The following is a 141,982-nucleotide window of genomic DNA, read 5'->3' as shown; positions in this document are numbered from 1 at the left end:
CGTTCACATGTATCCATTCTCCCTACCATCAGCTCTGAACCACAAGCCCTGACACTCTCTACGCCAGATTCAGTTAAGGGTTTTACAAGCATTTTCTCAACTCATCCTCACCACGATCCTAGGACATAACTATTTTTTTCCTATTATTGGTTTATTTTTATTGAAGCATAGTTGATTTGCAATGTTGTTAATTCCTGTTATACAGCAAAGTGATTTGGTTATACATATATATACGTGTATATGCATGCTTTTTAAATATTGTTTCATTATGGTATATCATAGGATATTTTATTAGTTGCAGAGTAATTGTTTTATAATGTTGTGTTAGTTCCTGCTGTAAACAGTGTGAATCGGTTGTATGTGTGCATACATCCTCGCCCTCTTGGGCCTCCCTCCCACCCATCAACCCACCGCTTTAGGCCATCACAGAGCACCTAGCTGAGCGTCCTATGTTCTACGGTGGCTTCCCACTAGCTATCTGTTTTACGCGTGATAGTGTGTATATGTCAGTGCTACTCTCTCAATTCATCCTGCCTTCTCCTTCCCTTACTGTGTAGGACGGAGCTTTTTTACCCTCATTTAATGGCTGAAGACATCCAGAGAGGTTAAGAAATTTGCCCGTGATTCAAGTCGTTTAGTCAAGACTCCAACCCATACTGTCTGGCCCCAAAACTTAAATACAAGCTTTTTCCCCTTGATCTGACTTCTCCTGTTCAGCCCTCTATCTCAGCCTCCCCCCGACCGCAGCTTCTCTGGTGCCTCTAGGACAGAATCCAGGCTCCCCGACACAGTTCAGAAGGGGTAGGCCTCCTCTTCTTCTTGAATATCCTCTTCCTCCTTCTTCCTTCCTGCCTTGCTCTGCGGCTCCTGGAACTGCTCCATCCTCCCAGACACGCTGGGCTTCCCCCACCCCAGGCCTCCATATATTTCTTTCTTCCAGATCCCCTGACTCCTCTGTCTGCCTAAGTCCTGCTCGTCCTTCAGGAATCAGCTCAGACACCACCTGCTGCAGGGCTTCTTCCTCAACTGCCCAGGCTGAGTGAGGTGCTCCTCGTTCTGTTCCCATAGCCCCTTGCGGCAAATTCTACTCTATCCCAGACCACATTCTATTGTAGTGTTTATGTTTTTGCTTTCCTTTTTCACCCAGGCTGGTCTCTAAGGTACACAAGAGTCACGACTGTACCTTCCACATGTTCTAACTTCAATAGAGCCTGGCTTGTGATACGAGCTCAATACATATTTGCCCAGTCAAGTTCATCAGCAAATGTGAATCCCCCAGTCCTTTGTACTTGATGAAGCTCAGTCAGAGGCAGAAAGATCTACAGAAGATTCATCTTTTCCACTTGTCTATTACTCATCAAGCTACCATCAATCCCTACTGACAGTGGGCTTTGCCATCAGAAGAACGGACAAAATGCAAGAGATGGGAGATGGAGGTGGGCAGCCATGGGCTCTCTCTCTCTGCCTTCTTAACTCAGCTTTCAATGTCATTCCCTCAGAAATTCCTGAGTCGGTGAACCACCCAGCCACCTGTTGCCTGAAGTATCATGAGAAAGTATTGCCAAGAAAACTGGTGGTGGGATACAGACAGGCCCTCAACTGTCACCTGCCAGCAATCATGTAAGCATGGTCCTGCAGACATTTACAGGGAGAGGGAAGGGGAGCCCAAGGCTGGACCGGGGTACACAGAACCAAGTGTCCATGCTAGAACAGGGGCGCAGCAGTTAGGGCCTGCGTTTTGACTCTCACGGGACAGGCCTGGGTTCTGTTCTAGGCTTTGCCACTTACAGAGGCACGTGGCTGGTTCATGTGGTCCAAGAAACGGTGGCCATAGAGGAACCCAAGCCTGAGGGTCTAGGCTGAATGGAGAAGGGCTGAAAGAAGAGATGATAAGGTCTAGATGCCAGAGAGGGGGGGCTTTTTGAGGGGACCCAGACAGGAGGAGGCCTAGGGAGGTGGTACAGGACGTGAGGCAAGTCCCTGGTGAGCTAGAAGTGGGGGCGTATGAACTGGACCCCTAACTGCTCCAGGGCCCCTGATGGTCTGACTTTGCCCCCACAGCTTCATCACCAAGCGGAAACGAGAGATCTGTACCAACCCCAACGACGACTGGGTCCAAGAGTACATCAAGGATCTCAGGCTTCCTCTGCGGCCTTCCAGGAGGTTGGCCTAAGTTAACATCACTAGATGGGAGGAAGGTCAAGCCCAGATCCACAGCTCATCGTGGTGGTCAGGCCACCAACGGAGCCCAAGTTCAATGGGGGGAAGGTGTAACCCTGTGAAAACGCAAGCAATTTTGTGGTCTGAGTGACAAGTCACCTTCAGAGAAACAGGCCAGAGATTCAAAAGAGTAAAGCATTTTGAATATATTCTCAGTCTCAAGGTTGAGGGAGGAGGGCAGGGATACATTCTTAACGCTCAGCACAGCACTTTCACATCCTCCTCCTTGTCCTGCTTTCAGACCCTCACCTCCCTCCAGTGCACCAGCCCATCCTGAATGATCACGTCCCGCTTCCCAACAGCCAAGCCACCTCTGGCTCTCTCTGGCTTCCAGCTCACTAAGAGACTCACAGGACTCTTGACATTTCCTGTCCACCCGTATCTTTTTTCTAGATCTCTTTTTTCTTCTGTTATGCTTTTCTTTTAAAACCTAACCTTTTGGGACTTCCCTGGTGGTCCAGTGGCTAGGATTCCATGTTCCCAGTGCAGGGGGTCCAGGTTCAATCCCTGTTCAGGGGACTAGATCCCACACGTTGCAACTAAAAAATCCCTCATGCCGCAACTGAGATCCAAGGCAGCCAAATAAATAAAAATTATAAACAAAAACAAGAAAATCTAACCTTTTCTTATGGAAATAGTCAAATGCTAACGATTTTTTTTTCCTGTTGCTGAGGCTTTGCTGAATTCCCCAATATTGGGTCTTCCCCAGGGTGATGTGGGTGCAGATGATGCTGAAACAAAAGAGGAGGTGTCAATCCCTAGGTCCCTCCCACTGTAAGCTTTGTAGGACGGGGAAGTGCATTTGGCTAGGCTGGGGGTAAAAATCCCGGTCCAAAATTCAACCATTCAGCAAACACAATTTCCTTTATTGCCAACTTTGTAACTCCCTGCCAGAAAGGATTTCTGCTGGGATGGCAGAAACTCAGTCTCAGTTTTTTCAGGGTCTTCTCCACATTCCCCCAAGAAATTTCTCCATTTGGGGGAACTGGAGCTTTTATATGGCACCAAGGCCAAAAGTGGGGGGGGGCTTCCCTGGTGCCTCAGGTGGTAAAGAATCTGCCTGCAATGCGGGAGACCTGGGTTTGATTCCTGGGTTAGGAATCAAAGGTAATGAAGGTAATGGAGGTAATGAAGAAGGTAATGGCACTCTATGCCAGTATTCTTGCCTGGAGAATTCCATAGACAGAGGAGCCTGGCAGGTAACAGTCCATGGATCGCTAAAAGTAGGACATGACTGAGTGACTAACACTTTCACTTTATTTTTTTTCCAGACAGGGATTATTTTTCCCCCTCCTCCCTACCTCTCTGCCCCCAGCTCAACAATAGGGAGTGGACTCAGACAAAATCCAACATCCCCCCAAAATGGTGTTGTGAAGGCAAAGCAAAATCAGGCAACTAAAGCGATATAATTAGAGAAACGAATTTGGTGAAGTGACCACTGGGAGGACAGGTCTCCAATGACTTGGATTCTGCTAAACTGACCCAAGCCTGCCCCCAGTGGCCCCCAGTGGTACTACATCATCCTGCCTCCCTGCTCCCCGACCCCAACTGAAGCTAACGCACCCAGACGCCCCCCTGACTCCAGCTGACCAATCAGACTCTCTCTTAGATGAACTTCGGACCTGAGAAACCAGCACTCAGGAATTATCCCGAGGGAAGAGGGCTATGAACTCGTCCACTGAAGCCCCCGGAGCTGCCCTGTCCCTCCTCCAGGCTTGGAGGTTTGGCTAACCTCAGTTCCATGCAAGGCCCCAATGTTCTTCCCACTATTCCTGTTTGTTTTGTTTGCTTGTTTGAATTCCTAAAGGAGCATGGTGGCATTTAGCACCTCTGCAATAACTTTCTATTGGTTTAGGTCAGTTCTGTTGTGTGTTCACACGTACCCAACATTTTTACTGTATGTAAGCGTACAATTCAGTGGCACTGAGTACTTACACAGTGTCCTGCAACCACCACCACTATCCACCTCCAGAACTTTTTCCTCACCCCAGACTGAAACCTCTCTTCCCTGTAAACAATGACTTCCCCCTCCCCCCTCCCCCCAGCCCTTAGGAACCACTATTCTACTTTCTGCCTCTATGGACTTGATTCCTCTAGGTATCTTTTATAAATGGGATCATACAGTATTTGACCTTTTGTAACAGGCTTATTTCACATAGAACAATGTTTTCAAAATGTATCCATGTTGTCAGGATTTCATTCCTTGCTAGGCCTGAATGATATTTCATTGTATGTATCTACCCAGTCTTGTTCATTCTTTAATCTGTCCACGGGTGTCTGGGTACCCCCCTTTTCTTTACACGAGCTTGAGTTAGCAGGTCTTAGCTTCTGTTATTTGTGCCAAAAGCACTTCAACTCCTGTAGTGACCTGTCAATCACCACACTGGCCAGGCAGGAGCTTGAGGCCGGTAAGGGCCTCAGACTCCGACCCTCCCCTTTGTCCTGGACAGAGGTCAGTGCTCCCTTCTCGTCCCTCCCAGGCTGTGAGCTCCTACTTCTGGATCCAGGGATTTCTGTCCATGATTCCTGCGATCAAAGCTAACTGTATTCAAACATCCTCCAGGAGCTCACAGCCCAGGGATGAGAGAATCACCGACAGATACAACATAGCCAGGCTGGACCTTTGCCAGAGTGAATGTGGGGAGGTGGCCGGGCTTGGATTGACGCGGGAGCCAGACCACGTTCGGTGTGTACAGCCAAGCAGGAGGTTTCAAAGTCCTTAGCCAGCGCCAGGGTCAAAATCAGTGAACTCGAGTTCAAAGGCCTGAAGGACAAGCTGAGGCCGAAAACAGGAAGCACAGGCCAGGGCCAGGATTCTAGCAAGCTGGAATGGAAATGTCATTATGTGTCTTTTTTTTTTTTTTAATCTATCAAAAGAGTTCAGAGTTGAGATGTCAGTCCAAAAATCTAATTGAAAAATTTATAGACAAAGTCAAATTCTCATCCCAGCACATAATAAAACTTGCCAGAAACTCCCAGTGGTTCAGGACCAAAAGTAACTTATCTCAGGTGCAATCAACTGTTTTGTTGTTGTTGTTGGGGTTTTTTATTTGTTTTTTATTGGAGTGTAATTGCTTTACAACATTGTGTTAGGTTCTGCCGTACAATGAAGTGAATCAGCTGTACCTATACACATATCCCCATCCTCTTGAAACTCCCTCCCACCCCAACTCCACCCCACCCTCACAGAGCACCAGGCTGAGCTCCCTGTGTTACACAGCTTTCCACTAGCTATCTATTTCAAACATTGTCATGCATTTATGTCAAACCTAAACTCCCAATTCATCCCACCCTCCCCTTCCACCTCTGTGTCCATCAAAGGGCTATTCCTAATCTTTTCAAGGTAGATAAATGCCTGGCTTTCAACATAACACGTATGCACACAGATGCACACACAGGAAAGACCTCCTCATTCTGGTCCATAGGCGTCTCCCAACCCTGATCAGTCTGATCAATCAAAGGGTTTATCCACATTAATGTATGCCTAGACAGCTTATGTGACTGTCAGCCTTGCAGAACCAAAGTGACTGAATGGTAGCGGGTGGACAACAAGGCCTGGAATAGCAGGGTTTCCACTCATCTGTCAGAGAAAAGGGTAGAAAGGGGTGAAGGCCACACACAGCAACATGAGGGGACCAGTGGGTGGGACAGGAAGGGGGGAAAGTAAGGAAGCAGCCCTGGGCAGTACAAGGAGCATTCTACCCAGAGTCTAGGAACCTGGCCGGCACATCCCCTCTCGTGAATCCCTCTGCACACCATCCCCCCTGTGTGCCATGAGAATTTAGACCAGACGACCAGATGTCCTGCAGCTAGCTCTGGCTGGCCTGTAAGAAATGCTATTCAGCCTTCGAGGCAATGTCCCAAAGCCAGCCAGAAGGGCAAGTATTTCCCCTCTGTAGGGAAGAACGTGTGTGCGCACCTGTGTGTGAGCAACCACTGAGAGTCGTCAGCAGCCTGAATGAGGATCTGCGGGACACAGTCGATACGCTGGTTTAAAAGCTTTGTCTCAGGACTTCCCAGGTGGTCCAGTAGCTAATTCTCCACTCAATGCAGAGGGCCTAGGTTCGACCCCTGGTGGGGGTACTAGATCCTACTTGCCGCGACTAAGAGTCCGCAGGTCGAAATTTTAGATCCCCCAGGCCACAGATGCAGCGGGGAGAAAAGTTAAATTAAAAAAATAAAAGCATTTTCTCCGCACGCAGGCAAATCCAGGTTCAGATGCCAACCCTGTCTCTTAACTGAGATGGTAAAATGTCGCTATTCTGTTATCAGCTAGGACGAGAATCCTTCTCTTGCAGGGAAAAAGATCATGCTTAGAAAATGTGTCTGCAACCCCAGTGAAGGCAAGAAATGCCCCCAGGACATGGATGTGTGTGTGTGTGTGTGTGTGTGTGTGAGAGAGAGTCACTCAGTCATGTCTGACTCTTCGCGATCGCATTGAGCCTGCCAGGCTCCTCTGTCCATGGAATTCTCCAGGCAAAGATAGACTAGGGTAAGATTTCAAGGGGAGGGATGAAGTCACTCTGAGTGAGCTAAGAAAAGGGACCATCTGGTCTTTGAAAGCCAGCGGTGGGATGCAGGGCCGGCGTCCCTGGACCAGAGACCAAAACCTGTGAAGTACATCATAGGGGATTCACAGAAGTCTTGTGGAAGCTTTGATCGCCCCTAGATTGGAGAAGGGCAGAAGTGGAAAGACTTCCAGGCAGCTCTCAAGATCAGGGATGTGACTCAGTGTCTACTTTAGGTGGGGTGGTGAGGAAAGGCATTACTGAGGAGGTGATGTGCCCCTTGAGAACTAAATGACTGGCGGGAATCAGTCACGCCAGGAGCAGTGAAAGGAAACTTTGCAGGCAGGACTTCTGCAGTAGTTAACAATCCGCCTGCCAATGCAGGGAACATGGGTTCGATCCCTGGTCCAGGAAGATCCCACATGCCTCAGGGCAATTAAGCCGTGCTCAAAAGCAGAGAAGAGTAGCCCTGACTCCCTATAACAAGAGAAAGCCCATGTGCAGCAACAAAGACCTAAATAAAACACAAATAGATCAAACTTTCCAGGCAGAAGCCACAACCAGGGCCAAGCCCTGGGCAGGGGACAGTCTGGCCGGAGCACAGAGGTGAGGAGGAGACCAGAAGGTCAAAGGCAGGGAGGGAGTGCTTTGTAAGCCAGGCCAAGGAGTGTGCACTTCATTTCAAGGGCCGTGGAAAGCCATCCAGGACATGTTTAAGCAGCTGAGGGAGAGCATCCAATTGACCTTTGAAGAATCACCTGCACAGACAGGGATTCCTGGGGGGCGAGGGAGACCTCTGCAGCAGTCCCGGCTACAGGGGACGGTGACTTGGACCAGGGAGGAAGTGGCTGAGCAGATTAGGGACATCTCAGGGGACAGAACTGAAAAGACGTACTGAGAAAGGTGGGCTTGAGCTGTTGGTGCAACTTATAGAAATAGGGACGTCTGGGAAAGAGTAAATTGAGATGGGGGATCAAGAGTTCTGTTTGGCCTGTGTTTATTTTGAGGTGCTGTTTAGGTGTCCTTGAGGCCGTGTCGAGAAGGAAGTTGGCTGTGGGAGTCTGGAAGGCCAGGGAATGGTCAAGCTGGAGTATATAAAACCGTAGGGCCAGATGGAGTCAGCTGGGGAGGGTGTGAACCAGGTAGTGAGTAATGAGCTCGGGGGCGTTCAGATATTTAGAGAACAGAGCGGAGTGACACATAGATGGGCTGGAACAGTGGCCAGGGAGACGGCAGGAAAACCCAGAGGGCGTGGTGACTTATAAGCCCAGAAAATCATTTAATCAAGAGAAAGTTATCAAATGTGCTCAGTGCTGCCGAGAGATGAAGAGCAGAGAGAGGCTTCCCTGGTAGTCTGGGAGCTAAGACTCCACACTCCCAATGCAGGCAGCCTGGGTTCGATCCCTGGTCAGGGAACTGGATCCCTCAGACTTCAACTAACACCTGGCACAGCCCAATAAATTTTTTTTTTAAAGAAGAATAGAGAAAAGTTCTTTGGAGTTGACCTTTGAAGGTCAAGGGCTTCCCTTGTGGCTCAGAGAGTAAAGAATCTGCCCGCAATGCAGGAGACCTGGGTTTGATCCCCTGGTGATGAAGATCCCCTGGAGATACGGATGGCTACCCCACTCCAGTATTCTCGCCTGGAGGAGTCCATGGACAAAGGAACCTGGCGGCTACAGTCCTTGGGGTCGCAAAGGGTCAGAAACGACTGAGCGACTAACCCTTCCACTTTTTTCCTTTTGAAGGTCATCCATGAGTCAATAAGTCTCAGTGGAAAGCAGTGACAGAAGCCCAACCAAAGGGGTAACGGGAAACAGAGGTTGTGGAAGGGGGGCCCGGAACACTACAGAGGCAGCTCCGATAAGAACTTTTCCATGAAGGGAAGCCAAACTTGGGTCAAGAGCCAGCAGGTCCAAGGGAGGCTTTTTAAAGATGTGAGCATTTAAAGCAGGTTTTGTGCTGATGGGAGACGTATTCAACCTCTCGGAGATGCAGCTTTTCTCGGTTGTGAAATGAAGCCTGGAACAGCAGTGATCACAGGTTACTAGGAGAGTCACACCAGGAGGTATGTTAAGAGGACGCAGTGCTGGGCCTGCGTCACAGCTGGGATTGAGAGCTTGTGAGCTCCCCTCCCTGGGCGAGAAGGCAAAAGGCCAGCAGGTTCTCCCTGGGGGGAGGTGAGAGGACAGCCATCGGTTCCCACATTCCTATTATGACGGAGGAGGAGGAGCCGGTGAGTGGAAGGCAACCAGACTAACGGTAGGATTGAGAAATTGCCTGGGCCCCGTTATGTTCGCCCTAAACACACTCAGAGCTTCCTCTTCTGCTGGCATTCTTCCGGGGAAGGAGCCTTCTGCTCCAGACCCTACAACGTGGGTTTCTCGTCTGAACCACAGAACACGAGCAGCTTGAGGGGCTATTTGGTCAACTTTCCCAAGAGTGATGCCAAGGAGAGAGGGCCATCCTTTACATCCAGTGCAGGTCCTTGAACGCAGCTGAAAGGGCTGCCTAGAGGGCAGGGACCACCACTTCTAATTTACTCAGCTCCCACCCCTGTGCCAGGGGAGAGTGGAGGTGTTTACTAAATGTCTATTCATGAAATTCACACTAAGGAGGCGGGCAAGGGGAGGGGAGGGAGTGACACTCAGGTTCAGAAGTCAGCGTGAGAGACCCCTTCTGACTGTCAGTCAGGGGGTCAGGGCAAGGATGTGTCACCATGGAGATGGTATTTTAAATAAGGTTCCCAGAGGTTAAGCATTTGCAGCCACTGAATAGGGAGTCTAGGCTGACTTATCTTTGGAAAATTGGAGGGCAGCGCCACCCAGTGGTTAAAATCACAGTGACTAGCCGCTGTGACATTGTATTTTCTTGGGCTCCAAAATCACTCTGGACAATGACTGCAGCCACAAAATTAAAGACACTTACTCCTTGGGAAAAAAGCCATGACAAACCTAGACAGCATATTAAAAAGCAGAGACATCACTTTACCGACAAAGGTCAGTATCATCAAAGCTATGGTTTTTCCAATAGTCACGTATGGATATAAAAAGTTGGACCGTCAAGGAGGCTGAAGTAATACTTTTGAATTGTGGTGCTGGAGAAGACTCTTGAGAGTTCCTTGGACTGCAAGGAGATCAAATCACTCAGTCCTAAAGGAAATCAACTCTGAATATTCATTGGAAGAACTGATGCTGAAGCCGAAGCTCCAATACTTTGGCCACCTGATGCAAAAAACCTACTAGGTGAAAAAGACCCTGATGCTGAGAAAGATTGAGGGCAAGAGAAGGGGGCGGTAGAGGATGAGATGGATGGGTGGCATCACCAGCTTGATAGGCATGAGTTTGAGCAAACTCTGGAAGATGGTAAAGGACAGAGAAGCCTGGAGTGCTGTAGTTCATGGGGTAGCAAAGAGTTGGACATGACTTAGTGACTGAACGACAACAGGCCTCTGTGTATTCTTAAAGGGCTATCACACATGGTTGTGTCCAGGAAGACCCACCTGTGAGTTAGACCCACTGCTCAGAGGCCCCTCATGTTGCCCACCTCTTCCAGATTTCTCCCCTTTTACAGGGAGCTGAGGCTTCCAGTTCACATTGAGGCAGAACAGATAAAAGATCCTGCTCTCAGAGAACCTGCATTTTAGTGGGGAAAAAGACTGTCTACAAATACACACAACGTCAAGCGGTGATAAGTTCTATAAGAAGAATAAATCAGAGCAAAGGTGTGGTAAGAGGGGCAGAAGACAAGGCTATACTATTCAATAGGACCCCCCATCTCCACCCAAAAGAACAGTTTAACATAGACTTGTCTTCCTAGAGAATGCTCTACTTCCAGCCTGGTGAACTGAGTATCTGACATACCGAGCAAACTGACCCATCAGCAGACAGATGCTACAAACTCAGAAAATCTTTTTTTTTTTTTTTTAAATACAGTTGTGAGCACGAGAGATTGTATAAAAGAAGGTGGATTTTGGAGGGATGTTGAAAGTGGGAGCAAGCAACAGGCATGCAGTTCCTGATTGTTGTGGCTTTGGCCTGAGGTCATCTGCAGTTGCTGCAGGGGATGCCCCAGGGCTGGCTAAAACTCTGGAGAGAGAGTCTCTGGTCTTTCAGGTCAGATGAACCAGAGGAAGGAGCCTGAGACAAAAGTGACGACTGGAGAGTGAGGAGAATCCCAGAAAGAAAAAAAATCAGTGAAAAGACCCCAAATTCTTCATACAACCTTAGCCCGCAGTTTTAGCTCTGAGGGCAGGGCAACCCACCCCAGTGTTCTTGCCTGGAAAATCCCCATGGACAAAGGAGCCTGGTGGGCCACAGTCCATGGGGTTGCAGAGTCTGACACGACCGAAGTGACTTAGTGTGCGTACACCTGGACAGAACTTACTTGAGGAAAACTGAAAGCTGCTCATAGCTGAAACTTCAAGAACTGAACTAAGATCCCAGTCACCATCCTCTGCAGGCAGGAAGCTCGGTTTGGTTTTGTTGTTACTGTAGTAGTTGTTGTTTTGATGGGAAGATGATTTAAATTTAGGGGGGAGCCCTTGCTTTCATTTTTTTAAAGATGATCTGCATCGGCCGTTAAAACACTTCTGTTTTATATTACTCAGCCATAAAGAGGAGCAAATATGAGTCAGCTGAGCTGAAGTGAATGAACCTAGAGCTTGTTATACAAAGTGAAGAAGTTAGAATGTATGGGAAAAAAAAAGAATGTGTGAAAATCGCTCAGTCCTGTCTCTTTGCGACCCCATGGACTATACAGTGCACGGAATTCTCCAGGCCAGAATACTGGAGTGGGTTGCCTTTCCCTTCTCCAGGGGCTCTTCCCAACCCAGGGATCAAACCCAAGCCTCCTGCATTGCAGGCGGATTCTTTACCAGCTGAGCCACCAGGGAAGCCCAGGTTAGAAAGAGAAAAACAAGTATATATTGTGGAATCTAGAAAAATGGTACTGATGAATCTGCTTGCAGGGCATGAATAAAATGCAAACATAGAAAAGACTTGTGGACATAGCCAGGGAAGGGGAGAGTGGGACAAGCCAAGAGAGTAGCACTGAAGCATATACATTACTGTAGGAAAAGCAGATGGCTAACGGGAAGTTTCTGTATAAACCAGGGAGCTCAACACAGCGCTCTGTGACAACCTAGGGGCCTGGGATGGGGTGGAGGTGTGCGGAGGTTCAAAAGAGAAGGGACATATGTATTCTTTTGGCTGATTCACATTGTTGAATGGCAGAAGCCAACACAGCATTCTAAGGCAATTATCCTCCAACTAAAAAGGTTTTAAATAATTTTTAAACGCTTCCATTTTAAATTTTCTTTTACTGTTTTTATTTTTTCCTCTTTTGCCCCTAATTCTCAGGTTGACACAGAAAATAGATCTAGGTCTTGGATAAAATCAGTGTTAGGATGATTTTTGACATTTATATTCAAAATATATTATTACAGAGGAAACTGGTTATACACTTTTTCTTGCTGATTTATCTACTTTGAAAATATCATTTTATTTGATCCAAGACAGTAAAATGCAGAAATGAAGTTTAACACTATGTCTACTCAAAAAAATGAACAGATCTGGTAGCCGTGGGTCAACATCCCACATAGTGATTTCCCCTCTTTGCATGAGGCTTGCATTCTCCAGCTGGCCTATTTCACTCTTTTAGATTACTGTCTGGACTCTGTGGGCATTTGAGTTTGTGTGCCGTGTCCCTTGCTTTAATCCATCACAACATGTCCACAGCTAATGACTGAAGTTGAGTCTTGGCTCTCTCAAAGAAAGAGAACTGTGTCCAGGCATTTCTGCATAATTTCTGACTATCCTGACTATTCTATATAGGCAGAAAAAACAGAAATGAAAAGTGGAGGGCAAGAAACTCCTGATGACATTGTTTGAGCCTCTAGATCAAGCCAGCCCTGAAGCTGGGAACTGCTTGCACTTTCCAGTTCCATGAACTATTATGTTTCCTTTTTGAGTAAGCTCATTTAAGTTAGATTTCTGCCACTTAAGCCAAAAATTAGGTACCTCCAAAAATTAGACCAGACAAGCCGCAGAGTGAATGTGGTCCCTCATATTACCCAAAGAACAGAGATGTGGCTGCACTTGCAGGTGACACAAAACCAGAGGTGGGAAAAGCCACTTTCTCCAAAACTAATAGTGGAGGGTTAACTTAGAAAGGGAAAAGATTGTCTAGGAATTGGCAAGGCTGAGGCATCGTAGTGAGCTAGATTACACTGTAATGGTATAATCTGAGACACAGTGGGATTGCCTGGGAGAAGAGGAGATGGTGGCAAGGAATTTGCAGTCATGATGAGGAGCCTTGTCCTTCACCAGGATCATAACAGCTTGTCATGTGCCTGTTATCCTCCTAATTGGCACTTCAATTTAGGAGCCAGGAATACTGCTTTACATGCTAGCACCTTTAAGAAACTAACACACCAGCTGGGGCTATCCATTCCCACCATCCTGAGAGATGGAAAGTTTGGGAAAAGAGGAAGTGAGAGTATTATGGATTATGGGGAATTTCCTGGAGAGGCCAGGCTTGACGTGGACACTTAACTGAGGGTTCCTGGAAACAGAAAGTCTTCAAGGGGCCTTCTGGCTCGTATCTGCCACAGTCCAGCTCTCATCCTGACCTCTGCAGACAAACTTCTCCCTCTGCAGCATTGCCTGTGGGGTATCAGTGGGATGTGCCCAACTCCTCAGTGGGGTCCAGAAATAGTCGTCTGCTCAGAAGCTCTCTGATGCCCCCAGAAGGCCATCCTGGCCTTTAGCTAAGGCCTCCTGGGGACAGGGGCCTCCCAGGTGAAGGTCTGTCCTCCCATCCAGCAGCCACAGCCTGCTTCCCCAGCTCAGTCCAGCCCGCCTTTCCCAAGACCTTTCTGAATCAGCCCTGCTTTGAACTAGACTAGGAACCAAGATGACCTCTGATCTGGGGCATCCTTGTATGAAACCAAGACTCCAGTTCGAGGTTCTCTGCCCCGGGAGACCTGATTAAACTTGGGGCAACCTGAATGCCACAGCCTTGTGCAAGTCCAGACCCCACCCCCAAGATTTCCTTCTATTCCTTTGGCTCATTTTCTCCCTCTCCAACCACCCTCCCCAGTCGGGAGTCCCACACAGGTTCAGCAGCAGTTATTGTCTTCCTGGATCTCCTCCTTGGCAAACCAGTTGCTCTCCCCACTCAAGAAAGAAGGCAGGGCCAGTGCCTCCTTGGAAGGAGGAAGGCATAAAGTAGAGACAGCTGGAGAACCTGGAAACGCTGCCCCTTCTACTCCAAGAGTGGCAGAAGAGTAGAGGGTGGGACATCAGGGTGAACAAGTGGAGGGCAGTGTTTGCTATACAATTCTCCCTTCAGACCAGAGGCTGGGGGGAAACCTGAATTCAGAGAAGCTTGTGTGCAGCCTTAGTCATTGTGGTGCATCCATGTAACGGGAGACACCACCCAGCAAACCGCTGATAAAGCAGTATGAATGGATTTCACAGACGTGGTTTGGAGTGAATCAGTCAGACTCATGAGGGTAAGTACTTTTGCCCATTTATGTGATATTCAAGAACAGTCAAAACAGTCATAGAGGGAATTCCCTGATGATTCAGTGGTTAAGACTTCACCTTCCAATGCAGGGGATGCAGGTCTGACTCCTGGTAGGGGGACCTAAGATCCCACATGTCTTGAGGCCAGAAAACCAAAAGAGAAACAATATTGTAACAAATTCAATAAAGACTTTTTAAAAATGATCCACTTCCAAAAAATCCTTAAAAACAAACAAAAAAAAGTCATAGATATCAAATAGTGGTTACTTTTAGGGAATGGATATTCACTGCAAAAAAGAATGTGAGGGAGGGAAATCCCTGGTGATCCAGTGGTTAGGACTCTGCACTTGCACTGTCAGTGGCCAGGGTTCCATCCCTGTTCAAGGAATTAAGATTCCACAAGCCCTGTGGCATGGCGGAAAAAGAGAGAAAGAACAACAGAGAAACTTCTGAGGAGCTGAAAATGTTCTTTATCTGGGTCTGGGTGATGACTACACACATATATCCAAAATTCATCCAGTTGTAAGATTTACACACTTAGCTCTCTGCAAGCCACACCTCAATAATTCCTTTTAATTTATTTTATTTTATTGTTTGGCTGTGCTGGGTCTTCATCACTGCTCGGACTTTTCTCTAGCTGTGATGAGCAGGGGCAACTCTCTAGGTGCAGTGTGCGGGCTTCTCATTGCAGTGACCTCCCTTGTTTCGGAGCACAGGCTATAGAACGCATGGACTTCAGTAGTTGTGGTTCCCAGGCTCTGGAGCACAGGCTCCGGAGTTATGGTGCACAGGCTTAGCCGCTCTGCAGCATATGGGATCTTCCCCAACCAGGGATCGAACCTGTGTTTCCTGTATTGGCAGGCAGATTCCCCACCACTGGGCCACCAGGGAAGCCCCTCAATTATTTTTTTTAATAAGGAGCTGGGGGAACGGTAAAGCAGAGATAGCAGTTCTGTACTCTGCTGTTGGGAACTGCATATCTACCAGGCAAAGGGCAGCTGGGATTGCAGAGGGAGCTGACGTCACCAGACGTGACCGCCTGGTTCTACTCTACTGCTTCCGTAGCATATTCTATACTGTAATCTACGTGGCATTTTTAAATGGGAAATGAGGAATGGGGAGGAGATGGGGAAATGCCCCATCATAGGGACTAACCCAGACTACCAAATCTACATACATGCAAATGCAGGACACATCTCTGTAGGAGTGAACGGCGGGGGTGGGGGGGGGCGGGGGGAAGCACTGTTGGAAGACAGACTGCCACATTTATTCCCTGTTAGGATATTTAAGGATGTTTTCCCATTTATATCCCCTCTTCCCTTCCCTGAGTCAAGCAGATAGTGTGCACCACGCAGCTCCTGCAGCCCTTGCAGGGGAGAGTTGATGCGGGGCAGAGAGCAAAACAGGGGCCCTCTGGCTTGTGTTCTAAAAGCCTACGCCCTCTGCACAAAGAATGAAAGAAGATTCAAAGTCCATTTCCTTCACGTCTCCACCAGAATTATTAAGGAGAATGGATTTCTTCCAGGACAAAAAGAAAGGAGTTCTGCTGAGAGTCTGGGGTTAGTAGGTGCAATCCATCACCTTTAGAATAGATAAACAGGGACGTCCCTGGTGGTGCAGTGGCTAAGGCTTCCACTGCAGGGGGCAAGTGTTCAGCCCCCAGTCAGGGAACTAAGATCCCACACGCCCTGCGGCACAGCAGGAAAGAATAGAATGGATAAACAATGAGGTCCTACTGGATAGCACAGGGAACTGTCTCCAGTCTCCTGGAATAAACCTTAAAGGAAAAGGGTATTTTTTAAATGTATGCATGTGTATAGCAGAGTCACTTTGCTGTTCGGTGGAAATTGACACAACATTGTAAATCAACTGCACCTCAATTTAAAAAAAAAGAAAAGAAAAGAAAGATAATGAAACACTCATTTAGGGAAAAAAAACAAAGGTGGGGGTGGAATTCCCTGCTGACCCGGTGGTTAGGATTCTGGGCTTTCATCGCAAGGGCCCCGGGTTTGACCCCTGGTCAGGGAACTAAGATCCCGCAAGACATTCGGCGTGGCCAAGAAAAGAAAGAGAGAGAGTCTTGGTTTGGGCTGGAGGGAGGCAGGTGCAACCTGGGCATCCCAGCACCACTGCCGGGAAGCAGGTGTGAACACATAAACAAGAGCATTGCTCACCACCCGGCTCTACAAAGATCAGGTCATAGCCTGCATAGAAGCTGCCCGAGAGCACACTCCGAGGGGAAATGAAGCCCACAACAGGATGTGCAGACATTCTCTAATTTTCCTTGTCATGTTTTCTTAGGCACACCCGTCATTTAAAAGTGGACATTTAATTTCAAAATACACGGGGTTTCTTAAGGATCGATATTAATTTTCCATTTTGGTATTCATTTCTCATTTAAGTGCTTTCTTCCCTGCAATCACCCTCTGAGTTTCTTCAGTTCTTTAACTTTATTGAGGCTTTCAAAGGCTAAGTCAAAGATCTCTCTTGGTAAACATCACACTGCTCTTGAAAACATGTGGGTTATTTTCAAATATCTTTCGATACTGATTTCTAACCTAATTCCACAGTGATAAGAGGATAGACTCGATGATTTCTGTACCTTCAGACCATGAAATTTTTGCACCTTGTTTTATGTCCCTGTATATGTTCCAGTGTCTCCTGGCTTATAGACTACAGGGACTTGAATAGAATTTGTATCCTGCTATTGTGTGAAAATTGCATAAGTCTTAACTATGTGAATTGGTTCATAGTGCTTCTCAGGTCTACCATATCCTTCTACCTTTCTATCTTTTCATTCTATTAATTTTTGAGAGTTTGACATTGCAGCTCCAACTTAAAAAAAAATCTTAATTTATCTACTTAAAAAATAATTGTAATATATAGTAGAACTATATGTAAACTGGTTTTGTATTTTCTAAGTCTGCTGTAAATGCATTATCAAATTTTCATAATTTAAAAATAAAAATAGACAAAGGAACTGTAATATATAGTGGAATTATACGTAACCTTGCTCTGTATTTTCCAAGCCTCCTGTAAATGTGTTATCATACTTTCATAATTTATAAAGGAGAAGGCCACAACAAGATGAGACACTCTGTGCCTCAGAGGAGCAGACCCCTCAGTTAGCTAGATGTTTATCTCAGGAAGAATTTGAATGAACCCAGATTCTCACCTCTTCCCACACACCAAACGGCACTAACACCCTTCACCAGAGAGATCTGTTCTCTGCGACCAGTGGTACTCTTTCACTGCTCATAACCCTCAGCCAAAAATCATACATACCCTGGCTTCCCCCCCCACCTCACTTCTTTAGAGCAACTTTGCAGAGCGACTGAGAGGCTGTCTCCCAGGCTACAGTCCTCAGTCAGTCCCTGAATGAAACCTGCAGTCACAGCTCATACACTGTCTTCTTCTTTAGGCTGACACAGGGGAGACCCCAAAGAAGAAGGGCTGTGGAGAACATTCAGACAGACGGCCCAAGTCCTGGGGAAGGTCTCTGTGTCCTCAAGCGGACCCCAGACTATCGGAACACCAGCACACCCCCCAGTCCGCACTAACCCCAGGGAAGGAGGCTCGGCAGTAACCGGTGGTGACAGGTCACCATACAGGGCCCCCAGTGCCTGGAACACCCCCCAAGAGGGTGACATTAAAGCTTCCCACCAGGCCAGCAACGGGAAGGATAAAAATACATCTCAGACCAGCTGATACTGGTAAAGTTCTCTTTCCTGTAAACCTGAGTCTGTAACTTAGATTCCAGCCACAGCTCTAGGTGCTTCTGCATTACTTGAATCTGTTTTAAAGATCTGAATGTTTCCTGTGTTTGTGTTTTACTTGCATCATTTCCATTCATTCTTGTTACCCTGTGTCTCCAGCATGGAGACCTACAAGGGAGGAATCTGCTGAAGGTGCTCCCACCCTGGCTTCCCTGAGACTTTGGTCTGCCCATAGATGCCCCTGACCCTTCATCCTGAGGGTAGACCACAGTTGGACTGCTAGCTGCCTCCCTCCTGGGCTCACAGAGCAACCTGAGGCTCCTGGCTGCATAACTGACAGGGTGCCTCCCCCACCTCCTTTCTTGCCTTGCTACAGAGCAGAGTCCCTGCCAGGACCACCATCCCATCCTCACCCCCCAGGGGAGCGGAGGGGGACGGGAGGGGCCCAAGCTCAGGAAACTCCCCACTGCCCAGCCAGCCCTGGCTTCACTCATTCTTGTCTGCTTATATCTCTCAACGGCTGGGGAACCGCCCTCCCAGTCCTGCCTGGGAGCCTGAAATAGAAATTCTGAGTCATGAGCATGCCTCCACTTCCCGTTTTCTAGCTGGAGTCCTCCTCAGCCTTCCTAAGAAGCCTCCGTTCTCAAACCCACTTGTGACCCACAACCCTGTCACAGCCCAGCTCCAAGAAGCAAGGGGTGGGGCAGAAGGAAATGAAAAGGAAAGTCACACTCAGTGACCATCTTGTTATGTGTCACCTTACAGTTCAGTTCAGTTGCTCAGTCGAGTCCGACTCTTTGCGACCCCATGGACTGCAGCACGCCAGACCTCCCTGTCCATCACCAATTCCTGGAGCTTGCACAAACTCATGTCCATCGAGTTGGTGATGCCATCCAACCATTTCATCCTCTATCATCCTCTTCTCCCTCCTGCCTTCAATCTTTCCCAGGATCCAGGTCTTTTCCAATGAGTCAGTTCTTCACATCAGGTGGCCAAAGGATTGGAGTTTCAGCTTCAGCATCAGTCCTTGCAATGAATATTCAGGACTGATTTCCTTTAGGATGGACAGGTTTGATCTCCTTGCAGTCCAAGAGACTCTCAAGAGTCTTCTCCAGCACCACAGTTCAAAAACATCAATTCTTCTCAACTCTCAGTCCTTTATACCACTTAATCCTAGTATCTACCCTGCAGGGAAGGGATTTTAGCCATAGGGCATATGAGAAAACCATGGAGAATTCAGAGTTCGAGCAACATGCTCCAACACACCCAGCTAGACAGTGACCAAGCCAAAATTCAAATCTATGTCTGTCTGATGCCAAGGCTCCCAGAGGGACCGGTCAGTGCCTGATCCACCCTCCCTGTGGTCTCTATGGGCCATCATCATGGCATCTACACTCCCAGCTCAGGGTCCATGCCTCCTAGCTGAGGAAGGTACTATGCCCCCACTGGCCCCACTGTTTCTCCATCCCCAAGGCCACAACAGAGAAATCTTTCTGGTCCAGCTCATCCTTTTAATCCAGGCACACCACCACTGGCTGGCCCTCTACAGCAAGCTCCTGCCTCTCTGCCCCAGGTCCCGCCCCCAGCAAGATGGGAATGCTGGGGAATTCATCCTGAGCAGCCCTTGATCAATGAAAGACCCACACTGGCAGGCAAATCACTCAGTTTCTCGCTCCACACCTTGTCCCAGAGGTCCCTGGAGTCCAAGGTGCCCCATTACGATGGTTTGTTGTTTAGTTGCTCAGTTGTGTCTGACTCTTCGAAACCCCATGGATTGCAGCACGCCAGGCTTCCCTGTCCCTCACCACCTCCCGGGGTTTGCTGAAGCCCAGTGAAGTACTTGCACTCAAATCCATATCTTGTATTCTGCTTCCAGGGGAGACCAACCTCAGAGAAGTGTGTGAGAAAGAAAAGTCAAGGATGACGACTGCTAGGCTGTCAGCCTGAGCAGTAGAGTTTCATCATCTTAGCTTAAGCAGCTACTTATCCTGAGCACCTGGCTTACGCATTCATCTGGGCCCATGACATGGAACATGCCAGTCAACTATTCCAGCCCCAGTGTGTCCTGCATAGGATCAGCCCCCTGTTACCAATAAGGAAACAGGCTCGATTAAGTTCACCCCATTGCCCAGGGTCAAACAGCTAGTAAGTGGTGGAACTGGCTTTCAAGGAGCAGAGGCAGTAGCAAGTTCACACTGCTCTGGCCTGGGCCCAAAACCTGGGGTCCTGACGACCCCTAAGTACCAGGAGCCAGCCCCTCACTCCCAACAGGAAAGTTCCCCTTTCCTCACAATAGAGAGTCTTTTTTCTTTTTTTATGATAAGCATTTGATGTTCATTCTAGGAGTGCATTATGCCTTTTTTTTTCCTCTTCTGGTTTTTAATTCTTTAATTGGAGTATAGATGCTTTACAATGTTGCGTCACTTTCTGCTGTACAGAAAAGTGAATCAGCTGGACACATACATCCCCTTCCTCTTAAACCTGCCTCCCAGCACCCCCATCTCAGCCCTCCAGGTCATCAGCACCGAGACGAGCTCCCTGTGCGACACGGCAGCCTCCCACTCGCTATCTATTTTACTCATGGTAGTGAGTATATGCCAATCCTCTCAAGTCTTCTCATCCTTCTCTTCCCCCTGTGTCCACGTGTCTGTTCTACTGTTGAGATTCTGAATGGTGCTACCATTCGCCTTTTCACTGATGGAAAAAGGGAGGCAAGAGAGAAAGAAAAGAGAGAGAGAGACCAAAAGTACAAAGGGAAGGCGGGACTAAACAAGATCATATCGGCTGGCCTGCAGTGAGTGCTTACAATGTGCTAAGCCCTATTCAATTCTTCATGTTATCTCAGAGAATCTTGCCAAGCAGTAGGAGAAGAGTTGTTTAAAAGTATTTCCTATTTAACAGAAGGGGGGAAAGGACAAGTTCAACAGAACAGTAAAGAGAAAATCCACCCACTTGACGTCCTGGTGGCCTGGGTCTAGCCCCACTGCCCTGTGACTCAACAGTATGGAGTATGACCTCCATACTTTCTGTTTCTTTTCTTTTCTTTCTTTCAAATTTTTTGACAAAACCATTCCACACCCTACTCTCTGAGCCTTTCCTACCTGGTCCCTGGGAGGGAAATTAAGCCTCATAAAGAGGACTGAAGGGGACTTCCCTGGTATTCCAATGGCTGAGACTCCACAGTCCCAACGCAGGGGGCCCAGATTTAATCCGTGGGCAGGGAACTAGACCCCACAATCACAGCAAAGATCGAAGATCCCGTGTGCCCCAAGTAAGATCTGGCACAGTCAAATAAATAAAGAGTTGTTGTTGTTTGTTTGTTTGTTTTAAAAAGGACTGAAGCTACAAGTCAAAGGGCAACTACAAGACAGAAAAGGGAGGGTCCCTGGTGTTTTCAGCCGCACCAGCAGCGCTTTGCAGAGACAGATGCTCTGAGTATCTGCAGCACTGAGGCCGGAGAGCAGCCTGTGTCTGCAACCCGAGAGGGTGGTTTTGTGGCTGGAGAGTGGTGTGCATCTGCGACAGTGCGGTGATCCTTTGCCGTGCATCACACAGCAGTGTCGAAAACGGACATGCCACCACTTAGCTATACCCCCAGGGATGGATGTTCTCTTTGTTCTCGGGAACTGATCCCACGCTGGAAGACCCATTTCCTCCAAGGATGGACGATGGGAAACCCTCTCCAAGAGGGCCTGAGGATGCAGGGGGCACCGGAGCAGCCTGGAGGCCCTGGCTGGGGGTGAGGGGCGTGGCTCTCACCCTGCGGTTCCGACTACTGCCTGCGGAGGTGTCTTCTCACCTCGCTCTGAGCTGGGGGGACTCGCGGTCCGCTCACAGGCCGTGGCCAGAGCCCCTGTTCCCTCACTCACAGCCTCTGCCCCACCACGTTCTCCCGGACCTGAGTCTCAGCGTGTCCTCCCTCCTTTTTAAGCCACCCACCTGGCAGGTTCTGCTCTGGGATCATCCGGAGCCTCACCAAAATATCCCCAAAACGGGTTCCCTCCGGCATCTCAGGGACTGCAAGTTGTCAGGAGGCTCAGCCCATCCACACGCCCTCGTGACAGCTGAAGGCTGGGGCCGGGTCCTGCCACCTCTCCCCTCCAGTTCCCAGCCTCCACTGAATTCTCTCTTCCTTCACACGCAGGGCCCTCATCTCCCCAAAGTAAACCCTCTGTGAGCTATTGGGTGTTAACAGATGTTTACTGGAAATTTGGGCATAAGGTAGGTTCTGAATGTAGCACAGAATAATTCGGGTGAGAACTCAAAATTAGATATTAGAGACTTCCCTGGTGGTCCAGTGGCTAGGACTCTGTGCTCCCAATACAGGGTGTCTGATCCCTGTTCAATCCCTGGTCAGGGAACTGGATTTTACATGCTACAACTAAGAGTTCATATACTGCAACTAAGAGTTTCATTGCAGCAACTATAGATCCCATATGCTGCAATAAAGATTGAGGAGCCTGTGTGCTATAACTAAGACTCAGCACAGACAAATATATAAATTTTAAAATAAATAAATAAAAAATAAGATTAGCTATTAGCCATAAAAATCTCTGCTTTAAAATCCACTGTCCAAAAAAAAATAAACAAATAAAATTAAAAAAAATAAAATCCACTGTCCAGAGACTTCCCTGGTGGTCCACCGGTTAAGAATCTACCTGCCAATGCAGGGAACACATGTTTAATCCCTGGTTCCAAAAGATGTCACATGCCATGGGCAACTAACCCCCAACTACTGAAGCCCCCGCACTGCAATGAAGAGTGGCCCCTGCTCACCGCAGCTAGAGAAAGCCCGAGTACAGCAATAAAGACCCAACACAGCCGAAAATAAATAGGTAGATAAACTTTTTTTAAAAGAATCCACTGGCTATTCCCTGACAGAAAAAATTTAATCTCTTCCTGGCCTGACTTTCTTCCCGAGACCTGGGAACCTTGGGCATCTCCCCTCTTCTCCCTCACAACGCCACACCAACTCTCACACTGACCATGAAAGACTCTCAAACCTATTTCTTTCCTTTGCAGAAAAATAAGCCCTCTCTAGACAACAGAGGTAGGGTGAGATAACACAGGGAGTCTCCCCCTTTTTGATCAGACATTCCCATCACGCACCTTTTCCCCTAATCCAAAAGTAATTCCCTCCCTAAGTTTTTTGCACTCATTTTAGACCAATCAGCTCAACTTTAACCTACTCTCCTGAAACAACATTTTTGTACTGCCTCACACATTTCTGTGAATCCTCACAGTGAAAAGTAGACAGCATTATTATCCCCATTTCACAGAAAAGGAAACTGAGGCTCGGCAAAGTTAAAGAACACAGCCAATGAGTGAATCCACATCCAGGCAAGAACTCAAACCCAGGTGGACCTTACTCTAAACTCTGTGCCCTCCACCATTGCCCCCCGCCTCGGAGGAGTGAATGATTCTGTAGCTGGGAGGAGAACCCCGTTTTTAAAACAATTCCCAAGCAGCAGGAAAGGCCAGTGTGCCGCAGAGTCACATGTGGAGCCAGGAGATAAGAACCCCTCATGCTGGGGTCATGCCAGCCTCACAGAGCAGCTTCCAGCACCCCTGCTTCTTCCTGAGTCAGGCTCTTCCTTGGCCAGAGTCACCACCGTGAACATCAGGGCAAGTCCCATCCTGCAAATGTCACCTTGGGGCCAACCACACCATCTCTAGACGTCAGAGCTACAGAGACAGCTGCAGACTCGAGGCTCTCCCAGACTACCTAATCAGCGTGCACCCCTGGCAGGCAGGCACTGATCCCCCCTGGATGGCAGGCACCATGCCCTGTCACCTCTACCCGGCAAGGGGCCAAGCCCAGGGGGCCATCAACTCCAACCACCCTGTTTCTTCCCTCCCTTGTGAGAAGAGGTCACCCTGACTTCAGTGACCATGTGCTCAGCTGCAGCTGCTGTGGGCCAGGCCCCGCACATGATGACCTCCTCTCATCTTCCCAGCCCCAGGACTCAGTGGCAGCCAGCCCATTTTACAGATGAGCAAGATCACGGCAGTTTCTTGGACTTTCACAGCTTCAGCAGCAGAAGCTGGAATTTGAAACTAAGCTTGTGCAACTGCAAAGCCTGTGCAGTTTCCACTATGCAACACCCTCTCTCGGAGGAAATGGTAATCTGCCCCTCCTTTCCCAGGGTCCAGACATCAGTGTCCTTCTAGGGGAAGGCACAGGAGGCTGTGTTTTGGGGGTCAAAGCACGATTCTAAAAGCTGATGCAGTTGGTGGGACAAGGGGTTGGGTGAGAGACGGCAGCAAGGATGAGCCTCTGGGTGAGTCGTCCCACCCCCGTGAGACCTGGGTCCCTCATTGGACTTAGAGATTAAAGAGACTCTAAGACCGAGCCTGAAATGCCAAAGGACTCCTGGGCACTTCCTGCCAGATGACTCTTTATAAACTGACAGAAGATGCACACGATACTAAATTCTGAAGATACAAAAATAGTATCCCTCTGGTGGGGAGGAATAAATTGGGAGTTTAGGATTGACATATATATGCTATTACATTTAAAATAGATAATCAACAAGGACCTACTGTATAGCACAGGGAACTCTACTCTATATTCTGTAATAACCTAAATGGGAAAAGATTTGGAAAAAGAACAGATACATGTATATGTTTAACTGAATCACTTTGTTGAACACATGAAACACAACATCGTTAATCAACTGTTGTTGTTCAGTCGCTAAGTCACGTCCTTCTCTTTGCTACTGCAGCACGCTAGGCTCCCTGTCCTTCACTCTCTCCTGGAGTTTGCTCAAACTCATGCCCACTGATGCCATCCAACCATCTCATCCTCTGCTGCCCCCTTCTCCTCCCGCCCTCAATCTTTCCTGCATCAGAGTCTTTTCCAATGAGTCAGTTCTTCTCATTAGGTGGCCAAAGTATTGGAGCTTCAGCTTTAGCATCAGTCCTTCCAGTGAACATCCAGGACTGATCTCCTTTAGGATGGACTGGTTGGATCTCCTTGCAGTCCAAGGGACTCTCAAGAGTCTTCTCCAATGCCACAGTTCAAAAGCATCAATTCTTAGGCGCTCAGCCTTCTTTATGGTACAGCTCTCACATCCATAAATAACTGCTGGAAAAACCATCGCTTTGACTATACAGACGTTTGTCAGCAACGTGGTACCCCAATATAAAATAGAAATTTTAAAAAGAAAAAAGTCAAGCAAGTTGGGTGAAGGAGTCGTGTAAAAAAGGTAATTTTTTTACCAGAAACTGAAAATAAATACTGTAATAATTTTGAATGGTTATATTATTTAAAATGATACATATTGGGGCTTCCCTGGGGCTCCTGTGGTTAACATTTGGCGCTTCCAATGCCAGGAGCCTGGGTTCAATCCCTGGTCAGGGAGTTAAGAGCCCACTTGCTGTGCAGTGTGGCCAAAAAGTAAAAAATAATAATAAAAAAGAATGACTCATGTCAATTTTTCAATATGTACCTTTGTCCTAAATAAACTCATATTTTTCCTTTTGGCTCTGCCATGCAGTATGTAGGGTCTCAGTTCCCCTACCATGGATTGAATCCCATACCCCCTGCATTAAGAGCTTGGAGTCTTAACCACTGGACTGCCAGGGAAGTCCCTAAACTCATGTTTTAAGTGTCTGAAAGCTTAAAAAAAAAAAAAAGCACTACCCCTCTTACCCCTACCCCCAGGCCTCTTTGCATTGCCCTTTCTGATAGGAAGGGAAGGTAATTACTACCACTTTCCCATGAGTCTCCAGAAGAGAATCTGTACATTTACAGGCATAGATGAGTTTTCTCTTTTCACACACATGCAGCACACTTCAAAAGCTACTCTGTTTCTTGCCTCTTGTATCTTAGAGATTGTTTCATATCTGCATTTAAAGAACTCCATCACTCTTTTCAGTAGCTGCCTAAAATGCCATTATATGGAAGCACTGGACTAATCAGCCCCCAGTCCCTTCAGTCGTGTCTGTAGCCCACCAGGCTCTTCTGGCTCTTCTGTCCATGGAATTCTCCAGGCAAGAATACTGGAGTGGATTGCCATGCCCTCTTCCAGGGGATCTTCTCGACCCAGGAATCGAACAAACGTCTCCTGCAGCTCCGGCATTGCAGGTAGGTTCTTAACCACTGAGTCCTGGGGAAACCCCAGTCAGCCCCTTCCTCATGGACAATGAGGCTGTCTGCAGCCTTCATTGTTACAAACCATGACTATCTTGTATATATTTGTTTGTGCACGTGTGCACGTGATGTAAGATAAATTCCTAGAAGTAGAATTGCTGGTGCTTGTTAAATACAATATGTGCTTTTAAAATTCGAGTGGATTTTGACAAGCAACCCTCCAGAGAGGTGGCAGAGAGTGCTTCCCACATGAGGAAGAGACGAGCTGGGGGCAGACAGGCAGGCCTGTGCCTGGCCAGACATTCATCCTAGGACAAGTGACAAAGATGAGGCAGCACCAACAACAGGCAAGCCACCCATTTCACAGATGACAAAACAGGCACTGGGAACTGACATGCTTCACCAGGGTCATGGCCTGGGTCCCTGTAAGCCCGGGGCAATTTCCAGACAACATCTGCTTCACCTCTGATCTCAGCTCTGATCTCCTGTTCTGACTTAGCAAAAGTTTGGAGAACCAGCTCCTTTCTACTGTGAACTGAAAGTAGCTGAGCCACCCAGGTATTTTAGGACTTTCTGAGTCACTGTATTCCCCTCTGCAAGAAACTAGGACCTGCTCCCCCCGCTCCCACTCACACACACACACATTCACCCAGGGGCTGTTTCCAACCTGCATGGGGCCCACAGAGCCCTGACCCTTCACAGCTCCAAGCTGAGTAGCAGTGATTATCCTGGACATTCATCCACCAGCCTAAAGAACCAAAAATCTCAACAGACCCTCTCCGTGGTGACCGCTAGGTGGAGGACAGTGAGGACTGGAAAGAAGTGAGAGGGACGCATGAGCCAGGAGTGCTCTCACTAGCCATTCTGTAGACAGAAGTAAGCATGGCAAAAACAGTTCATCTCTGCACTTGGAAAGTACCTCATACCCACTAAGTCACCCCACCTTCACAGAAATTCCCTGAGTTACACCGGCTAGGGATTCTTATATTCACAGTCCCCGTTTGAGAGCTGTTAAAAAGGAACTATGACTTCCCTACTGCTAGAGGTAAAGAGACGCGAGGCAGAACCTAGGATTAAGAGGCTTAATCCCGGCCACATCCTGTTGTGCACTTGTGGTGAGCAATCTCCTGCAATAGCTGTCCACAAAACCATCCCTTGTCTGCCCGCATGCAAAACGAGTCACTCTGTCCCTAGAAACGTTGTTAGAGGCCCCCCACTGTGCAGATAGACATGAATTCCTTTCTCTGGGTCCTCGTCTTTGTTTCAGCGCCACAGATACATCCTTTGTATGTACATCCAAGAAGACTCTTGGGATATTTCTGATGGATGGCTTTGCACTCTATCTAAGTTCCTGGTATGGCCTCTGGAACAGGAAAGTGAAAGTGAAGTTGTTCAGTCGTATCCGACTCTTTGCGACCCTGTGGACTGTAGCCCACCAGGCTCCTCTGTCCGTGGGATTCTCCAGGCAAGAATACCGGAGTGGGTTGCCATTTCCTTCTCCAGGGGATCTTCCCAACCCAGGGATTGAACCCGGGCATCCCGCATTGCAGGCAGACGCTTCTTCAGGGACTTCCCTGGTGATCCAGTGGTTAAGACTCCACTCTTCCAATGCAGAGGGCACAGGTTCCATCCCTGGTCAGAACTAGGATCCTATGTTTCTTCTGCTATATTTTAAATAGATAACCAACAAGGACCTACTGCTATAGCACAGGGAACTCTGCTCAATGTTTTGCGGCAGCCTGGATGGGAGGGAGTTTGAGGGAGAAGGGATACATGTATATGTATGCTGAGTCCCTTCACCATTCACCAGAAACTGTTATAACATTGTTAATCAGCTATACCCCAATACAAAATAAAAGGTTTTGGCTTTTTTTTAAAGTGTGTTTCTTGGTTGGCCAAAAGGATAGACAGATGAATATATAGATGGATAGATGAATGGGTGGATGGTTGGGTGGAGTATTGGTTTAATATGTTTCTGCGTTTGTTTTTTAATTTCCTTGCACAGTATCCATTCTCCCTTCCAAATATCATCTTGATATCCTTTTGTGGACTTATTTATCCTCTACGGTATATGGTCTCAGTGGTACTGCAAATCTTAGAGTTCTATCATCTCCCAGCAAAGAAGCAAGCAAATAACACCAGCTTGGCTGGTTACCCTCCCTCCCCTAGGACTATGAGTCTGTAATAGATTGAGAGGTAAATAGGAAAAATGGCTGGGGTATATTTATTTCAACAGTGGTGCCCTGATGAGACTGTCCAGTAGTACTGCCGCCCAAATACCCATGGTATCTCACTTGTCCTTTTTCCAAGTCCGGTTCTCCAATGCTCTATCCATTCTGTGAACTACTCAGCATTGCCCCCAGTACAATACCCTCCTGCTTAAGTTAGCCAGAGTTGTTTTCGCCATTAATGAACAAAGAATTTTATGTTTTATTATTTTACTTATTTTTGGCTGTGCTGGGTCTTCATTGCCGTGAGGGCTTTTTTTCTCTAGTTGCAGCAAGCGGCGGCTAGCCTCGAGGTGCAGGGCATGGCTTCTCACTGTGGTGGCTTCTCTTGTTACAGCGCGCAGTGTCTAGGGCGTGCGGGCTTCAGTAGTTGTGGCTCCTGGGCTGTGGGGCGCAGGCTCAGTAGTTGTGGCGGACGGGCTTAGCTGTCGCGCAGAACGTGGGATCTTCCAGGACCAGGGATTGAACCCGTGTTTCCTGCATTGGCAGGTGGGTTATTAAGCATTGAGCCACCAGGGAAGCCCCAAAGAATTTTATATGTCACAGACGTAGAGATGAATGGAAAGGTGGGAGGGGGGTGGAGGAATGGAGGGAGGGAAGGAGGGAGTGAAGTGAAAGGACCGACCAGTACTGCCCACACAAGCACTTCATGGGCTAAGTACTAAGGTGAGTCCCGGGCCTTGGAAAGACGGGAAGGAGGAAGAGATGATAAGATAACCCCGCAGCCTTACCTGCAGGAGAAGTGATGTGAATCAATTTTAGGGGCAATAGGACATGTATACCCAACTCTCCTCCAGGATACTACAAATCCTCTGGTTTTGTATCTTTTAACCGAGAACGGCCTCAGAAGCAATACTGTCAAACCTCCACTTCCTACATGAGGAAACAGAGGGCCACAAAGGGCAGAGGTCTGCCAACATGTCACAGAGAGGTCTGGAGCTGAACTGGGGCCAGAGCCCAGATCTCCTAAATCCAAGTCCCCCCACTCCTGTCACTGCCCAGAGCTGCCTCTGTCGGGAGTGACTAAGGTGCAGAATTTCCAAATCCCATTTTGAGAAAATTCCCCAAGGGGATTTCCTTGCAAATGCCTCAGAAGGTCCTAAGGTCCCTCTCTCTGTGGCCTGAACGCTCTGTGGCCAGGGGTGAGTGGGGGGCAGGTTGGAAAAGAAACAGGAGACTGCAGGCCCCAGCCCCAGGCATGGCTGCGACAGGCAAGAGGTCAAGGGGCGTCTCAGAACCAGCTCCTAAAAGGGGGCAGAATCCAGACCACAGCCACAGAGCCCTGTGAGATTCTGAAACTTGTGTTACTTCCTTTGTCAGTCTGTCTGTGAAACTCTTTGAAAACGGGGTCTGTGTGCTGGCCTGCAGGGTCAGCCAGGAAAGGGGAAGCGGGGACCAGGTCTCACCCAGTGGCCAGGCTCAGAAAGCGAGAAATGCAGGGCCTGAGTTTCTGAAATCTGCCACACGGAAGGCGGGAAAGGTCAAGGCAAGCCTGAGTCATGACCATTTTCTGTGCCTAATAATGAAATAACACCTGAAATATCTAGCATGCCTAAAATATCCAGCACAGTGCCGAACAGCTAGTGGAAAGTCACTGTCAATTTCCCTCTCCTGCCCCCATGTTTCCTGACGCTGAGCTGAGATGAATACCTCTCTTGGGCGGAGGTAGGGTGGGGGGCCGGGTACCTTGAGGGAAGAAACTCTGGAGCCTGGCATTTGGGAGAACAGAGAGAAGGCATTGCTTTCTTTAGGTGCGGGTGCCAGGATTGGTGATGGGAGGTCAACTGGTTGCCTCCTTTCATCCTCTGGGGTATCCCAGGAGCTAGGAGTTTCTGCCCTATTTCTAGATAGGAAACCGAAGTGTAGATGAGTTAATAACTTGACCAAAGACATACAGAGAGTAAATGGTCTGTTTGATTTCAGCCCCAAGTTTGCCCCCACCTTCGCCAGGCTTTCTCCTAGGGTCTAGGGACAGCGGAAGGGGGATCAGAAATTGAGCACAGAGAAAGGGGAAGTCTCCGACAAACAGAGTAAAACAAAGAACAGACTCCCAAGTGTCCCGAGGAGGAGGCCCTGAAATTGCCCCCTCTCCCATCCCCAGCAATTTTGGAAGAACCGATACTTCTGTCCGGGCCTCGATGCCCCATCTCCAGGGCGCCTTGCGGTGGGCTCCTCCAGTCCTGCCCGCCCCCAACCTGCCCCGAAGAGAAAGGGGTGGTGAGCACACGAGCAAACACACCGCCTGTGGTCTCCAGCCACAGTAAACAAGCGGGGCGCACACAGACCCCGTCCTGTGTGGTGAAGGTGCGAGCGGAGGGGAGGCTGAGAAGCTGCAGCCCTCCCACCTCGCTGCGGTTGAATCCGGAAAATGGGTGTCATGGTCAGTACCCTGACAGTGAAATGTTCCAGGGGATGGGGAAGGGAAGGGCAGCCCAGAACAGGATGACTGGACCAGCAAACTGCAGCTGGGCCAATAGGCCATACCATGCAGGGCCCTCTGGGGCTCCTGAGCACAAGGCTTTCTGTGTCCCCATTGCTTTGATTACAGGAAACGGCCTTCATTCAGCCTCCATGACCTTCCCTGAGTTCCACTGGGCAGATTCAGGCAGTTGTTAATTAAGGAAAGGAGGGGATGAGAGACCAGGGAGAAACAGTCAAGAGCAGACTTGGGGCAAGGTCCTGGCTCCCCATCAAGGGATACACACGATATCTTTGAGCTGTTTTGCAGATACTGAAACCCTCTGCAGGAGGGAGAAGTATGGCCTGCTGCCCACAAGCCTGGAGACCCCAGACCGGTTGGACCTGAAGGTTGATGATGCTGACTCCTCCTTACCTCACCACCAACCCATCAGAAGAATGTCCAAGAGCTGATCACGTACTCTTTCAACAATTCCCATAAAACTTCTCACTATCTTCCCCAAGTGGTTTTGAAGGCATTAGCCTGCCGTGGCCCCATTTGCCTGGAAAAGTGATAAATCGATTCTTTTCTATCTCACGAAACGCTCTGTCTCAGAGATTCAGCACCAGTATACAGAGAAGCTGAGCTTTCGGCATCAAAGGCCAGGGCAGGATGGAGCAGGAAAGCTCTTGAATAGGGGTTTGGATCCTGCTCCCACCTGTGCAAACCCCCTGCATCAACTGGGAGGCCTCCCCTTCACCTTCACACTGCCGCCCCCTACAGGCCTCCACCCTCACCAACAGAGCACCTATCCCCAGCCGGGCCCTGTAGACACAGCGGGAGACAGCAGCGCTCTGACTTAAGCGGGAGATATTCACTGTGTTAAGGAGGGCACAGAAGAGAAACACAGAGAGCAGATCTCCAATGTGTTGCCATTCTGTTTGGTCGCTCAGTCGTGTCCAGCTCTTTTGCGACCCCATGGACTGCAACCCGCCAGGCTCCTCTGTCCAAGGAGTTTCCCAGGCGAGAATACTGGAGTGGGTTGCCATTCCCTTCACCAGGGGATCTTCCCGATCCAGGGGTGGAGCCGGCATCTCCTGCCTTGGCAGGTGGGTTGTTCAGCCATTAGGGAAGCCCCCTCTCGAACTTGCAGATGGAGACAATTAAGGCTCACCGGGAGGAAATGACTTTGCTGCCTGCTTCTCTCAGGGCCCCTGACTGGGATTCCTAGAGGATGGAGGGAATTTCCCTGCTCTGGACATTTTTTCTTGTTTTTTTTTGTTGTTGTTGTTTTTTTTTAATGTCCACCAGAAAAGCCAGAGCCGCTCCCCACACAGTCACGGGACGGGGAACTCCAGGTCAGAGCAAAGCTTCGGAATCCAAAGGAGATGGGGTTTCACTTTTTTTGCCTGCCTTTGGTTTCCTAACGTCACAGTGTTAGGCTGGGCAGGCGGCCAGTTTAACTAAAGACAAAGAGAAAAGGAAAGATTGGGCCAGGAGGGCCGAGGAGGGGCCAACTAGGCTGGGGGCAGTGTGCGTCTGGTTTCTTTCAGGACAGAGAACCAGCTATCTGAACTCGAGAGGCCCATCAAGGATCCTGGGGGTCTATGAACCTCTTACATGCAAAATGATGTGTGCGTGCGTGCATACGTGTGTGTGTCGGTCTCCACGTGTTGGTTGAAACTGTTCACAGCTTTCATCAGATTCTTAGCATCCATACCTCCCTTCGTCCCTCTGCGGGGCTCCGCCTCTCGGCCAGCGGCCCACCCTCCGCGGCCGCCCGCCTTGTCCCCACGGTCGGGGGAGGCGCCCGTCCCGCCTAGACCGAGGGTCCAGGGTAGAGTGGCGCGGTCCTTCCCTCGCGGGCCTCCCGGCCTCGGCGAGCCGCGCCCTCCTCTCCATCCCTCGGTGGGCCTCGCCCGCGGGCTGCTACGGGAGAAGGGGAGGGGCGGGGTGCGAACGAGAGGCCGGGGACATCGCAGCTCCCCTTGCGGGGGACAGGGGTGGAACACACGTGAGGCAGGGGGTCGATGCGTCGGTGCCCGTGTCCTTCCCCATCCCCGGCGCCCGGGGTGGGGCGCGGACGCAGCAGGTCTCCGGGCAAAAAACAAAACAACAAAAAAAAGGATGCTTGAAGAGCTCGATTCCCCCAAACAGGAAGCAACCAGTCTCTCACGCTACAGATAAAGAAACTGAGTGGTAGAGAAAGTAAGCCGCTTGCTCCAAGCCAGAATTAATAATGTAGCCGAGTTTTGTATGTGGGAGGCAGATTCTACAGCGTCTTAATCAAGATCCTGTAAGAAGGTATCAAGAACAACGGAGCATTAATGTATCTATTTTTAATATTTTTATTAATTTTTTTAGTTGGCTGCTCCAGGTCTTAGTTGTGGCAAGAAGGATCTTTAATTGCAGCATGCCAATGCTTAGCTGGGGCACGTGGAATCTAGTTCCCTGACCAGGGATGGAACCCAGGACCCCTCCTTGGAAGTGCAGAATCTTAGCCACTGCATCACCAGGGAAGTCCTTAAACCAGCATTAATTTAGCATCTGTCATGTCCAAGACATTTGTTGGAAGGCAGGGAAAGGATGCAATAAACAAATTGGAAAAAAAAAAAAAAAAAGCCTAAGACGTTGTTACTCTATCCAGGAAGTGAAAACAAAAGAAGTGAAACGATGACTCACAAAAAGGAATCCGTTTTCCCTTGTTCTGGGTTGGCTCCAGAAGCTCCAGAGGGCAGGCCATTGACTGGCTCACTTGATGTCCCAAGAGAGGGTTGCCTGGCTCACAGCAATTGTCAGTGACAATTTGTAGAAGGAGCGGTGTTGGCAAAGCACACTGGCAGGGCAGGGAGGGCAGAGGCGTCTTCGTGATGTTCGGACCTGTTCCCCAAGCACATCCGCCATCATCACTTCCCTGGATCCTCTCAACCACCGTGTGCTGGGTCAGATGGGCAGGCAGCCCTGGTTTTCAGGAACATAAAATGCTGGGTGAGTCTTGGTGATAGTTGCCATTCGTTGGACATTCACCCTGTACCAGGTACCAGACTGTTCACACAGGTGTTTTGATTTCCTCCTGGAATCAGTACCTTGGAGCCACAGATACACTGACTCCATGAGTCCGAACTCTGATTTCGCACAGGAGGAAGGGCAGAAGTGAATTACAATTGGGTTCTTCTCTCTCCTCTGCAACCCCACAATCCACTGGAACCACCAAAAGGGAAGAAAATACTCCTGACATGCCCACTGCTTAGCAATCAGCCCTGCAACCACATCCCCATTTCCATGACCACTTATATACAGACAGGTACACATACACACAGCAGAAAGGCTCACTGGGATTTAAAAATGGGGATGAGTTTGGTCCATCTGTGGTTCTCATGTCTCTGTCCTCAGCTCGTGTCCCAACTCAGCAGATTTGGTATCCGGGAAAGTACTTTCCTTTCTTCCTGAAAGAGGGAAACTGAGACCGAGGAAAGGCAACAGAAATAGAGCTCCCATGGGAAAACTGAGCCTTAGCCAAAGTTTCAGGATTTCTCTAGAAACAGTGAAGTGTGGTAGCAAGCTAGGAACCCAGGCAAACTTCGGTTCCATATTGAATTCTACCACTTTAGGCTACGTGGCCTTAAGCAGGTCATTTAACCTCGCTAAGCCTCAACTGACCCCCTGCTTCAAACTAGTCTCTGTAATAAATTCAGGCTTCCCTGGTAGCTCAGTGGTAAAGAATCCACCTCCAGTTCAGGAGACACAGGTTCAATCCCTGGGTCAGGAAGACCCCAGGAGAAGGAAATAGCTTGGCAACTCACTCTAGTATTATAGGCTGGGACATCCCATGGTCAGAGGAGCCTGCGGGCTACAGTGCATAGAGTCACAACACAGGCTTAGTGACTAAACAGCTACAGTAAAGGTCACTAATCCGTATCAACAGTCGGGGGTCTGGTTTAAGTCAGTGAAAAACCTTCAGTATAGAATCCTTAAAGGGACTGCTGTTTTCTTACCGTTAATAATAATATGATGATAATAGCTAATAACATTAGCTAATGGTATGAAGTACTTAACAGGAATTATACTAAGACCTTTACAAGCATGAGCACATTATGGGATCTTAATTGTCTCAGCAGCTGTGGAAGGAGCCAGTATTATTACTCCTGATTTATAGATGAGGAAACTGAGGCCAGGCAGATGAAGTAATTTGCAGGAAGCTACCTGGCTCATAAATGAGAATAACACCAAAGCAGCTGCCCTTAACCACTAGGCCACACAGCCTCCCATGTGTTTGGGGACTAAGGGGGTTCCATGAAGGGAGCAGTTCAAACAGGCAGATCATCTTGTGTAGACGGTTGGATGTTCCTTAAGTGTTTGCAATTTATTTATTTAAATTACGTGGCCTATGCTTTCCAAAACTATGTTTTCTATTGCTAATTGATTAATAGGTCAGGAGGTAATAAGAGGATCCTTATAGGTTTAGAACAATAACACCTGGCACCTAGAGAGGATGAACAGCTTAACTTAATGTGGGTCAGTGGGAAGGGCTCGAACCTGGTCATAAGTACTTGGGTTCATAAACTGGTGCAGTCACTAAAGAGAACACTGTGGAGGTTCCTTATAAAACTGAAAGTAGAGTTACCATACGATCCAGCAATTCCATTCCTGGGCATATATCCAGAAAAGATGACAACTCTAATTTGAAAAGATACACACACCCCAAAGTTCATAACCACACTTTACAATAGCCAAGACAAGGAAGTACCCTAAGTGTCCACAGACAGATGAATGGACAAAGAAGATGTGGTACGTACATGCAAAGGAATATTGCTCAGCCGTAAAGGAAGAATGAAATGTTGCTATTCTGCTACAATATGGATGGACTTAACGATAATCATACTAAGTGAAGTCAGTCAGATATCTTAGATTATCATACTAAGTCAGAGAAAGACAAGTATTATGTGATATAAATTATATGTGGAATCTAAAAAATGATACAAATGAACTTGTTGACAAAACAGAAACGGACTCGCAGACATAGAAAGCAAACTTATGCTTATCAAAGGGAACGGGCGGAGGTAGGGAGAAATTAGGAGTTTGGAATTAACAGATGCACACTACCGTCTACAAAACAGAGAAACAACAAGACCTACTGTACTGCACAGGGAACCATGTCCACTAACTTATAATAACCTAAAATGGAAAAGAATCTGAAAAAGAATATACAATATGTGTGTGTGTGCTCAGTCATGTCCGACCTCTTTGCAACCCCATGGACTGTAGCCCACCAGGCTCGTCTGTCCATGGAATTTCTCAGGCAAAACTACGGCGTGGGTAATCATTTCCTCCTCCAGGGGATCTTCCCAACCCAAGGATCAAACCTGAGTCTTTTACATTTCCTGCATTGGCAGGCAGATTCTTTACCACTGTGCCGCCTGAGAAGCTCGTATGTATATACAGATAGATATAAATTTTTCTATACATATATATCTGAATCACTTTGCTATACACCTAAAATTAACACAGCTTGTAAATCAACTATGGTTCATTTTTTTGTCAGTCTGAAAAAAAAGAAATATTTGGGTTCAAGCCCCACTTCCTGCTGTGTGATCTGAGGACCTTAATGACCTCTTCTGAGGCTTAGTGTTCATGTCTATAAAAGGAGAATAATAACCATCCTGCCTCAAAGTCTTCAAAAGAAAGAAAAGAGACAAGTTCTCCCCATTCTGGGTGATTCAGTCCCCCTCAGCCTCCAAGTTACATATGTGATAGTAGCTAGCTGTCTTATATCCTTGGTATAAGATTACATTTTTAAAATTACACTTTTTAAAATGTGTTTGCCTTTGTCACTGTCAATAGACTCGTTTAGATAACTCAGAAGTCAACTTCAGCCCAGGCCATACTGTCACTGATTTTGAATTACCCAAATAGGAGGTGATGAACATCGACTTATCTAATGCTTTGAAACGGATGGAGGACCTCGGGTCTAATCCAGACCACCGCTTGAGTTCAGTTTCAAGGATGCCCCAGTGACGCGTCTCATCACGATGAGCGGTACTTCATGGATGGGAGCCAAGGCACCCGGGCTCCCATCTGGTCGTTCTGCCCCTCCTCCTGCCCCGGGAGAAGCAGCTTCCAGCTTCCCGACCTCTGGGAGGACCAGGCACCGCCCTGGCAGACAAATCCCGGGCTGTTTGTGGTGGAAGAGATTTTCTGCCACCGCGGCTTGTGCTGGCTCTTCTCGAGGGCCAAGAGGGAAGTGATGAGCTCACTCTGGATGCGAAGGCCGTGAGAAGAGAGAGAGACACACACCCTCTCACACACACACCCACACTCACACACACATAGATTTCCGGAGGCTATTTCAGTTTTCTTTTCCGTTTTGTGCAATTTCACTTATGATATCAGCAGCAGTATGTGGCTGCTATTTGGAAACTCCCCGAGCGGGGGCGCCCCGTCTGCCGGCCTGCCTCCCTATAAAGGGCCGCCTGGCACCCTGTGAAGGGCCAGTCGGAGCTGCAGAGGATCAGCGCGTGGATCGCCCCAGACTCTGCCCACAGCTACCATGAAGGTCTCCGCCGCTGCCCTCGCTGTCCTTCTGACGGCGGCCGCCCTCTGCGCTCCTGCGTCTGCCTCCCCATGTAAGTCCAAGTCCTGACCGCCACAGCCCCCGGGGCCAGCCCTTAGACTCGCCCGGATCTCGCCCTTTTTTCCTTTTTCTATATTAACAAAAATTATTTATTTATTTTTATTCCTTTTTTTTGGCCGTGCTGGGTCTTCATTGCTGGCTCTTCTCCAGTTGCAGTAAGCAGGGGGCTACTCTCTAGTTGCAGTGCTTCTCATTCCAGTGGCCTCTTGTTGCAGACGGCAGGCTCTAGGGTGCCTGGGCTCAGTACTTGGGGCTCCTGGGCTCTAAAGCACAAACTCGGTAGTTGTGGCGCCCCGGTTTAGTTGCCCCATGGGTATGTGGGATCTTCCCAGACCAGGGATTCAATCTGTGTCTCTTGCATTAGCAGGCAGAGTCTTCGCCACTGAGGCACCAGGGAAGCTCTCGCCCTCTTTTCAACTGCAGCCTTTATAGCGTCTGACTCCTATGGTTTATATTCTTCCGCATTGCTTCACTCAGATGTCCAGCTGTCCTGGATAGATCTCTAAGCCACTCCATGGCAGGGACCCCTCTGATCAATTTGTCTGTGTCCTCAAAGTCTACACCCCAAGCCATGCAGGTGTTCACCAAGTGTGGACTGAGGTTACTAGCCGGCAAGGCTGCTCGAGCTGACCTGCAAATGCCTCTGACTCATGTCAGTCATCACCGGCAGGGTTTCTAAGAAGTTTCTAAGCTCTTGACTAAAACCCTCCTGGGACAGTCATATTTTCCCCATTTCATAGATTTTGAGAACAGATAACAAAATCTAATTAAATGTCCACTATGGGTCAAGTATTGTGCTGACTGCCTCACATATCTCATCTTACTTAATATTTGCATCCAGTCTTTGAGTACCTGTCCTTGTCAGCCCAGAGAGGTTAAGTAACCTGTTCAGGGTCACGCAGCTGGGAAGTAAGAAAAGTGGAGTTCAAGCCCAGTTCTTCTTGGCTCTGAAACACAACTACTCTATTCGGAAATGGCAACTGACCCTTCCCGGGGGCATCCTGAATTCACTAACCAACAAAAAGTCCTGCTTCTCTCAGTAGCTTCAGCCAGAGGCTCCCACGATGCAGTATGCATCTTCAGGCCCCTCTTTGGAGTCCTGGTTGAGTCATGAAGTCTGAATTTTAAAAACCTCCCCACAACCCAGCCTAGGTCTCAAAGAAACCAAGTTCAAAATCCACCGAGGATCCTGGGAGGGCAAGAATAAGGGCGGAGGAACTAGGACCAGCCCAGAGGAGACCCAGCATGCCCTGAGAGCCCAAGGCATGGGGTTGTGGTGTAGAAAGATGGAAGCCAGTTGGCCTCAAGGGTTAGGTGAGAGAATCCCCACTCTGGCACTGGGTGTCCACGGCTAAGTGTCTTTACCTCTCTGAGCCTCAGTTTCAGCCAAAGGAGGAAAATAGTCTGCTGGAGCTAAATCCTATAGAGCTCCCAGCGCAGTTCCCAGTGTGTGCTGGCGATGGATCCAGGAGTCTCCTTCTTTGCTTTTCCCAGATGCCTCGGACACCACACCCTGCTGCTTTGCCTACCTCTCCCGCCCACTGCCCCGCAACCACGTCCAGGAATACTTCTACACCAGCAGCAAGTGCTCCATGGCAGCAGTGGTGTGAGTCTCAGCCCTGTGGGAACCTCAGGGGGAGGGAGGGAAAACTCCCGCCCCAGAATCAGTCTCCCCAGCCAGGAGCCCTCAGAGAGGGTGCCGCATCCATTCCCACCCATCCTCCAGCTGCTCAAATAGCTCTGGTTCCGCCCTCTCTGGATTCAGATTCCCCAGCTATCATGGAAAAAGCTAGTCAACGTGTTCCTGGAGGCGCCCCCTGACTCTGATGGGCTAGGTTAGGTCTCTGATCTCTATGGATGTGACTGTTACTTGCCTGGGTGGAGAAGATCGACTCATACGTCCCTTTCCAGACAAGGACCCCACAGTCCCCCACATCCCGCCCCCAATCAAAGCCACCCACAACCTCAGAGGAACTAGAGAGGAGAGGTCAGAGGTCAAGGCCCTAGTTGCAGCGTGTTGAAAAAAAAAAAAAAGTTATTGATTGATGAAGAAAAAATAATGAAATGAGATTCTCCTTTAAACACGCAATTTGGAAAAATTATAATTTTTGCTACCTAGGAAGTGCCTGCTGTGTGCCAAATGTCTTACATGCATTAGGTCTACATTTTATCATAGCATCCCTGACAGGTATGAAGAATTCTCTCCACATTTTAGAGAGTGAAATTGAGACCCAGGGAGGTTCAGTGACTTGCTCAAAGTTGCTCAGTAAGTGAGGGAGGGGGCCTGTCTCTGGAGCCTCCTCTTTCTAAGCTAGTAAGATCATCAGTGATAGTTGCTTATGGAGTTTAAGATGATAGAGACTTAAAGAATGAAAATGGGGCACTCATGACGTTTTCTGTATAATGATGACTTTTTTGTTGTTGTTTGGGTTTTTTAAATATTTAGTTATCTGTTGGGCTGTACTGGGGCTTAGCTGCTGGCCTGCAGGATCCTCTTAGTTGCAGCATACCAACTTTTAGTTGTGGCATGTGGGATCTAGTTCCCTAACCAAGGATAGAGCTGGGGTTCCTGCATTGGGAGCGTGGAGTCTTACCCACTGGACCACCCACGATGAAGTTTTTTAATCCAAAAATTCCTGTGACACTGGCAAAGTTGTAGGATTCAGAGTTGTAGGTATTCAGAGTTGGTCTTTGGTCCTGATGAATTCTTCAAATTATTGCTATACTATATATTTGCTATCTAGTACTACTAATTTTATTTCTGAATACAAGTATTTTTTGGATGGAAAAGCAAAACAGAAAAACATTCTTTGAGCACCTATTATGGGCAGGCAGAGAGGAGTAAATCGCCATCCCTGCCCTTCTGGGACTCAGAGCCTAAGACAGACACAGCAATGGCCAGGACAGCCTACATAAGAACGTGACAAAAGGAAAGACGGAATACACAGCTCTTTGGGAATTAGCTAAGAGAAGGGATTTAGGGCAAGTTTGTGCTGTTTGACTGGGGATCGGACTGAGGGATGGGGCATATCAGGCAGCAAGGATATTGTCAGAACTCTCATTAGGTTTTTGTAGAGTATGCATGTAGAAAGGTATTGAGGGCTTCAAGGCTCAGCACAGAGAATCAAAAGTGTGAAATGAGCTAGAACAGGGAAAGTCTAGGCAAGAGGGGTCCAGTGGAGAGGTTGTCCACGTGAGTGGTACTGAGGTTGAAGAGGACTTAGAGAAGGGAAGGAGAGACAGGGGTGAGGAAACTTCCAAGGTGGAATCAGCAAGCCCGGGAGGTGATGTGAGGTCAGGAGCAAGGAAGAGAAAAGGCTTGAGGGTGACGACGCTGAGGTTTCAGCCCACACCTGGAGAAGGGTGAAGCGTGGAGCCCTCTAAAGTCCCAAGGGAGAGCTGTTTTAAAAGTAAAGGACTGGGACTTCCCTGGTGGTCCAGTGGTGAAGACTCTGTGCTTCCAATGCAGGGGGCACGGGTTCCATCCTTGAGAGGGGAACTAAGATCCCAGGAGGGCGGGATGAATTAGGAGATTAGGTTTGACATAAATATCCATGTGTAAAATAGATAGCTGGCGGGAAACTGCTGTGTAGCTCAGGGAACCCAGCTCGGTGCTCTGTGATGACCTGGAGGGTGGGGTGGTGGGGTGGGGAGAAGTCCAAGAGGAGAGGATACATGTGTATACAGAGAGCTGATTCACTTCACTGTACGGCAGAAGCGAACACAGCCTTGTAAAGCAATTATAGTCCAATTAAAAAAGGAAAAGGGCGAAGGTGTCAGCACCATGACCCTGTGGAAGGGTCCAGCAGAGAGTGTGAGCTGAAGGGTTAGGAGCTGAGGACACGGGGCTGGGGCCGGAGGTGTGACACTTTTTAAAGGAGGAGGGGGTCTTCTGATGTCAGAGTGGCATTTCAGCCACCTCGGCAGCTCCAGCGAGTCTGTCTTCCCTGGAACCCCAGCTCTTCCACTTAGCAGCTGTGTGAGCTCGGGCTCATCACTTAACCTCTCTGAGCCTCAATTTCTTTGTCTGCAAAGTGGAGTAGAATAGAGGTATTTCCCTCCCTGGGTCAAAGTGAGAATAATAAAGAGAAAAATGAGATTAGACTATCTCTTGGCACACAGGTAGGTGCCTGGTTAACTAATCCTCTTTCTCCCCCCAAATGTATTCTTAGATACATAGAAGTGACAAGTGAAACTTGATGAGCGAATGCAATTCATCCAGTCACTAACTCGTTCGATAAGCATTCATTAGGTACCCACGGTGTGCCACACCCGGGGCCAGAGACTTGAGGGAATGCACGGGATGAAAGGGCAGCGATGCTGAGCACACTTGCTCCCCAGGAGGAGCAGGTGAAGGTGGAAGGTAGTCGGGCCAGGACAGGGTCCCCACGGAGGCGGGGGGTGAGGGAGAGAGATGGCCTGGCAAGGGAGGCTGCCGTCCAGTCTCACATTCATCAGAGAGGAGCAGGAGGCCTGGGCACCCCACCCTCCAGATGGCGGTTTCCTGGCCTTTAATTTCCTGGCCACAAGCCAGCGGGGCCGAGGAGACAGGACAGTGAGCCGGCAGGATTTCCTGTATGACACCTGGCTGGTCCAGGGCAGGGTCTGCGTCGGAAGCTCCCTCATCACCCCAAACAAGAAGACAGCTCAGAACAGCTGGATTTCTCTTCTTTGCATGCCGAGAAAGGGGGAGAAAGACAGTGGGGTGCTCAGGGTGCGGCTCAGAGAAGGAGAAGCAGCTCCCCTGAGAGCACATGCTCTCCACGACAGAGCAGGAGAAGGGGCCAAGTGATCCTCTTCCTCATCAAACAACCCAGGCCTCCACTTTGTCTGAAAAAAATCCCAGAAAGACGCAGGAAAGCGTCCTGCAGGAGAAGGCAAAGTGAGAAAGGTGCAGGGAGGCAGGGCGAGGTGGAGAGGAAACTGTGAGTGAACTGGCGACCCTGCCGGCCCCTTCCCTGGTGCCTCCATGGCAAAGAACCCGCCTGCCAAGCAGGAGATGCAGGTTCGATCCCTGGGTTGGGAAGATCCCCTGGAGGAGGGCATGGCAACCCACTCCAGTATTCTTGCCTGGGAAATCTCATGGACAGAGGAACCTGGCAGGCTACAGTCCATGGGGTCGCAAAAGAGTCAGACACGACTTAACGACTAAACAGCAATAACTCAAGAAGTGCTGCTGGCCAGGCCCGGGGCATCCCCCAGAGAGAACCGAGCTCCCAGCGAACTCCAACTTGTACCACGGACACCTGTAGACTGGCCTCCACATCCTGGCCGGTTAATTGCTTTGACAAGTGCTCATATCTCAGGGCCCTCAACCTCTCCAAGCCACCACATCCACTACCAGGACCTCTGTTCTCATGCTGCTCTGATCCACCCTAAAACAGAGGCCCCACAGCACCCCAGTAACAACACATATATGGTATTTTCCAAAGCTCATTCACACTCACTTATCTCATTTGAGCTTCACAGCAATTGTGCAAAGTAGGAATTATTTCTCTCCATATGTTAGAGGTCAATGTAGACTCAAAGGCCCTAAGTGATTTTGCCCAAGGTGATCTAACCAGTCAGTGTGAACTCAAGACTCACTTGAGTCCTTCTTCCGTTCACCCACAGACGGGTTCCTTCGTTGAGTGTCTACGTGTGGCAGGCACTGTTACCTAAAACCACACCGCGCGTTTGTTTTGCCACCTCGTCTCCCACTTAGTCAGCCGTGACTCAGTTCTGGAGGGTGCCTCTTTTCCTCTGCGTCTTCAGCAGCCAGCACAGGTTCTGAAACAGAAGTGCCGAGAAAAGGCTAGTGGTTGACCAGCTCAACTCTGGGCGCCTCGAGCCCCGTATTCCCTGAGCTCTCCAGGGTACGTGTGTTTGTGCAGGGGCGCAGGGGCTACAGTGCACACGTAGCTGCTTCTGGCTTGTAGCCTTTTGACCCAACGGAAGAGAAAACATCCTTTCCTTGAAAGCCACAAACACAATCGTGGAGCTCCGAAAATAACCCACCCGGTATCATTTCCTCCCGGCCTCGGTCCCCCTCATCCCCAAACCTGGCTGTCTCCACACTGACCAGGTCCCCCTCTCTTCTCTCCCGCAGCTTTATCACCAGAAAGAACCGCCAGGTGTGTGCCAACCCAGAGAAGAAGTGGGTACGAGAGTACATCAACACTTTGGAGTTGAGCTAGAGTGGAGGACACCTTCAGCCTGAACTTGTGCAAACTCTGCTTCTCGCTCTTGTCCTAAGCAGCTTGGGAGGCTCCCCCGCAGTGCCCTCCTCCCACCCTCTGCTGGGAGGGCACAGATTCCACCCCTCGCAGCAGCAGCTGCTATAAAAGCCCCCCAGGGCTCCGGGGGCTCTGCCGTTGTGCACAGGAGGTCTCTAAGCTCACCGCTCTGCAGTCGGAAAGGATGTCGGCGTCTCTGGAGGGGAAGGAGGGAGGGAGACTGGAGTCCTCTGGTCATGGCCTGTGACCAGAGCCCCCATCTCGGCCGCTCCCTGGGGGGGGGCTGGACTGGCAAATGTGGAGAAATCAGCTTTTCATTAAAATTCTCAAAGCGATCACAAAACTGGCTCTTGGTTTGATTTCCTCTCCAGAACCAAGCCCCTCCCTCGTGAGCCAAGCCTCAGATCCAGGGCTTGTCCCGTTGGGCGTCCAGCCTGGATCTGGGGACTGTGAGCAGAGCCAGGGGAGCAGGCTCTGTGAGCCAGTGGCTTTTCTACTCTGAGCGAAGACCACAGTCATGTCTCCCAGCCCCGGAGCCCCAAGAGTTTCTGTCCCTCCCTGCTGCACCCCTCCCTGCTTCCCCAGACGGTGGTTGACCCTTCCGCCTACTCTGCTGGCTTCCTCCCAAGCCCACCCAATCCCTTACCTGCAGTGGGTTTCTTTAAGCCCCTGGAATGGTTTTCATGGTGCTCCCAAACACCTCAGTTCTTTCAAATAAAGAGAAGGGGGGATTTTGTGGTTTTCTGCAATGGTACCAGCACTTTGCAGGTGGGAGTATTCCAACTTTCCCATTGACGTGTTCCTCCCCGTGAGCCTGTTTTAGCAAAATATATGTTCATAATTAGAGCTGGCATTGACTGAGCACTCCTTCTGTGCCAGGCACCACCAGCATCTTACATCCACCATCCTTCATCCTCACAACCCTTTGGGACAGGGTATTACTAACACTGTTTATAGTGGGTGAAAACCCTTGGCAGGAGATGGAAATAACTTGCCGAAGGTCCCACAGCAAAAAAAAAAAAATGGGACGTGGGAGGGGATACAATGAACATTTAGACCCACCAGGTCCAAGGTCCAATGCCAAAGCTGATTTTTTTTTCTTCCATCTTCAATCTGCAAAATTTCAAACCTACTGAAATTTGCAAGAATATACTCTCCATCTAGATTCAAATATTACTTTATCTATATGCTTCATCTGTGCATATATGTGCCTGCGTGACACATATATCACATGGATGGTTGTCATACTCATTTTATCTGTGCAAATATGTGTGTGTGACACACATGTGTCATATGGGTGGTTGGCATACCTATTTCTTTCTGAAATAAATGTTGCAGATGAGCTATCATTTCCCCCTTAACAGTTTGCATACATCTTCTAGTAACAAGACATTCTACAGAACCACAGAATGAGTAGCATTTAACACTGGTAAGGTATTAATTTCTCACATACCATCCATGATCAAATCCTCACAACTGTTCAGTAACGCACTTTATAGTCATTGTTTTTTTTAATCCAGGATCCAATTACAAGTACATATTGAATTTAGCTAACATGTCCTTTAACAGACTTTGTCTTTAAGTACATGGTTATTTTCGTAGGAATTCAGATTGGATTTTTGTAGAATATTTTTTAAGAGGGGTTTGTCTGCTTCTCCATGAGGAGAGTCAGCTTGAGTATTTTCGGCGGAAAACCACAAGGTGACGCTGTCTTTCTTAACGTGGCACATCAGGGCACGTGATGTCCGCTTACTGGAAGTGATGGTTCCGTCGGAGGACCTAGCGGCCGCGGTGAGCTGCTCCCTGTGTGCCGAGCGCTGGGGTGCGGTGTAGCAATCACTGCAAGCATTAAAAGGAGTTCTCTGTGGTGCAAACGACACAGACCCTTCAACCGGAAGCAGAGGCTCAGCAAGCAGGACTCTACAGCGGGGGCTGCTGGTGGCAAGGCAAGACTTTGAGATAACATTTCTCCTTACCAGTGTTAATTGAGTGTCTATCCACATTTGCATTTTTATTATTGCTGTTCATATTTTTTTAATAGTCCAAGGGTTTCTTTTATTTTTTAATTTTTGGCAGCACACAGGCAGTATGTGGGATCTTAGTTCCCTAATCAGGGATTGAACCTGTGTCCCCTGCAAAGCAAGCATGGCGTCTTAACCACCAGACCATGTTAGGAAAATTAAAATGGAGGTAGTCTTGTTCAGGCTTCAGATTGCTGTCATCTGGGACTTCCCAGCATTCAAGTCTGGATGCAGGTTTTCAGTCCAAGTTGGTGATGTATATGCTATTACCTTTTCCTGTTCTTTTTATTTTACTTTCCGAGATTGCATATTGAAATTAAAGCAAACAATTCTCTATTAAATATTGGAATTGCATATTGTGTGTTTGTATCAAGTGGCTTATTTTGTTAACAAAGACTTCAAACCTAAAACAAAAGTAAAACTTTTAGCAAAACGGACCACCAGGGAAGTCCTCATGTAGTTTTAAAAACTCACATTTTTTCCTAAAATGAAATAAAATAAATGTGTTCATGAACAACAACCAAAAGAGTTCTATGTCTTGCTGCCAAAGAAGGAGGTATGTGTCTGATTGGGAGCGGGATAGTTAAAGAGTTTGGGATGGACATGTACACACTGCTATATTTAAAATGGATAATCAACAAGGACCTCCTGGACAGCACAGGGAACTCTGCTCAATGTTATGTGGCAGCCCGGATGGGAGGTCGTTTGGGGGAGAATGGATACATGTATGTGCATGACTGAGACCCTTCCCTGTTCACCTGAAACCATCACGCCATTGCTTGTTTGTTTGTTCTTTAATTATATTTATTTTAATTGGAGGCTAATTACTTTACAATATTGTGGTGGTTTCTGACATACATTGACATGAATCAGCCATGGGTGCACATGTGTTCCCCATCCTGAACCCCCGTCCCACCTCCCTCCCCATCCCATCCCTCAGGGTCAGCCCAGTGCACCAGCCCTGAGCGCCCTGTCTCATGCATGGAACCTGGACTGGTGATCTATTCCACATATGGTAATATATATGTTTCAATGCTGTTCTCTCAAATCATCCCATCCTCGCTTTCTCCCACAGAGTCCAAAAGTCTGTTCTTTACATCTGTGTCTCTTTTGCTGTCTTGCAGATAGGGTCATCGTTACCATCTTTCTAAATTCCGTATATATGCGCTAATATACTATATTGGCATACCATTTTTTGTTAATTGGCTATACCCCAATACAAAAGGAAAAGTTTTTGAAAATTTTTTAAAAAAAATAAACACTTCAGAGGAGACAAATAACAAGGGCTACGTGAGCTTGAGGTTCATTAAGTGCTTTGACTTTCTTTTCTAATTTATGCCTCACCCCTGCCCCTCGAGCTCGCCAGACTGGCATAGCTTTCCTCCTTTCAGATGAGGAAAGTGAAGCTCCCAGAGGGAAAGCAACTAGCTCAAGCTACAGGCCAGTAGATGCCAGGGCTGGGGCTCCACAGTAGAACCAGAGTGTTCCATGCACCTAGGTGATCTGCTCACTCAACACTCGGAGGCTTCTAGCTCTAGAAGCCCAGACACCTCGCCAGTCCCTCTTGTGCCACAGACGACAGGTCTCCCCGAGCTCTGCCCCAAATCTCACAAGGGAGCAGTCCCTGCAGTCCCCTCGCCCACCCAGGTTCCCTCTGCCCCCCGCCCCGCAGACGAAGAGGATGGCCTACGAAAAATCGGTCGACATCTCTGACATCAACAGGGCGATGTTCAAGTGCCCATGGCTGGAATATCCAGGAAGGACCAAAGGTGAGGTTAGAATGGACAGGAGTGGAGTCGGGGATAGGGACCTGGAAAGGAAATCTCCCTGGCCCCCAGTCCCAGGCAGGAGTCCGGGTGATGTCAGCAAGTCTATGGGAAGAGTCAGGGCGGATCCTTGGGTACTTCCAAGACTCCGTACACCCCTCAAGGTAAGTTCCCAGGGCCCTCTAAGGCGGGATGTCTCTGTGACGCCCCAGCTTCTGCTTCCTCATCTGCTCTGCACTCTCACAGCTCCAAGGTTTCAAGGTGCTCCTCTTGCCCACTGTCCTTCCTCTCATCTGTCTGGCTACCTCTCCTACTTACACTGAAGACTCAGCTTGTGGATAATCTCCTCTGGAAACCCTCCCTGCTCCTCCCCACCAGTTTAGGACCCCTCATCGAGACCACCTATGCCTTTATCCATCCTCACATTTATTTCCCTTCATGAATCCCCAGTAAACGGTTCTATCTCACCAGTAGACCAGTGATTCCCAAAATATGTTCCCAGGACCAGCAGCATCAGTATCTCATTAGAAATGCAACTTCTCAGGACTTACCTGGCGATCCAGAGGTTGATTCTGTGCCACCAATACACAGGGCAGAGGTTCGATCCCTGGTCAGGGAACTGAGATCCCACGTGCTGTGTACACCACACACCCCGCCCCACCCAAAAAGTGAATTCTCAGACCACACCCCAGAGTTACTCTGGGGATGAGTCTTCATCTGGGGATAAGGAGATCTGCATTTTAATAAGCCCTCCAGGAACTTCCTTGGTGGTCCAGTAGTTAAGACTCTGCGTCCACTGCAAAGCAAGGCACGGGTTCAAGCCCTAGTCAGGGAACCAAGATCCCACATGCCACTCAACCTGCCCCAAACAAGCAAATGAAAAACAAGATCTCCAGTTTTTTCCAGTGCCACTGAAGTTTGAGAACCACTGAGCATTTTTACCATTAACCGCACATTAGAATACTTTGGGAAGCTTTCTGAAATGCCTAGGTCCCTTCCTTGGACAATCTGATTCAATTAGTCTGATGCAGGACTGAGGCATGTTAAAAAATTCCCTTAAATAATTCTAATATGCAGCCAGGGATGAGAACCACTCTGTCAGACCAGTGTGGCTATGCAATTTCATGCGTAGGAATCTTACTCAAATAAAGATCCTGCCTTAGTAGGCCTGAGAGATTCTGCATTTCTGAGAAGCTCCCAGGCTGTGGTAATCCTGCTATTCCACAGACCAAGACACCAGAAACATACGAGTCCCTTAAGGACAGGAATTATGGCTTCTTTACCTCCCTGGTGCCTGATAGCAGGTCAGCTAAGTGCTAATGCTTGATAAATGAATGCCCGGAAGGACAGCTCTTCAGCTCACCCTTGTCCACGCGGGCTCTTTGCACCACAGAACTCAGAAGAGCTGCAGCTCCTGTCTTACTGCCCTTATCCTGTCACCAGGTAAGACCCCTGACTTCCACCACCCTGGGAGCCTTGTTGGGGGAGGAGGGTCAGCAGACCACCCCTTCCCATTAAGGCTAGTTCACAGAACGCTACGGGCCCCCCTGGTTGCTCAGATGGTAAAGAGTCCACCTGCCAATGCAAGGGACCTGGGTTCGATCCCTAGGTCGGGAAGATCCTCTGGAGAAGGGAATGGCCACCCACACTAGTATTCTTGCCTGGAGAATCCCATGGTCAGGGGAGCCTGGCGGGCTACAGTCCCTGGGGCCACAAAGAGTCGGACACGACTGAATGGCTAACACGAACACACACTTAGAACTCTCCTCTCACCCCTGGGGCTGCCACTAACTCTGAGTGACCTTGGACAAGCGGCTTTCCCTCCTTGAACTGCAGGAGTAGTCTCTGTCACAAGCCAACCCCTACCCCGCTCCCTTTGTCTAGTGGCTATGAGATAACATCTGTAAGGTTTTGGCTGTGCAGGCAGTTGCTTAATAATGATTTATTTTTGAATTTCATATAAACAATGACTTTTTTTCAATATGCCTATGTCCTAAATATTGCCTTCGCTGCCTGGAATCAGAATTCAATGGGACATCCTGGGGGGTTTTTTGTTTGTTCTTAATTGAAGTAGAAAAGTTGATTTATTTGACTGCGCTGGGTCTTAGTTGTGGCATGTGGGATCTAATTCCCTGACGAGGGATTGACCACCACCCCCCGCTGCCAGGTCCCCTGCCATGAAAGCTTGGAATCGTAGCCAGTGGACCACCAGGGAAGTCTCAATCCTGTTTTTTATTTGCTTGGTCCTTACAAAATCTGACAACCCTACTTATAGTGAGTCAATGTCCCATTTTCTGAAGTCATGATGATCACCTGCAAACTCATTATGATCATCTCGGTCACCCCACTGGGAACCACTAGCCAAAGCCCTTTTTCAGAGACTTGTTGTAGGGAAAGAGAGGCTTGAGAAGAGACAAGAATGAATCCTTGTCAAATCTTCAGAGAAATCCTCTGACCCATCAAAAACACTTGGCCACAACCAGAGCTTCAGTTTCACACATGTCTAAGATAGATTATTTGAAGAAATCCTGTTTTTCCAATGAAACTATTAAGTTCCATGAGGACAGGCATAACTGTCTCCCCAGCACCGAGTGCTTGGCACATAGTAGGTGCTCAATAAAAATCTGCTGAATGCCTGAGCGAATGAGCGGGGGCCCAAAATACCCCTCTCTACTCCACATCTCCCCTGCCCCTGGCCTCTTCATCTCCTTGCCCAGATGACTTTTTTTTTTTTTCTAGTTGCACAAAGTCTTCATTGCTGCACACGGGCTTTCTCTAGTCATGGGAAGTGAGAGCTACTCTTCATCGTGGGCTTCTCACTGCTGTGTCTCCTCTTGTTGCGGCTCATGGGCTCCAGAGCGCAGGCTCTGTAGCTGTGGCACACAGGCTTAGTTGCTCCTTGATATGTGGGATCTTCCCAGACCAGCGATCAAGCCTGTGTCCCCTGCACTGGCAGACAGATTCTTATCCACTGGACCACCAGGGAAGTCCCCAGATGATCCCTTGAGATTCTCAGCTAACTGAACTGTAGACAGTTGTCCCTTGGTATCCACAGGGGACACCAAACTCCACGGATACTCAAGTCCATTGTATAAAATGGAGTGGTGTTTGCATATAGCCTACACACATCCTCTCTAGATTATTTATACTGTAAATAGTATGTAAAGAGTTACCAGGTACATGACAAATTCAAGTTTGCTTTTTGGAACTTCTGAGCATTTTTTTTTCCCAAATATTTTGAACCCATGGTTGGTTGAATCCATGGGTGTGGAACCTGTGGATACGGAGGGCCAACTGTACTCAGATGAATTCACAGACCAACAACGGTTTCCCACTCTTTATGTCGTCAGTCCTTCACGAGCACCCTGGGAGGGGTACACAACAAGGATGATTAGCCCCATTGTGCAGATGAGAAGCCTGAGCACTGGGAAGGGTAAAGCCACTTGCCCGAGCCACACAGTTGGTGAGGAGGTGGCTGTGTCTTCAGCTCAGACGAGAGGCTGAAGGGTGTTTCCCTCGTCTAGTCCCTTCTCACCCTGGCCCTCTTCCTGGCTGAGAAATGTCCCCTGTGGCTGCTCTGCCACTCACACCCGCCTCCAGGCACCAAAGGAAGAGCTCCCCCCAAGTCCGGAGTGCTGGAGGGAGCACCCGAGCAAGCCGAATGCCGTACCTTACTGCTACTACAAGAAGCCCGAGATCTACACACACTGGTGCGCCCTGTATGATCACCGAAAGGAACGGGAGTCCCAGAAGATACTGCGGAAAATGAGAGATCACCCCAGGTGTGTTTCGATCCTTCCTGTTCTCCACGCCCTCCCCATCTTCTAGGAAAGGACGGAAAGAGAAGAAAGGGGTGGATGGGGCTGGGGCGGGGGGCGGGGGGGCAGCTGCAAATCAGCCTACAGACCCCAGAGGAGACCCTGGGGTAGAAGGAAGTTGATCTGAGCTGGGCTGAGGACCAGAGGCAGAGGAGAGTCTGTGAAGTGAGGAGGAAGGCAATGAGGGGACCAGGGCTACCTGTGTGATTTCTCCCGAGGTACCTCAAGGAGGGTACCCTCAGCCAAAAGCTCCATCTCCCCATGAGCAAGCTGAGTCGCAGGTCTCCGGTGGAGTCCAAGCCCTTAGACCCTGCTGGGGACCCCCTGAAGTGGCAGAGGTTAAAGGTCAGGGGCCATGGCGGGGGCCGGGGCAGAATGGGGAGACTCTTTCTGCAGATGCCTTTATTCCGGGCTCACACCATCCTTCCGCCCTCAGACCCTGCCGGCAAAATGGAGCGGGGGCAGAGGGGTGGGCAGGGAGGAGAGTGGATCGGGTGAGCTCCTTCCACTTTGAAAGAAGCGTGGGAGAACTGACTTTGTCCCCTTCTTCCCTTCCACTGGCTTCCCTGGATGGGCAGGAACTCACAGAAAGCCTGAAATCTCCCAGGGAGGATGATCAGCTCTACGCAGCACAGGTGAGGAGCAGCAAGGGTAGAGGGGTGTGGCTACAGGCCAGGTAGGAGCTGACTGAGCTGGGGAGAGGAGCAAGATGCTGGAGGTGGAGCGCGGGGAGGAGTGATGCTCCAAGAACAACCTCCAGCAGGGTCCAGAAAGTGGCAGCTCCCGGCGCTGGTGCCCAGGCTCGCTTCCTTTTCCTCTCCCCCTGTTCCTGCAGGCTCTGGGGTGCCTGGGGGTCAGAGACAAGTTTGTCATGGACGCACTGCAGCAGGTGGTGAGTCTGGGGCTGCACGGAGTCCAGGAGAAGAGGACACAGGGCCCGCAGTCTGTAGAGCCTTGGCACCTGAGCACAGACAAGGCCCACCAGGGTCAAGGATGATGGGGCCGATGCAGGAAGGAGGCAGCCGCCTTGTGCGGGCTGTGCCCAGTTCATGCCCTTGTCTTCTTTAAAGGGCAGCTTGATCTTAAAGGAAGGGGAAGGGGGGCTCTGAAGATCCCCTTTGTCTGGCAGAGAAGTTGACTTTGGGGGTGGGGGTGGGCTGTGTTCTTACCCTTAATCTCATTTAAACCCTTTGGTACTAGAACTAGGTAGTGGTAGCTGCATTTTTCTAATGAGAAATTGGAAGCTCCAAGAGGCCAGGTGACCTGCCCCAGGCCTCATGGCTCAGACCCGGATGGGGATGTGAACAAAAGTCTTACTCCTAGGTTATGGTCCTTCCATCGCATCGCCCTGCCTGCACCCCGTGTTTGAGCATAAACAGGTCCCTCTCTAGGCCTCGGTTTCCTCGTTTGTAAAATGAAAAGTTAAGCTGAGATGAAGTTAAGCTGAACGCTCCTGATGTTCCACCACCTTAGGGCATGTTTCCACCCCCTACCTCTTAAATCAGGCCCAAGCCGGTCCGGAGAAACTGAAGTATGAGGCCTGTCGAGCCCTGGCCATCCTGGGTGAGTAGGTCCTCCCCCGGGTGGCAGTAGGGTCAGGTGAGGAAGGAGGCAGCGTAGCCGCAATCCACCTTTAGGGAAGGACAGAAGGAGTGGACGGCACTCCCCACTGCAACTTAGCCACTGGCAGGTCTAATTATCCGAGGGATTGTTGGGTAGAGAGAGGAAGGTGGGGTGAAATGGGAGAAGAGGTAGGAGGAAGACGGAGAGCGGGCTCTGGGAACTGCGGTCATGCTTAGCCAGCTGCTCTGGGGTCCTGGGGGGACGGGCGACCGTGGGACCTAGTCCTTGGAACTGAAGTAGTCAGGTGGGTGCTGGCGGAGAGGAGCACCCCCGGAGGCTCCACCCTGACCTGAGCCCCCTCCCTGCCCAGGATGCCTGAAAAAGGACGTGATCCAGACTCTCATCAAGAAGTTGAAGGGGCAAAATGAGGGACAGAGGATGGATACTCTGATAGCACTTCAGACGGCTCTGAACTCCTGGGCTACTGTCCCCAGAGATCAGGTGACTGGGGGGAAAGAGTCAGTCCCTGGGGCAAGGTCGGACCGGTCATCAATGGTGCTGGCTGGGGTTAAGCCAGGGAGAGTGTAACCTAGCTTCTAGCTCTGATGGGATGGGGACGATGTCTTTGTGGAGTCCCCTGTGGAATAGGTTCCCTGGACAGAATCACTGGCGTAGCCCCTGAACTGGTCATACCACCTCTGAAAAGCCAGCTTTCAGAGTTGTCATTTGTCCATCTCTAAAATGGATATAGTAGTCATAGCATTGTTGAGAAGATTAAATGAGATAATATATGTAAAGCACCTACTTCATTGCCTAGATTCTTATATATATATTTGGCTGCACCAGGTCTTATTTGCACCCTGCACACTCTTAGTTGTGGCATGTGGGATCTACCTCCCCGTTCAGGGATCGAACCTGAGCCCACTGCACTGGGAGCGTGGAGTCTTAGCCACTGCTCTGCCATGGAAGTCCCAGCACCTGTGTTCTTTCAGTGACCACACATCATCATTATTAACATCCTTAAAATAACCGTTAAAGGAAAACCTCTGTCCAGAGGGGACAGGGACCAAGAAAGTCTGCTGACACTACTTGAGATTTTTCCCCTTTAGGGTCCTCTTACTTTGACCCCATCATTGCTCCACATGAGATAGAATTCATTACATCCACTTACTCAACAAACATATATCAAACAGCTATCATGGGCCAGACATCATCCTAGGCCCTTGGGATACGTCAGCAAACCAAAGCAGGCAGAGATCTCAGCTTTTGTAGAGCTTACATTCCAGTGGGGCAGGGGGAGGGTGGAGGGGAGACACATGAAAGTAAACGTCACTCAGTCATGTCTGACTCTTTGTGACCCCATGGACTATACAGTCCATGGATTCTCCAGGCCAGAATATTGGAGTGGGTAGCCTTTCCCTTCCCCAGGGGATCTTCCCAACCCAGGGATTGAACCCAGGTCTCCTGCATTGCCGGCAGATTCTTTACCAGCTGAACCACAAGGGAAGCCTGGGAAGACACATAATAACCAATAAATTTCATTATACAGTATGTTAGATACAGCAAGTGCAATGGAAGAGTTATGTAGAGTAATGAGAGTGATCAGGAATGCTGAGTGCAGATGGAATGAGTTGCAATTTTAAACACGGAGGACAGGGGAGGCCTCATGTGGAAGTCGTCGTCTGAGCTCAAGCAAGAAGGTGAGGGGTGACACTTGCAGATATCTGACAGAAGGCACTCCCAGCAAAGGAAGAATCAAGGCAAAGTCCCGAAGGCAGGGGCAGGATTGGTACGGGCAAGGAACAGCAAGGAGGCCATGTGACAGAAGTGGAGTGGGACTGGAGAAAGCAGGAAGAAATGAAGTTGGGTCAAAGCCCTTAACAGAAGACTAGAGCATATGTGGCCTTCTGGATGAGCTTTTCTTCTGAGTGGAATAGGTTTTTGAACAAAGCAATGATGTGATCTAACTTATGTTTCGAAAGGTCACTCTGGCGAACTTTCCTGGTTGTCCAGTGGTTAGGGCTCTGTGCTCCCAAGTGCAGGGGGCCTGGGTTCAGTCCCTGGTTGATCCCTGGTCGGGGAACTAAGATCCCTCATGTGGCACAGTGGCCAATAAAAAAGGTTCACTCTGACTGCTATGTTCAAGAAAGATGGGCAGGGGATGAAAGACAAAAGTGGAAGCAGAGAGACCAGTTAGGAGTTGTTAAAGCAATCCTGGTGAGACACGATGGTGGCTTGGGCCATAGTGGTTGCAGTGGGGCTGGTAAGCAGCTATTAAGTTCTGAATATGTACATAAGTATTAAAATTTGTTGGTATGTTTTGGCTGTGTCGGGTCTTAGTTGCGGCATGCAGGAGCTTGTAGTTGCAGCATGTGGGATCTACTTCCCTGAACAGGGATCAAACCCAGGCCCCCTTCATTGGGAGTGTGGAGTCTCAGCCACTGGACCACAAGGGAAACCCCCAGAGTTTTAAAGTAAAACTCTGACAGGTTAAATGTGAGCTGTAAGAGAAAGTGAGGCAACAAGGAGGAAGCCGAGGCTTTTGGCCTTGAAATTGAAAGGATGGAGTTGTCATCAACTAAGATGGAGAGTGAGTTTCCCTAATAGCTCAGTTGGTAAATAATCTGCCCGCAATGCAGGAGACCCCGGTTCGATTCCTGGGTCAGGAAGATCCCCTGGAGACAGGATAGGCTATCCACTCCAATATTCTTGGGCTTCGCTTGTGGCTCAGCTGGTAAAGAATCTGCTGGCAGTGCCAGAGACCTGGGTTCAATCAAACCTAGGTTCTATCCCTGAGTTGGGAAGATCCCCTGGAGAAGGGAAAGGCTACCCACTCCAATATTCTGGCCTGGAGAAATCCATGGACTGTATAGTCCATGGGGACATGACTTCACTTCAAGATGGAGAAAGCTACATATGGAACAGGCTTGGAGGTAATATCAGAAGTCCAATTTTGGACAAGTTATGTTTGTGATGTCTTCTGGACATCCAAAGGAAACAACATATAAGCAGCTGGATATACAATCTGGAGTTCAGAAACCTGAACTAATGGAAGAAATTTATGAGTTGTCAGCATATAGGTAGCATATCATGTCATTCAATGAGATGAGAACTAAGAACCAAGAATCAAGACTTGGGGCAGCCCAGTGTTAAGAGGTCAGAGATAAGAGGAAGAACCAGTGAATACTAAGAAGTAGTCCACAGGTAGGAAGACAACCAATAGTATGGTATTCTGAAAATCAAGTGAAGAACATTTATCAAGGAAAGGAGACAAATCAACCATATCAAATAGTATAAGGACTGAGAATCCACACAATGGATTTAACCGTGTGGGGATCACTGATTATCCTAATAAGAACTCTTCTGATGGGGCAGTGAAAGTCTGAGTGGGGTAGGGTTAAGAGAAAATGGGAGGAAAGAAGTGCAAGATGGCAAGAATGGACAACTGTCCAAGTTTTCCTGGACAGAGCTGTAGTCAGCAGCAGGGATAAATTCTAGAAAAAGAGAAAATAGCAGCATGTTTCAAAGCTGAGGAGTAACGATCCAGTCGTTAGGAAAATGATCATTTTGAAGAGGGTGGGACAGAGTTGTGCAGCAATGTTCTTGAGAAGATGAGAAGAGATGAGAGTAAACACATGAGAGATTAAGTTTATTTTTTTTAATATTTTTATTTATTTGGCTGCACCAAGTCTTAGTTGTGGCATGCGAGATCTTTAGCTGCATGTAGACTCTTGATTGCAGCATGTGGGATCTAGTTTCCTGACCAGAGATCGAACCCAGGCCCTCTACAATGGGAGTGTGCAATCCTAGCCACCAGACGACCAGGAAAGTCCCCAAGATTGACTTTGTTAGATAGATAGTCATGGTCCACAGTAATGTGGAAAGGAAGAAATATGGGTTCAGGTATTGGAAGTTGGACACAAGTGTCTCTGGAACTTCTTTTCTAGTTGCTTTTATTTTGCTCAGTAAAGTAGGGAGCAAGGTCATCAACTTAAAGAGAATGGAGGAAGACGTGCTAGAGGGTCCAGAGGAAGGAATATGAATTAGGAAGGTGGGAAAGAGAACTGCCCAGGGAAAAGCAGTATGACCATCAGGCATCATTAAGGGTCTACATAACGTGTGTGTTCATATACTTCAAGCAAGATTAGCCATCATAACTTTGTTTTCCTCTGGGAAGTGCAGGCATAGACTCGGTGGCGAGCTGAGTACAATAAAGAGGAGGTAAAGGAGTTCAGGGACCATGGAATTGAAGCTGGGTAAAAAGGCAAGAAAGTGAGGAGGAGGGCAAAGTTGCTCAATGAATTGTTAGTCTTTGTGCAGTCCAACTACTTTTTTAACAGAGTGATTTATTAGCATTAAATATTCAAAAAACATTCACTTTCATTTTTATTTATAAGGATTTGAAAGTAAAGAATGTAAAAATTACAGATAAATCATTTCATTAAGAAAAGTTTAAAAAATAAAAAAGCAATGGAGATAACACGAAATGCCTAAGTGATAGATCTGACCATGTACTTTTACAAACCCTCACAATCCCCCGCACGTACATTTATACTTACATAAAAGAACTCATCTTTTATGTAATAGCCAACTAGATAGTAAAAACTCCAATTCCTGTTTAGAAGAATTCAATTAACAATAAGAATAAAAAAAACAATAAGAATAAATAAAAAGCACTCTGACCACACTATACAAATGTAAGGAACTTTTATAGACAATTTATGATAGAAAAAAATACATGAATAACTAACCCACATATATATTCACATACAGGTAATGAAATAAGTTCAAAGTAAAGCTATTTAATATGTACCCCTTTTAAAAAAATTCATTGGCATACAGTTGCTTTACAATGTTAAGTTTCCACTGTACAGCAAAGTGAATCAGTCATTCGTATATATTGCTAATGTTTAGTCAACAAACTTGGACAAAACATGTCCAACTCTTTGGCAGCTCCATGGACTACAGCCCACCAGGCTCCCCTGTCCATTGGATCTTCCAGACAGGAATACTGGAGTGGGTTGCCATTTCCCTTTCCAGGGGATCTTCCCAACCCAGGGATCGAACCCATGTCTCCTGCATTGGCAGGCGGGTTCTTTACCTCTGGGCCCCAGGGAAGCCCCATACATACTTTTTTGGATTTTCTGCCCATTTAGGTCATCACACAGCACTGAGCAGATTTCCCAGTGCTCTACAGTAGGTATAACAATAACTGCTGACCTCAGAGAACCAGGACAGGAGAGGGAGTCATAGAGAAGTTGCAGTAACAGGTCACGATAAAGTCTCTCTGCGGGAATTAATGACTGACATAGTGCTGAGGACAAGGTTATGGGAGGAGAGGCATCAATGACGCCAAGAGCTGAGACAGCAGAGGTATTAAAGACAGTAACGCTGACCCACCCACAAGAAAAAAGTCATAGAGAAGTGAAAGGATGTGAGCTGGGAGCAAGTAGACGGCAGCAAGAAGGGAAGTGGGTAAACTAAGCTCTTGGCAGGAATTCCTTCTAGAGAAGAGGGAGAATGGTCTGGAAGCAGTCATGAATTGCCCTCCTAACAAAGCCTGACCAGAAACCTAGTCCAACCGCCCTGTCTCTCTCTCAAGAGGACTCAGGTGGAGGATGAAGAGAAGCTGGCGCTGGCGCTATTGATGCTGATAAAGAAGTCAGGGTACAAGGCGGCGGCGGAGGCGGCCCTGTGCTTGGGGTTCCTGAGGCCCTACAGCAACGTGGCCCGGGAGCACTTGCTGCAGTGCCTGTGCCAAGGGCCGAAGACCCAGCAGATGAAGGTGTGAGGGGCGGGCAGCCGGGCTCCCTGGGGAGCCCTGGGGAAACGCTGCTGACTCTGGTGGGCCCTGGACCCTGCCATCCTCATCCCAGAGAAAAGGAGCTTCAGCAGGGAGCACAGCAGGGTCCTCTGTGTGTCTGTGAATGTGTATGTGGGTCACACGGGCATAAATGTACACAGATCTGTGTATATTCCATTCATCCACGTATGTGCACATGTGCACACACATGAACTTGTGCTCTCACTCATGAGGCCAAGAGGGAGGAGAAAGGACTCTGCCTGTTTCCTGCAAGTTCTAGCCCTCAAGCGCGCGTGGCCACCCAAATGCCTGTTGGTCTGGTATACCCCACCTGCCCTGCCCACCCCCACAGGCACTCACTGTGCTGGTCAAGATAATGGGTGTGCACTCAGCCACAGTTGTCAGGAGCATCCTGGACCAGCTGTCCTGTTCCAGCGTCCTGGAGGTAAGCTCTCAACTGCCTAGTACCTTTCCTGCTCCAGCACAAGGATGTGCTGGGAGATGAGGAAGCTGGTCTGTCCTGTGTCTGCCCTCAGCACCGTTTTGAAGCCACCCAGATGCTCAAGGCCATTGGGCTGGAACAGATCCAGGCACATGGTCTGGAAGAACTCACATTTGACCTACTCAGGAAGAAGACATACAACGAACCTTTCTTCGTAAGTAAGATCAATGCTCCCAAGCCCAGGCAGCCCAAACCTGTCTCTTCCCCTTTCTCTAAAGGACCCCCACCCTGCCTTGGCTCCCACCACACTGCCCCCCAAAGATCAGTTCAGTTCAGTCGCTCAGTTCTGTCCAACTCTTTGCAACCCAATGGACTGCAGCAAGTCAGACTTCCCTGTCCCTCACCAACTCCTGGAGAATGCTCAAATTCATGTCCATCGAGTCAGTGATGCCATCTACCACCTCATCCTCTATCGTCCCCTTCTCTTCCTGCCTGCAATCTTTCCCAACATTAGGGTATTTTCCAATGAGTCACTTCTTCATATCCGGTAGCCAAAGTACTGGAACTTCAGCTTCAGCATCAGTCCCTCCAATGAATATTCAGGACTGGCTTCATTTAGGATTGACTGGTTTGATCTCCTTGCAGTCCAAGGGATTCTCAAGAGTCTTCTCCAACACCACAGTTAAAAGCATCAATTCTTCGGCACTCAGCTTTCCTTATTGTCCAACTCTCACATCCATACTGGAAAAACCATAGCTTTGACTATGCGAACCTTTGTCAGTAAACTAATGTTTCTGCTTTTTAACATGCTGTCTAGGTTGGTCATAGCTTTCTTCCAAGGAGCAAGTGTCTTTTGATTTCATGACTGCACTCACCATCTGCAGCGATTTTGGCGCCCAAGAAAATAGTCTGTCACTGTTTCCATTGTTTCCCCATTGATTTGCCGTGAAGTGATGGGACTGGATGCCATGATCTTAGTTTTTTGAATGTTGAGTTTTAAGCCAGCTTTTTCACTCTTCTCTTTCACTTTCATCAAGAGGCTCTTCAGTTCCTCTTTGCTTTCTGTCATGGATGTCATCTGCATATCTGAGGTTATTGATATTTCTCTGGCTCCAGATCACACCATCATGGTTATCTGGGTCATTAAGATCCTTCTTGTATAGTTCTTCTGTGTATGCATGCCCCCAGACAGCTCCTGTCTCCAAGCCGTCTGGCCTTTGTGCCGGCAGTTTGCTCAGCTGAGAAGGCCCTGCCATTCCTCCCTCCTCTGAAAGGTGGGAAACTGCCTCTGCTTTCAGTTCCACTAGTGAGTAGCTCCTCTCTCCTACTGCCTATTAGAATAGGACCACCCCTTCCAGACCAGCCCAGACAACAGCTCCTACGGGAAGCCTTCCCCTCACCACCAACAGAATCACCCTGCCTCCCTGGCTTTTACCTTTCTTAGAGCTTGCTACAAAGCCAGCCACAGAACTGCTAAAGACATTTTTCTAAGCTGTGAATCAGATTGCGGCTCACCACTGCAAAGAACTTCTCAGTTACTCCCCAAGCTCTCAGGAGGGCTTACATAGCCCTTCGCCACCCAAGGCCCGCCTGACTCTCCAGCCTCACACTTGTGCCCAGCCACACACCAGCAGTGCTTAGGAGCACCCTGTCCTGACTTATACCCATGGTCCCTGTGTAATTACTCAAGAGTGTCCCACTCTGAAGACTCTGTACAGTCACCTAGCTAAACTGAACTATTTTCTGTTCCCTAATCTCTCTGTGCTCTCTCCTGCCTCAGGCTTTTGTACCTGCTCTCCCTCTGCCTGGGGAAGTTGGCCCCCAGCCTCTCAGCCTAGTTAACTCCTACCCATGCTTCAGGTTTCAGCTGCAGCATCACTTCCTCCAGGAAGTCTTCCTGGTACCCAGACTGAGCTAGGAGACCCTCCTATTGTCCTTACACTTAGTTCAGGAGTCTGACTGCCTGTTCACTTGTCTGCTTCCCCCACCAGACCATGAGCTCCCTGAGGCAAGGACCATACACACAACACAAAGTAAAGACTCAATGAAGGTTGACGGTCCAGTGGTTAAGACTTCACCTTCCAGTGCAGGGGTTGTGGGTTCAATCCCTAGTCAGGGAGCTGGGATCCCACATGTCTTGAGGCCAAAAAAACCAAAACATGAAATACAAACAATACTATAACAAATTCAAAAGGTCCACATCAAAAAAAAAAAAAAAAAAAAAAATTGGGGGGAAGCACTTAAGAGCACATCCCTGAGTCCTTGTCCCACCTTAACCTCTCTTCAGGCCATAAGGCAGGCTGTTGCTGAAACTGTGGAAGAGCTCAAGATGAAGTCCACGATGTTGAACTTGGTGGAGGCGTGAGTGGCTCGGGCTGGGAGCTGCCAGGGCCAAATCCTAGGCTGTGGGAAGGGGACAGAGGGTCAGTGAGAGCTAAGAACCTACTGCCTGTTCTCAGTTGCATTGCCCAGGCCACTGGCCAAATCACTCTTGACCTCTGGGCTTTTCTTCACCTGTAAAAAAGGGGCTGGTAATACCTACCACTCAGTGTTGCTATTTAAAGCTCAAGTTAAGATGAGGACTTGGAAGGGGCTGGTAAAAGGTAAAGTTCTGGACAAATGTCAGTCCTGATCATCACGGAGTGCCCCTTGAAAAACTGTTGTACCCTTTCCCCTCCCAGTCCCTTTCCTGACCCAAGAAACAAGAAGGGGACATAATGAAATTAACATCACTCATCAGTCTATGCCTGACTCACTCTGGACTGTAAAAAGCAGCCAGTCTCCCTCCTCGTCCCCTTAACTGGACCACAAAACACTCACTCCCTTCTCTTCAGGCAGCTGATGAGCTCAAATGCCATTGAACGCCAGGAAGCAGTCATCTCTCTGGTAAGGCCAGCTCCACGACTCTGACCAGAGGTGTTGATGGCTGGCGGAGTGGGCAGTCCAGGAGAGCTACTGAGGGGGAAAAAGGGCTGCAAAGTGTGGGGAGGTGGTTTGCCAGCTTTTTTATTTTAGACTTTCCGCCCTACCAGGAGTTCAGGGAAAGCTTTTCTGCAGGACTGGAGCTGGGTAGGAGAAGGGACAGGTGAAGGGTGTGAGGGGCATTGCTCAGATGTGACAGAAACTATCTTGACTCTTCTGGTGAAAAAAATTGTACCGGAACCCAGTACAGAGGCAGGCCCTCAAAGGTAAGGAAGCAGCTGGGAAGCCACATCTCCTGCCCAGGCACAGGGTCATCACGAGGGCGCTAGAATGGAAGAGAGCGTAGATGGGGCATCTTCCTGGGCCATCTACTGAGGTGCCCTCATCCTGCCTCTGCCAGAGTGTCCTGGGGATCCGCAGCCCACAGGTGTTCCACTTGGTCCTGGACATGCTGGATGTGGAGAAGAATGCGTCTGTGAAGAAGAGTGTAAGGCATCCCAGCCCTTCTCTTCCTGCAGCCTCTCCCACTCTCCTCACACCACATGCCCTCTGCCGGCGGGGAGAGGAGGGGAATAAGCCCTTAGACATTGTCCCTTGACCTCATTCCCTGGGACCCAGAGTGACCTGTGACCAGAACTACCACCCCCCCACCCGCCCCCAAACCCAGGGCTGGCCTGAAGGGAGCCAGCCACGGGGCCTTTGTTTCAATGCAGCTACAAGAAACATTAATTCTTTTGGCCTCCATTGATCCCTGGATCCATAACAAGCTAAAGAACAAGGTTCTGTTCGTATGTGAGATGCCAAAGACCAGCATGAAGGTGGAGTTCACAAGGTTCCGGAAAGAGCCTGAGAACCCTGAAGAGTCAAATATCCAAGACTTTCAACTTACAGAGCTGAACCCCTTGTTTCTTACAAAGTCCAGTGCCACGTTAGACCAACAGAAAAAGCTAAACCCCCCAAAAGGGTCTGATACCCCTGGCTTCCTACCCTCTCTCTATATATCCCCCAAACACAAGTCACAGGGGTCCTGGACACAAGGGATCAGAAAACAGCTCCAGATCTTTGCTGAGACCCCCAACTAGGTCAGTTGTTTAGGTCGAGTCCCTGCTCTTGCCTTAAGGGTGCTTCTCAGGCTCGCCTGAGAAAATGATCAGTACCTATCTTCCATGAATAAATAAGCATCACTCTACCTACCATGATGGTTCCCTTCATCATGAGCTGCACTGGAACACAGATATCATCACTCCTGGCTGGGCCTTCCTTGTTCTCAGCCACATGTCCTTTCCATGAGGCAAACCTGCTCTGGCTGGCCAGCCTGCCTTCCTACATCAAGTCCTTTTTCTGCATCCAGAATGTGATGACAAAGCCAGAGCTGAGCCTCTGTCCAGAGGGGGCTGCTGAGGGGAGAAATGGGAGAAAATCCTGGAGAGCTTGGCTCTTGGACCATTTCCTCTTACTAACTTGTCCCTCCCCACCCCCATTTCCCTATTGGTGGTCAAGAGATAAATTAGGCTTAATCAAGACCAACCATCCTCTCCGCTGTCTCTTGTCCCACACCTGCTTTCCAACTCCCTTAGGGTCATTCCCTCTGAGAGACTCTATTTACTCTCTAAGAGGTGCCTTAGTGCCTCCCTCATTTTACAAAATGCTTCAGTTTTCCTTGGCCAATAGGACTGGTCACACCAATCCCAACAAGCTATGTCCTCCATTAAAAGGAAAAACCCAGACTCTGGAGTCAGACAAATCTGAAGCCAAGTCCCAGGTTCCATCATTCACTTGATCTTCGACTGTGGAGAAGTTACTGAACCGTCCTCACCTACAAAATGAAGGGAATGATGCATACTACCTCTGAGGGCTCTTAGGATTACGAGCGCGTGTGATAAGTCGCTTCAGTTGTGTCCCTCTCTTTGCCACCCTATGGACCGTAGCCTGCCAGACTCCTCTGACCATGGGGTTCTCCAGGCAAGAATATTGGAGTGGGATGCCACGCCCTCCTCCAGGAGATCTTCCCGATCCAGGGATTGAACCCGCATCTTTCACATCTCCTGCATTGGCAGACAGGTTCTTTACCACTAGCACCACCTGGCTAGTACCACCTGGGAAGCCAGAATAACACAAAACCTACTGGTGCCTGGTATTCCATAGAAGGCACTCAAGTGGAGATTTCTTTTCTCTATTCCTCTCTTCAGTGTTGCCATGTGAGCCTGTAACCACCAGAGATTTTAAAAGCTCTGCGACCTTCATTTACCCCTCCCATCTTATTGAGCAGTCTAATGAGAGGTCAAGTTCTTCCCACTGAGCAGGAAAGGCCAAAGTGAAACAAATGTTCCCTTCTACTGCCCCACATTCCAGGTTCTATAGTAGTCCAGTTATTCTGAATCCAACGTGGTGTATGTCACTGAGATTTATCTGCCCACCTGCCCTACCACTTATAAATTCATGCTTTGCTTCACAGAATTTTAAGTAAAAACCAAAGGAATAGTGTCACTATTCTGGTGTATAAGCAACACTGTCTCTAAGCGCATGGTACAAAGGCCAAAGATGGAAAAATGATCCTTTTTTCTTTTGTCCTCTCTGCAGTTTTGCACCAGTGAGCATCCTAACCTAAATTTCCCGGGGCCTTAACAGTGGGTTCAAATGAAAAGTGAAAGTGGGCTTCCCTAGTGGCTCAGATGGCAAAGAATCTGCCTGCAATGAAACAGCCTGGGGTTTGATCCCTAGGTCAGGAAGATCCCCTGAAGAAAGGAATGGCTACCCACTCCAGTATTCTTGCCTGGAGAATTCCATGCACAGAGGAGCCTGGTGGGCTACAGTCCATGGGGTCACAAAGAGTTGGATACAACTGAGCAACTAACATTTTTACACTTTAACAGCCTGTGGGTACAAAATGAGTCCTTAACTGTATACTTGAGGCTCTCCACTCCAGCAAAGTTCTGCCCACAGATCTCCAACCCTTCCTCTTCCACACTTCTGGATCTCTCCGGGGGCAGGGGGGGCAGGTCTCATTATTCAGCCAAATACCAGTCTCTGCTCAGCAGGCCCTCCATCCTAATTCCACCACCCCTCATCAGATTTAAGACAGCACTGAGCACAAAGGTCTGCATACAGTGTCTACCATCTGGTAGACCATCCACATTCCAGTCTTCCCAGTACTAGAGCTACCTAGACCCAATGTTCTTAGAAACATGCTTAGTCCAAGCTGGGGCAACTTCTCTGAGGCCTGAACTGTCCACTCTTCTCAGCCGTCCGGATCTGCTGGGGCTGATTTTGGACACCATCCAAAATGTAAGACCCCTCCTTTCTCTCCTCCCTTTCTAATGGGATCTCTAGATACTCCCACTAATAGGGGAAAACAGATTTATACTCTCTACCTCTTCAAACATTTCTCACCCATCTCTGTGTTGTAACTGACATCTGGCTCTTGAATGGGCCTCCTCTTGAAACAGCAGATATTGTTCCTCCTGCATTCCTTCCAATGTCACAATGTCCTGTCATTGTTTCCCTGAGGGTCTTGGCTCTCAAACTAGCTCTCCCACCCTCTGTCCACTTCCCTATTTCCTCTCATTCACTGCCTGAATATTAAGTCTTGCTATCACCATCCCTAGACAACCCTCCTTAAGCTCCTCAGTCCTTAAGCTCAGCTACAAAGCCTTTTCCCTTCCAGTTACTCCAGCTAGCTATTTCTGTGGCCACACTTAGCCCTCGTCACCCCCAGGAATGGCTCCATCTCCAAAATACTCATGAACATCTGTAATATTTTCTGACCCAATCTCCCATCTATCTAGCTCTTTTTAACCCCACTACCAGTCCTTTGAATCTCATCAATCAATAACCCTAAGCTCTTGACTTTCCTACATTCTGTTAGCCAGCCCCCCTCTCACTGTATAAATTTCTACTCAGCCCCGATCCTATCCATCAACCACTCTCCTCACTAGTCTCATACTTCCACTAGCATCTCTCTCCCTGACTAGTAAAACTCCCAACCCTGAATCAAATTGCCTCTGATCCTATAACCAGGTTGCTGATTATGGTGGAGAGAATTCACACACCTGCAGACTGGTTCCCCGAAAATACTTGCCTATCTTACTGAGCCCTTATTGCTCTCTGGCAACTTTATGGGTGCTGAGTGACAGTATTTTCCTATTTCCTACAACTTATTTCAAGCGTTCTCTGTTCTCGTCACATTTCCTACAGTCTCTTCAAACTTTCTATCACATTACCTCCTCAGCTCTCAGTAGACCATTATTTCTCTGCAGGGAGGGAAAAAAAAAAAAACACATCAGATGAAAATTATCCCAAATACTTGACAGCTCTAAGAATCCTTATACACAGTAGTTAAGAGCATAGGCACTAAGGCCAGACACTCTAAGTTAGTATCTGATCTCTGTAACTTAACTAGAGATGTGATACTGGGTAAGTTGCTTAAACTTTCAGTCTCTGTTCCTCAGTGTATCTTCTGAAAGCCCCTTCCAGTAGCAATCAAAATCATTTACACCATTCACCTCTCCTGTGATTTCATATTCAAAGGGAGTTATTTTTCCCGATACCTCTTTGCCTCATAGCATTGTTACGAGAATTAAATGAGTTAACACACACTGATTTCTTATTAAGTGCTTGGTACATAGTAAGCTCCCAATAAATGTTAGTCATTTGTTACTACTTTTATCAGCATCTGCACTTATTCTTACCTCCGATTACCATGCAAGGGGCACTCTTCCTCTTCTGAGGCAAAATCCTCCAGTGTTCTGGATGCCATTCCTCCAAGGAATTTAAATACCAGTTATCCCCACTTCCTTCCAAGTAGTACACAAACATGATCAATTCCCACCCATCTTAAAAATAAAAATCTGTATCGCTGGTCTACATGCCTCCCCTTCTTACCTCATCCCACTTCTAATCACCCTTCATAATCAAGGTTCTTAAATCGTTGTTCGCATCACCGGTCTCCATTTCTCTATTATGTATTACCCTACTTCAGTTTGGGTTCAATTTTCTACCAAAACCACTTTTGCTAAGGCAGAGATTCTCAAAAGGGGTAATTCCTCCCCACCCCCTGCCCCCACCAGCCAGGGTCATTTGGTAATGTCCAGAGACACATCTGGTTGTCACAACTGGAGATTGCTACCAGTGTCTTATAGAGGGCAGGGATGCAGCCAAACATCCTACCAAGTACAGGGGAGCCCCCCACAATGAAGAATTATCCAACCCAAAATGTGAGTAGCACCAAGGTTGAGAAATCCTGTACAGAGATAATTTACAGCTCCATGTTGCTATATATAACAAATGCTTCCTATAGTGAAAGTGAAAGTCGCTCAGTCCGTGTCCAGCTCTTTGCAACCCCATGGACTATATACTCCAGGCCATAAGTCCATGGAACTCTCCAGGCCACAGTACTGGAATGGGGAGCCTTTCCCTTCTCCATGGGATCTTCCCAACCCAGGATCAAACCCAGGTTTTACTGAACCCAGGTCTCCAGCATTGCAGGCAGATTCTTTACTGGGGTCTCCTGCACTGCAGGCAGATTCTTTACGAAGTGCACTCTCTGGGAAGCCCCTGGTCTTTATATAGCTTGGCCAGCTTGAGAACCTGACCCCAGTCCTTTTTCTCTCCTTGAAATCCACCCTTGGCTTGGGTTCCACAGACACCTCACTGGTCATTGTCTTCTTCCATATCTTCTTCTATCTCTTAAATGTTGCTATTTCTCAGAGTTTCGTCCTAGGTTCTTCTCTCTCTACAGTCTCTAAAACCATCAGAATCAAATGGGGCTTTTGATTTTTAAATGTGCCAGGCCTCATAGATTCCATTGTTTCGGATTGGAGTCCAGACATCTTTCGCCTTGTAAAAAAGTTCCTAGCTAATTCTAGTATTCACTGAGAATGGAAAAACCACTACTGTCTTGCTTTATCATATCCCCTTTCATCCCTTTAATTACCATTTATGACGACTCAAATCTGTAATAGATTCAGTCAGTTTTTATCGAGTACCTACCTATTCTGTGTCTGCTACTGTTCTAGGTACTGGGGTAGAACAGTGATCAAGAGAAGAGGTTCCCTACTCTCTTGGAGCTTGCATTCTAATGGAGGAGAAAAATTAACCACAAAAAGATTTCACGTAGTGCTAAGTACTATGATGACATTACAAGAGGTGATGTGAGTGTGACTGGAAGAGGAAGTATTATACATAGGAAGGCCAGCAAAGACCTGGGAAGGAGGGTGGAATGGGACCCAACATTGTGGTGAAAAGTAGTCAGCCAGGTAAGCATGAGGCGAGAGAATCTGAGACAAACCATATATACAGACACTAAAGCAGAAGCACACTTGGAACCATTAAGAACTAGGACTGCTGTGGTTAAGGAAGGCTAATATGGGTAAATGTTCTATGAGGTTGCAGAAACAAAGGGCAGACCACAGGAGGTTCCCTAAACCAAGGTAAGGAATTTATAGCCTACATACAATAGGAGGTCATTGAAAGGGCTTTAAAGAGACATGACATACAATACTGTTGGCTACTGTATAAAAAATGGTTTTTAGAGGTGGAAGACTGTAGGGGGAGGGGACCTATTAATGGGCTAACTGCACTTACCAGAGACTATAGCTCATACTAGGATTATAACTAGGAATACAAAGATGGTTTCAAGCCTGTATTTTAGAAGCAGGATTAAAAGGACTTGCAAGTATAGAATGAGTAAAAGAAATCAAATATAAGTTGTAAGTTTTTTATCTGATCCAACCTGGATGGGTGGTGAAGACTGAGACAATACTAGGGAAAGAGAAACTGATTTGGAGATGTTCTGTTTGGTCCAAGCAGTCTTCAAAAGTTATGTTCAACACAACTTGGTGGAAAGGTCACGTGGGCAGCTGGATATAATCCAGAGTTAAGGGAAGACAGAACTGGAGACACAAATTTGTAGTCATCACCATATTACATGATATTTAAAGCCACAGCCTGAACGAGTTCACACAGGATAAAATTGAGTATAAATAGAAGAAAGGGGATCAGAACAAGCTGAGAAACTTCTAACGTGTAAAAAGCATGAAGTCAGCGAAGGAAAAGATAAAAGGAAGTTTGCGGAGAAAGAAGTCAGTAAGGAATCAGTGGAGCGTTATGTTGACTTCTGCTGTCCTCTTGAGTTGCCACCTATTTTGGCTACCTGATGAGAACTGATCCATTGGAAAAGACCCTGATGCTGGGAAAGATTGAAGGCAGGAGGAGAAGGGGACGACAGAGGATGAGATGGTTGGATAGCATCACTGACTCTATGGACATGAGTTTGAGCAAGCTCCAGGAGTTGGTGATGGATAGGGAGGCCTGGTGTGCTGCAGTCCATGGGGTCACAAAGAGCTGGACACGACTGAATCACTGAACTGGAGTTGCAGACTTGCACACCCAGTTGCCTACTGAATGTCCCTATGTCAAAGTTTCACAAGTGTCAAAAATTCTACTTAGCCACAACTGAATTCATTTCCTTCATCTTACTCTCGTTTCCTTTTCCAGTGTTTCCTAAAATTTTAACAAGCAGCACATCTACCCAACTGCTCAGGCCAGAAACCTCACTCCTCTCCCCACTACTTCTGACATCCAGCCAAATCCTATCAAACTTCCCCCTTCATTTCTCAAATCTATTATCTCCTTGTCCAGTCATTACATGAGCTCAGACCAGTATCATCTCTCACCTGGTGTACCACTCTGTCTCCAGTCCAATCTCTCTACAAGGCAGCCAGAATTATCTTTCAGTTGATGCCACTCAGGTCAGGCCACTCTCCTGCTTAAAATATTTTAATGATGCCTCCATATGGAGGCAAGGGGAAAACAAAATGCAAGGGCCTTATAGAGCTGATTTACCTCTCCATCTGAACTTTTGCATGCCCATTCTTAAATTCCTTCTTCCAATCACAATCTACTACATACAGCTTTCAAGTGAATAGCCTGTTCTTCATTCTGTTAACTCTTGATTTGTTCATGTCAGTTTTCTGCTGGGAACATCATTTCCTCACCCCAGCCTCTCTAAGTAACCAATTCCTAGTCTTCTTTCAACACTCATCAAGCCTTCCCCATCGCACTTGACTGGGTTAAGTATCCTTTCAACCAGCCATCAAAGCACCTTGCATTTATTCTCAATGGAACACTAATCAAACTATATACTGTTTGCTTGATGAGCAATATGTCCAGCATCGACGCAGTGCCTTATCCTTGGTAAGGGTAGGAAAATATTTTAAAGAATGTCAAATGACATGCTATGTACATTGATATCTTAACCCTGGTTTGTCAAACCCTAACTCTTCTACCTAGCTCTTGTACCTCCATATCCCCAGCATCTAGAACACTCCCCTAAATAAATGATTCTCAACTGTAAACTAACTATATCAAAATCACCTGGTGATCTTAAAATAAGGTTCCCAGCTCTACCTCCCGACATCCCACCAATTTCTAATCCAGCAGACCTGGGGTGAGGTCTAGGAATCCGGAATTTTCACAACCTCCTTGGGTGGTTCAGGCACACAGTCATGCTTGGAAACTACTATTTTTAACGGAGTAGGAGATCAATAAATATTGTTGGAAGTAACACTTTAATTTCATGAAGTAGAATTCATTTCCTAATTCTTTAGGGTTCAAGTCTGCTGCAGTTGCACCCTAAGTGTGACAGAACAATGCACTAATGTACAAAAGTCCACAAAACAAGCATTCTTTATTGCAGTATTACAAAACACTTTCCATTTTGGCAATATTTTACAACGCACTTAGCTTCAAGAGTTGAGAAGGAAAAGGCTGAAAACTAAAGGGGGATATTTCAACTGACATTTCTAAAAGAAAAACTGTCCCCACCCTCCCACCCAAATAAAAATTCAAATGTCACTTAATTTCACTACTCAAGAAGAGGCCACGAGGAAAGCAGCAGGCAAAACTCTGGCAATTTCTCTATGGATCATGTCAGAGACAAAGGAACATTCAAAATAGTCATCAGTATGGTCGGTTGCGCTGATCATTTCTGTAGTCGTTTCTAGGAATGAAAAATAAAGAGCCAGACTAAATTCTAATTTTCTACCAAGAGGGAGCATCAGACACTTCTTCAGGATGCTGTTGACTAGCATCTGCTTGACAAATTTCTATAAGGATGACGATATGCCTAGTATAGTTCTCTACTTCTAGAAGGCGCTTACTAAATGTCTAATTTATCAGCTTTAAGACACACAAAGTTCCTAGAAGCTTTGCTATGACTAATTCTCTTAAAAAAATTTTCCATCTAGAATAAAGACTCTAAACCACTGTGGTATTTCAGGTTGGAGACCCTGCCATTCCAGCACTCTAGAGAGAGTAGATTACTGGAATGAGCAAGCAAACACCTTCACCTCAGAATTTTGGATCTGCCACTTAGTATGTGATCTTGGAAAAGTTACCTAACATTTCTTATTCCATAAAATGGAAAGTACATCTACTTCTGGGGTTGACAGAAGGACTGGAACTCCAATATACAAAGACACTTTCTCATGATTTGCCACACACTAAGAAGTATTCAGTAGATAATAATTACACTAATAGGTAACAATTATTCAGTGATTACCATGGCCAGCTGTAATATAATCTAATCCAACTCCACAAAATAGGGCTAAATGCCATTAGCCCTATTTTACAGATCAGAATATGATGCTCCAAAGAGTTAAGTAACTTGCTTAAAGTCACACAGCTAAGAAGTGGTGGAGCCAGGATTTCAAAGATAGTCTGTCTCCAAACTCTGTGCTCTTAACTCTATGCTATACTAATTCTGGCTGCCCTATTCTGTTTCTGACATAGAGAAGCTTAGTACAGTAATTGAAGTTATTTTATTTTGCATCACTGGTTACTCAACTCTTTGTCTCTACACCTTCCACATGTATCACACACTCCCATCAGTACCACCAGTGATTTTTAATCTGGAAAAGGTGTTAACAATCTACAAAGAAGCAACTGCAAGGTAGCACATGTGACTGAAAAAGCACACCGCTCTAAAAGGTATGCTTGCCCCACACTTAGATTAAAAATCCCTGATTTACACACAGTTTCAAATCATCTCTCAATTTCGATTATCTTTAGCTATAAGAAAGAATGCACACACCTATCATACATTATTCAAATATAAGGATCACAAGTAAGAATTTCCAAACAAAATAAATTTTGGAAATTACTAAGTAGGGAACTAAATGGATCTTCTCCATCCTAACTGAAAGAGTTGACAATGGGAAATTCAAGTTATAAAAAACTGGACAAGAAGAAAACGTGATGAAAGGGGCTTAGACTCTAAAATCTAGGAGCAGTGAGGTAGAAACGTTAGCAAACACATTCTAATACCTACCTTCCTCCCATTTTGCCTCCATAGCCACCTCGGTCTCCTCCGTAGCCTCCACCTCGGTCTCCTCCATAGCCACCACCACTCCTGTCTCCTCCATAGCCTCCACTTCGGTCCCCACCGTAGCCACCGCTACTACCACGGTCTCCTCCATAACCGCCCCCACTTCGGTCTCCACCATAGCCTCCTCGGTCCCCTCCATAGCCTCCTCGGTCTCCACCATAGCCTCCTCGGTCCCCTCCATAGCCTCCGCTTCGGTCTCCTCCATAGCCTCCGCTTCGGTCTCCTCCATAGCCGCCGCTTCGGTCCCCTCCATAGCCGCCGCTTCGGTCCCCTCCATAGCCGCCGCTTCGGTCTCCTCCATAGCCGCCGCTTCGGTCTCCTCCATAGCCGCCTCCTCGGTCCCCACCATAGCCTCCTCCTCGGTCCCCACCATAGCCACCCCCACTTCTGTCTCCACCGTAGCCACCCCCACTTCTGTCTCCTCCGTAGCCACCACTGCCACTTCTGTCTCCACCATAGCCACCCCCACTTCTGTCTGCACCATAGCCGCCTCGGTCTCCACCTCTGCCCCCACGGCCTCTGTAGCCCCTCTCTCCACCATAGCCTCTTCCCCGGAAATCTGCAAGGTAGAAATGAAAACCAGTAAGGCCAGCAGAATCATGGAAAGCCTGCTTAATGCTAGTCAGAAGACGGGAAGCAGGCAGACGCCGCTAAGGCTGACCCACCTCCTCCTGAGGGACGGGAGTCCTCTGGTCTGGGCTCATTGCACTGGTTGCAAGAATTCCTTCGAGCAAAGTTCATGTTTCCACAGGACCTGAGAAAGAAGGGAAACTAACGCTCAAGTTTCCAATGGATTCAGAGCCCCCTCTTGCACCTTCCAAATCCAATCCCAACTCCTACATCCACCAAAATAAACGGGATACTTACGGATTAGGGCAAACCCAATCCCCACTTTTGGGGTCTCCACCTCTCCCCTGAAAGCCTCCACGGCCTCTGTATCCTCCACGGCCTGGGGTAAGTAAGGAGGAGGGATGAATCAGTAGCAGATATTAACAAACCAGAGAAGCATAGGATGAAAGAACTAAGTGTTCATCAATAACTGGGAAGCTCCCCCAAAATTATCCTCTTATGGCAGGACTCCATGATTCTTTGATTTGGGCTTGACTTATTCAGTCAACGTAGGAAATATGGAAGAAGCCCCAAGATGCACATTATAGTTCAAATAATGCGCTAAAAATCTTCAAAGTCCATTTTCTACAGTACCCTCCTCAGTTTGAGAATCTCAGTGATAAAGATTAGGTGAGAAGACATATTCCAAATTTAAGAAATTAAGACACAACAGAAATAAACAAGTTGGCAGTAACTGTATCAGGGAACTCACAAACGGGTCAGATTAACTACCAAATTAGCTATCAGTTAAACAACTGACTCCTAATTTCCAAATGAAACAAATTGCATTATATAGCTTTCCAAAGTGATTTCTAGAACCTTTTCCCATCACTTTCCTAGTTGTTATGACACTTTATTTACCTAATCTTCTATTCTGTATCTCACTTTAAGACAGAAAATCTAAACCCTTTGTGTAAACCCAAGCCTGTGAACAACAAGAATCTTACCTCGCCGCCCACCTCCACTTCCACCTCCTCTCATGAATTCAGGCCTTCTGGTGGCAAAGGACACTTTAATGATATTGCCATGGAATTCTTTTCCTAAAAAAAAAAAACAAAGAAAATAGCTTTGAAGAAATGATACTCCATATCTCCACCTCTCAACAAAAGACAAAACTGCCTCGGAAATTTTTAGTTTCAGAGAAATAACTGACATGTTCTCACAGAAATTCAAACACAATAGCATTCAAGAGTCAAGGTAACTGTACTAGAACATGACACAATCTACTGAATAGAACATATTTATCACTGGGAGACAGTCATTTCTTACTGAGCACAAAAAGCTAGTGTCTAATCATTTTTACATGAAAAAAGCCAATGAATGTAGTATGCTTCCATTTCTTTAAGGGAATGAGAGTATGTGTGTATGTGTGTGCATGCATGCACATGCACACATATGCCCATTCATACACTGACTATTGTTGCTTAACTCTCAGTAGGTGAAAAGGTAGAAAGGAAACGCATTTTTTTACTATATACTCTTGGTACGTTTGAAGTAGTATCTTTAAAAATAATGTGTGCATTTGTGATTATTTATATACATATACACATATTCTGCTGTCCCAGGGCCTTAGAGATAAAAATTAGTCTTTTCACTTTATGTATTAAACAAGAGAACAGACTTACCAGAAAAAGGTGCCCAAGGATTCATAAAATAGTTAGAAATCTAGGAGTCTTAGCCCTCTCAGCAAAACTCTTAATTGCTATGACTGGCAACCTTCCACAACGTCAAATGGTATAGCAAGCTCTTTGACACAGGAAACAAACCACGGATAAATATTTTAAAAGCTCTACAAAAACCTGGTAATTAAGATCTGAACTATGGAGTCTCTGTTAAAAGCCTCATTTGCCCTATGAGGGAAAGACACAGTCATTGTTTTAACATATTATAAGCTAAATAGTTATACGATTCACAGAAACTATGAAACAAACAGAAAAGTGAGGGAGGATGGATCTGGCCATTCAAAAGCAGGGTCTGCTTAGTGCAAGAAATTAAAATGCAATTATGTATTGGAAGACACAGGTGCAATAATCTCGGAACTGGGAGAAACCCCAAGTGCCTATCAATCAGGAACAATTTACTTCTTCAGAGACAGTGCAGCACAACTGCCTGAGTTTGAGCCCTGACTCTGCACTTCTGTGATCTTGGAAATTACTTATCTTCTCTGTGCCTGAGTTTCATCATCTGTAAGATGGTAACAAAAGGGTACATCTTACAGGGTTACTGTGAAGGTCTGAGTTAATGCACATAAAGTTCTTAGAACTGTGCCTAGCTCATAAACTACAGTGAACATGCAGTGTTATTCTCCTGTATTGGCAGATGGGTTCTTCACCACTAGCACCACCTGGGAAGCCCCATTACAAGGTACAGCAAAAACAATAAGTTTACAACATGGGGAAATGACTGTGATAAGACGTCAAGGGAAAAAAAGCAAATAAAAGCATGAGACAAAACTACATTTGGAGTTGAATGATAAAACTATTTAAAAAATACGTTTTAAAAAACTGGAAGAAACACCAGTAGTTTTCTCTATGTAGAAGACTATGGAAGCTTTACTCCTTTCTTCTACTTTTCATATTTTCTTATTTTCAGGGGAAAAAGTCTTATTGTACAAGTCTTCTAAGTACATATTAACATTGCATTTGAAGAGAAATTAACCTAAATTTTAAAATAATATAGTCAACCAGGCCAACACTTTACATTTCTATGAGGGTGGCCTCAAGCACAAAGTATGACATTAGGAAATATTTTAGACAAACAGTTCATCTCACTTCTAAAGATATGTAAGAATTTTGGCCTGTAGTCTCAATAGAATATCTAAAAAAGTAAATATGAAGATAATCATTGTCTACCAGAATATATTTTGACTTCAAGACCAGAAAACATTTATCAAAACCACACACTGAAAGTACATGAATGAGGTATACCATCAAACCAGTCAATGGCTGCCTTAGCTGAAGGAGGGTCATCAAACGATACTGTTGCCTCCCCTTTTGGCTTTCCTGTGTCCTTGTCTGTGTACAGATTTATCATTGGTTTTCCAGTCTTCTTATTTGTCTGAGGAACAAAAAAGCTGGTGTTAGTATTTTAAGAAAAAGTGATGAACCACACAGATAATCAAAAATTTATTTTTTTTAAAGGAATTCACATATCCATACTATAAATACTATCAACTTAACATAAAAATGAAGTTATCTATAGGTTCTGAAAAGGAAAATTCTAAAATACATTAAGAGAAAACCAAACTATAAAAATGATACAATTATACTGTTTTATCTATATATAATTCCCTCAAACCCACAAAAAAATAAACATAATGCTTCATATAAACATTTACCTTGTAAATCTAAAAAAAAAACAAAACTAAACAGGAATAACGCTCACCAAGCAAATAAATTACCATTAAGGCATACACACTGGATTTGGCCGAGAAGGGAGTGGAAGACAAGAATTTTTACTTTTCGAAACTATGTGAATTTTTTTAACATATTTAATGTGTTAATAATAATCTTAAGAAATGTTTGCTCCCCAAGAAAAAAAAAAATAATTCAAGTAATTCCATAAACACCCAAAAAACCCTGATTTCAGGCAAATGCTACAATCTACTAACACTACTCTAAATGCCGCTTTCTAGTTGAAGATGAAAATATATGCATGAAATAGACAGTGTACAAGACACTTAAGTACAATAAAGTTATGAAATAAAGCATTACTATATTAGGCAAGTATATAGCAGACATTATATACCAACATAAAAAGTTGTTAGTAATAACTTGGGTTTTCATATGTTGGTATTTCAGAATATAAAAATGCCACACAATTTCATTTGGTTCTCACAGTTTTAGGAGGTAGGCAGAGACTATGTTTAGAGTACTAAGATTGAAAACCAAAGCTGTGGAAGGCTGCGGAAAGGTAAACACAAGCAAGGAATAAAATCTTTACATATTTAGCAAATTTAGCAAAGGCCTACAGCCATGGGTAAGCACAAGTGATTAAGAGACAAGTGATACTGGAGTGTAGAATTCTTACATAATCTATGTATCTTAACCAGAATATGTTAATAACTATGAGATTTTCAACATAAGCCAACTTCTTACTCACCTTGATGATTCCTATTTGTTTAAAGAACTCCCCCACTTGATCTGTAGACACACCCTCCCCAAGTCCTTGTACAAAGATTGTGTTGTTATCTGAATTATCAGATTCTGAATCTAAAAGAAAAAAAATATATATGATTAATTTTACATACTGCTTAGGTTTAACTACATCCTGTTTAGTAACCAAGAACAGTAATTTACTGTTCAATATTCAACTATTTCTAAGACCAAAAGGAAGAAGGACCAATATAGGAAACCTCTTATGATAAACATGCAAAGTGGTCACAGTATTTGTTTGGTAGGTCAATTCTTGCAATTAAACTTCATGAAAAGTGGCTCAAGTCCACACTCTGCCAAATACACAGACCAATTAAGGAAGATCTTATAAATCCTACTCTTCAAATTCAGATATAGGACTCAAGCTCAGGAAGAGATGAAGAAAGGTAGTATAAAGTAGAATTCCTTTCTTTGGAGGGCTTCAATTCTTTCTGGCTAATCAATACTTTTAAGGTTCTCTGGTAGAAATTCCCCAAATCTGACACTCTGGACTTCCAAGCAAGCCAAGCAGAATTGCCCATTTCCCATTCATTATAATAAGCTTTATATAAACCAGAGGGTATAAATAAGAGACAAATGATACTGGAGTGTGGACTTCTTACATAATCTATGTATCTTAAGCAGAATATATTAATATTTATGAGATTATTAGAGGCACCTTGACACACACCTTACCTTACTCACATACTTTTGGATTAGTACAACAAAGTAAGAAAGATGTACAAAAATTCAGTCCATCAAGGGATAATTCAGAAATTGACATCCATATAGAGTACTTTAGCATCTTAATAAAAACAAAAGTTCTGATTTCAATATATATTAAAATTTTTAACTCAAATTTTTAATATCTAAATCGTAACTTTCAAAATGCTCCAGGTAGCCATGAACCTCATTTGAAAATAAAAAGGCACAAGAAATTAGTGACTTCTGCCCAGAATAAGACAATTCTCTCATATGTGATTTCAGGTTTCTTAGGCTCATTAAGCAGACTATTAATCCAACATATTTTCTTCAACACAGCTATTCTAATTCCCCAATGATATGAATCCTCTTGTACCTGATTTGTAGTCATTAAATAAATAATACTAATGAGAAATACAAAATCAAGTGTTTCTTCTCAAAAACAAGAGGAGGGAGCAGGGGAAAGCACAAACAGTGATTTTCCTTAGCAAACTTTCCAAACTCCTTGAATTTTTCTTGCTAGAACATCTTTAAAAGTGAAGTTTCCTGGTTCTGGCAATACTATCAAATCAAATCTTCCTCCTGTACTAACTCCTCCACACACACATATTCTTCCTTTGAAAAAATGGAAAACTAACATTTCCTTAATGGCAAAGTCACAAACTATTATAAACCTTACCAGCATCTGGTCTGGGTCCATAATCCCTGTGACCTAAGGGAAAAGAAAAGAGAAAGAAAAAGAAAGCTATTTAAGGCGACTCATTAGAAATCATTTAAAACAATAATAATAACCAAGGCGTGAAAAGTCAATACTTTCAATACCCTTGTAAGTAACCATCACAGATTTACAAAGTAAATATATAAATTAAGTTTTATTAAAAGTTTAAGAAATCAAGATGAATGTCAATATTCCCTTAAGCTTGTCCCAGACGGCACCAGCCACTTTGGCATTATGCTAATATCACTTTTGTTAAGCTCTGGTTGTGAAGGCTGATTGGAAAACCCTAATAATTTAAAAACACCATGTCAGCTACCTTTATTAAAAAACGTTATTGACAAAATCCAGTGACGGTCTCATTCATTGGTCACCACAGACTCTCATGCAAATTCACTGTGTAGAAACCCATTGGACTATTTGAGATCAACTCTGTCTTTTTAATATTTTGAGATAAATATGTATATAATTTTTTAAGCACACAACACACACCAGCCTCAACAGAGTAAGAAAGGGCTTAGACTACGTCTGCGGGATATTGGTGGCTTTTAGATTTATATAGCATTTCCACTGAAACATTTTGGGATACTCAGCACTTACCACCAAAATTTTTGAAGCCACCGCGGTCACCACCACTGCAGAGGAAAAATTGAAGAAATGATTTCTTCCTTAAGTCTCTAATGTGCTGAGCCCTGGGCTCATCTACACTTAACTGTCTCAAGTAGAGTGCCCAGGAAAACAGTAGCACCTCTAACTTTCCAGTAAATTTCATTTCATAGACTTCAAAATGTTGTTTTCACCTAAATGTTTTCCCAAGGATCTATTTCCACAAGGGTGCCTTTTCAAGAGCATTACAGAACATATCTAATATACTCTTACTTTAAAATCTTCCCAACCCCAAGCCAAAGGGATTCAAATCAACTTAAACTGAAGACACAACAGGAAGAATGCTAAACTAGAGCAAACATTCCTTCCAAGGGGATATTTTTGTTAAATATGAGAAAAAGGAAAAGGACTAGAAGAATATAAAGCAAGGTTAAAATTTTGACAGAATGGGAGAGGAAAAAGCTCGAACACTGCTCTATTGTGATATCAAACAGTGGGTTTTATGAGATGAGGGAAAAAGCGAGGTACAAATACACACAAAAGTGAGACTGAATGAAAGCAGTCTAAAAAATTCAAATCATTCAAACACCGAGCAAAATGAGCACTAGCAGAAAGTATAACTTTAAGCTGCCATATGCTAGATATCATCACAGAACTGCTGAAATTCAAGCTAGCCAGTGCTCTGCACACCAATCAGGAGACTATGTCAGAGACAGAATGCTACATACTCCACAAGAAAGGACTTTAAGTGGCAATTTCCACTGCCAATAAGTCAATGCCCCTTGTGGGCACAGCTTTACATAAGAAATCTCTTATCAAGGAACTCTTTAAATACTCATACATTAAAAGCCTATTTCTCTTAACTGAACCATGTAATCCCCTTAAGTTTCATGTGCTGATATTGATATAAAAATAATCAAAAAGTTTTCAGATGGTAATACCTAATTCTCTACTACTACTCATCTTCTACTATAACCCAAGAAACTAGTCCAATACACTAATGTCCCTTTAATAATAACCTTGCCCTCGAGACAGATTTTCTGAGCCATCCTGAGAAAAATCACTCTGACTAAATGAGAAAGAATTTTTAAAGTCTAACTACCTTGATGTTAAAAAAAAAAAAAAGAACTCCCTTGCAACTGGTATACAGTTATAGACACAAGCATCTCAATTTGCTATTAATTTTTACTTGATACCCAGAAAATCTAAAAAGGAGAATAAGCCTATTTCAAGGCTATGCAGACAAAGTGAAGCTCAGGTCTTTCATGTACATAGTTTCCTATTGAGTATCTAAGACCTCTCTTTCAGAACATTACCCAAGCCCTCCTGTCAGCCCATGCTTCTAAATGGCCTTTTTTATCACTGCTTAACTCTTTAGTGAGAGGAAGCCAAACAGAGTTCTGAGATTAAACGGCTAAAAATCTTATTAGAAACAAGGTATCTCAGATTTCTTCAAAGATGATCATTAGAAATGATGAGAAAAGAACTAGTGAAAATATAAAGCCCATATTCCTATGTCAGGACATTAAAACACCCAGGATAAAGTTGTTTTATTTTTTAAATAGAAATTTTTCACAACTAAGTGCTGGAAGAGATACCACTGAATTATTTTGCTATCACCTTAACCAAGAACCAAACTGTTTATATCTGGCTGCAGTGGGGGGAAAATACACAATTTCATACATCATCTAGTTCCTATAATATCTATTCTGGCCAGCAATACAACTTTGAACAAATAAAGAGGAAAAAAAAAGAAAAAGGACATAATCCCTGTTCAATATAAAGGATATAAAATAAATATTTGAATAGGTTTATAATTGCCTATTCCTCCATATAATAATATTTTAACTGAAGTCATCATTACTGAGCACTTTGAAAATTCAACAGCTGAACACTTCAAACACACTGGCCATAAATATGGAAACAGAATAAGTCTATTAAATGAGTACCAGTCTTCCAATTAAGAAACTCAGGGTATATAATCTTAACTATCTTAACTATCACTAAACAATCTTGAAAATATAAACCAGTCAGTAATTCTCCCTTGACTTCTGTTTCCTCTTTCACAAAATAAGGGTCTACACCAGGGATCCCCAACCTCCAGGCCAGGAACCAGTACCTCCAGTCAGCTTAGCAGCAGCATTAGATTAGAAATAAAGTACACAATAAATGTAATGCACTTCAATCATCCCCAAACCATCCCCCTAATCCCCAGTCCATGGAAAAACTGCCTTCCATGAAGTCAGTCCCTGGTACCAAAAAGGTTGGGGATCACTGGTCTACATCCTTAGTATCTGAAAGGTGGTCTACAGAACAGCAACAAAGGCAGAGCCTAGAAGTGTCTCAGAAAAGCAAGTGCACCCAGACCCACTGAATCAGTATCTACATTTTAATAAGATCCCCAAGGAGTTCATATGTGTATTACAGTTAATGAAGCACTGGTCTAGATCATCTATACTTCTCTGTGGGACTTTCTTTCAATTTCCAGTATTTCAACACTTTTCTTTCCTTATTAACAAAGTTCAATTAATTACAGTTCCTTACTAGGAAACATATTATATTAAATACAGTAAACAAACCTCAAGTAGTACCACTACCAAATCAGTTAATAGAAGACAGGCCTTTGGTTACGAATCTTTCTTTGAAATCTACAGTCAAGTTACAAGTCCCTTTTCTATAAAGCAAGTTAAGGCCTCGCTAGCAAAATAAGACACAAAGGCACATGAACATCTGAGTCAAGGTGTTGCCACAACAAATTTTTTCTCCTCCCAGAAAAAGCAAAACTGTACACACAAAGAATTTCTGAAGAATGTTTTAAAGTAAAAAAGTAGAGGTATTTACTAGAGATATAATATAACCATACTCAAATTTATGACTGAGTGTCCCCTGCATAAGAAAATCAACTGTATGTCCTTGACTCAGCTACAGAAATGGCTGTCCCAGGTTCAAAATGACGAGAGGCCTACTTAAGGGTAGACTGAGGGTTTCTTCACTGTTACAGCATTACATATTTAGAGAAAACAATCAGATTTAACTTCAAGTGCTTGTCAAGAAAGAAAATGTTCTTCGAAAGAGTTTCTTATTTCCAAAATTTAATTTTTTTTCCAAAATTTAATTTTTAGAATTCCAAAATATCTATATTCAAGGACTAAAACCTGCAAAAAGTAACAGGACAATACAGGAATCTTTATTCCCAGAAAACTCAATACCCAGAAAGAAAAAGCAACTTAGCCAAAAGTTGAAAAAGATTAGTTCTTAAAAAACCTATGTTTGATTTTTCATATCAGTAGTCCAGAATGTAATTTTTTGGATATGAAGACTAACATGCAATTCAGTTCAGTTGCTCAGTTGTGTCCAACTCTTTGTGACCCCATGGACTACAGCATGCCAGACTAATATTAATTCCAAACATAAATGACTCAAGTGGATTTAGATCCCATTTCTCAACAGCAGCTGTATTTGTTCCTCTTTTTTTTTTAAGATCTTTTCGATGTGGACCATTTTTAAAATCTTTATTGAAACTGTTACAATATTGTTTCTGTTTTGTTTTGGTTTCTCAGCCACAAGGCATGTGGGATCTTTGCTCCACAACCAGGGATGAACTTGTACCCCCTACATTGGAAGGAGAAGTCCTAACCACTGGACCACAGGGAAGTTTCAGTATTTATGTTCTATTTCCTCCCATTCCATATAGGTGTGGTAAAAAGGCTTTCTGGATTCAGTACTTATCAACATTTCAGAAGGCCAAGAATCTTATCATTCTAGAGCTGCACTGTCCAATATAGCATTTATTAGTCATATGTAGCTGTCTGCTGACCTTCTGAAATATGGAGAATCTAAATCGACATGTATGTACTCTAAATGTAAAATACAAAATGGATTTCAAAGTCTTAGTATGAAAAAAAATATGCAATACCTCAATTTTTATACTGATAATATGATAAAATATTTTTGATATATTAGAATAAATAAAATTTATTATTAAAATTAACTTCACTTGCTTATTTTTTTTAATGTAGCTACTAGAAAATTTTAAATTACACAGGTAGCTCACTGTTGACCCACATTATATTTCTATTGTGCGGCACTGTCTGGACTATCACTAGCACACATGCACAGCTACTCAAAAACTCTTTTAAGAACATTCAAAATTCAAGATAATTTTTTGAGACTTGAGATGTTAAAGCCTAAAAAACTACTTAATGTGATGACATACTAATAATGGAAAATGATTATCTAGTTTTAGTAATTTTGCAAAGCGTTCACTGCAATGATAAAGTTAAAAACACTGAGAAAAATTATGGCCTTAAGCTTCTAGTACACTAGAAGGTCAGAGGCATTTTATTTGGTTGGTGCAAAAATAATTGTGGTTTTGCATTGTTGAACTTTGCCATTTGATACTGGAATACACTCTAAAATGTGGTTATGTTATACATCATTTTAATGCATATTTCTCACTATGTTGTTTTGCTAATGACTTATTATTTGCTGTCTATTTTACATTTATTTTAAACTAGGGAAATGATGTTGGGCAAAAGGCCAAGTTCGGGCAATTTTCTTATTCAAAATGTGTTGTAAAGCAGCAGAGACAACTCATGACATCAACAACGCATTTGGCCCAGGAATTGCTAACAAACATATTAGTGCAGAAGTTGTCAAGATGAAATGAGAGCCTTGAAGATGAGGAGTGCTTGGCTGGCTATCAGAAGTTGACAACGACCAACTGACAGGACCATCAAAGCCGATACTCTTACAACCACACAAGAAGTTGCTGAAGAACTCAGCGTTGACCATTCTATGGTTACTAGGCAGTTGAAGCAAACTGGAAAGGTGAAAAAGCTTGATAAATGGATGCCTCATAAGCTGACCACAAATCAAAAAATTCATTTTGAAGTGTCATCATCTCTGACGCCAACAACAAACCATTTCTCAATGGAATTGTGACGTGGGACAAAGAGTGGATTTTATATGACAACTGGTGACAACCAGTTCAGTAGATGGACTGAGAAATAGCTTCAAAGCACTTCTCAAGTCAAACTTGGACCAAAAAAAGGCCATGGTCACTATCTGGTGGCCTGCTGCCCACCTGATTCACTGCAGCTTTCTGAATCCCAGCAAAACCATTACATCTGAGAAGGATGCTCAGCAAATTGACAGGACGCACCGAAAACTGCAATGCCTGCAGCTGGCATTGGTCAACAGAAAAGGCCCGACCACACATCACACAATCAATGCTTCAAGAGCTGAATGAATTAGGCAACAGAAGTTTTGCCTTATCTGCCACATTCTCCTGACCTCCTGCCAATCTACTACCACTTCTTTAAGCATCTCAACAACTTTTTGAAGGGAAAATGCTTCCATAACCAGAAGGCAGAAAGCGCTTTCCAAGCCTTTATCGAATCCCAAAGCATGGATTTTTATGCTACAGGAGTAAACAAACTTATCTGTCGTTGGCAAAAATGGTTGATTGTAATGGCTTCTACTTTGATTAATAAAGACGTGTTTGAACCTAGTTATAATGATTTAAAATTCAGTTCAAAACCGCAATTAGATTTGCACCAACCTAACAGATGACAATTAGAAATTCAATCTTTTTTGCTGCAAGTGCTTTTCCCAAGAAAAACATTATTTCCTATAGTCTTCACAAGTTTCTCTTTCGTAACTGGAAAGCTCACAGATCTCTTTGATTCGAATTCCTCCTGCAGTCCAGCAACAACCTGAGTCTAAGAAATGTCCCATCCTTCACCACCCATCCCACCTTCACCAGCAAACTGTGCCCCTTCTTTAATTATAAACCCAACTAATGTCAGATATTCTTCAAACAGCCCTGAAAGGATATTTTCAATCTTGCTATTTTTAAATAAGATGATTACAAACAAAAATGGGAGTGTTAATGAAGACTAACAAAAGATGTTTGTGTATTTTGGTACTTAAATGTAAAACCAAGTACAGGAAAGCAAGCCTTGAAACTGGGCCTTTTTTTAAAAAAAAAAAATACTTTACTCCTAAAAAAAAAAAAAAAAAATACTTTACTCCTATAAGTAAGCTAAAAAATCATATCCTGAACAAGATATTGTGACACATGAAAATTACATGAACTTCATATTTCAGTACCCATAAATTAAGTTTTATTGGAACAAAACCATGTTTATTCACTTATATAATGTCTATAGCTGCTCTGGTGCTACAAGAGCAGAGCTGAGCACCTGCAACAGAAAACGCACGACCTGCAAAGCCTAAATTACTTGTTATGTGGCCTTTCACATAGTTTGCCAACCCAATATAGAAAATAAACATAATCGACCACATAAATTTCTTAAAAAGGCCTTTTATGTACATTCCATTTACTAGTGGGGTGGGGGGGGGAGAGGGAGAGGGAGGGCGTGTATAAACATATATATATATATATATATATATATATATATATACACATATATGTATGTATATAGACAGCAACTGGGCAAAACCCCTCCCCACCCCCAAATTCTACCCTGACCTGAACCAGACATTTTGACCTAACATATACTGGGCTTGTATGTAAGATTTTGTTTGAAGAGTTTCTAAGGTTAAATAAAAGTTTGAAAATCAAAAATTTAGCTCATGGGCCAAAAATTATACTGAAATATGTTGCCAAAGAATCAACAAAGTGCTTAAAACGCTTGGGATGGTTAAGATACGGATCTTCCCTCCTTTATTAGGAAAGGTCCTTCAACTCTTTGATCCTAAGATAAGTCATCTATCAAAGTTGAAAACATATTTTTAAAGACTTCCCTACCCTCTTGCTTTTAAAAAGTGGGATTCTACTATTCTCAGACAGACATAATTTAACAGGCAATCTATACATATAATTATAACCTCCTTATGAAGAAAATTAAACTTATGATATACTATAAAACATATAGCATCCCAAGGCAGCCAATTATCTAAAACAGGGGTTCCCAGCCTCTAGGATCTAATGCCTGATGATCTTAAGTGGAGCTGATGGAATAATAGAAATAAAGTGTACAATAAATGTAAAAACACTTGAATCATCCCAAAAGCATCCCCCTCTGATCCCAGTTCGTGGAAAAATTGTCTTCCACAAAACCAGTCTCTGGTGCCAAAAAGGTTGGGGACCACTGATCTAAAACATATTACCTGGAAAAATCACATAACCTATTAGTTATCCTGTCTGGGATGCTGTTTGAGGGGAGGAAGCTATGGATAGACAGTAAGCACTGTGTCACTGTACACTGTTCATTTATATCCACATGATGGTACACTATCCTCTTTGATAACAAAGAGGCATACAACATAGTTGCTTTACCTTAATACACTGACTTAAGCTATTAATCAAAACTTTCAATGTTCAAGTCTTACAAACGTTTTTCAAATATGTTTAGACTTTAGATTTGTTAGATCAAAGCATTGTACACTAAACAGAAAAAGTCAGTGAGATACAATTCCTGGCTCAGTTGAAAAATTAACAGTGCTGTATGTAACTGATTTTCTCAGGTCACCTCAGGGAACAGACACTCAGTCCCTAAGAAGCAAAAGAGTACTGATATATTATTGTCAGTTAACATGCTGCTGACAATTTCAATTCCCAAAGAACACAAATTATCCTTTAAGCCTGTATATTTTATACATGAAATTTGCCATGTACAAATTTCATCTGAGGACAGTAAGTGCCAACTATTTTTTCATTCCTGTTTTTAGAGCAAAAGTGCTAAATTTACAGATATACTTGAAAGTAATTTTAAAATCAGCTTTCATAACATATGCCATAAGTAAATACCAAAACCTAAAATAAAAATAACGATTAAAAAAAAGGAAAGCTGAATTAAAGTCATTCCTTTTCCACAGCTTAGTCTAGACAAAATACACAATGGTATGTGACAGTGTACTAATTATTTCAGTAATTATTTACTTAAAAATAGGAGCAAAATAGTTCAGTTATATACAATCTTTCTCTCCTCTGCCAACCTCAACTTTATACTCTGCTATTGCTTCCTAATATTTTCCCATCCCAAAGGGATTCAAGATTAAAACAGTCTCTCTACCTTCTAATCTAGAATTCTAAACTTACCTTTTACTTTCTACAGATTGAAACACTTGGATTTCCCAGAGTCATCTTTTAAATGAGTTTAGAGTCTATAGCTCTGGCATGAAAAACATAGTTGAGTGGTTTAACCACATTACAGCAGGGGACTTCTCCACTGGTTTTAATACAACAAAAACTAACTGCTAAGAAAATCTATTTTGAGGTAATTTATGTGACATCTTAACACTGAAAATAAAATTTGAATTTCTGTCCTCTTGCCTAGAACATAATCTCTTTTTAAGGCATCTTAACGAAATCATCTGGAATCAAACCAGCTAAATAATGTTTTCAAAAAAGAAAAAGTAACGTAGGCATCCGTATCTAAAAACTTACCTTGATCCTGTCATAGGACCTCTTCCATCCTTGTCATATCCCCCACGCCCTCTACCTCCTCCCTGTGACCCGCCATATCCTCTATTATCTTCTCCATACCTACTCACATCACGACGGTCATCTACAGAAAAGAAAATTAATACAAACAAACATAAGTAACTTGAAATTTCTGACAAAGGCTTTCCACAACACAATCCTAAATGGCTCTTTAAATCATCTTCAGAAAATGGCACTTGTGCACAAAGCTCAAATGCAAGTCACCATAACACAATCTGGAATTAAATGTATGAGAATTATACCTGTGTCAAATTCCATTCTACCAAAGTCAGACAGCAAAATGGTGACATAGTTATCACCTTTTCATGTGATGGTAACATGAAATAGTTTAAGTACATTAGGTACAGAATCCTAGTTAATTAAAAGGACACCCTAATCTTAAAAGCTACTTTTTTCTACATCAAAAATATCTGAATGTAAATAAAACACAAATAAGGAATAACCAGATTTTCAAACTGAGAAACAGTAGTGAATATATTCACTGAGTAAGGTATTTAGTGAATGAACTTTCTCTTTTACTCAGTTGCTAAGTCATTCATTCAACTAGTCAACAAATATTAAGCAGGTACAAAAATGAGTAAGGCAGGACCTTTGCCCTTGAAGCATTCATTTCCATGGCTGGTCAGATTCTTAAACACCACAGTAAAGATAAAGTGGTATGATGTTAGAGAAGGTTAATAGAGGATCATAATTTTCTCAAATCACATACAGCACCACCACCAAAAAGAACTGGTAGCGTGAACTTCCCTGCTGTGGTACAGTGGTTAAGTTTCTGTGCTTCCACTGCAGGGGGCAAGGGTTCAATCCCTGGTTAGGAACCTAAGATTCCACATGCCTCATGGTGCAGCCAAAAAATACAAAATTTTCAAATTAAAAAAAAAAAAAAGGCAGTAGCAGCATTGTCAACTGATCACTTTATTGAGACAACAAAGGAAATTTTTTAAATTAGCCAGCAAAAAAAAATCACATGACTATTTGGAGTCTCCAAGAAATTCAGAAATATCAACCTAAGAAACTAACTTTGATGGATATGAGAGAGAACATATGTTCAAGGTAACTCCAAATGTTTACAGTTGAAATCTGTAATTTGTATTGGGTCTGTCAAAACAAAGTTCAATATACAAACAATTCTCTGAAGGTTAAAAAAAATAAGGGGTCGGCATATCTTACCTTGTGTGTGGTGGCTGTAATTTTCCCTTTGTGAATGGTAGGGCTGCTGGTTTTGATTATAGGAATCATGCTGCTGATTGTAATTTGACTGCTCATCATAAGAGCCTTGATGTTGATCATAGCCTGACTGCTGGTCATATGAATCTTGTTGACCATAGTCTGACTGGTCATATGAAGGTGCTCTTCCACCTTGGCTAAAACAGAGATCAACAACTTAAGTGACTTTACAGGACTGTTTACTGTAGTTAAGCTGACTGAGTGATTGCTATAAGACCTCAACCACATTTACTACTCCTTTCTGGTGAGAATCATCTAGCTTTTACATCTAGAGAAACTTATCATCAATGGAATGACTTTCAAACAATAATTCTACTATCACTGAAGAGGTGTTGCATTATGAGAAAAAGCACACACCTTTGAAAACTATAGAGAAGCAAGAAAATCATATTTAATAATATTTTGGGGACTATTTTCTTATCTTTAGAACCTTATCATTAGTATACTCTTCTAAGCATCTCCAATAGTACAAAATATTGCTATTAGAAAATAGTAATAAATCATTCAAATTTTTAGTCTGTTGAGTAGGAAGAAGGAAGTTGCTTTCTGATGCCACTTTTTAACTGAAAAGAAGTCTAACTATCAAAGAAGACTGCTTTATTATCTCTGGCCATTTAAAAAAAAATTCTAAGCAGGTTCTGAGCAATATGGTTATTAATTACCTGCTCTCAGGATGGGAGTGTTGAAAGAAATACTTCATTGGATTTGAGTTCTAACGTTTTGAGCTACTTAAAAAAAAAAGGGAGTGGGAACAAAACTGGCCTCCTATCTTAATTGTCACATCTTATGTCACATCAAATGATCAAAATATCTAATAAAGATCAGTATATTCCCCAACTCCCTATCCAAAGACCATCACAACAATGGTCAGAATCCTACAATTTCCTTGAGAATGACTTAAACCAAATCTAACATTTCTCTTTGGTCCACACTTAGATGTCTCATTTCCAAAAATGTATCCTTATAAAAAGATTCTCCTTAAATTTAAAACTAACCAATAGGACTTGAAGAACCTTCTAATATAACACGCTTTCTTGATAGTATTCCCTACACTTGTATTCCATAAGGACTTGAAGAACCTTCTAATATAACATGCTTTCTTGACAGTATTCCCTATGCTTGTATTCCATTTCTACTTTTCAAAGCACTCTCCTATCTATTAAGACTGATAAATGTGATGTCATAAATCTTTTCCTAATTTTTTTTCCCAATGCTTTTATTTAACTGAATTTCACTTATAATAATTTCTTCCCTGCAGAGGCAAAAATACTAGTGACTTCCATTTCTGTCTCACTTTTTAGCTTAATATAATCTTAACAATCTCAGTGGTAATTAAAACAGAATCAATTAAATTAGCAAATGCAAAAGCATTTCAGAAACTGTAAAGCACAGTAAAAAAAAGTTGCTATTATTAAAACTAATAACAAGGACAGGCTCCTCGAATCCAAAAATTATTAAAAAAAAAACCTGTAAAATTGCTAATATTCACCTACCTATATTAACAATTAAAACATTTTTTAAGGTATCTGAAATATGTGGATAGTTTTTGGCACTTTTCTTTAATATTTTTGTCCCTGAAAAGGTAAGACATTAAAATGGTTAAAAAATAAAATGGAAATAAAAAGTAAACATTGGTAAGTCTTTATAGGCAGCTTTTTTATTTCATCTCACATATAAAGCAGAGGTCCAAATTTTACTTTTTAACATTTAAATCATCTGCATTCATTTAGAGCTGCACTAGTTTTATAAGTAACACATGAAAAGAACAAAATATCAACTGATAATTTCCACATTCTTTATAACACAAAACTATGAAATTCATACTTCATCAACACTTTTCTGAAAAAAGTATTTAAAGCAAGGACTTTTTAGGGAAAACTGTTTAATGCCCAAAGTCTTCTTTTCACTTCCCAACACAACCTCAGTACTTTACTGTTTCCTTACCCTCCTGATGATTCCATGTTTTGCTGTCCCTGGTTATTGTAAGACTGTTGCTGGCTATATGAGCTCTGCTTTTGATTCTCATAACCACTGTAGGACTGTGAATAACCTAAAGATTGAATGGATACACATTTAGGAAAGGTTCTGATTTTTTAACATCTAAAACAGTAAATTTAACAAATTAGTCCAACCTGATTGGCTTTGTCCATAACCGGGGTAGCCGCTATAGTTCTGTCCATATGAAGAGTCAGTAGTTTGCCCATAGCCAGAATAGCTCTGAAATTTAGATAAATACAAGTTTCATTGCATATTTAAGATTAAAACTATTTATAAAGAACTCAATTTATATTTAACCTACTTGTGGTGCTTGTCCATAACCTTGGCTGCCTTGATTTCCATAGGAAGAATAACTGTAAAAGAAAGACATACTACTTGAAAGAAATGTGCTAGAATTTAAAAGCTTAAAAGAACTCTATCCTTATTTTCAACTATCAACTCAAATACAATCTTCTTTCCTGAAAAATGGTCAATCTGCCTACCTCTTAAAGTCTAACCAAAAGGTGATAACCAAAGACAGTCAAAGACATAAATAAAGTCATTTCAAGACCTCTTGAATTGTCAATCACCAGAAGTTTTGCTTTGACAATCTCCCACAAAAAAAACTTCACCACACCTAAGACCCAACGCTGCCCAAGATAAAAATAAATAAAAATAAGCTTGTTGTGCAGGGAAAAAAAAAAAAAACTTTACCACCAGAGCTAGAAAATCCCAAGAGAATTATGCTTGGATGGGTAGGAGGCTGGGGATAGAATGGTAGCAAGACCCATAATAAATATGAGAAGTAAAAGAAAAAAAAAAAAAAAGACTCTAAGTAGAGCTTCAATCAATTTAACTGTGCTTTGACAGATTAATTTCTTCCTACCATTTACCTTAACTTGCCTCTAAGATCCTAGAAAAGGCACAGTGTGGCACTAAATGTCCAATTTTTAGTGCCTCAGTAATAGAGGTATGTATATCTTCAGAGCACTATCACAGAGTAAAAGTATGTTGTACCCGCCGCGTTACAGCACAGCCTGGCATACAGTTTTTAACTGAATGAATACGCATAGCTTCCTCATATTTGAACTTTCTTTAATGTTATTGTATATAAGCTTTAACAAGTCAGAAATAAACTTTTCTGAATATATGCCAAAGAAAAATAAAAACATCTGCCAAATAAATTATTAGTTTAGAGCTATCAAGTACTAAAAGAATTTAACTTTATAAAATATATTTCATTGAATAAACATTTGCCAGTTGCCTACTACGAGAGTCTATCCTGTGAGAATAAAAAAGTCAAATCAGTTTTGTTTTCACTAAGCTTAAAACTTGATGACAGAAGATATCTGAGATGCTCTCCTGAAAATCTCACACCGAGCTACAAAACATTTATAGTACAAGTTAAAGGCTATATTTCTGTTAAGCAAGAGAATCCTACTACATGTGAATGTATTCACATAAAAACAGACTTTTTATTGTGAGCATAGCAAGGAGCCTTTTAAAAACACTAAACATTTCTATCATAGCGCTTCAAGAAAATCCACTCCAGAAACACGTTAGCATACTATACACAATCCAAAAAATGGATTCTTTTTCTAAGAAGCTGTTATAGTTAACTGCTTAAATCCTTTTAATAATGATTTCTGCGAAAAACTTTCTTAAAGGAAACAATCTTTACAATACCTGTGAGATTTGTTTTAATCTCTAGGGGGCATCTATATTTACTGATTCAAATAGCCTTTTAAAAAAAGAAAAATATTTTACACCACCTATGTACCTAGGTCAATTCTTTCCCCTCGACAAGCTAATATTTAACTCTTTAAGATGTTAAGATACCAAATCTCAAGAGGGACACCTGACTAAATATATCTTTTTTTCTCCGTTCTACTCATTCATGGTATTATTGAAATGTGCATATACTTTACCTTTGCTGTTCACCCCCAGACTGACCGTAACTTCCAGAATCTAAAACACATAAAAAGAATGTTTAATCTTATTTAAAAGTAGGCTTCCCTCAAAGGCTGACTTTAGCTCTTACAGATGAAATGTGATAAGAAAATATTATAAAAAGTAACTAGAGAAAGGAAAACTAGAAGTTAAAAATACAGTGCAAGGAAAAATCTGTGTCAACAGTATTGGCTATTTACAGTAATATCTCTGAAAACAACTACTCTACAAATATGTCCTGATGTCACAAAAATCAAGTAAATAAGTGAGAAACAATCAGTGAAAAACCCATCCTTTTAACAGAAACTCAAAAGCTCAAGCTATATTATCTTTATATACAAAAAGACATCTGTTAAAACTAATCAGGATTAAAAAAAGGAAAATACACAGTCTAAGAACATACACCACTCCCTTGGATTAGAATGGATTGCTCTGGCTGTCAGTAGCCACAAAAACATCTCTGAAGACTTGGTAAAAAGCTAAGTCAGCTGTTTAACCCCAACTTTATCAAAGCTTTCAGGGACTTGGGCAATTAGTATATATCCTTTGGGATTCTCCTCAGATTCAAATGAATGACATACCTTTATTAGTGATGAGTAAAAGAATTGGGGCTTCCCATGTGGCACAGTGGTCAAGAATCTGCCTGCCAATGCAAGAGTTGCGGGTTTGACCCCTGGGTCGGGAAGATCCCCTGGAGAAGGCAATGGCAACCCACTCTAGTACTCTTCCCTGGGAAATCCCATGGACAGAGGAGCCTGGTGGGCTACAGTCCACAGTATCATCACAGGAGTCGGACATGACTTAGCTACTAGCAAAGAGAAGTGGGCTTCCCTGGTGGCTAACCAAGGTGGAAAAAAATTGTGCATCACTGCCCATAATAACTCAGGTGGTGCTAGTGGTAAAGAACCTGCCTGTCAACACAAGAGACATTAAGAGACATGGGTTCGATCCCTGGCTCGGGAAGATCCCCTAGAGGAGGCATGGCAACCCACTCCAGTATTCTTGCCTGGAGAATTCGATGGACAGAAGAGCCTGGTGGGCTGCAGCCTATAGGGTTGTAAAAGAGTCGAACATGACTGAAGTGACTTAGCACACACAAGCCTGTAATAATAAAATGACTAGATTTGTAGCTAACAATCAAATAAGAAATATACGAAAAGAATATAGAATCTACCTGGATCATAAAAAGATTAGACGTATCTCAAAGACCAAATGTATCTAAAAGATTAGATGCTTCTATCAAATGGCAAAGGAAATTAGTTTCAACCAATTCAGAAACTAAAAAGGATTACAGTGGAAGGAGGGACTGTACAAGTGAAACAAATATACAACACTGGGGATATAAAGCTTTAGGTTAAATTATATCCCAAGGCACTGATGTGGGTTCTCCCAGCAACAGAGTCCAAGATCTTATTATACTTTGGCTTAGGCAAGAATCATAGAAGTACACAGCATACATGTTACAGGACCCTAATCTATTAAGAATCAGACCTCTTAACCCAGTCACTTCTGCTCTCTGAAAGTGTAAATATGACTTCTTTAGCTGGCTGACTTTAAAACTCTAGAACACAGAAATAAGCATATTGACCAACAAGTCTAGCCCTTAGTATACTTGACTAAAAAAGTATACATGTTTTGCTTTCAGAGAAAATCAGTTTATAAACTGTATGACAAAAACTAAATTCTAAGGCATTTCAAACAACTGCTCATTATTAAGCACTTGACACTTGAGCCTTATATCTAGGCCCATGAATTATTCAGAAGTGCTTTTACTTCTAAGTGTATAGGGTTTTGATACTCTTTGTGGTTCTGTCTAATTATATTCCACTGCAGCCAGAAAAGGTATTTTCTCTATTCTAGGTATTTGTCATGATTTTGCTTTTCCCCTTGGTAAATACTTTCACTTTCATAAATGCCCCCTATGTGCTTGAAAAGAACTGCATTTTCTAAATGTTCAAAGAATTCTGTCTGTAAGATGCTTGTTAATTCTATCATTCCTATTCCTGTTTCATCTACCTGATCTATTAATTACACAGAGAGGTATGTTTAAACTTAAAATTCCCTGTCTGACTCTGTATTTGTCAATTTCTTCTAACAGTGTTTTTTTGCTTCTACATTTTGAGGCTATACTGTCAGGCCCATAAAAGTACATATTTACACCTTCCTGGTGAATTTCCTTTTAACATTACATGAAGACTATCATTAAAAATGTCCAAACTAAAAAAAAAAAAAAAATGTCCAAACTAAAAAAAAAAAAAATATCCAAACTTTCTTTTGACTGGTAACCAAGCAATCTTCCTTTTGGTTGATGTTTGCCTGATTAGTCTTTTTCTATCTCTATATTTGTTAACATTTCTTATTCTGATGCTTTAGACATCTTCCCTGGTGGCTCAGATGGTAAAGAATCTGCCTGCAATGCAGAAGCTCGTGGTTCGAATCCTAGGTCGGAAAGATCCCCTGGAGAAGGGAATTCTTACCCACTCCAGTATTCTTGCCTGCATAAACCCGTGGACAAAGGAGCCTGGCCGGCTACAGTCCACAGGGTCGAATGGGACATCACTGAGTGACTAACATTTTCACTTTTTGTATCATTTTTGAAAGCATGTATCTAGATCAATTTTTCCCAATGTGGAAAATCTCTCAATTGATGTTTTCATATTTTCACTACTGTTACTTTTTATTTATTCCTAGTAGCCTATACTGGACTCTCTACTTACCAGGGCCTTTATTCCCCCAACTCCTTAGCTTCCTTCTACTGGATTTTCCTCTTTTTCCCTCTATTGCTTTAGATGCTCAAATTCTGTTCTTGTAATAAATTACCATTCATTAATTTAAAGATTATGTTCAATTTTTAACATACATTTTTGACAAAGCTCAAAATGATCTTCAACCTCCACTAGAATATAAGAATTTTAATGCTATAATGCCAATTACAGCCTTCATCTATTATTTTGTTTCCATGTTTTTTCCTGTATCATTTGCTTCCACTGTAAAAACTCTAAATGTAATCATTTTAATCTTCAAAATCCCAGTCAATACTTTTTTATCTACTGCATTTACTTCCTCTACATTTTTTTGCATCCTACTCCTCCCTTCTGGATTTCTTTTTATGAGTTCCTTCAGTAAACGCCTGAAAGTGGTACTGTCTTTTATCTGGATAAAAAATTCAAGGTCACACATTATTTTTCCTCTAAACTTCAAAGATCACTTCAGTATTTAGCAGCTTCTTAAAACTTTTAAGAAATCTACCAATCTTACCATTTCCCTGTTTCTTCTGCTAGGTTTGCTATTGGTATTTCATAAATTCATAGTCTCACATTTATGTATGAGTATGAACTGACTTTTATGTCTCATGTTTGAGACTACTGCTTCTTGATCCATCAATTTTGGAAAATTCTCAACTATCACTTACCATTTTCTCCTTCTCAAACTCAGATGTATATCAGAGCTTCCCAATCTACTTTCCACGATTTTTTTTTTTTAAACTTTCTGACTGCACTCCAGACCATGTGGGATCTTAGTGCCCCAACAAGGGATCAAACCCACACCCTCTGAACTGGAAGCGCCAAGTCTTAACCACGGGACCACCAGGGACAGTTCCTCCCAGATTCCCTAACTTCTCAATCTTCATTTTAACCTTCTGAATTGAATCCCGGGTAATTGCTAATTAAACCCCATCTATTTCCTACCTCACTAGTTATTTCTTCCAGCTAGGTCTATCTGCAATTCAACTGAGACACTTTCTCCACCTCTAGAAGTTACACTTGGTTCTTTTTCAAATCTATGTAACCTTTTTTCAAGTCTTGGTCTTAGGGCTGATTCCTTTTTAGGTTTTCAATAATTTTAAACCTTTAATACTCTTGTCCAAACCATCTAATTAGGGGTTCAAATACCATTTGTCACTCATTTCGGTGAGCTGTTTCCCAGAATTCTGCAATGTATTACTGTGAACTGCAAGGTTTTTCCCATAAAATTCCTAGTGATCCAAACCCTGAAATTTACTCAAAAAAGGTTTTCATTTGTTTCTACTAAGAACCCCAAGGTTATCAGTGCCAGTCTAGAACAAACTTTTACATTAAATTTCTTGGCTTGAGGTTTCCTGGATCTCATAACTAGTCTAAATGTACACTGAAACTATGAAGCCCAGTTCCCAGGTTACAAATTCTTGGAAAGACTTTTTTCCCTCTTACTCAAGGCCCAGGTTTGTTATCTCCTATGCTGATACGAAGGTTTTTTCCTAGTTCATTCTTTCACTGAAGATACAGTCCTTTAAACATCCAAGGTTTATGTAAGAGTCTCAGTTCCCACTACAAGGCTCTAAAGGTCTCAAGACTTCATCTCCTGTGCTTAGTTACTTGAGCAATAAACTCAACTCTCTGAATACTGTGACCTACACCCTCCTCTTCAGGGAAACTACCAAGTCAGCTCTATGCCTACCATGCTGGCTTCTACTTCACTTCTGGCAGCAGAAGCCCACCCTTTGTTTTATGTTAAGCTCCCGCATTTTTAGTTATCTGTAGACAGAATATTTGCAAGTTATCTTAGTCTGCACTATTGCCAAAAGAAGTACCTTGACTTTGTAACTTTTATATGTGTAAGTGATTTCAGATTTGACTTTAACTTAAAAGGTGTCAGCTAATATTTATCTGAGAGTCTGACTCACAATATTTACAATTCTGACTTATTGATTATGTACACACTTATTTTACTAGATTTATAAATCTGTCTTGTCAGGCACCTAGAGTGGTTGAGTCAATTTGATAAATTTGTAAGTATAGTTTGCAATGTTTAACAGATTTACCTAAACTGTTTGTTTAGGAGGGAGTCTGCTCTTTTAAATTTATTAACTTGAACATTCATCAAGAATAAGTCAAAAACATCACTCCTATTTTTATATCAAGTCAAAAGTATTATTTTTATACACAAATTGCAAAATCTAACACTAAGTAGACGTTAATTCTAAATTTAGTAGACTTAATGTAGAAACAAGCAAATTACTAAATAGCTCCTTTTGACATGAAAAGTCAATTTCAGTATTAAAAACATTCAAATTACCAAACAACAAGGATGTGTACTGTCTTGGTAATCTTGAAGAGCAGTAATAATGCATTAACCAGCTCACACACTATTATGACACGCTGAAAATCCTAGATTTTGCCAACAGTACACCTCTAAAACTTAATTTTCCATAAAGGCTACCCAGTCCTACAAAAATAAGCCACTGCTTTAAACCAATAATCACATCAAAAATCAAGACAGGTCAATAGTTCCTAATGAGAACTATATCCACTGAAATGGTAAATTTCTCCCTGAAGGTAGAAGAACCTTTTAAATCATAGAGGGGTTTCACACCCTCCTTAGAGTGTGTTTACATGTTCTTCTGTGGAACTTTACCAGACTTCATTCCAAATTATGCACCTAATTAAATATACCCCAACATCTACTTCGGGGTAAGAAGTTACTTCTCACCTGAGCAAGAATTAAAGAGATTAATTCTGTGCAATTAATACCCTCTTACATCAGCTATCTTTTGCCCCTTTCCCCAAAAGATCAACATTCTGATTTAATATCCATGTTAATATAAGGAATGTTTATCATTCCTCGATCCAACCATTCTTGCTAACATGGTCTCCTCTTAGCCTGCCTTCTTTTTGTCACACATTTCCACCCTTCTGCAAAACTGGATTACTTGGAGAAAAGGGGTTGTTTTTTTCACTATCAACAGGTTCTCCCTTGGGAAAAAAAAATGTAAAATACTCAGCCAGCTGTCATTTTCATCCCAATCACCTGGCTTTCAGGGACGTGTTCTGCTTTTCCACCTCTTATGACGGTTTCTAGTAAGTGGAAAGCTGAGTCTGTCTTTGCAGCCTGTGATGTACCCAACGACAGAGGACCTTGTGTGGCACCTAAGAATGCTAAATCAAGGGCAGATCTGGGTTTGAGGAAGAATAGATATATGTGTATCTATGGTTGAGTCCCTTTGCTGTTCACCTGAAACTACCATAACACTGCTAATCGGCTATACTCCAATACAAAGTAAAACGTTTAAAGTCTGAATTAAAAAAAAAAAAAGAGCAGATCCACCTCCCAGACTGTATATTCTGCTTTAGCAGGATCTAAATGGGCTGTCCTGATGAGACCAAGGCCTTTGTCTCCTCCACACAAGGAGTCGGGGGCGGGGGGCGGGAGGCGGGGGGGTGGTCCCCGAATCATTTTAGGTGCTTGGTAGAAGACTGCGTTTCCTTTCATTTGTATGTTTCAACATAAATGCAACAAGCATCTACACGAGCCCATTAATAATAGACAAGGCTCACTTTCAAGCTCGTGAGGAGACAACTTTAGAGGGTCTGAGAAGATGACAGAGGAGGGTGAACAGGAAGCTGAATTAGATGCAAACACCCCCAACTCGAATCCGGGAGGCTACTACATGAATGACGACATGTAGGATTTCGTGTCAGGCAACATCCTTTTAAAAAGGGCTCCTAGAGCATCAAGGCCCGCACCTGATGAATGGGTGAGTCAGGAAGGCCCAGCTCCACTTCACGGATGGGGAAAGTGAGGGACGAGACGGCGAGACGACTGGCCTGAGGCCTCGCTGAAAGATCTGAGGCGAAGCGGAGAACCAGAAGCACCGATTCTCTCCGGCTGATGCTCTAATCACGGGCTCCCCCCGCCCCTACGATGGCGTAGCGGCCTCCGCCCCCACCCCGATTCACACACCCTCCCCCGGGGGCGGCACGTCGCCTCAAGTTCCAAGGGCTGGGTCTAGAGACAGGGGGCTCGAGGCACTCCCGCCGAGATTTGCAGACGGAGAGCGTTGGGAGCGTGCGTCCCTTCAGTCCAACATGGCGGCGGCCGCGGCCGCCCCCCCACCCCAGCCTCCCTCAGGGCCGGAGGCTTCCCTCGGGGCCCTCCGGTGGGCGGGAAGACGGCCCAACCCCGCCGGGCCCCTTCTCGCCGCTGCCGCTGCTCGCTGAAGAAGTCACCTACCCGACATGACTAACGGCCGCGGCGTGAAGCCCCCACAGCCCGCAGAGAACAAGGTATACCAAACCCAGTCGGCGCGGCGGCCGGAGCTGTAGTGAAGGCGGCGCGGCGCGCTGGGCTCGACTGCGGGGCCTCGGCAGCCAATCAGAGGGCAGTGGGCGGTACGACAGCGCCGCGACTCCAGGGGTGACTCTGTGCTAGGACCGGCCTCCGAACTCGGAGGACTTCAGAATCCCTTCCAGTTCCCCCCTCCGTGGACGGTACCATTATTGAGAGGGAATTGAGGAGAGGAAGTACCAATGCGGCGATCGGGATGGGGGTGGAAGCTGAGCCTACCCGCTCGGTCCTGATTACAGTCTTGTTTCTCACTTGACTTGATCTAATATAAATCGAGGTTAGGAAGCGAAAGAGAAAGAGGCCTTATAAACATAGGTTATATGGTTAGAAAAGGCCTTTCTTTCGCTCAGATTTCGAATGGTATGCCCTAGTTCAGTAGGTTTTGGCTGAGCACTGCTTGAACCACCTGGGGGCGTTGGAAGTTGCTCCCAGAAGGAAAGTCCTGACGGACCAAGTCGCCTCCCGGTTAACTACCTTGTCGAGTAACAGACTACGAGGTGATCCTGGAACAAACGTATGCCTTAAAATAACACACAACGGGGACTCTTGTGGCGGTCCGGTGGTTGGAACTCCGCGCTTACAATGCCGGGGTCGCGAGTTTGATGCCTAGTGTGGGAGCTAAGATCCCATGTGACATGCTGCGAGGCCAAAAGACTGGGGGGAAAAAATTCACACACAAACTGAACCGTGAGGATGTGTCAGGGTGAGGAATCGAGCTTTAGTTTTGAGTTCTAGGATAATAACTAATTCTAATTGTCAGGCACCTTGCATCATCTCATTTAATTCTCACAATTGACTAATGAAATACTGTTCCCACCTTACAGACAAGAAGGCAAAATTCACTTGCCCTGAGTCGCACAACTGATAAATGGCCAATGTGGAATTGGAATCCCGGTAACCAGACACCACTGCCCGTGCGTCTGATCATTCTGTTGTACAGGCTCGAGGGGGCTCGAGGGGGCTCCAGCTCTCCTAAGTGAAATGAGTCTGTGAAAGCTCAGGGAGCACACAGTACACTTTCTCCAAAGACGACGTGACTTCTGAGCAAACTATAGACGATGACTAGAAGCCAGTCACTTCTCTAGAAGGGAAAAGTGCTTTTCACTAGCTATGAAGCAAATGATTCAATATGTTTGAAGTTTACCGGCAAGGGGGGTGTGGTAGGAGATGAAGCCAGAAGAGTAGGGGGCTAAAGAGCTGAGATCTTGTAAAGTTCATTAGAGTTTGTGCTTTATCTTGAAGGCAGTGGGTACCTCCTGACAGATGATTTTAAAGGAAGATCAGATTTGCATTTTCAGGCTGCAATAGGAAGAATGTATGGAGATGAGAGGTGCCTAAAAGCAGAGAAACCAATTCGGTGACCAATGGAATAGTTCTGGTCAGGGATCATACTGGCCTGGACTTAGGTTTTAACTGCGGGGATGGAGGTGAGTGAAAAGATCCCTGACATACAAAGGTACTAGACTGGGCAAGATTTGGTGACCAGTTTGAGTGGGGAAAAAAGCGAGAAGTCCTGGGTAAATTCCACACTGAACAGGTGGATAGGTAGTCATTCACTGTGTGATAGGAAGCAGAAGGAGGAGCATGTGGGGCTGGAGGTGGAATGATATGTTCAGAATTACTCCCTTCAGGGCTCTCTTGCCTTCTGAGATGGCCCACAGTCTGTCTGTGGAGTGTGTTTCTTTCTAAATAAATCCACTTCTTATCTATCACTTTGTATCCAAATTCTTTCCCAACGAAGCAAGAACCTCAGATTCATCAGGATGGGCAAAACCAGCCAGGAGAATTCAGGGCTAATTTTCAAGTTCGAGTTCCTCATGCTTATCACGTTGGCCTGTGCTGCCATGACATCATCTTCTTCATCATTAGGTGACTGAAGGTCATTGGAAGAGGGGCAATGTCACAGTCCAAGGGAATAGTGCCTTTTTCACTGGCATCTATGGCATATGGAACTTGTATGTCTTTGCTCTGATGTTCTTCTATGTGCCATTCCATAAGAACTATGAGAAGACCAGTCCAATGATTCAAGCAATCTCAGGCGCTAAAGGATCATCTGGATTGGGATCACACAACAGAGAACAGATGGACAAAAGTACTTTTGAAATAGTTAGTGCTAGAGACCGCTGTGACCTTAGAATCTCAAGACAAACGCTGCCATTACTGTTAATATTTGGATGATAAATTCTTGTTGTAAAAGAAAAAAAGAGAATTTTTGCCTTCAGGTAAAAAAAGGAGGCAAGAGGTCATCTTTATTCATTATGCTGAATGTGAATGTGAATGTGAGCTCAGCTCTGGATGTGGAGGGTCACAGAGCTCTATAGACAGGTTCAAATAAGCAAGGTTAAAGGAAAAAAATAATCTTTTTTTTGAAAGACTTTTTACGTGGACCATTTTCAAAGTATTGAATTGTTACAGCATTGTCTCTATTTTATGTTTTGGTTTTTTAGCCATGAGGAGCCACGAGGTATGTGGGATCTTAGCTCCCTAACCAGGGATCGAACCCACACCCCTTACAACAGAAGGCGAAGTCTTAACCACTGGACCACCAGGGAAGTCCCAGGAATAAAAATTCTTTCATGACTAAAAACGATGTAGCCATTCAGTTTATATATCAAGGAAGGTAACCCAGAGGAGAAGTCAGGGAGGAAAGAATTGGGTTATTGCTGGTGGGGAGAGCAGAGGACAGGACTTCTAGATTTTTCTTCCTCTTTTCAAATTTTTTTAGAATTGAAGTATTTTAAGATATGGATAGGGCTTCCCTGGTGGCTCAGTGATAAAGAATCCAGCTGCCAATGCAGGAGCCACGGGTTCAATCCCTAGTCCAGGAAGATCCCACATGTCAAGGAGCAACTAAGCCTGTGAGCCACAACTACTGAGCCTGTGCTCTAGAGCCGGGGAGCCACTTCTACTGAGCCCACGTGCCACAACTACCGAAACCCGAGTGCCCTAGAGCCTGTGCTCCGAAACAAGAGAAGCCACCGCAACGTGAAACCCACGCACCACAACCAGAGAGTAGCCCCTGCAGGCCTCAGCTAGAGAACAGCTCGTACAACAGCAAAGGCCCAGCACCGCCAAAAGTTAATTGATTAATAAAAATTATTTTTTAATCCACTTTAAGTCTAATTTTTTTTTCACTTTAAGTCTAATTTAAGAAGAGATGGATATACAAAAATTGTTGCTCATCATGGACCCCTTACATTTGTACCACGATTCATGCATGCTTGCATTCATGCATTCTTCTCTCAGCTGCCATCTCCTGAGGTCTACTAAGTGTCAGGCCCTAGAAGGCCTAGAGATAGAGAAACAGAAAGCAAGGCAACTCCTGTCCTCCAGGAACTGCTTTCTCAGAAGAGGGACAGCAAAACCTGTGATTCCAGTCAACTACTGAATGTCCTAGAATTGGAGGGTGCAGAGGCTCTGAAAACACAGAGGAAGACCACCTAGCCCATGTGAAGTGTGAAGGGGTGATGAAAGAAGGCTTCCCGCAAGAGATGCTTCCTAAACTGAGCTTTGAAGAAAAAACAGGAATTAACTGGGGGCTGTATATCAGGAACTGGCAGAAAGGGCTGTTATTTGCAAACACCAGGGAAGAGCAAAGTTCTGGGAATTCTAAGTGATTCAGTCTGGCTGGTCTGCGGAGTTGCAGGGGTGGGGAATGGTGATAAGTGAAAGAAGTAGGCAGAAGCCACATCCTGAAGATCCTGTGTGCCTTGTGGAGGAGTTTGGATGTTAAATATAAAACAATGGGGAATTTCTGAGAAATCTAATCAGAGCAGTGACATTTAATTTTTTATATATATCCATTATTTCTTTTAATCTGGACAGCCCTGTGAAATAGATATTGCTGATATGCACATTTTGTAGACTGAACACTGAAGCTTGGGAAAGTGAAATTCGTTACCATGTTCACACAGTCAATGAAGGACAGAAGCAGAGCTCACGACCAGGCCTTTGGGCCAAACTCATTGTTCTTCTTACAGTGTCTGTGGTCAGAGAACTCTGTGAAACAGAGAACTCCTCCCAGCTTCGCATTGTTCTGGGGCTTCTTTCCAGGGGTTCTTCTCTAATGCCAACAGACTCAAGATTGACTCCTGTACCCTCCTGCCTTCCAGGCTTTTGCCTGAGGATGATTATCTGCAACAAATTTTAATCCTCACTCTGTGTATCTGCCGGCAGATTCTTTGTGTATTTAGGGGGCTTCTCAGGTGGCACTAGTGGTAAAGAACCTGCCTGTCAATGCAGAAGATTTAAGAGATGTTGCTATTACTCCCACTTCAGATACATGACTGAAGCGACTTAGCATGTACACTGTACTTAGGGAAGACAGCAGGTCTTTTCACGCATCAGCATTTAGCAGAATGTATCTGGGAAGGTCTTAGTACTGTGTCTGTTTCTGCCTGATCCATTCCTCGGGTCCTCATTTGGGGAGTTGAATACTGCAGGCTGGTTTCAATTTTAGAGTTTCCTTTAGGTGGCAGCTTCAGTTAGAATGGTTAGTGAGCATCTAGGTGGGAAATTAGGTAGTAGAAAGAAGGGAGGATCAGAACTTCCCTGGTAGTCCAGTGGCTAAGACTCCTTTCTGAGTGCTATTTCTCCTCCCTCATCCCCCGCCTTCTCTGTCTGCCATAGGGGGTGTCTCTCCAGAGACCCAGTTTCCCTTGATGACCCTGGCTCCTGGGCTCCTTCCCTTCATCCCTCCAACCTATGGCTGGTAGAGTCTTCTTGCTGTTGGTCGTTTCTAAGTTGCCTCCACCCAGTCTGGCTTTCCAACCCTTCCAACACTGGAATAGAGCCTTGCAGGACCCTGCAAGGACTGTGATTTTACTCAGGATGAGAAGAGAAGCCAGTAGAGGGGGCCATTTAGCAGAGGGTCAACAGGATCTGACCTGTTTTACCAGGATTACTCTGGCTGCTATCTGGAGAACAGACTAGCTGGCAAGAGAGGAAGCAGGGAGAGATTATTACTCCCACCAGAGTAAAAACCAGACCACAGGATCCTTTGCCACTTGTGAAATCCTGTGGAACTCACAACTGTACCACACAATTCAAGGCTTGCCTGCCTGCTTAGAGGCCAACTTGTTCTGTCATTGGGTGGCATCGTTCATCTCTGAACACCCCCGGTACCTCATACAGCACCTGAAACAGTAAACACCCAAAAAAGTGTGTGTGTGTGTGTGCGTGTGTGTGTGTGAGAGAGAGAGAGAGTGAGAGAGGGAGAACTTGTATTGAATGAATAAATAAATGGCAAAAAAAAAAAAAAAGTGGTATGGTTTATCTACAAATTCCCCAATCTCAAAAACCAAGTCTACGGCTTTCTTACTTCCCCACAGAGCACAGAATAAGTGTTCAGTGAGTATTCGTTGAACACTCTAGGCCTGCTCTGTGCCAGGGGTCGTCATCACCCACAGCCCACACCTCCAACCTTCCTAGAGAGCAAACTCCCTCCCACAAAGATTAGGCTGACACTCCAGAGCAGAGCCTGGAGGTGGGTACGTTTCTTGTGAGTGACTGGCTGCCTTGTCCTCTGGACAGAGGTACGTTTCTTGTAAGTGACTGTCTGCCCTGTCCTCTGGACAGAGGCAGGCCCTTCCTGTTTGGGGTGGAAAGGAACCAGACACTTTCCTGTTAGCAGGTCTTTTAAGAAAAGCCACAGATGCCAAACAGGTCCTGACCCGGCCTTTCAGGCCAGATGCCTGGCGGTTAGACGGCCTTTATGTGGAAGGGAAGTGGGGCACATGGCCAGATTGGCCAGGCTTTTATTGTGTTCCTGGCAAGTCCCCTGGGGCCTGCTGTGAGTAAAAAAACAAACCAGAAGAGTAAACCATGATGAAGGTTAGAGTTGATGGTATGACTCTGAGCCAGAAAGCATTTGGGAGGGAATGTTCACGTTATTGTCCTGTGGCAGGACAGGCTTGTGTGTATCTAGTGGCTATGAGAGCATCTGAGTGTGAAACCCGTGTGAAGAACACATGCATGTCCACTTATGTCCATACCGCCAACCCCCACCACCTGATAAAATTGAACAGCTATTAATTGTCTAGTTGGGCTTCCCTGGTGGCTGAGACAGTAAAGAATCCTCCTGCAATGCAGGAGACCTGGGTTCAATTCCTGGGTTAGGAAGATACCCTGGAGGAGGGCATGGCAACTCACTCCAGTATTCTTGCCCGAAGAATCCCCATGGACAGAGGAGCCTGGCGGGCTACAGTCCATGGGGTCACGAAGAGTCGAACAGGACTGAGTAACTAAACACAGCACAGTACAGAAAAGGCAGGAATTATTATTATGCCCCCCCCCCTTTAAATTTTGGCTTTACTGGGTCTTCTTTGCAGTACACTAGCTCTCTAGTTGTAATTGCAGCACACAGGCTTAGTTACCCAGCAACATGTGGGATCTTAGTTCCCCACCTGACCAGAAATCAAACTTGTGTGCCCTGCATTGGAAGGTGAATTCTTAACCACTGGACCACCAGGCAAGTCCCCTATTGTCCCATTTTTAAATGGCAGACATTCAGAGATTGGTTGATTTGCAAAGGTCAACAGAGTGTGAAAAAAGGCAAGATTCAAACCCAGGTCTGTGTTGCACAAAATTTCTTGCTTCTTCCAGTCCCTTAGGATCATGACATGTGTGCGTATGTACAGGCAATTAGAAAGGCAGGTATACTCTTGAATATGACCCAGGCTGATGAGACACATCCATCTGTGTTGTAAAGAGGAAATTTATCTTCCAGAGAAAGAGGGGGTTGCTAGAAAGTCAGGGCTTCTAAAATTGACTCACAGCTTAAAATACACAGAGGTCAGTAAAGAATCTAAATTATCACAGTTAAAGTCCTCACAACTCTGGGAAATGCATCCTCTTGAGTTCTCCTAAACTAATCTCACATCCTCATTATTCCTCTGATTATACCTATTATTGTGGTTTTCAGAGGTTGATCACTCCATTAGCACTTTTCTCCGGAGCCCAGAATTCCTTCTGATGATATCTGCTTTGTGTTCTGCACACTTCCTGGGAAGGAGGAAGGGACAGAGACAGGCTGACTGTTTCTCATATTATGAAAAGAGAAACTGAGGCCCAGCGGGGCCTCTTCCAGGTCCACACATCCTGACTGGTTCACAGGGTCCCGATCCGGAAGAGGACTCGATGGCCAGCTGCTGCCTTCTGACAGGGAGGAAGGAATGGCCGGCCGGCCCCAGCATGAGTTCCTCAGAAGTCCTGTCTGCTCTGGGAGGGCTAGGAGGCACTGTGGACCTAAAATGAGCCTCAGTCCAGGGAGGGGGGATGGAAGTAGCTCTCCTTGAAGAGGAGCTATTGGAAAGGACTAGTTGGGTCAGGAACCTGCTCAACCAAGATGGGAGGGAGGGAATGAGAGAGCCAGAATCTGGGAAAACCTGGAGCTGTTTTCCTCCTTTTTCTTTTAATATTTATTTGGTTGTGTGGGTCTTAGTTGTGACCCACGGGGTCTCCCTGACGTCATGGGGGATCTTTCTTTGTGGTGCCTGGATTCTCTAGTTACAGGGCGGGCTCAGTAGTTGTGCTGCATGGTCGTGGTTGCCATGAGGCATGTGGGATCTTAGTTCCTCCCCTGCTTTGCAAGGCAGATTCTTAATTACTGGACCACCAGGGAAGTTTCCCTGTTTTCCTCTTAAACATTGGATTCTAGTATTTAGTGATCTAGTAGGTCTGGAGTAGGGCTCAGGAATCTGAATTTTTAACAAGTGTCTCCAGATGATTTAATGCAGGTGTCCAAGAACTGCATTTTTAAAAACCAAAATCTACAATCGACTTTAATGTATATCCCTAAGTAAGTTGTTTTGTTTTGTTTTGTTTTTTTGCCACTTGGCATGCAGGATCTTTGTTCCCTGACCAGAGATCAAACCGTGCCCTTTGAAATGGAACTAACCACTGGACTGCCAGGGAATTCCCACGAGTTCCACTTTATAAATTTGAACTTGAGGCAGGATAATATAGTGTTTAGGGCCCAAGATCTGGAACTATATTATGCAGGTTTGAACCCTGGCTCCATTGTTAGATTTGTGATCGTGGACAAGTGGTATAATCTCTCTGTGTCTCATCTTCCTCATCTGTAAAATAAAGATGCTTGTGTGAGTAGCTATCTCATAAGGAAGCTGAAAAGATACAATGAGATGATTTATGTAAGGCACATAGCACATACATGGTACATGTTAATTTCTCAGCAAGCATTAGCCATTATTATTTGTTCCAAATACTTCCCACCTCCACCCCCACTCCCACCAGAGGAAGAAATAATGGTATTGGATAAATAAATGGTCTTGTCACCAGAGTATTATTTTGGATGATTTTGATTCATGCTTTAAGGATTCCTGTTCCAAAGCCATTCTCCTGCCATCACTCTTCTGATACCCTTGCTATGAACACTCTCTTTCCAATAAACTGCCCTGCCTTTCTCATTTTCCTTTCCCCCTCAGTCTCCCTCTCACATGGCAAACCGCCCTCCTTCATACCATCCAAAGTGTCCTCAAGATGTGTCCTGGAAAGTAAAAACATACGGCAAATCCATTGTGGAGGTGTATATGCCCCTGGATTCCTGAAGATCATAGAATGTGGTGCTACGAGATCTATGAGCAAGCTTCAGAGGCAGATGGGGAACTGAACTTCCTGCTACCCAGGTACTAACACACTGTCTTTCTGGGAAACAGACATATCCCACGCAAAGGCATAGTTGACGCCCAGATGGATGTGGGGGTAGGGGTGGAATGAAACTTCTGCACAAACTCTTGCAAACATTGCCAAGTCTGATGGCATCTCCAAGTGACCACAAGCAGAAGTGCAGTGGGGAGAGGTGAGGATGAGATTAATTAATCCAAAAAAAAAAAAAAAAAAAAAGAAATAATCCAACCAAGGATACCAAGGGAGAGATTTCCCTGGTGATCCAGTGGCTAAGACTCCATGCTCCCAATGCAGGGGGCCCATGTTCAATCCCTGGTCGGGGGAACTAGATCCACATGCCACAACTAGAGTTCAAATGCCACATCTAAAAATCCCACGTGCCACAATGAAGATAGAAGATCCCACATGCAGCAACTAAGACCTGGCACAGCCAGATAAGTAAAAATATTTTTTTAAAAAAATTTTAAAGACACAAAGGAAAGCAGAGGAAGTCAACTTCCAGATGCAGAAGTGGTGCTAGTATTCAGGTCTCTGGACAAGGCTAACCTGGGATGCAGAGGAAGCAGGGTCAGCTCTCCATGTGGCTGAGCCTGTCTCCTTCCAGACCTTCAGCCTCTGGAGAATGGCTGCTTCCTGCCTTCCCCTCTCCTGCCAGTGCAGCTGAAGGGAGGACCCCAAGGATGTGCTGGAGGAAGGGATGGCAAACATTCTGCCTGGAGAAAGAATTGGCAAACCTGGTGTTGATTCCAGCTGGGCCGTTGGTGTCCTTACCAACTGGTGCTCCTCAGAGCTTCTTCCCCCAAAGCAAAGCCACATCTGGTCTATGAAAGTCCATCTGTTGGTCAAGGGCACCATATGCCATGTCATAACTGCAAACTTCTAACACTGCCTCCCACACACTCTCTAGGACTGTCAGATAAAATAGAGGACACCCAGTTAAACCTGAATTTCAGATAAATGACAAACGCTTTTTTAGTATAAATGTGTCCCAAATATTGCATTGACACATCATTGTGGTTTTTGTTTAGTCGCTTAGTCCTGTCCAACACTTTTGTGACCCCATGGACTCTAGCCCACCAAGCTCCTCTGTCCATAGCATTTCCCAAGCAAGAATACTGAAGCAGGTTGCCACTTCCTTCTCCAGGGGATCTTCCTGACCCACGAATCAAAACCCCATCTCCTACATTGTAGGCTGTTTCTTTACCGATGAGCCACCGGGGAAGCGTTCAAATATCATATATATATATATACACACATATACATATATACATATACATATATATATATATATATATACACACACAGACACATATATGGAATCTAGAACAATGGTACTGATGAATCCATTTTCAGGGCAGCACTGAAGATGCAGACAGAGAAAAGACTTGTGGACACAATGGAGGAAGGTGAGGGTGAGACAAACAGAGAAAGTAGCATGGAAACATATACATTACCATATGTAAAATAGGTAGCTAGTGGGAATTTGTTATACGACTGAGGGAGCTCAAACCGATGCTCTGTGACAACCTAGAGGAATAGGATGGGATGGGAAGTGGGAGGGAGGTTTAAGAGAAAAGGGACATATATACCTATGGCCGATTCATATTAATGTATGGCAGAAACCAATACAATATTGTAAAGCAATTATCCTTCTACTAAAAATAAATATTTAAAAAAAGAAACCAAAAAATGACTTGTTAATCTGATATTCACGCTACCCTTCTGGATTTAGCAACCCTTCTAAATTCTGAACCTTTCAGAATCTTCCTCCCCCAGGTTCACCCCAGGACTTTGCCTGAATCGGTTCTCTGTTCGTTCCTTAGCAGAGAACATTGACTTCAGGCTGCCTGCTCTCTGAGGGTAAAACCCAGGCCTTTGTCCATCATCTCCGTTCCAGGTAGATATGCTCCCTACAGATGTGCACAAGGGCACCGGCCAAGAGTGAACATGAATTTACAAAGAAATCCGCCCTCAACTCTTTGCCTCGCAGGGCCCGCTCCCGGAACTGTGAACCATTGCGGGAGTTTTTTTCTTACTGATCTACCCGAGGAACTCTTGCTTCTAATTGGTTCGCCCAGAATCAGCGCGCCTTCTTCATTGGCTGGTTGGAAGGTGGGCGGGGCCAATCTCCAAACAGTCCGCCCACAAGAACTCAAGTTTCTAAGTCTACTGAAGGAAATTTTAGAATCCTTCCATCCAAGTGGCCTCTTTTTCTAAATTCAAAGTGTTAGTTGCTCAGTCATGTCCAACTCTTTGTAATTGCCTGGACCGTAGCTTGCTAGACTCCTCTGTCCATGGAATTCTCCAAGCAAGAATTTTTACTGGAGTGCGTAGCCATTCCCTTCACGGGATCTTCCCAACCCAGGGATCAAACCTGAGTCTCCTGCATTGCAGGCAGATTCTTTACCGTCTGAGCCACCAGGGAATCCCCACCCCCCACCTTTTTCTAAACGATACAAAAGTATCTTGTGTGCTACTGAATCCCTCGACCTTAGGATAAGAACACTGCGTTACATTTGCTTAGATCTTAATAGATTTCAAATTACCTTTACACACATTAACTCATCTAAACCCCACATCGACCCCCAGTGGTGGGTATCATTGTACCATTTGCTTTTTCAGTTCAGTTCAGTCGCTCAGTCAAGTCCGACTCTTTGCGACCCCGTGGACTGCAACATGCCAGGCTTCCCTGTCCTTCACCAACTCCCGGAGCTTGCTCAAAGTCATGTCCATGGAGTCGGTGATGCCATCCAACCATCCCATCCTCTGTCGTCTCCTCCTGCCTTCCATCTTTCCCAGCATCAGGGTCTTTTCCAGTGAGTCAATTCTTCGCTTCAGGCGGCCAAACTATTGGAACTTCAGTCCTTCCAATGAATATTCATGACTGATTTCCTTTAGCATGGACTGCTTGCATTTCCTTGCAGTCCAAGGGACTCCCAAGAGTTTTCTCCAACACCACAGTTCATGGGTTTGGGTAGACTCCGGGAGTTGGTGATGGACAGGGAGGCCTGGCGTGCTGTGATTCGTGGGGTCGCAAAGAGTTGGGCACGACTGAGTGACTGAACTGACTGAACTGACAGTTCAAACGCATTAATTCTTCCGCGCTCAGCCTTCTTTACGGTCCAACTCTCACATCCATACATGACTACTGGAAAAACCACAGCTTTGACTAGACTTTTTTTTTTAACAGGTTAGCAAATTGAGCCTGGATGAGAGACAGTAACCTGTCCGCAGTCACTAAGGCAGATAATAAAAACAGTTTACTTTGACTTACTACGAGTTTGACTAAGCTTTTCACGTAAATCATCTCTCAACCCTTACTGCAATTGTGTGGGATATATTCAGCTAGGCATTTTACACATTTTATCGATCTTCAGGCGACTTTGCAAAGTAAATATCATTCACGCTCATCTTATTAAGGAGAAAACGAACCTCTGCAGCCATAAAGTCATAAGCTGCAGTCTACCATTTATAAAACGTGGACTTCATGACGCCAGATACGCTGCTCCGTTATCTACGGGCATTGTTCTCTCATTAAATGCTCCCTAATATCACATGACGTCGCTATTCTTATTATCTTCGTTTACTGCTGAGAAAAAAGTAGGTTCAGAGAGGGTGCGTGACTTGCCCAAGACCATATAGCGAGCTGGCGGTGGCTGAGGCAGGATACCCATCTGGAGCTCAAATTCAATCTTAAACTCCGGGACTTGGTGATGGACAGGGAGGCCTGGCGTGCTGGGGTCCATGGGGTCACCAAGAGTCGACACGACTGAGCGACTGAACTGAACGGACCCCAGTCCAGGGCTCCTTCTCTCACACCCCAGGGCCTGCGTCCCCGTCGGCCCGGCTGAAACAATCGATGACCCTCGAGTAGGCCAGAATCCCTCTTCCTCGCAGTCTTAGGTAGCCACAAGCGCCAGGAGAAGACGTTTCCTCCCCTGCCCTCCGCAGAGAGATCCGGATCCGCGCGGGGCGAGGCCACGCCGCCTGCGGAAGAGGCGCTTGTTAACACAACAGCGCGTTCCAGGCGGCGAGCCGGGTGGGTGGGGCTGGAGTGCCGGGGTTCCGCCCCGTCTTCCCCACTCCGTCGCCTCCAGGTCCGGAGCCCTAGCTCGGATCCGTGGGCAGGCACTGCAGGGCTGGACGACCTCGAAGCCGGCTCGCGACGAAGCGCTGCGGAGGAAACGCCCGGCGCTCGGAGCCGGGAAACAGGCGAGGCCCTGCGACTTTCCCCTCGGCACTGGGCCGGCGCAGCGCTGGAGCGTCCGCCGGGGCCGGGGCGCGGCGGACCGACGGCCGGCTGCCCCGCGCCCGGTGCCCGGTGCCCCGCGCAGGGGCGGCGGCTACATGGCCGCGCGGGTCGGCCTGCTGCTCCGCGTCCTGCCGCTGCTGCTGTGGGGCGGCCTGGACGCCCAGCGCGTAGGCCGGGAGCTGCGCCGGGAGGCGGAGGTACGCGGTGAGAGCCGGCCAGAGAGGGTCCGCGCGCTGGGGACTGGCCCGAACTTTGCAGTCAGGCCACCCAGCCGTCCCATCCGCGCTGACCGTCGGCGTGACCCTCCCTTGTCCTCCGCACCCTTCACACCTGCACGCGAAGAGCCGGGGGCAGCCTTCTCTTCCTTCCCACCGCATCCCGAGCCCCCAAGCCAGGCTGGAACCACACGCACACGCGGATCCGCACCGGGTTCCCAGGACACGGGGAAGGGGTCAGCGATTAAATGGGATAGACAGGCAAGAACTGAGGGGGAGGGGACTCCCACACCCTAGTTTGGAGCGCAGCCACTGTCCCTCACTGCCTAGGCTGGGGAGACTTAGCAGTTCATTCCTCCGACGCCCAGAGCCCTCCCGAATCAGACGCTCCTGAGACTCCCAGATTGGTGGGGAGAGGGTACCGCTGGCTGGCCCCAACCGGGGCCATGGGGAAGAGTTCTACCTCCCTGGGCTGGTGCTGCCGCTGACCAGCTGAGGCAAGTGGGCGCCCAAGCTCAGAACTAGTTTCCCATCTGTAAAATGGGTAAAAGTAGCACACTTTTTTTTTTTTTTTTTTTGCCCGGCATGTGGATTCTAAGTTCCTCAACTAAGGGCTGAACCTCGGCCCTTGACAGTGAAAGCATGGAGTTCTAACCACTGGACCATGGCGGAATTCCCCAAAGTAGCATATTCTTTTTAAAAATAATTATTTTTATTTATTTGTTTTTGGCTGGATCTTCTATTCCTGGGTTTTCCTTGCTGAGCCGGGCTTTTCTCTAGTTTTGGGGAGCGGGGCTGCGCTCTAGTTGACGTGTGCCGGCTTCTCCTCATTGCCTTGGCTTCTCCTGTTGCTGAGTGCGGGATCTAGAGAGCGGAGGGGTGCGGAGGGCTTCAGTAGTTGCACGGTTCCCAGGCTCTAGAGCTCAGGCTCAGTAGTTGTGGTGCAGGGGCTTTAGTTGCTCCCATGCATGAGGGATCTTCCTGGATCAGTGATGGAACCCATCTCTCCTGCCTTAGCAGGCAGATTCCTCAGATTCCCTGAGCCACCAGGGAAGCCCCAAGAGTAGCATACTCTTTGAGTTGTTTCTAAGGAGCTTTAAACAATGCTTCAGGACTGAACCTTAGAAAGGTGGGTGGGGAGGTGGAAGTGACCCTTAAAGATTTCCCATCTCATTTTCCTCCCTTGGACTCAACTACTTGGTGTAGGTTGCACAAAGGGAACTTTTTGTGACGTGGAAGTAGAGATGAATTGGGGGCGTCTATCGTCTATATAAAGGTGATTGTAATAATATATACCAGTTTCATTTCTTTCTTCCCCATAGAAGCATCTCTGTGTTTTTTTTATCTCTTCTCTGGATTAGAACTGAAGTCTCTGCTATTTTAAGGAGTAGGGATCCAAGTTAGTTTTAAATGACTGAGTCCAGCACTCTGCCCTGAGACTCTTACTCCTCTAATAGCATCATTCCTGCCCTGAAACTGCCAGATGCAAGCTTCTCAGTATCCCCACTCCCCTCCCCCAGAAGAGGGAGAATCTCCAAATGTAAGAACCCTGCAGAATGAGGAGGGCCACCTCTGCACCGCTCTGCCTTCCACAGCCGGCTCCCATCACTGCTCTGAAATATTTGGAGATGGCCCTGCTTCCACTAGGGTCCTCTCCCCAACGCCTTCACTCCCTCCCCTTCCAAGCCCTGGTCTCTTGCTCTGTGCTCTCTACTTTTGCACGTTCGAGAATCACTTTGTTTCTGTGACTTTAGTGTCTTACAACATCAAGTGCAGAGTCCCTCTGGCCCCAGGAGAAGGCTTCTGTGGACCAAGCCAAGTCTTGTTAAGAGTCCACCCCACCTCCTCCCAAGTCCAGGTCCCAGACAATCCTTGGCAGAAGAATAGAGACCGTATATCTGCCGCCCATGCTTGTGGTGGCCCCAGATGGAGGGAATTTCATCTTCGGGTGTGCTTGGGAAACATAATATCTAGAAGACTGAGTCTCTTTCCATCTATTTAACATAATTGAAGGAAGGAGATTTTTTGAGAACAAGAGATGTTTTTAAAAGCATGAAGAACTCGTAAAATGTGCAATAGGTGTGGTCCCTATATGCATAAATATATATGCAAATTGTGTCATGTTGGTATGTATATATGTGTTTCTGTATATGATCAATTGCATGGGCTTCAGTGTCAGACAGACCTGTGTACAAAAAACCACAGGTAAATTATTTAAACTCTATAAGCCTGTTTTCTTTTCTGTAATATGGATTAGTAATGCCTATTCCACAAGATTTTGGTGTGGTTTCATGAGATAATGTATGTGAAATGTGTTCTAGGCTCAGCACGGTGCCTAGTATGTAGAAAACTGTCTATCAAAGAAAATTGCTCTCAATGTTGTTCTTGTTGGTGTTATCTTAGAAAGTTGTGACCCCCTGGACTGTAGCCTGCCAGACTTCTCTATGCTAGGCTCCTCCATCCAGGCAAGAATACTGGAGTGGGTTGCCACTCCCTTCTCCAGGGGATATTCCTGACCCAGGGATCAAACCCAGGTCTCCAGCATTGCAGGCAGATTATTTACCATCTGAGCCACCAGAGAAACAGAGCTTCACATTAAAGTCCCAGCATGGTGACTAGTCCCCTAGAGCAGTAACACGGGGCAAAATATGTAAGGCAACTCTTTTCCGCATTTGACAACAAGGCTATAATTCCTGAGATGGTATTGCAGATACTATGGCTATATTATAGATTACTTCAAAATTCAGTGAAGTAAAAGAAGCTTTTATTGTGTTCATAGCTATTGTGGGTTAGCATTTCAAACAAGGCCCATGAGGGCAGCTTGTCTGTCTCTGCAGTGTCTGGAGATGGAACCATCTGAAGACTGCTCACTCACCTGTCTGGCAGCTGCTGCTTGCTGTCAGCTGCGAGCCTCGTTCCTTTCCACGTGGTGGTCTCTGCTGGTGGGCTAGTTTGGGCTATCTCTAAACATGGTAGCTGGGTCTCCAGACTGAGTGTTGAGAGAGAGAGAAGAGTAAGAGAAGCAGAAGGTGTTATGTCTTTGTGACCTAGACTAAGAAGTTGCATGGCATCACTTCTTTTTTTTAAAAGACTTTTTTCTTTTGGCTGAGCTGGGTCTTCCTCGCAGTGTGCGAGCTCTGTGTTGCGGTGTGTAGGCTTCTCTAGTTGTGGTGCACGAGGCTCAGAAAGCTCAGAAGTTGTGGCACATGGGCTCTGTATGTGGGATCTTAGTTCTCCAACTGGGGACTGAACCTGGGCCCCCTGCGTTGGGAGCACGCAGTCTTATCCACTGGACCACCAGGGACGTTCCCATAGCATCACTTCTGCTCTACTCCACTGATGGGAGCCCCAAGCCCCAGGTGGAGGGGAGGGAACTGAAATCCCACAATTGGCGGGAGGGGTGTTGCAGTCACATCGTAAGGAGAGCACAGAAATGGGAGGTGTTGTGATCATTTAGGGAAATACAACCATCCACACAGACAGGAACCCGCACAAAGTGAGCCTCCTGATCACCCCAGCTCTCTGACCACAGTGCACGGAGCCAGATCCCAAGCAAAGCCCAGCAGTCCTTCTGAGCCTATAGGCAAAGGTCAGAGTTCTGGAGATGGCAGGAGAGGCACATCGGAAACAAGCCATGGGATCTTAAGCTTGTCACTTCCCTCCTCCACTCTGCAGATTCCTTTTCTGTAAAACGAAGGAGTTACATTTCTTAAGTGACTTTTAAGATTCTCTCCAGCACTAACCTTCTTTAACTTTGGTATGTTTGTATGCCTGTGCCTCTGCGTGTATGTGTGTGTCCGTTTCATCTTCCTATGTCCGTGTCTATCCATCTGGATGTCTCTGTGTGCAGTGTTTATTTAATTAAAATTTTTTGTCTGCACCAGGTCTTCCTTGCTGCATGTGGGCATTCTCTAGTTTCAGTGACTGGGGGCTGCTCTCTTTGCAGTGCAAGAGCCTCTCATTGTAGTGGCCTCTCTTGTTCCAGAACACCGGCGCTAGGGCATCCAGGCTTCAGTATTCGTGGGCACAGTCTTAGTTGCCCCGCAGCATGTGGGTTCGTCCTGGGCCAGCGATGGAACCCGTGTCCGCTGCACTGGCAGGCGGGTTCTTAGCCACTGGACCACCAGGGAAGTCCTGCGTATATTCTTTTTTTTTTTTCTGTGTATATTCTTGTGCCCTGCAAGAGTGGCTCCAAGTGTCCCCTGTATGCACACAAAGAAATGAAATCAAGGGTTTTCCGGAGTGGGCTTTGCCTGGGAGGGGTCTGACTGCTTACAAAGCTGCATTGTGAACGAGGTCATTGTTGCCCACTTAGGAAAACCAGGGCCGCTCACAGCGTGAGTGAGTAGGAAGCGCCTCCATTGCTGAGTTGCCAGACGGAGCCTTAATGAATGACATCACCACCCCGGCTGCCCCTCCCATTCCCAGCCAGGCCCTGTCCTGTTCTGGGGCAGCACAGACTGTCCCAAGGGATCTGTCTGTCTGCCGTGCATTGCTTGAACTTTCTTTAGAACAACCAGGCAGTGTGTCCAGGACCTACCTTCCATGTCTGCGTAGCTACTCCCAGTGCGCGGGTGCAACAGCGAGCTGGGTAACTTGTCTCTCCAGGGAGACTTTAGGGCTTCTGTGGAATATCCACCCCCAGATGCAGTGTCTGTTTCTCATACCCCAGAGCTATTCGTCTGACTTCATGTGAGTCAGAAACCCAGAAGCCCGGGTGTGGAAGTCGTTCCCAAGAGCTCCCCTCTGTGACTCACAGGGTGCACAGGAGGCTCTGCAGGGTCTCAGAGGACCAAGAATTGATGGAAAAGCAGTTGTCAAGCCAGTCTGAAAAAAACAAGACATCTAGTGAAAGCTGGATGGTGGAAGCAGGGACACAGAAGAGAGAGACTATTGGACAACTCTCCCTAAGCACAACCTTCATTAGTGCATTCTTTGTTTTAATATTTTTACATTTATTTGGCTGTGCCAGGTCTTAGTTGCAGCATTCAGGATCTTAATTCCTTGTCCAGGGATCAAACCCAGACCCTCTGCACTGGGAGTGTGGAGTCTTAGCCACTGGACACCAGGGAAGTCCCCAAGTTGGGACGTTATTTTATGCCTTAAACTTAACCCCGCATCCAGTGAGGACCATGGCTCCGTACAGTCTGGTTATTTGACATTAGAAAAAAATACAAGATGGGATCTGGCTGGAGAGTGGGCAGCTAATGTTTTCCAGCTTCCTTAAGGATGGAAAGTGAAAGAAAGCATGGGGATTACGGTAAGAGGTATCTAGATTATACCCAGACAGAACTTTGTGAATATTGAACCAGGGACAAGGGAAAGGAGGATGAGAGGAAGGGAGTCAGAAGAGAAGGGGAGGTCTTCACCCAAAATAAAGGAAAGGAACCAAGCTGGTCCCACTGCCCTGAAGCCTTCAGTAGGTTCCAGAAGTCAGAGCAAAAGCAATGAATTCTGGAAGCAGATGTCTGTCTTTGTGAAGAACATACTTGAGTGCTGTCGAATACCTGTGGCTTGTCAGATCGCCCCTTTGGATGTCATGGGAGATGTGATCCCAGCCTCTTTCTTGAAAGCCGGAGTTCCCTGGCTAAGCAGCCTCTTCCCTCTGCTCCTGCTTGCAGAGGAGACAGAAGGAATCTAGCTAGAAACGCCTCCAGCTTTACCTTTTTTAATCTGAGGACCGTCTCCCAGGGACCAGAGCAGGCTGGACCCTGATCCTTCAGTTTTAAAGCATCTGAGTCACTTGTTTAAATGTGTAACAAGACTTCCTGGGGTAGGTTTTTGAGAATTTGGATTCAAGAATGAGACTCTGTGGGCTTTCCTTGTGGCTCAGCTGGTAAAGAATCCACCTGCCATGCGGGAGACCTGGGTTCAGTCCCTGGGTTGGGAAGATCCCCTGGAGGAGGGCATGGCAACCCACTCCAGTATTCTTGCCTTGAGAATCCCCGTGGACAGAGGAGCCTGGAAGGCTATAGTCCGTGCGGTTTCAAAGAGTCAGACACGACTGAGCGACTAGGCACAGCACAGCATATGAGACGCTGTACTCCCTTGAGACTTAACTTGTCACATTTTTAGAATGGGAGTAACACTATCCTGCCTATGTTCTTTCAAGGTAATTGTGATGCTCAAGGAAAGTAAGAGGTCCTGAAAACTTTGCAATAGGCAGGAGCTCACTGTGGTCTTGATGACCAGAAAATACATTTATTCATGGGACATGCCAAGAGAGGGCTTCGGCTTCCCAGATGGCTCTAGTGGGAAGGAACCCGCCTGCCGGTGCAGGAGACATGAGAGACACAGGTTTGATCCTTGGGTTGGGAAGATCCGCTGGAGAAGGGCATGGCAAGCCGCTCCAGTATTCTTGCCTGGAGAATCCCACGGACAGAGGAGCCTGGCGGTCTATAGTCTGTAAGGTCACAAAGAATCAGACAGGACTGAAGCGCCTCAGCATGCAGGCCAAGACAGAACGTCAGCTATCACCCCCTGCATCTTGACTTGGCTAATAGGGCTACAGATGTATTGGATAATAAGCACAATCACAGAGTCACTATAGAAAGATTAAAATCAAGAGGGAACATAATATGAGAAGGAAAAGATCATAGGTAAAGCAACGCAGTTTCTTCATGAGCTTGCCATTTTGCAATTTTCCGAGTTCTTTGCTTCATATTTGCTGCTGCAGTTCTTTTTAAAATTATTTCTTTCTTTGGCTGTATCAGGTCTTAGTTGCCACACGTGGGATCTTCATTGCAGCATGCAGGGTCGTTTGTCGCGGTGCACAGACTTTTCTCTAGTTGTGGCTCATGGGCTTAGTTGCTCCGTGGCTTGTGGGATCTTAGTTCCCTGATCAGGGATCAAACCGGTGTCCCCTGCATTGTCAGCCAGATTCTTAACCAGTGGGCCACCAAAGAAGTCCTTGCAATTTTTTATTTGGAGGATGTCCCAGCCACTCTGTGGACAGGAGACTGGGATCTGGTCCCTCCTCAACTCATTTACCAAAGGTCCCTTCCAGCAATAAAGTTCTGTGTCTGTAAAGGGGAAAATAACATTTTTAATGAAGCAACTATCATAAAACCTTCCCAAAGCCTCCTCTTACTGGATTTTTACAATGCTCCTGTGAAAAGCATAAGGCAGTATTCCTAACCCCATTTTATATTTGGGGGCACAGAGAGGGTAAGTAACTCTGTCGGATAGTTCACACAGCTAATCAGTTGCAGAAGCAAGACTCCAATAATAGAAGGAACTGGAGTAGATCTTAGTGCTAATCCAATCCCCTCACTTTATTTCTTTTATTGTCTATTTATTTGGCTGCACTGGGTCTTCGTTGTTGCATCATGTGGGATCTAGTTTCCTGACCAGGGATCCAACCCAGGCCCCCTGCTTTGGGAGCATGGAGTCTTAGCCACTGGACCACCAGGGAAGTCTTGCAATGCCCTCGTTTTATAGAAGAGGCAACTGGGATCAGAGAGGCACAGGACTTGCTTAAGGACACACAGTTCTCCGCAGCACCAAGAATAAAGTTCAAGCGCTCAGTCCCGGGCTCCTGCCCTGCCTGGCTCATGCCTCAGAGCTCTGGGATTCATTTGCTACACCTCACTGCTAGTCTTGCTCTGCTCAGAAATGGCCAGAACTTCCCCTTCCTTCAGGCACTGGGTGGGCTGGGCTCTACACACCCTCCCAGGACAAGTCAGGACAGATGAAGGACTTGAACCCCTGGAATTCTGATCCCTCTCAGCTTTCTGGGTCCGGGGAGAACCATTTTCCTTTTTCTCAGACACCACAGCCGCTCCCAGGGCTTTACGGAGGTGACTCCCCAGGGAAGCGGCCCCCGTCCTGAGTGAGTGGGTGAGGCAGGTTGGCACACACTTTGAGACCTGAGAGGGTGAATCATGGAGGCACACAGCCCTCCAGCTTCCTCTTCCTGCAGCTGCAGCCCTGGGCTCCGTGGGGGACATGATGTGGTGAGGACAGGGCAGAGAGAAAACCTGGTGCTTGAACTGCGAGGCAGGGAGGAGCCCCTGGGCATGGGCTCCGAGAAGGGGGACAGAGGTGACCCCAGGTGCAGCTCAGGAGCCCCTGAGAGCACACAGCACAGCCCCCCAGGCCTGCATTTTCTCCTGGGGTCTCTCGGCCACGCTGCCACCTGCGTGTGTACATGCTAAGTCGCTTCAGTCGTGTCTGACTCTTTGTGACCCCAAGGACTGCAGCCCACCAGGCTCCTCTGTCCATGGGATTCTCCAGGCAAGATTACTGGAGTGGGTTGCCATGCCCTCCTGCAGGGGATCTTTCCGAACCAGGGATGGAACCTGCATCTCTTGTCTCCTGCATTGGCAGGTGGGTTCTCTAGCACCACCTGGGAAGCCCCTCCAGCCCTGCACCCCTACTCTTTCTCCCAGGCAGAGAGGGGAGTTTCTCTCAGCTTTGCAGGGGGAAAACTGAGGCAGGGCAAAGGGGCACAGGGAAGGGGGTGAGGGAGGCCTTCAGGAGCAGAGGGCATCTCAGCCGTGCCTCCTCCTCACCCTGAGATGTGGGCCTCCATCCACTCGACAGAACTTGAGGACACTCAGTATTAAGGGGCCCCTGCCTGTAACTAAAATATTTTAAAATATGTGCATATTAAACACCCCTGGGGGAGGAAATGGCAACCCACTCCAGTAGTCTTGCCTGGAGAATCCCACAGACAGAGGAGCCTGGCGGGCTACCATCCATGGGGTTGCAAAGAGTGGGACACGACTGAAGCGACTAAGCACGCATGCATACTAAACATAGAATAACTATAAGGGAGTTCTGAAATCCTGATAATCCCCATTATAACATTTCTGTGCTTTTATGGAAGTAGAAAGTGTCAGATTCTTAACATTTCTTTTACTCATTCTTTTGGTGTCTCTTGGCTGGTGTCCTGGATACTTGCGCGCTCTGCCTGCTGGAAATTCAGCTCTGCCTTGCAACCCACAGATTCCCAGAGACCAGGCAGCCCAGGACTTCCCCTCTGATAGACCCCTGCAAATGCCTCCAGCCCCATCCTGCCCTCCACCCACCTTGCCTGCCAGAAGTACCAGGCGCTGGCAGCCCAGCCAGGAAACAGGAGACGCCGCTAGCCCACTTCCCCTCTCCCCTCCTACTCTGTCCAAGGCTTCGTAGTTCCAGAACCAGAGCCAACTCCCTGATAAGGGCTGGGTGGGTTTTGGGGGAGGGACACAGGGAGTGCCACCCTGTTAGCCTGTGACTCAGTCTCTCCCAGGTCACTCACTCAGCAAAACCACTTCTCAGGAAACATTAATTCCTCCCTGGCTTCCTGTAGGAAGCCACTCTGTCCACCCTCCCCAGGGGAGAGGGAAGAGGCACGGACGAGAACTAGGCACCTGGCTGGCATGAGACACGTCTGAGATAGAGGGCCTGATTAACAGAGGCACAACTGCCTTGTTCAAAGCACTTCCTGTCTCGTAGAGGGGTTGCCTTCTGAAAGTCTCTTGTTGATTTCCCCACTAAGGTCGATCAGCCAGATCAACTGTGTGTTGCGTGTTCTCTATATACCAGACAACTATGCTAGATGGACACTGCTGTATTTAATTCTTCTGAGAATCCGGTGGGGTTATTTCTGTTCTCACACTGTGGGTGAAGAAATGGAAGCTCAGAGAGGTCCCTGGGCACCCAGCAAAGTCATGGTGGGGAACAGATTCTTGATTCCAAGCCCAGAGGTTACCCTATAATGCCACACTAGTTTGAGCCATAAAGAGTCTTCCAGATTAAGCCCCTAGAACTCCTTTAATCCAAGGTGCAACCCCAAACAGTGTACCTATGCGAACAGACTGGAGAAGGGAACGGCAACCCACTTCGGTATTCTTGCCTGGGAAATCCCAAGGACAGGGGAGCCTGGTAGGCTACAGTCCATGGGGTCACTCAGACACGAATTAGCGACTAAACCACCACCAACATGCAAAGAGAAAGAGGGAAACAATAGTGCCGAAATACCAACAAATTAGCACAGAAAAACAATAAAATGGACTTGGAAAGAGTTTGTCTAGAACGAGGGTTCCTTATGGAACAGGGCTGTGTTGAGAAGAGGATGTACAGGTTGCTGGAGATCAAGGTAATGAAATCCACAAAAAGAAGGTGGGATACCTGCAAAGATTTAGGGGCTGCTTACTTAGTGTGATTTTGTTCCCAACTTGTACATTTTCCTTGAAGCAACGGCTATGATTGAAGTTGATCTGAGTTAAGAAATACAGCAAAGAGAACAAGAAAGAGAGAAAATTGTTTCTGGATAGGTAACATCGCAAAGAGGGGTAAAATGAAGAGTCGATGTGTCTATATAAGAATTCAGGAGCTGAGGTGGCATTTTTTTAAATTCATTGATGGGACTTTATCCATGAGAAGGGCAAACAGGGAGCCCAGTGCCTCATTCACCTGAGGGGCTGGACTGGTGATAAGTATGGGCAGTGAGTCACACACTTCTCTTCACTGGCCTCCAAGAACTACATCCACGGACATCCGTGGTGGTCCAGTGGGTAAGACTCTGTGCTCCAGTGCAGGGGGCCTGGGTTTGATCCCTGGTCAGGGAACTAGATCCCACATGCTGAAGCTAAGAGTTCATATGCAGCAACTAAAGATCCTGCGTGTTGCAACTAAGACCCAGTGCAGCCAAATAAATAAACAAGAAATTGTTTTAATAAATGAATTTAAAAAAAGAACTATATCCAGCTCATCAGTGGTGGCCAGGAACTGAGTCCAGGTTCTGACTCTGATGCCAGGATTCTCTCTGCTATAGCTCATAGACCCGGTTGGGAATGAGGATAAGCCTGGATGTGAAGTCTGTGCCATGGACCCTGGGAGACTCAGGAAGGGGAAAGGATGCTACATTGTGAGGAAAGCTGATGTTCGTCTCTCCCCCAGGCATTCCTGGAGAAGTATGGATATCTCAGTGACCAGGTCCCCAGGAGTCATTCCTCCACGAGATTCAGTAATGCGATCAGGTAAGGCAGAGAGATGTGGAAGACTTGGTGATGCTGGCGTGCAAAAGCTTGGGTCACTTCTGCTTTCCTGCTAGAAGGCTGGTCTCCCACCTGTGTGCAGCAGGTCACGCTCGTGGCTCCCTCCCCTGCCCCCCACCACCTGCTATCTCCAGGGAAGCTCCCTGCCTTCCCCTGCACCAGCCAGCCTCCCGCTGTGGTCCTTTATCTCAATTCCTCCTAACAGAGAGTTCCAGTGGGTTTCCCAGCTACCCATCAGCGGGGTGCTGGACCCCGCCACCCTGCGTCAGATGACGCGGCCCCGTTGTGGGGTGGCAGATACTGACAGCCAGATGCCTTGGACCGAGAGAGTCAGCACCCTCTTTGCTGGACACCGGGCCAAAATGAGGCGAAAGAAACGCTTTGCAAGGCAAGGTGAGTACTGTTAAAATCTAGGTGGGCTGGAATTCCCCAGTAGCCAGAAGAGTACTTCTCAGCCTCGGACCAGGCTCTGTCAATAACCTCTCTTCCTTAGGGAGGGCACCTGGGACCTCTTAACCCAAAGCTCATGTTTGTGAGCACAGACATTTAAACCAGAATGATGCTTACATTGATGAACTTTCATTGTGCAGGTTATTTTCCAGAGCAAACCACATCAAGCCCACTTAATTCCTTGATCAATTTGCTATGTATGGCAGTTAAACCATTGCCGTTTTCTTTTATATTTGACTGAAGTCATTTTCATCTGAATCAATTCTTTTTTCATAAGAATTATTCAACAAAGATGTGAGTCATCAATCAGTTTTATTTTGGCCATAGCACATCTTTTTTTTACAGTGTTATGGAAATACAATTCACTTACCATACAATTTACCCACTTAAAGTGAACAATTCAGTGATTTTTAGTATATTCACAGCATTGTGCAACTATCGCCACAATCTCATTTCAGAACATTTCCATCACCTCAAAAAGAAACCCCATCCCAACAAAGAAACAGTCTGTCCCATTCCCCTGCCCGCCAGCCGTTGGCAACACTGATCAACCTCCTTCCCGACTCTTTGAATTTGTCTATTTTACACATTTTCACGTTACAGTTTTTGCCGTTGTACGTCTCCTTGTGTAGTTTTGGGGTTTTTCTTCCCTTCTTTCTCCTCCTCCACTTTCTCCTTGTTTGTCCAAATCCAATCTTCCAGGATCAGATGCTACAGAACTAAGATTTATGAAGAAGATTCGGTTCTTGTCAATTCTTTGTCAATAACAAGTTTGACTGTGTAATTTTAACGTCTTGTCTGTACTAAGTCTAATTTTCTCTGATCAGTTTTTTGCAGTTTTCAAGATTTCTAATAAGACGAGGTTGCTCCGTCAGGTTCTCATCTATTATTAATTTTACTATGAGCACTTAGGGCCATGGCCTCTTTTAATTTGCATGAACGACTTTGGCTGACAGTACCCATTAGGAACAGAACAGAAGGCATGCTGTTTCTTTTATTTCTTAGCTGATTTGTAAGGAAACTGTGGGCCGTTCCACTCAGCTGTCGGAGGATGGGTGTTTCCAGGTGTTTGCCAATCCGGCTCCACTGTGTCCACACGTGCGGCCCCTCCAGGTGCCCCGTACTGCCCAAACGCATTCCTGGTAGAGCAGAGAGGAGCGGTGGGGGTCTGGACTCTTCGGTCAAGATGTTCTTGGAGTTAGCATATTCTGCAGCCCCCCATGCTTCTGGACAGCGGAGGGAGGGGAAGGGTGAGGCAGAATGGAGGAGCAGTGTGAGCTGGAGCAATATCCCTAGATGGATCTGGGGCTCTGCGTTTAGTTGTGTGACCTGGGCTGTGTCTGAAATATCTGTAAAGGAGAGGCCCTGATTACCACAGGGAAGGGACTTGTCGTGAAAATACAGTGGAAAATGGGGCCCCAGACAGTCTCAATAGCCACACGTCCAGGCTAGAGCTGGTGTCCCAGAGAATTGAAGCGATGCCTCCTGGGCGTTCAGGGCGTGACCTGAGCACAGGGATGCAGCCTCCAGGCAAGCCCCAAGGGAGGAACTGGTGGAGTCCATGTATCACATCCAATTTGAAGCATTCTTTTTTTTTTTTTAACTTTTAATTTTGTATTGGAGTATAGCCAATTGACAATGTTGTGATGGTTTCAGGTGGACAGCGAAGGGGAAGGGACTCAGCCACACATGTACATGTACCCACTCTCCCCCAAACTCCCCTCCCACCCAGGCTGCCACGTAACGCTGAGCAGATTGCCTTTGCTATACAGTACATCCTTGTTGGCCACCCCCTTCTCAAGGGGATCTTCCCAACCCAGGGATCGAACCCAGGCCTCCCACATTGCCAGCGGATTCTTTACCAGCTGAGTCAGCAGGGAAGCCCCAGGGTGTCCATGTCCATCCCAAACTCCCTAACTGTCTCATCCTCCCATCTTTCTCCCCAGCAACCATAAGTTTGCTGTCTCTGTCTGTTTTGTAAGTTCATTTATATCATTTCTCTTTAGATTCTACATACAAGGAATGCCATATGATCGTCCTCCTTCTCTGACACTTCACTCAGTATGATAATCTCTAGCTCCATCCACATGGCTGTAAATGACATTATTTCATTTTTATTAATGGCTGAATAATATTCCATTGTATATATGTGCCTCTTCTTTATCTCCTCATCTGTTGATGGACATTTAGGTTGCTTCCATGTCTTGGCTATTGTTAAAAGCCCTGGAGCATTCCTTTTGAACATCAATCCATGCTAAGGTACCTCCTTCTCCATCTCATTGTGTGACACTGTCCCCCTCTGTTCAGACAGCAGTGGCCAGACTAGACAGAGAATTTTCCTCTGGTTCAAAACATGCACCACAGCAGCTTGACTTCGTTTTCCTCCTGGGTGGGAGGACGTTCCCTAGAATGGAGCTGTGAGTGTGGCAGGCACTGAGCGCTTCCTATGCCTTAGGGAAAAGAATGTGATCATTAATGGGCTTCCCTGGTGGCCTAGACAGTAGAGAATCTGCCTGTAATACAAGAGACCTGGATCGGATCCCTGCGTTGGGAAGTTACCCTGGAGAAGGAGATGGCAACCCCCTCCACTATTCTTGCCTGGAGAATTCCCTGGAGAGAGGAGCCTGGTGGGCTGCTGAGCCTAGATGATGTGCCAAGCATGGTTCTACATGGATTAACTCATTTTATCCAATAACAACTGTATGAGATGGGTCCCCTTATCACCCTCAGTTTACAGATGGGGAAAAGGAGGGATCAAGAGCTTGGGCAACTCTCCCAGGGTCACACAGTAGCCAAGCCTTCTTGTCATTGGGAGGATTAAGTGATCACCAGATGTGAAAAACCCCAGAACGTGGGTAGGTGCATGAAAAACGATGTGGGTTTCTAGGCCAGTGGCTTTCCATGATGTGGATGAATGCTGTACTGATGAAGCTGGGCCCCAGGGTTGCCTGATAAAACACAGGATGCCCATTTAAATTTGAAGTTCAGATGAGCAACAAGTAATTATTTTGTTTTCACATACTTATACTAAAAAAAAAAAAAAAAGGTATTCGCTGTTTATCCAAAGTTCACATGGAACTAGATGTTCCATATTTTCATTTTGCTGAATCTGGCAACCGTGCTTACAGGGCTGATTTTCAATGCTCCGGAAACCTCCCAGAGCTGATGCAGGTGAGGGCCCCGGGGGATGTATCTGGGATATAAAAGGAAGGAGCCGGCATATTGACTGAGCACCCACCACTTGCCAGGCAGCTTTGTGTTGCTTTTCCATTTGCTATTTCACTTTTACCAGGAGGTGGGTCTTACCAACCCCACTTTGCAAGTAAGGAAACTTAGGCTTGGAAAGATTCAAATAATTTGATATTTGAGGTTGTAAGCAGAGGCACTGGGATGTTAACCCATGTTCTCTTCATAATATCAGTTCCCTGTTGGGAATCAGGACTTCAAGGTCTTCCCAAGCAAGGACTCTAGCTCTCTTTCCTTCCCCGTCTCTTTTTCCCTCCCTCCTCCCTTTTGGATTTTGGAGCAAAGGTGTAGGAGGTGTGATGCCAGGTGCTACTGTGGCCTGAGGGTCACCATGGAAACCAGCCCTCCCTGGCCAGGAGTTTGGGATGGGGGCCCAAAGTGGCCAGTCTGCTCCGAGAACACACACCTAGAAGAAGACAGGGGGTAAAGGCTCAGGCTGCTGGCCTGGTGGTTCCTTGCTCCCCTGCCCCTCACCCAGCTCCGCTCCTAAGGACAATTAGTCATTTTCTCTCAATTCCCATTTCTGTTTGTCTTCCCTAGCCTCCCCACTTCTTGCCCACGGAGTGATGGGCTCCCCTCGCTGCAAAAAGGCAGAAGGAGCTGCCTCATACTTTTCTAGAAGCTTGAAGGTGGAGGGGAGAGAGTCTGAGAGTGGCTTACCCATAGCAGGGTGGAGAGGAGCCCAGCCCAGTGAAGACTTGTCAAAGAGAAGCTTCCTGGCATAGAGTGAAGCCTCAGGCGGCCTCTGGACTCCAGGCCTTCCTCTGCCCTCCTGGGCCCCCTCCCATCCTTAGATCCTTCCCTGTTCTCTCCCTGAGGGTTGCTCACTGGCTGGGAGAGGTTGGGTGGCTGCCAGGCCCTACAGTCCCAGGAGGCAGCCTTGCCTTGCCTGGAGCTTGGCTCGGGGTAGGAGAAGGGACAGTCCCTCCCTGCCTGCCATGGAGCGTGGAGGGGTGGAGAGGAGGGAAAGGGCACTCAGCTCTTCTGCTCTCCAGAGAATTCGGGAGAATTTCAGCTCTTGCAGGGCCCCTGGTGTGACGCAAAGAAGCGATGTTTAGGCAAATTTATGCCTTGAGTCTTAGCCAATGTGCCTGCTTATCAGTGTCGGGCCTGGGCTCAGGGCCAAGCTCCACTACTCACTCATTCTTTTCTTTTTCTTAAGAGATTTTATCTTTATTTTTTCTGTTTTTGTTTGTTGTTTTTTTGGCCATGCCGTTCCAAGTTCAGGATCTTAGTTCCCCAACCGGGGATCGAACCCGTGCCCCCTGAGTGGGGAGGGCAGAGTCTTGACTCCTGGATGACCAGGGAAGTCCCAACTCACTCATTCTGAGTCCCTTCCTCCTGGTCTCAGTCTCTGCAAAACAGAGCAGAGAGATGGATAAGGAGATGGCCGGACACCCATGACTTCATGCCTTCTGCCTGGTTCAGGCAAGGACAGCCCCAGGACAAAAGGGCAGAAGGTCTGAACCTTCACCTGGTCCCCCCTCCAAGGAGAGAGGGGGCTGTCCTCCAACACCGTCAGGCCCGCCCTGCCCACTCATCACCCATGATGCAGGAAGGCTGGTCCATGTGGGACCATGTGGGACATGTGGGACATGTGTGAATGCTAAGTCACTTCAGTCGTGTCCAGCTCTTTGAGACCCCATGGACTGGAGTCCGCCAGGCTCCTCTGTTCATGGGATTCTCCAGGCAAGAGTATTGGAGAGGGTTGCCATGCCCTCCTCCAGGGGATCTTTCTGACCCAGGGATCGAATCTGCCCCTCTTATGTCTCCTGCATTGGCAGGTGGGTTCTTTACCATAGCTCAGGACACTGAGACCCAAAAGACAATGTGATTAAGACAACGTGATTCTCGTGCACTCCCAGCTGTCCTGCCTCTGAGCTTCGAGTCTTCCACCTGGGGGTCACAGTCTCAGTCCCTGAGCCTGCAGAGCTCAGAAATAGCCCATTAAAAAGTCTGAGAGCTGGATCTTCTGAGCACCCTGGTCCTGGGTGACCGATAAGCTGCAGAGGGACTTGGTTGACTGGGGACTCGGGCAAGAGGCCAGAGTCTCCGGCCTCCGGGAGGAACTGCAGTTGGGGGCAAAGGAACTCTTCACTGAGTGGAAATGGAAAAATTTCTCTTGGTCAGTGACAAAACACACCCTTTGTTCTTATTTGTTTTCACCTCAGAGCTCTGCAGAGGCCCTGAGGAAGTGAGGGGGGAGGGCGGGGGGGCAGAGAAGGACCTCAAATAAATGCGCCTTGTGGTCTGCTGTCAGCGGCAGGCCCGGGGGTGCGGGGAAGGGGAGACAGCAGGAGAGTGAGAGGGGTGGGGAAGAGGAGGGGGGAGAGGGGAGTCGCAGGTGCAGCCCCCATGGCCCCCCTTCCTCCACCCCCACCCGGTAGGCAGGGGCTGGAATTCGCTACCAGCAAGAGGCGCGGCTCAGTGTTCAAGCTTGGTCCAGGCAGTGGGGAAGGTGACCCCAGACCCGAGAGTCCTTGGGGTTGGGGATCCTTCCTGAGTCGAGGCTCCACATCCCCCATCACACAGGGGCCTCCCCGGGCCAAGCCACCGGACCAGGGACCGTGTAAGACAAGGGTCGCTTTGTCAGTCTGAGATCAGTGCCTCCACCAATGAGGGCTTCCCGGGGCCAAGGCTGTGTCTCCTTCACCAGTTCACGGACTTCCCGGGGGAGGGCCGATCTCCCCATCAAAAGGGTCCACGGGGCCAGCCCCAGGCTCCGCAGCAGCCGTGACTGACGCAGCCTCTCTGGGTGGCAGGCAACAAGTGGTACAAACGGCATCTCTCCTACCGCCTGGTGAACTGGCCCCAGCACCTGCCCGAGCCCGCAGTCCGGGGGGCTGTGCGTGCCGCCTTTCAGCTCTGGAGCAACGTCTCAGCGCTGGAGTTCTGGGAGGCCCCGGCCACGGGCCCCGCTGACATCCGCCTCGCCTTCTTCCAAGGGGACCACAACGACGGGCTGAGCAACGCCTTCGATGGCCCAGGTGCTGACGCCGAGCCTCTCTCCTACAGGGCAGGAGGGAACCCCAACTAGGAAAGGCAGTCTGGAGAGAAGGCAGTGGAGGGTTCGCTCCTCCTGTATGCTTGACCAGGCTGCAGCCCCATCCAGAGAACCCTCAGTCTTCCCACCTGTAGAATGGGAACAGTGGTCCTTGCTCTCTTAGGTGCCGCATGGCTGAAGGGTTGGTCACATGAGGTTCTGCATGGAAAGTGTCTTGCAAACTCTAAGTATTAGATACTCTTGCAAACCCAGTATTATCTCTACTGGGAGAACCTCCTGGGGTCCTTTCCTCCATAGCCTGCCTCTTGTCAGGCTGGTGCCTCTTGTTCTCCAGGAGTGGATGTTCCCTCAGACCAAGGCTCTAAAAACACCTGGAGGCCACCACAACTCCATCCCTACCCTCCCACCACCCACAGCACAGTCACGGATGCAGGGCAAAGGACATTCTATCCCCTCCATGCCAACCGCTTCACACACTCACAGCCCAGACTCTTCTGTTTGGCCCCAAAACTAAAGGCTTACTGCCCTTTAGTTATAATGTAAACTGCCCTCATCCCGGTCTGCCCAGCACTGGCCTTCATGACCTGAATACAGGTTATCTGTGCTAGGGAGGCAAGGAGACCTCATTAGACCCCTTCAGGACTTAAGCCCTTGTGTGGCCTGGGAACTTGGGCCCCCACCTCCCCTGCACCCTCCTACTTTCCATCAAGCCCATTCAGAGCAAAACCCACTTCCAAGCCCTGCTCCTGGGACCCAGGGTAGGACTGGGAGAAATCCAGGCTTTACAAGAGTCCACCTGTACCACTCACATGTGCTTGCATGTAACTCGCCTCACCCACAATATCGCCATGAGACGCTGATAGCCGTACCCAGGTGGAGTCTGGTTGCTAAGACAGCGCTGGACTGGGAGTCAGCTCTCTGATTTGAAACTGGTGTTCATTTGCTTTTATGTCTTCTCCCTTTGAAACATGCCCATCTGTCTTCCAGGATCATGGTGAGGGTTACACAGTAAGGGCTTACATGGCTCAAAACAACTTGAGGCATGTTCAAAATTAGAAGCAAATATTCCTCCTACACTGCTTCCCAGTTGGCACTAGAGGTAAAGAACCTACCTGCCAATCCGGGAGACATAAGAGACGCGGGTTTGATCCCTGGCCAGGAAGATCCCCTGGAGGAGGACATGGCAACCCACTCCAGTGTTCTCGCCTGGAGAATCCCATGGACAGAGGAGCCAGGCGGGCTACAGTCTATAGGGTCACAAGGAATCAGACATGACTTAGCACGTGCACACACACACACACACACACACACACACACACACACACACACACACATATTCCTCCTCAGGCTGGCTCTCCATGCCCCAGGAGGCTCCCTCTAATGGTAACCCCCCAACTTTTGTCAGTCCCTGCTGGCCTGGGTTCCAAGAAGGCCATATCAGAAGGACTTTCAATGGGCTTCTAAGCCAGCATCATTGCAGTGCTGTTTGCTGACCCTTGGGGAAAGTGAATTCTGAGGGGGTAGGGCTCTAGAAACTACAAAACTGCATCTGGGCCCTGCTATAAGCTTGAGAATGACTGATCCAACCCATCTCCCTCTGCTCACGCCTATTACAAGCAGGGAAGCAGAGACCCACAGAGGGCCCTGGCAGAGGGAAGGCAAGAACAAATGAATGCAAGTTTTTTTTTTTCTTTCTTTTCTATTATTTCTTGGCTGCACTCAGAGGCATGCAGGCTCTTAGTTACCTTAGATCTCTGATAGGAATCAAATCCTAACCACTGGACTGCCAGGGAATTCCCCTATATATACTTCTTAAAAAGGAAGCCTATACCTCCCCATAAACACACTCAGCACCTAGATGAAGAAACAACATTACCAACACCCCCAGAAGTCTCATTATGCCCCCTTTTGGAGTAACCACTGATCCCTAATCCTAGATCTCTTCGAAAATAAGTAGTAGTTATTACCCACAGTAGGCTCTAAGTATTACACGTGACATACACATGTACTGTGTGGTGTGCTCAGACGTGTCCGACTCTTTGCGACCCCATGGACTGTAGTCCTCCAGGCTCCTCTGTCCATGGGGATTCTCCAGGCAAGAATACTGGAGTGGGCTGCTATGCCCTCCTTCAGGTGATCTTCTCTGCCCAGGAATCGAACCCATGTCTTTTATGTCTCCCGCATTGGCAGGCGGGTACTTTACCACTAGCACCACATGGGAAGCCCTGTGGGCTGTGCACACATCCCTTTTTAATCTTCAGAGCAGCCCTGCAAGGATCGACTCTCTTAGTCAACATTCTCATTTCTCGGATCTAAAAGCTAAGACACAGAGGCCTTGAGCTATCTGCCCAGGTCATAGCAGCTAGGATAAATGGTTAAAACCAGGATTGCAAGCCAGGCAGTTTAGCCCCATGCTCTTTGCACATCACGCTGCCTCCGAGGCGTCCAGACCCACAGCCTAGTCATCTGTTCGTTGCTCCACACCTCCGCCTCTGCCAGACTCAATTAGGAGGGAAATCACCCATCAGAAAAGCACCCACACCCAAGCCTTCGGCGTTTGCGCGGGGCGGTGGGGGTGGGGGTGGGGGGGTCGGAGGCGCCGGCTGCCCCTGACCCGCTGCGCCGCCTGCAGGGGGCGCCCTGGCGCACGCCTTCCTGCCCCGCCGCGGGGAAGCGCACTTCGACCGAGACGAGCGCTGGTCCCTGAGCCGCCGGCGCGGCCGCAACCTGTTCGTGGTGCTGGCGCACGAGATCGGCCACACGCTTGGCCTGACCCACTCGGCCGCGCCGCGCGCGCTCATGGCGCCGTACTACAAGAGGCTGGGCCGCGACGCGCTGCTCAGCTGGGACGACGTGCTGGCCGTGCAGAGCCTGTATGGTGAGAGCCTCCGGCGCGCACGCCCCTGCGCCCTTACCCGCCCCCTGCGCCCCCCAGCCCCAACCCGGGACCCCCAGGGCTCGGACGCCGGCTTTTCAAAGAGGATCTCCCATCCTAAGCGCAGGAAACTGGCTTGCCCATCACTGGTCCTTTCCGATCTGTAGCTTCAGGCTCCCCTCAGATCTGAAAAACCTCATCTCCCGCTCTGCTGCTTCCCTACGCCTATTTCCAGCATTCCGACCCCCTGGGCACAGCTCTCCTCTGCGTTCCAATTGTCTGTTCCTCCCAACCCCCGGCTGCGCAGTTCCTCCCATACACCTCCACCCAGCTCCAGTGGCTCTCTCCCAAACTTTAGCCTCCGTGACGTTGATGCCCACTCTTCCCACCCAACCCCCCCTGAGCCGAACCTGGGTCTCTGCCTGGCGGTGGACTTAGACAAGGTCTTCCCCAGAGTGAACTGACCCGTGCTGCTGCCCGGAGACTTATCTGGACCCAAGGCCTGCCTCGGCTTGGGGAGCTGCGTCCCTGAGTACGTAGGAGCAGTGGACAGGGCCAGGATCCCTGGGATCAAGTCTCCATTTCATATCAGACTAGCAGTTGCTCATGGGCAAAGCATTTCCTCTGTTAGAATCCTCCATTTTACCTTAAAAAAAAAAAAAAGAAAAAGGAGAGGGGGAATAATTTAGGTCCTGCTTACCCCCACAGGGCTGTTGTTCTAGTGCCTATGAACATGCTTTGTAGCCCAAGAAATCTACATAAACATAATAATAGCAGCTGATATTTCATGAGTGTCTACCATGGGCCAGGCACTTAACACACCCAAGAAGTAAGTATCTTTTTACCCGCAAATGAAGTGAATGGGCTCAGAAAGGTTAGATAACTTGTCCAAGGTCACACAGCTAGGAAGGTGCAGGCCAGGATTCAGGAACTAAGGCCACATTCTAAGCTTGTTGGACTCTGCCTCATTCTCACAAGTGAAGTGCAGTGATGTAATTATCACTGCGGTCATCATCACAGCCTGGGCCCCTGAACTCTGCACTTCTACTATCTGCATTGTCCAGGACTCAGGAAAGAGGACACTCTGCCCATCTTAGTTCCAAACCCTTGTTTGTTTCCCCACTCCAGTTTTACCCTTTCACAGACTGTGGGGTAGGAAAGAGGACTTCTGAGTTTGGTGCTATAGTTAACACCAACAGCCAAGGATAACTCTTAACCCCCACCACCCACCCCTTCTCTCCTTCCCTGCACCTGTCAGATAATGAAATGAACCAAGGGGGAGGTCTTGAGCTCTCAACGCCCCACCCCACAACCAGTGTGTGTTCTTTCCTGCTTCCCTCCTCCTCCTCCTCCCCTCCCCCCCACCAAGGGAAGCCCCAGGGGGGCTCAGTGGCCATCCAGCTGCCGGGAAAGCTGTTCACTGACTTTGAGGCCTGGGACCCCCTCAGACTCCAGGGAAGGCGCCCGGAAACCCGAGGTCCTAAATATTGCCATTCTTCCTTCGATGCCATCACTGTAGGTAAGATGGTCCCACCAGTGCCTCGCTTTCTTCTTTCCTCCCCCCAGCATCTCCAAGGGTCTCCGGAATTGAAGTACAAGGTTGGGAGGGTGGCAATTATAAAATCTAGAAATCCCAAGTCACAAACACTCCTCAGGGTAGCAAGCCCACGCCAAGCAAAACCCTGCTCCCTCCTGCACTTTCGCTTCTGTCCCAGCTGTGCACACAGCATCCTCTCTGCTGGGTCCTCTCATCAGTTTGGGAAGCTGGGCTCTAGGGAAGCACCTCCCATGGAAGGAAAGCAGAAGGCTGACGGTCACTCCTCAACTCTCTCTTGGCTCCGGGCAGATGGACAACAGCGCCTGTACGTTTTTCAAGGGAATCAGTTCTGGGAGGTGACAGCTGACGGCAACGTCTCAGAGCCCCGCCCACTGCAGGAAAGGTGGGCGGGGCTGCCCCCCCACATCGAGGCAGCCGCGGTGTCTTTGGAGGATGGAGACTTCTACTTCTTCAAAGGTACCAGCCCTGGGGCAGATGAGAAAATTGAGTCCTAGCTGGGGAGAAATCTACGCTAGGTCTAAAGAGGGGAGGAGTCTCGATTGCAATCTGAACCTGCGGCCCCAGGAACTCTCCCAGGAGCTTCCTTTAGTGATGGATTGGGGAACACAGGTGCCAAGGCTGTCCCAGGAGAGAGGGTGGAAGCACTTCAGAGACGAGGGAGGCAGAGGACAGCTCCGAGCTCTGCAATACAGCAGAAGAATGAAGCTTCTTTAGAAGCCTAGCTGTGTGAGGCTGGGCCTGTCATTTAACTCGCTGTTGTTCAGTCGCCAAGTCATGTCCAACTGTTTGTGACCCCATGGACTGCAGCCCTCCAGGCTTCCCTGTCCTTCACTATCTCCTAGAGTTTGCTCAAACTCATGTCCCTTGAGTCGGTGATGCCATCCAACCATCTCCTCTGTCACTCCCTTCTCCTGCCCTCAATATTTCCCAGCATCAGAGTCTTTCCTGATGAGTCAGCTCCTCGCATCAGGTGGTCAAAGTATTGGAGCTTCAGTTGCAGCATCAGTCCTTCCAATGAATATTCCGGACTGATTTCCTTTAGGATGGACTGGATGGATCTCCTTGCAGTCCAAGGGACTCTCAAGAGTCTTCTCCAGCACCGATTTTGGAGCTTGAATTTGTTGAATGGGGAAGAGAATCCCTCAGCCTTTTTGGGAAAGGAGGATTAATGTGAGGAATTAAGGAGGATTAATCTGAGGAATGTGCAGTATATGACATGAGAAAATAGTGTTTATTCATTGATTCGACCAATCCTGAGTGTCTTCTGCACACTGGGTTGGAGGTGTTGGGATACTGTAGTGATCGAAACAAAAAGCCCCACCCCCACAGAACTGTTGGTAGTAATGGCCTTGGAGAAAGCCCTTGGCCTTGAGGGAAGTCCATTCCTCACCCGGGAGGGGGCGTGCTTCCTGCCAGGGGTGGGGGTGGGGGGGGGGGTCCTTCAGCACTCCCCGCCCTCTGCTGACACCTGCTGGAAGTTGAGGCCACATCAGTTCCTCCTCTGCGATTTATCACTGGTCCATTTTGGTTATCGTGAATAGTAACCACCTTGGGCTCCAACTCGATGCGGAGTAGGGGTGTAGGGGGACAGGGGTGGGGTACAGAGCCAGAGAGTGAGAGCTGCCAACTCACCCTGGCCCTTCCGACATCCCACAGGGAGTCGATGCTGGAGATTCCGGGGCCCCAAGCCAGTGTGGGGCTCCCCACAGCTGTGCCGGGCCGGGGGCCTGCCCCGTCACCCCGATGCTGCCTTCTTCTTCCCTCCTCTGCGCCGCCTTGTCCTCTTCAAAGGCACTCGCTACTACGTGCTGGCCCGAGGGGGGCTGCAGGTGGAGCCCTACTACCCCCGAGGCCTGCAGGACTGGGGCGGTATCCCGGAGGAGGTCAGCGGCGCCCTGCCCCGGCCGGACGGCTCCATCATCTTCTTCAGGGATGACCGCTACTGGCGCCTCGACCAGGCCAAACTCCAGACAACCGCCTCGGGCCGCTGGGCTACAGAGCTGCCCTGGATGGGCTGCTGGCACGCCAACTCAGGGGGCGCCCTGTTCTGAAGACACCCCCACCTCTTAGTGAGTGCCTTCCTGGCCAATGTGTGTCCCTTGCTCCAAGGGCAGACAAGTCTCTGAGCCTCCCCACAGAAGCCTGGGCAAGAAAGGTGGTCTGTGTTTGTTCCCTGGAAGATGTCTTTGTGCTGTCAAGACACTGCATTCGAGATCTCATTTCCCAGCCAGGGATCGAACCCCTGTCCCCCTGCAGAGGAAGCACGAAGTCTTAACCACTGGACCACCAGGGAAGTCCCGAGACATTGACCATCGTGGGATCAACTCAGCGAGAAGCTGAAAAGGGTCCCAGACGCCATGGGCCCTTTCCCCAGGGACTCATTCCTCCCCAGGCCTTGGGGATTATGCTTCTGCCCCAAAGGTGCAGTTCCTGTCCCGGAGGCCACAGTACTGGACAACCAGGACGGCTGCCAAACTCAGCGGAGAAGTTGGGACACTTTCCCAGGCTGTCCCTTCCCCTCAGGACCTCCTGACTTGGTCCCTAGAGAACTGTGTCTTATTTAATCAGAGGCCCTGCCGCCAGGAAGCTTGTATGGTTTGGGTACCAGAGTCTCAAACCTCAGGGGAGTCAGGACCCAGAACAAGGAGACCAGTGCAGACCTCCTGGGCCCTGTTATTTTCGGGGGGAAGGGTGGGAATAAAGAGGTGCTCCCAGCGAGTGGACTTGGAGCAGGGGAGCAGCTTCCTTGGACCGGTGTCTGGTGAGAGCAGGCGGACGTGGATGCTGGGGAGGGGGCAACCATGTTCTTCTTTGTCCTAGCCCAGGTCCAGTGAGCTGTGCGTGTGTATAGTCTGATAGAGAGAGGGGGCCTGCTGCTCTCCTCAAAAAGCAAAATGTCCTTCGCCCACTCACCCTCCAGGCCAGATGGAGAACCCTGTGTGGCCGCAGGAGGACAGGGGCCTCTCTGGAGGTCTGGCTGCTGCAGGCGCTGGGGGCCTCTGCAGCCTGGGAGAGCCCCGGTGCTCACAATGGCCCCGTTGTCCTGGCCACACAAGAAGCATTCCAGGAGCTCCCGCTGGCCGGCCAAGAATAGCTGGGATTCCTGGAGAAGGACCCAGCTCCGCAGCCTCCCTGTCTTCAGCCTCAGCAGGCTTCTGGGCTAACTCTCTAGTCTGCGCACTCCACACCTGCCAGGGCCTCGTGGGCACACACACTGACCGCGGGAGGGGAGGAAGATCCGGCCAGTCTCAGCCCTCAGCTCCCAGGGGGCATTCCTGGCGCGGAGCCTGCCTTTTTTCTTCTCGTCGCGCGGTGGGGAGAATGGCCTTTGACTGCCCTTGGCTGCAAAGGCTTGGTTCCGCCCGGAGCTGCTGGGAGGAGGCTCTCCGCCTGCCCTTTTCCCTCCGGCTTGAACCCGGGGGAAGGGCGAGGAGGGTTGCTCTTTATCACGCTCACCGGGGCCCTGGCCCCTCCTCTAGGCACTCACACTTGGATCAGAGGCTTTATTGGAGGATTTGAGGAGAGGAGCAAGTTTCCCAGAGGGGTTGTTTACTTTAGGTGATGCCTCTGCCCACCGGGCCAGCAGGAACCTGAAATACCCAAGAGACAAGTGGGAGGGCTGCGGGCAGGGGACGGGAGTCAGGTGGGCGATGGGCACCGCGTGCTGGCCGGGGAGGCGCTGTTGCAGGAACGGACCTCCAGGTGGTGATGTTGGGCTGCGCACTCATGACAGGTGGGGCCGCCCCATAGGGGATGCCCCTGCTGGTCTGCTCCGAGAGGGGGGCGCCCCGGAAGGGCGGCTCTCCGGCACGTGATCGACGTCGGGGAAGAGAGGAGAGGGTTGCGGGCACTTGGGGTGGAGGCAAGGATGGAGGGCTACAGAGGCCGGGAGTGGTGGTGGCGCTCAGGGGCCGCCGTGAGCAGGCCGCGCCCTCCCCAGATCCGGGTGCTCCAGAACGCAATGGGCCACGTAGCTCGGCGAGCTATGCAAGTTCCCGCACTTCTTGCAGAAAAGGATCTCGCAGCGCGCGCAGCCCCCGCCTCGCGGCCGCCGCCGCCGCGTCTCCAGCACGCACGGCTCCTCGGGAGGGCTCCGCTTCCTGCGGGCAGGGACCGGGGGGCTCAGGGCACCGCGCCGCGCACTCGCGCCGGGCGCCCAGGGCATCCCGCCCCCGCCGCGGGGCGCGCCCTCACCTGTCGGCCGGCGTGGCCAGGACGCCGAGCAGCGCCAAGGGGCTGAACCAACCCCAGAAGCCGCTGTCCGCGCGCCGCAGCAGCGCCACCTGCTGGGTGCTGGACTCCTGGCGCAGCGGGTAATACGACACCGAGCCCCGCTCGCGGCCCTCGCCGCCCTCCGCCTCCCCGCCGGCCTTGGCCTCGCCCGCGGCCGCGCTCTCCTCCAGCGGCCTCTCCTCGTCCTCCGACTCCGACTCCGACTCCTCCTCCGCGGCTTCGGCCTCCGCCTCTGCCTCCCTGGCCCTGGGCTCCTCCGGCTCCTTCTTCCACAAGGGGGCCTTCACGCCTGCACGGGTGTGGGGAGTGGGGGGTGGAAATCAGTGAAGGGCCCTCCCTGGTACCCTGACTGTGGCGCCTAACCCGATCCCCCCCAAAAAGGCAGGCGCCCGAAGGACGTGCATGAGATGCGCGGCGCCAGCAAGATTCCAAGAGAGGGTTTCCAGAGTGTGCAGGATTTTCTGGGCAAAGGAGAGCCTGATTGCCTAGGTCCCTGAACGTCCCATCTGAAGAAGGTTCGGGGCAAGTCTGGTCGCTTCTATCAAGTTCCGTTTCCTCTTCTGTAAAACGGAGAGGAAACAGTGCCCATCTCAAGGGTGACTGAGAAGCAGGAATCAGGTGGAGTCTGTGTGAAGCTCCTGGCCCAGGGCTGGGACGCGGGGCGGAGGCCAGCAACAAGCAGGTGCAGTGAGGCTTGAGCCCGGGAATGGTGGTTCATCACCTTCTTCCTTCTAATTGGCCCCGGGGTGCGGACTGATGTCTGTGCAGCGGTCAGTAATCATGAAGTGCCCCGATTGGAATTTTAATAAGTGGTTATCTATATTTTGTTTTCTGCATGCAATGGGATTTCCTTCTTCAAAATGGGCCTTGCCTTAAGAAAGCCCAGCGCCACTTGCGGCGGGGTAGGCAGGCAGGAGAGCACACGCTGCCTCCGATGCGCAGAACAATCCAGAAAAGTGCCCCGTATGGGCGGACTAAATGGAAATTCACCCTTACCCCCATACACACACGCAGGGCAGACCAATGAGGAAAAGGCCTCTATTCGTCCTTCCAGGCTTGACCCCAACCTTGCCGGTTGGATTTCAGCCACCCCTGATCGCCCCTTGCTGATATTCAGGACACAAACTCCACAATCCCAAGCAGCAGTCCTGGCAGGCGGGAAGTTCCTATGGCTGACCTGGAGGTGTCCACCACTCATTCAGCAAACACAGGCCCAGCCCCACCGAGTGCCCTGCAGTCTACTGGATCTGGGGAGCTAGACTTGCAAGGAAAAAAAGGAGGAGGAGGGCAGGGAAGACACAGCTCCTGGGGTTTTCCCTAGAAAGGTCTAGAAAATTTCCCATTGATCCCTGCCCATCTTGTTTAAAGAGGTTGGAAACAAAGGGGAATGATGATAAAGTTAGTGTTCCAGCGCACGTGTGCTGAGTACCAGCTGCATGTCGTCACCTGGCTAACCACGTCATCTGTCCTGCTGCTTCCCGACACTGTCTGGTAGGTGATGAGGTAGGTAAGAGAGGGGCCTTTGCGTTTCAACCAAGACTTTTGAAAACTTGCCCCCAAAAAAGTTTTTTCAGAGATTCTACAAGTTCTTGGTATTGCTACAGGTGGAGAACCAAGCTCCACTGTATTTTTTTTTTTCCTGGCCAAGCTACATGGCTTGTGGGATCTTAGTTCCCAGATCAGGGATCAATCCTGGGCCCTAAGTGCAGAGTTCTAACCACTGGACTGCCAGGCAATCCCCAAGTGCCACTGTATTTTTATTTAGGAAAACACATTAAGGAGACTTCTGGTTGTGAAAGGCCAGACCTAGGGCACAGCCAGAAAGGGGTGCTGGGGACATGTGGGAAGGAGGAGGAATTGGAGAGGGAGGTTGGGGCTTTGGGGGCCAGGCTATGGAGTTTGAATCCTGTCCTTCAGCAGTTGGGGAGCCTCTGGACATTTTGACACAGGGATGTGCTCAGAGCATCCTTCAGGATATTTCCTCTGACAGAAGGAGACAGACAGAGACCCACGTTAAGAGTCATCACAGTGGTCCAGGCCAGAGAAGACAAAGATCTGAACAGCAGCAGATGAAAATGAGAGAGGAGATGTCAGAAATATTCAGAAAAGAGAGAGGAGAGGGCTTGTATATGGATGGGTAACTGAGAAAAGGCTGGACTTCTACTCTGGGGTTGCCATGGTGATAAGCTTGTTGGTCCACCCTGGGGTCAAGAGACCCCATCCTCCAGCCCCACTCACCGTGTTTATCCATTCTCCCCAAAGTCGTGCTGCCCTCTTCCCCTGATCAGGCAGAGGGATGGGACAGAGTTCCCATAGAGCTTGGTCTGGTCTCTAGGGCCTTTGCTGGATTACAAGGGGGCGGGGCTAGAATCTCACCTGCCCATAGATTCCAGCCGCAGAATAACTGCCTTTTCTAAAGCTTCCATTCCAAACCCTACCTTCTCTCTTGAGAAGGTATTAAAGGGGACAGAGAGTAACTTTGGGGCTTCCCAAGAGGCACTAGTGGTGAAGAATCCACCTGCAATGCAGGAGACATAATGGGTTCGATCCCTGGGTTGGGAAGATCCCCTGGAGGAGGGCACAGCAACCCACTCCAGTATTCTTGCCTGGAAAATTCCATGGCCAGAGGAACCTGGCAGGCTACACACAGTCCATAGGGTCGCAAAGAGTCAGACACGACAGAAGTGACTTAGCATGCACACACAGGCGCAGAGTGACTTTGGTCCCCAGGAGACTGTGGTCAATTGCCAGCTCTACCACATAAAT

The 141,982-nt window shown here is 46.8% G+C and overlaps 6 protein-coding genes across 8 annotated transcripts in view; 4 read left to right on the top strand and 2 right to left on the bottom strand.

The window, feature by feature from the left end:
• The window catches only part of CCL16 (C-C motif chemokine ligand 16), a 3,948-nt gene extending 1,464 nt beyond the window's left edge, over nt 1–2,484 (top strand). Inside the window, exons 2-3 of the mRNA XM_065909429.1 lie at nt 1,500–1,620; nt 2,062–2,484. Coding sequence (XP_065765501.1) covers nt 1,500–1,620; nt 2,062–2,173 — 233 coding nt within the window. The 3' untranslated portion in view covers nt 2,174–2,484. The remainder of the gene's footprint in view (nt 1–1,499; nt 1,621–2,061) is intronic.
• A 34,699-nt stretch (nt 2,485–37,183) lies between these two features.
• CCL5 (C-C motif chemokine ligand 5) lies at nt 37,184–43,813 on the top strand. The gene is made up of 3 exons (XM_065910198.1): nt 37,184–37,314; nt 38,817–38,928; nt 43,411–43,813. The coding sequence occupies exons 1-3, from the start codon at nt 37,239–37,241 to the stop codon at nt 43,496–43,498; spliced, it is 276 nt and encodes a 91-aa protein (XP_065766270.1). The 5' UTR covers nt 37,184–37,238; the 3' UTR covers nt 43,499–43,813.
• Nucleotides 43,814–47,239: 3,426 nt separating this feature from the next.
• HEATR9 (HEAT repeat containing 9) lies at nt 47,240–62,954 on the top strand. Its single transcript, XM_065910935.1, has 15 exons — nt 47,240–47,327; nt 48,718–48,767; nt 50,925–51,106; nt 51,361–51,487; nt 51,721–51,777; nt 51,978–52,034; nt 52,648–52,705; nt 53,076–53,206; nt 58,308–58,490; nt 58,861–58,953; nt 59,045–59,164; nt 61,238–61,311; nt 61,785–61,836; nt 62,273–62,359; nt 62,586–62,954. The coding sequence occupies exons 1-15, from the start codon at nt 47,240–47,242 to the stop codon at nt 62,952–62,954; spliced, it is 1,728 nt and encodes a 575-aa protein (XP_065767007.1).
• A 7,750-nt stretch (nt 62,955–70,704) lies between these two features.
• On the bottom strand, nt 70,705–99,756 carry TAF15 (TATA-box binding protein associated factor 15). 3 transcript variants are annotated; one of them, XM_065908796.1, is made up of 16 exons: nt 99,639–99,756; nt 92,627–92,666; nt 91,021–91,072; nt 90,854–90,938; nt 90,666–90,771; nt 88,665–88,858; nt 87,438–87,558; nt 79,016–79,050; nt 78,380–78,412; nt 76,967–77,076; nt 75,793–75,922; nt 73,813–73,905; nt 73,124–73,205; nt 72,922–73,010; nt 72,200–72,815; nt 70,705–70,870 (listed from the first exon to the last, which is right to left on the bottom strand). In XM_065908796.1, the coding sequence occupies exons 1-16, from the start codon at nt 99,643–99,645 to the stop codon at nt 70,831–70,833; spliced, it is 1,833 nt and encodes a 610-aa protein (XP_065764868.1). In that variant the 5' UTR covers nt 99,646–99,756; the 3' UTR covers nt 70,705–70,830. The 3 variants fall into 3 exon arrangements, with proteins under 3 accessions (XP_065764868.1, XP_065764869.1, XP_065764870.1); XM_065908797.1 differs by having other exon boundaries at nt 87,537–87,558; XM_065908798.1 differs by lacking the exon at nt 99,639–99,756 and adding an exon at nt 99,152–99,247.
• Nucleotides 99,757–112,416: 12,660 nt separating this feature from the next.
• MMP28 (matrix metallopeptidase 28) lies at nt 112,417–138,123 on the top strand. The gene is made up of 8 exons (XM_065910646.1): nt 112,417–112,847; nt 123,753–123,832; nt 124,056–124,243; nt 130,309–130,533; nt 133,183–133,428; nt 134,795–134,944; nt 135,272–135,439; nt 136,640–138,123. The coding sequence occupies exons 1-8, from the start codon at nt 112,746–112,748 to the stop codon at nt 137,032–137,034; spliced, it is 1,554 nt and encodes a 517-aa protein (XP_065766718.1). The 5' UTR covers nt 112,417–112,745; the 3' UTR covers nt 137,035–138,123.
• A 764-nt stretch (nt 138,124–138,887) lies between these two features.
• Nucleotides 138,888–141,467, bottom strand: C18H17orf50 (chromosome 18 C17orf50 homolog). Its single transcript, XM_065910934.1, has 3 exons — nt 141,455–141,467; nt 139,178–139,505; nt 138,888–139,083 (listed from the first exon to the last, which is right to left on the bottom strand). Exons 1-3 carry the CDS (start codon nt 141,465–141,467, stop codon nt 138,888–138,890), a joined length of 537 nt encoding a protein of 178 aa, XP_065767006.1.
• Nucleotides 141,468–141,982: the final 515 nt, after the last annotated feature.

The sequence above is a fragment of the Muntiacus reevesi genome, chromosome 18 (genome assembly GCF_963930625.1).
Source record: "Muntiacus reevesi chromosome 18, mMunRee1.1, whole genome shotgun sequence".
Taxonomy (NCBI): Eukaryota; Metazoa; Chordata; class Mammalia; order Artiodactyla; family Cervidae; genus Muntiacus; species Muntiacus reevesi.
The sequence above is the reverse complement of the archived record's forward strand: the minus strand, read 5'-3'. Positions and strand labels throughout refer to the sequence as shown.

Bases quoted from the DNA above. Each gene is read 5' to 3' on its own strand.
- CCL5 (XM_065910198.1), top strand. From the start codon at position 37,239: ATGAAGGTCTCCGCCGCTGCCCTCGCTGTCCTTCTGACGGCGGCCGCC. The intron at 37,315-38,816 runs GTAAGTCCAAGT...TGCTTTTCCCAG, and splicing joins TCCTGCGTCTGCCTCCCCAT to ATGCCTCGGACACCACACCC. The intron at 38,929-43,410 runs GTGAGTCTCAGC...TCTCTCCCGCAG, and splicing joins TGCTCCATGGCAGCAGTGGT to CTTTATCACCAGAAAGAACC.
- TAF15 (XM_065908796.1), bottom strand. The intron at 75,923-76,966 runs GTGAGTAAGAAG...TTTGTTCCTCAG, and splicing joins AACAAATAGGAATCATCAAG to ACAAATAAGAAGACTGGAAA. The intron at 73,206-73,812 runs GTAAGATTCTTG...TACTTACCCCAG, and splicing joins AAGTGGAGGTGGGCGGCGAG to GCCGTGGAGGATACAGAGGC.
- HEATR9 (XM_065910935.1), top strand. From the start codon at position 47,240: ATGGCCTACGAAAAATCGGTCGACATCTCTGACATCAACAGGGCGATG. The intron at 58,491-58,860 runs GTGTGAGGGGCG...CCACCCCCACAG, and splicing joins CGAAGACCCAGCAGATGAAG to GCACTCACTGTGCTGGTCAA. The intron at 61,837-62,272 runs GTAAGGCCAGCT...TGCCTCTGCCAG, and splicing joins AGGAAGCAGTCATCTCTCTG to AGTGTCCTGGGGATCCGCAG.
- MMP28 (XM_065910646.1), top strand. From the start codon at position 112,746: ATGGCCGCGCGGGTCGGCCTGCTGCTCCGCGTCCTGCCGCTGCTGCTG. The intron at 124,244-130,308 runs GTGAGTACTGTT...TCTGGGTGGCAG, and splicing joins GAAACGCTTTGCAAGGCAAG to GCAACAAGTGGTACAAACGG. The intron at 130,534-133,182 runs GTGCTGACGCCG...CGCCGCCTGCAG, and splicing joins CAACGCCTTCGATGGCCCAG to GGGGCGCCCTGGCGCACGCC.
- C18H17orf50 (XM_065910934.1), bottom strand. The intron at 139,084-139,177 runs GTGAGGGCGCGC...CCCTGCCCGCAG, and splicing joins CTGGCCACGCCGGCCGACAG to GAAGCGGAGCCCTCCCGAGG.